Below are 144,179 nucleotides of genomic sequence, written 5' to 3'. Positions count from 1 at the left end.
GAATCGCTGGCATAGAAGGATAGTTACAAAGTAGATCAAAAACAAAGTTAGTGCAAAAACATCTCTCCTCTTCTACCAAAAGACATTTGACAGCTTATTTTGCTACAGTTACAGGAAGCAAATGAAAATATTCTGCACCTATATAATAAGGCCACAAACAGTTACGATTATTGAAGTTTAAATAACAAATATGTGTTGAGTTTGTAAGCGTAAAGATACACAGTTACCCAGATTTCTGCCCAGTGTCGTTCTTAGCTCATTACTATACCAACTCGTAAATGTAGGTACTGAAAATATGTTAAGTTGATGGTGCTACAAACCTTAAGGAAACAATTATTAAAATTGACAAAGACGTAAGTCATGCACTACACACAACTCAGAGCTTATGTCAGCTGGTTCGAAATACTAAAATAATAGCAGAGTACAACGCGATTGTACACTGTGTGTTTCAATATTTCCCCCTTTTTTTGGTTACCGCCGGATAACATGCAATACAGAAATTTTAAAGCTTAATAATAAATTCGTTTCTCACCATAGGGTAACTAATAAACTAATACAAATGTGAAGATAAGGAAGGTATTCTAATATTTTTTTTACAATTGTTTCTCATTATTATTAATTCCTATTCGTAAAGAGGAAATTCTTCTTGACGAAAAGAGTTTCTAGTAAATTGGTGAGTCAGCCAGCCAATATGTTCTCCTTGCCCGAGGTCAGAGCTCGTCCCTTCGCCGCAGGCTTTCGGCGAGAACAAAGCGGAGCCGGAGAAGGCATTCTTCACGCCACTCCCAACTTTTCCCCTCTCCACCACCACCAACCATCGAAACTCGCCCACCGCCTGGCATTCATTCCACTATTCTGCTGTCGTCAACTCATCATACAGCGGTAATATATTCCCGTCAGAAAACGAGCGTTAATGTGAAACGCCTTCTGTCCCTTCCCGGGCACACCTTCCACAAAAACACTGAAAGCTTCATCTAATTATTCAGACCGTATATAATTCGTGAACGAATATCGCAGTGCCTTCATTTTTCTTGCGATGCTTTTACAGCTTGCCGTCGTTGGCCTTTTAATTAGAACCACATGGTGAAGTCGCAGGCGTTTTTCCAGAAATATATATTTCAGGAGGCCTGTGGTTCCCGAGGTGCGGCAGAGGGTTTCTTCTTAGGGAGCGTCACTCTTCTCTTCACTTTCTTCATAAAGCGACTGTTTGTTCTACCTTCCCTTGCATACGACACTAAAATTAACCACTACTCATACTTAGATCTGCATCGAAGCTCTAACTTCATAAGTTGCTAACATTGATAAACACACACCGTAAGCTTCCGACCACCGTTATTGATATATGACATTACATAAAATTACTAGATGTAAAGATAAAGAACATTTAGATAATATATGATCACTGCTATCCATTAATCAGTAAACATAATTTGTGGCCGTAACCGAAACCGTGACCAAATACTCGGCTCTTCTTCTAGTTTCGGCTGGAAGCGCAACCAAAACCGAAAACTTTCGCTTAATTTGCATTATAACCCAAGCACTGATTTTTCCCAACTATTTCCGAGTAAGGTAAAATAAAAGTGTTCGATTTATAAGTAAATCACTTTATGTTTAGAATATAATGTAGATAAAGAAAGAGAGCCATTGAACCACAATTCACATTCAGTTTTAAATCACTTGTTGTCGATCACAGTCAACTAGTGTTCACAGAAGCTTTTTGTTACCAACAGGTTGATAGCTAAGTGCTTGTTCTGTAATATATTTTATCATATTTAGTAGTCTCCTATATCATTATTCGTTCTTTAAGTCAACATCAGCTGATTAATTAAATCACTGAGATCTTGCATTTGACACTTCTGTAGTATCAGACTCCAAATAACGATATGGTCAGTCTTCGAGACAAAGAAAAATAAATTAACACACGATACAAAATTATTAGCAAAAACCAGAAAAATAACAATTATTTATAGACAGAACTAACATCAGAAACGCTTTAAACGTTTATCTAATTTATCAGTTCTGATATCGTGTTTAGAAAGTCTTATATTGTAAGCTAAGGAAAGAGGTTTTTTCACATTGACGCCGAGCAAATTACTTCTACGATCTCCATACATCTGTCCAGCGGCACTGAACAGCTGGTCATTAGGAATGCTATTACATCGAGCAGAAAGGTATTTCAAGACCGTGTTTCTTAGAGTGGAATATGACTAGAGTTCCAGTGTGCTTATATGTCAGCGTTGTGTTGTAGCAGTAGTTCCGAAAGGTAGCACTGGATGGTCTGCTGGAACACCGAAGTTTGATGCTACAACACAGTTGTGCCTGTGCGTGACTGCATCTGATCAAAGACGTGCTAGTGTGAATCCCATGGACTTCCTTCTCCCGGCCGAATACTGATTGAAGATTGGCTCTGTTCTGCAGAAGCTGATGGCTCATAGCCTCTGTCCGCCAGTACAGTATCGTTGTGCCCCTCCACGAATCCAATTATTTTTGACAATGCAGTGTGCGTTTCGTCGGAAATGCGATAGTTAGAATTAAACCTTGGATCGAATAATGTCGCAGTATTCAGTGAATGATGTCCTTTAACATTAGAACATGTCTTTTTTTTGTGTTTGGTCGTAGCGGACGTCGCAGGACATCCGTAGAAGTTCGTTGTTGATCCCTTCACTCAGTTTTTTTTTAATTATTATTATTACAGTTCACAGTCAGCTCTCTGACCGAACACACTCAGCTCCCTTGCCCGCACTTGTTTAAACATTCATGCAGTGTATTTCTCATATTTCCCACTGTCTCATATTCATTTTCGCATCGAACTTGCAATTTGTGGTTCAACAAGGATAACAGAGGTATTATTGCATACAAAATAAGTACAATGTAGCTTCGTAGAAAAATTTCAGGACACCTATGAAATATTTTATAACATTTCACACAGAACGGGAAAGTGTGGTAATTTCACAGCGTTCAACACTCTACAGGTATTCTGAGCGTTATTGTTCGAAACATCTTTGCAACATGAAGTATATGCTGTTCACTGTCACATCGACATCTTGTATCAAATCATGTTTTGGCATACCACACGGAGTCTGGTGTCTGTTAGATTTCTGGAAGCTTGATTACTGTGTTGGAAGTGATCCATGATTTTCCTGCACTTTTTTATTATGGCTTAGGTTTCTTCATTTGAGAACAGGGAGTGTTTTATTACCAACTGCAGCGTATGTGGCACACAACGTATAGAGGCATATTGCCCACGCATTGTGTGAACCATATTTGGTGCACTGTCATGAAATATAAAAAAAATCTTGCCACTTACGCTCCATTCATTAATCATCCCTGTTTACTTTTGTTCGATATATTGACAAGTAGGATCTTTTTCTAATACAGATGCATCCAGTGTAACTTTCCAAAAGTTCACAAATTAGAAAGTCAATAACGTGTTGTTAGATCTCTGGCGCTTATGCAAGATATTATTCGGCGTGGTACTGGCTGATTGAGTTGTTAAATGCCCACATGAGGGCTTTCGTGCCAAATTCTGTTCTATCGGCGCGGTAGATCGTCAAAACCCTGAGTTGGTTAGAGGACTCTACTCATAATGCTACAAACGCTCTGAATTGGGGAGAAATCTGGCTTGCTGGCCTAGATAGGATTTGGCAAGCACGAAGACCAACAATAGAAACTCTCGCCGTGGCCAGGTGAGCATTACCTTGCTGAAACGCAAGCCCAAGAGTGCTTGCTATGAAGGGCAACAAAACGGGCTGTAGAATATCGTCGACGTACCGCTGTGCTGTAAGGTTAACGCGGATGACAACCAAAGGGGTCCTTCTATGAAATAAAATGGCACCCCAGACTATCACTGCTGGTTGTCGGGCAGAGTGGCAGGCGACAGTAGGCATGGAATCCCGCCGCTGTCTGGGGCGAAAGGAAAAGGAAGGATTACTGGGTTTAACGCTGTCTGGGTGAAAGGAAACGGAAGGACTACTGGGTTTAATGCTGTCTGGGGCGTCACCAGACGCATCTTTGCTGTTCATCAGGGCTCAGTTCGAAGCGGGATTCTCACTGAATACAATTATACTCTAATCAACGAGATTCCAGGCCGAAGACATGTCAGGAGAAGCCCCCGACCACGGTGGGATACTAACCTGATCGTCGCCCGCCATATGGCCTGACGACCGGAAGTGATGGTCTGATACACCGCTTCTTTTCGTAGCAGGACCCTTTCTGTTTCATCAGCGATACTCTTACAGCGTCGACGATACACCCCTTTTTGTTGTCCTTCATGGCAAGCTGTCCTGGGTTTACATTTCAGCAAGATGATGCCCGCTCGCACACGGCGAGAGCTTCTATTGCTCGTCTTCGTGGTTGCCAAACGCTACTTTGGCCAGCAAGGTCGCCGAATCTCTCCCCAGTTGCGAACATTTGGAGCGTTATTGTCAGGGCCCTCCAGCCATCTCGGGATCAGGGCAATCTAAACCGCCAGTCGGACAGAGTTTGGCACGATATCCGTGAGCAGGACATCTAACAACTCCATCAATCAATGCCAAGCCGAAAAATTGTTTGCGTAGGAGTCAGAAGTTGACGGACGCGTTGTTGACATGTTCCGGTTGTCCTGAATAAATCATCCAGTTTCTCTGAAACTATAATCATTTGTTTGCGTATACATGCACGTCACATCTAGCGATTTCCGCGTTTGTCATAGGGTGTATTAAAGTGCGTTACACCGGTAGTAAACCACAGTCGAACAGCGATGTCTCCCCTACTTTCCACCTCTTACTGTGTGTATACAATTTAAGTGTTTCTTCTAAGGCATAACTTCCTTCAGAGAATTATAATTATTCCATTTGTTTCATGCACAGAGTATAATACGGAGCATGAAAGATTTCTGAATACCATACAGATTAACTTCTATCGTTCCCAAAAGTAGCACTAAAAGAAGCGTTTGACAATGACATTATATCGAGATCACAATGAAACCATGATTATGTATGTTTGAGATAATGACTATTGATCTCGAAGGATACGATCTTGGTTTTCAGCTACTGAAGCTTACATCTTACCTACTGTATTGTTCGGAATATTGATTTCCACCGTACACAACTTTAAACTGTGTTTTGTGAGATTAATTTTGACATAATAACACATTCCTAATCTCATCCATCTAATGACTACTATACCTGTGAGACCGAAGGGTGTAATGATTGGATATAGGTAGAACGTTTCCGATACGCCACTGTCCACTGTGCGAGATCAGCTAATGAGCAAATGTGTTCTGAAACTATAGCTTGGTGTCCGAATGATTTATCCGTAAAGCGCAGTGCCAACGTTTAGAACGTCCCAGATATTTACTTGTACTACATAAAAAATGTGTTTTTGTCTGAATATGCCTGACAGATGATTCAAAAAGTAAGAAACCCTATTCAAATAACAAAATTTTATAACTTGTATCATAAATTCGAAGTTCCCGAGCAGGCGACATAAATTTTGAATTAGCAGCACTGTAAGCCCCCAGACACAGCGTCAATGTTCCTATATCTCGGCCGACGATGCTAACAACTCAATACCTGAAGCAGTTCCGCCACAATAATTTGAAGAATTGCATTATATGAAAATCACCGGTCATTACAGCTTTTCACGAAAGATGAAGACCTGATATACACGTACAACTACAAACTCTTATATCGTATGATAATGAGAGACGAACAATATAATTGGAATCGTCTCGTGATTGTAACAGAGTCCAACTTCTTTCGCGTCCAGCTACATGACGCTAGTCTTACGCTGTTGGAAATTTTAGAGAGGTTAGCTCACTATTTAGTTTATGTAATCAGTTTTCATGAATAATTGTGAGTCCCAAAGATATCGGTGTCGTTAACCAGTATTCGGTTCTTTGATTAACGAAACACTCAAGTCCTTTTTTTACCCTTGTTCCTGTTGGAACAGGAAATCATTAGCTGAGATTTAATACTCCTAATTTCCCTCAGTGATAGGGTCGGCATCTTTGTTCGTTATCAGGCGGACCAATTCTATCTTGTGAATGTTGTAAATTGATAGGTGGCGTCTGCTCGGTCTCCCACACCCTGTTCCCGACATGCATCTCAAGTGACCCCAATCCGTTCTCCTTTTATCGAGGGTCTTGCCCTCCGTGATTCCTCTGGGGAGATTGTGTGTACCTACGTCCCAGCTTGTGCAGCTTACCGACGGCCGACTTCTTAAAGACGTCAAGGGATCTATCAGCTTATGAGATTACGGTGCTGTGTATAAATGAAGGACGCAGAACCTTAGGCCCTTGTGCGGTTTACTCTTAGGTTTACTGTAGAGGCCAACAAACTAATGCGAAGATGGTTTTTGAGATAAACAAGGGACACGAAAACGCTTTTGGAGGACGTTTCGTGTATTAAAATGAGCTTAAATACACACTGGAAATAGTTCAGAATATACTGACACAATAATATTCACGTGCAGTTTTGCTTACACGGTGAAACTCTAGTATCAGTTGCTGACTTTACACGTACATGCACTACTGGACTTCTTATATATTTGCGATCCCACCCTGGGATGGTTATCAAATCTAGGAATACTAATTCATTATTTAAATCGATAACTGTGCCTATTTTTTGTGATCAACACGAAAATAACAAAAGTTTCAGCTACAGTTATCACTGGCCTAGCGGTTCTAGGCGCTTCAATCTGGCACTGCACGACCGCTGCGGCCGCAAGTTCGAATCCTGCCTCAGGCATGGATGTGTGTGATATCCTTAGGTTAGTTAGGTTTAAGTAGTTCTAAGTTTAAGGGACTGATGACCTCAGATGTTAAGTCCCATAGTGCTCAGAGACATTTGAACCATTTCTTCACGGATGTCGTCATTTTTAAAAAAGTTTTTATAAACCAGATGTTTATACTGTATTAAACTGCAACTGCGGGAGTAAGGCCCGGTGTATAAACAATAATAATCGTACATTTGTTACCAATGAAAGTGGTCCGGCATTTCCAGCGAAGAGCGACCGCTTTACATAATCTTTTGATTTATATCACATTTGACACGCTGCTTGTTCCACACAACATACGATTCTTGTGAATGCCAATCATTCTCTGCTTAAATGCAAGGAGCACGTCATCTCATGAAGAGAGTTTTAATAAATAACCCGATCTCGTTGTTTTGTCTATGACTTGTGGAGTATTGTCTTATTTGACATGTCAAGGTTTTGGGTAAATGTTGTTTAGTAGCCCGGAAAAGATAGAACAACGTATACATCGTACTTATATAGTTTCACAGCAACCAAATAAAATAATCGTATAATACTTATCCATATCTGTAATACTGTAGTACACTGTCACTGACAATCAAAGTCGTCCTCTTACTTTAGAAAAAGGGAAGAATGTGTTTATGGTTTCATTTGTTACCTGATAGAAATTATGCTGAGATCAGGTATATGATTTTGGTGTGTCATTTCAGTAACATTAAGTCTACATATTTTAAACCTGATTTTTTTAAAAATGGTGCAAATGGCTCTGAGTACTATGCGACTCAACGTCTGAGGTCATCAGTCGCCTAGAACTTAGAACTAATTAAACCTAACTAACCTAAGGACATCACACACATCCACGCCCGAGGCAGGATTCGAACCTGCGACCGTAGCGGTCACGCGGTTCCAGACTGAAGCGCCTTTAACCGCACGGCCACACCGGCCGGCCCTGATTTTTTAAAAATTTAATTAGAAGAAAGTGTTGAGTACGTTGCCTCCAGTCCGCGCCTGCGCTACAATTTTTACGAGTTCTTTTCTCGATGTACTTAGGTAACGTTACAAGTATTCTCATGTACGTGTAAAAATTACGTTTAGCTGTTAGACACACTAAATACTTCTCTTGCTGCTCCACGATAGTTATATATACTTGGAACGGCTCGTGTTTGAAGCACACGATGGAGGAAGAGGCAGAGTAACTGATGTAGACTCGAATGCGACGCTGTTCACGAGGACAATAATTAATGATACAACAGATGGTAGAGGAGATGCTACCTGCGCCGTATCACGTTACCTTCTCACGAAACACATCTCACACATTCTTCGAGCTAGGCTCGTGCTTGTCCGATGGCAGTTTAACTGGAAACTACATGTAAATAAGGAAATATCAGCCTCGTAGTAAATGTCTTTCACTTTTTCTCCCTTGTATCAATAAAGCGGCTTTTAAAACGGACTCATGTAAATCTGAATGCGAGAAGCATCGTTATTCTTACACGAAGCAGAGTAGGGTGCGGGCCGCTGTAGAATCCAAGGCATGTTAAGCAACCGTTATCAACCCGAACAAAGACAAATCTCGTTCCGAGATAACACTGGCGTCCACCAGGCGGTTACCTTCCGAAAAGGATACCGGACGGCGTAAAATCGTCCTCCCGACTAACATTCCTCTTGGCCCGAACCTTTCCACCCTGTTTTAAAAATCTCAAACAAGTATCATAAATAACGCAGTGACACGGTGCGGAGGAGACGGCGGTAACGGCGTGTGTGTCGGGGAACAACAGCTGCTTCAACTCGTAAATCTGCTACGGCTGTCGTTTGTGATCGGATACGGCAGTTGTCCTCTTGTAATGTGCGTAGGAGGTGTGCGCCTTCATATTTATATTACACATAACAACTGGATCTAGCAGAAAGATCACAAGGTATTCCTTGTATTTCACGGTGAGACAATTGTACAAATCTGTCGTGTTTACTCCGTTGCTAAGCATATTTCAAAGTAAAGTTAACAAGAATGTAAACTCGTAAAGATATCATTCTGTCAGCAATCTAGAGAATTTTCTTGCAGTGCGCAGAATATATCAGCCATTGCCGTATTGGACGTTAACCAACGTACTAGCGTCATAACACCTAAACTGCTCAGTCACTTTCGAAGCTGTTGCTCCGTTTACCACATTTAGTACGGAATCCGGGATATTTTATGCATCAACGCACATTGCGCCTGTCGCTTTCCAGCTACAACAGCTCGTTCGTTTTCGCGCAGATAAAAAAGAACATTAGCTTTAACTAAGGTGTATAAATGAAACAGCTAAGACACATAACGCAACATAATATTATCTTTATACCTTGTGCATTGAGGTTGCTGTTAGCACAAAACATCTTTATGTTAAGAAAACTGTCGTTTACGATCTTGTCATACAATTTTATATGCTTACAGGCTTCAAAATACTGCTTTCACTCTCAACTTCAACGGATGGAAAAAGAGAGAGTAGTGTTTAACGTTCCGTCGACGACGAGTTCATTAGAGGCGGAGAATAACCTCGGATACTTCATGGGTAGGTAAAGTATCACACGTGCTCTTTTCAAAGGGAACAAACCTGGCATTCTTCTTGAACTATTAAGGCACATATGTTTCATTTCATTTTACTGCCATAAATTCTGAAACTATTACCTGAAAACTGTAAAACAGACCCTAAGCTTTACAATCAATGTCAATTTGTAATGATTCTATTTCATACTTCGTACACGATATAAACTCCATTTAATGTAAATGTTATTAATTTCTAAACGAGACGGCGGAGTTTCGAGTCCTCCCTCGGGTATGGGTGTGTGTGTTCGTCCTTAGGATAATTTAGGCTAAGTAGTGTGTAAGTTTAAGTCCCAGAAGATTTCACACACATTTGAATTCTAAACGAGATCTAAAGCCAAATATTTTGAAGACTGTAAATAAACGACTTTCACGTTCTATTATTGATTCATTGGTTCTGAAATAAATGATTTCAGGACACATCGGAAGTGCTCGATATTTGTCAAGCCCATACATAACATAACTACGTCCATCGTACGTCCAAACATACCCTTCTAATCTACGCATTTCCCTGTGTTGACCATTATATACAAATAAGCGTAAGATTTTAATTTATATCACCTTTAAAAATTTCAGTCTTATTTATCAGATTACTATTGTTAAAGCTATAGGTATTCTTCTTGTCTGAATTGATACGTTGGTGCCGGTAATGTGTGGCGAATATTTCCAGCGTGTCTTTTGATCTCTCATACATATCAGCTCAGATATTTGGGCTAGAGCCTGTGACCAGTCGTGCATCACGCGTCGGGAAAGGTCAACCACGGAATACCTAATCTCAATGGCCAGACAGGGATTTGAACATGGCTTCTCCGCCTTGCGAGACAGACCTGTCGACCACTAAGTCCATGTTTTGCACTACACCAGAAGTCGCTCACAGTAAATTGTGCATACATGAGGAATTCTCGGGTCGGTCGATTAGTAATTCCTAGCAGATTGCTTGATTCCACTGTTAAAAAAATGGTTCAAATGGCTCTGAGCACTATGGGACTTAACATCTGTGGTCATCAGTCCCCTAGAACTTAGGACTACTTAAACCTAACTAACCTAAGGACATCACACCCATCCATGCCCGAGGCAGGATTCGAACCTGCGACCGTAGCAGTCGCGCGGTTCCGGACTGAGCGCCTAGAACCGCTAGACCACCACGGCCGGCCCACTGTTAAAACAACTGAAACTGTCATCAGGGAAGTATGTTTCAAAGGTAAGTGTTACGTGAAACACACATTTATCGAGCAATCTCAAGGTTGTTCATTACACATTTCAGTATGTGCCTGTTTCTCTACATAACTTCTTTTATTACAGTCAGAGCGAGAGAGGTGGCGCACTGGTTAAGGAATAAGTCGAATAACCGACAAGTTACACCGGTTTTTGGTTTCCAGTTGTTTCCCTAAACCACCAGGGGCCGATTTTCTGGGCAGTTCTTACAGTAAAGGCAATATATAGTGCTACAGAGCTAAGGTAATCCTCAACCTCAACGCAGACGGCCCGTTTAACTGTAACCTCCCTTCGTTCCTTAGTTCCTGGTTGAAATTACTTTCATTTGGTCGTTATAATAAAATCGTATTTCTAATCAACGTGAAACACCTTGTTGCTGAATCGTCGCGTTAGCTCTTTCCAACAACTCCACTGTTATTTTTAACGGCTGCTGTTATCTCTCTTAGTCAGAAAATGCTCATGCTTTGAACTTGGACGTCCTCACCTACCAATAACTGTTGCGGTTCAGTTATTGTTTTGCCTTATAGGCTTTGAAGCTTTTCCTCTGAACGCCTGTTGCTGTAACACTTGGCGCATTCCAAGATTTTCGATATTACGTGCCGGACCATTTCCATTCGGTTGATTTTTCTAAATACCTTTCACCAGCCGTATAAAGCTGTCAACTAATGGAAAATGAACATAAGAAAAACAACAACCTTTAACGGTGCAAGACTACAGGCAGCCAAACGGCCATGTCACCGTAATTCATTACCGTTATTTACTTTTCAGGTGGCCTATTATTAAAAAAAAAACACGTGTAGAAGTCCATACTGGTTTTTAATGATGGGCTACTGTGATTACTGGCAACGTTTTGCCACAAAAAGGCCACAAAAACGAGAGTGCTCCGGAAGTAGTCTGTGAAATTTGTTGAAACAATGACAATGTATAGAGCAGCATATGTATGTCCGAATCTTTTCTTATTTATACCATTACGTGGACGATCCTACCGGCCAGCCAGAAAGTGACATGCTGTCCTTTTGATGGCAATGCCCATGAGTTCCATGTTACAGTCAGACTTTTGGAATGGTGACAAGGCTCGCGGAAGAAGAACTGTGTTCATCGACGCATCTTTGACAACACAGGTATCATGGTTTACAGTATTTTGTTATGGACTCACAATTCAGCAGCAGAGTTAACGATGCAATGGAAATGACACAATTTCGTATCGTACTGAAAAGTGATCCAAACCTAGCCATTTCATGTGGAATGGTTTAGTAGATACTCGATGAATATACCCACAAGGAATCTTCCCATCTACATTGAAGTTTACGCTGGAGAAACTCTTGATGAAAAAAATATGAATGTGTAGGGGACTTTTACCTATTGTGAGCAATGCTCTAAATAGTGACCCGCCACGAAGTATCAGTCTGCACATTATCTTACTTCTTAGTAGCGAACGGTGAGTTTGAGTCTCGGTGTAGCTCTTTGTTTTAATTTGTCAAGACATTTCATTACAATACTCAACTGCTGCCTATTGCCTTCGTGAAACAATATGTGGCACTGGAGACGTATACTAAAGTAACCTATTCCATGTTCCAGCCTTACATTCCAATTTAGAGCTGTAAATTGACCGCCTCAGTCACATCAGGTAATCGTCTGCTAGGCCATGCCTGTTTTATCACGCAGCTATTTGGATACCTACTAGTGTGCTTTATTTTCAGCAACATAGTTAATGAATGCGCGCTAAGCTCAAAGGAAAGACTAAAAATTATTCATAAAATCCCACCTATCTAACAAACTGGCCTCTGTGTTGTTCTTATGGGACATTTACGTTTAAAATAAATGTTCCCTATTAGTAATATCATTACGTTCAACCAATTTTAAGTGTGGGTTAGCTGAACGTTTTCTCCTCCTCGTTTCTACGGGTGCTGTGTCCTGTTATATTGCTGTGACTTGGGCACTTTCTCACTACACATATATATGTCTCTGATCAGAGACGTAAATCTGTGTAGTGAAATGTGTGTCCAAGCCACAGAAATATAACAGGACGCAATATTTGCAAACGAGTGGGAGAAAACGTTCGGCTCATCGTTCCTAAGACACGTTTCGTACATAAAAACAAACTTGTCAGAGCTAATAAATAGAAAAATATTCCAATAGTGAGACCGCAAATTTTAAAAGAACATACAAATTAAAAATTGGATAATAAACAAAAGTTCACAGACGATTGTCTAAGATTCCTCATGCTTGCCGATGACGTCATGTACTAATTTACACCTGTGGCTGATTTAGGCTGGCGGCCTCCGGACACACACATGGAAAACAAAAGTAAAATTATAAAAAAGGCGATCAGGATGTCACAACTGTTGTGAAATATATTTGGGTGATGAAACAAAATAATGGTTTGTGCACTTGCAAACAGGCGGACACATATTTCACGCATTATTATTTTTCTGTACGCACGGGAACTGAGATCAAAACTTCAGTATGGTTCATTGATGTATGTAGCATGAAGATGGGACACAAAGCATGGAACCTCCTGAAACACAACGACCTAAATTGATCACAAGCTAAAAAACTAGCATAGGCGGCTATGAGAGCGCACCTTGTTGTGACGGAGAACCGTGGGCGGCTGGGCTGGGATGCGTGGTTTGACAGCTAAGGCAGGCTAGGAGACCATGCTGGGACTGAGCTCAGAAGAGCGGCAAGAGTATGGCGGTGTCATAATAGTCGGCTGCACCTTTGTGTCTCTATGGCTGACGCACACTCTGGCTGTGAGCAATTCAGCGTCCTCAAAACAGCGAGCAAATACAGTCATACTAGGCGCCTGATGGGGAAAAACCCATGCTCTCCAGCCGTTAGGAAGAGGTAACGGACATAGCTGAACTGAGTGAGCAGAATAACTGTGAAACAAGACTTAATTTTATAAAAACTGAACCAGAATAGTCACTGAGAAGCCAATAAAATAGTTATCAGTACGGAAGTAAGATGATGGCGTAGGTAAAATTGAGCCCTCGATACGAAAAGTGCATGTTAAAATATGTATCGTCAAACGTTTCGTGTCCACAATGAACTTTGAAAATTAATGTCTTGACGATGCCTAAGCGAAGTGTCTGTGGATAGGCCTCATTGAGCACTATCATAATGTCGGAGTCGACAAAAATTTGCACCTAAAGAGTAAATAAAACACACAAAGTAGCGACAGCATTACGAAATAAACATACAGGGCTATTACAAATGATTGAAGCGATTTCATAAATTCACTGTAGCTTCATTCATTGACATATGGTCACGACACACCACAGATACGTAGAAAAACTCAGAAAGTTTTGTTCGGCTGAAGCCGCAATTCAGGTTTCTGCCGCCAGAGCGCTCGAGAGCGCAGTGAGACAAAATGGCGACAGGAGCCGAGAAAGCGTATGTCGTGCTTCAAATGCACTCACATCAGTCAGTCATAACAGTGCAACGACACTTCAGGACGAAGTTCAACAAAGATCCACCAACTGCTAACTCCATTCGGCGATGGTATGCGCAGTTTAAAGCTTCTGGATGCCTCTGTAAGGGGAAATCAACGGGTCGGCCTGCAGTGAGCGAAGAAACGGTTGAACGCGTGCGGGCAAGTTTCACGCGTGGCTCATGCACAACTGGAGACCGGCAGCGCCGACTTCATCTTTCAACAGGATGGTGCTCCACCGCACTTCCATCATGATGTTCGGCATCTCTTAAACTGGAGATTGGAAAACCGATGGATCAGTCGTGGTGGAGATCATGATCAGCAATTCATGTCATGGCCTCCACGCTCTCCCGACTTAACCCCATGCGATTTCTTTCTGTGGGGTTATGTGAAAGATTCAGTGTTTAAACCTCCTCTACCAAGAAACGTGCCAGAACTGCGAGCTCGCATCAACGATACTTTCGAACTCATTGATGGGGACATGCTGCGCCGAGTGTGGGAGGAACTTGATTATCGGCTTGATGTCTGCCGGATCACTAAAGGGGCACATATCGAACATTTGTGAATGCCTAAAAAAACTTTCTGAGATTTTGTATGTGTGTGCAAAGCATTGTGAAAATATCTCAAATAATAAAGTTATTGTAGAGCTGTGAAATCGCTTCAATCATTTGTAATAACCCTGTACATACGGATGTATGAATGTACATAGTTTTATTTTTTTATATTTATTAGCAACAACACAGCGTAAATCAACGTCTACCGTAACATGAAGTCTGTTATTGAATAAATCATTTAATTTAGGATGATACCAAGAAAAACAACAGAAAGCTGATGAAATTTACGCACAATGTGATGTATGATACATTTGTACTGCATAAGATTAATGGTCTTTACATATGTTATGAAAGACGGTGTTGCATGAACTTGACTCCCAATAACCCGAGAGCTTAAATAACTGACAGCCACCTTCCAGGCGATCATTCGGCACTGATAGCCAAAAATGTGTATGAGTGACGAGAAGATCGTGTCTCGATAGTGACCGATATTTTCTGAGTGTTGAAACGTGTATATTAGCATATGGTGATAGCGAATACTTTGAAAATAGTTCGGTACGCGAACTTTGAATAATTTGCGTCAGGCGAACTAGTCTGAAATCTGAAACTTTACGGTGGTTATTTGTGAGTGAGCAGAATTTATAATTTTAACTAGTTCGCAGTCATGGAACTTTCATTTGGAATGTACGTCAAATTAACTTTGATTTATTTTCCGATGCGAAACTTAGGCTGAGATGCTGTTCTGATTTGGTTTAAGCTCTCGAACCGTCGTACTGTTATGCTTCGATAAAGAATTATTAAGCTATTACGATGATAGAGGACATACAATAAATTCAGTTTTAGTTAAATCAGTCAATACCTTGAGTTGAGAGCATTATTTGTTGCCGAAAATTCCTGACAGCATATTTTTGAACTTAGCGACTATATTTTCTGTGTAGGTGTGACAATTGCTTTTGGTCGGCCACTAGACATTAGCGTAGCCAAATTTTAAAAGACCAAATCTGTTTGTTGGCACTTAGACATTAATGTAGCCAAATATTTAACGACCAACTACGCATTCAGAGGGTGTATGAACAGTAACTTCCAACTAACTTTCCGTTTATAATGTGTGCTGGCGCAGGTGGGGACTCACGATCAAAATTCTGCAGGTCAATTTCTTGGCACAAACAATTTGTTTTCAAGCATCAAGTTGGTAGCGAGAGTAAGAATCCAATCCAAACAGTGTAGTCGTGAGGTCTCACCAATCGGTTGAGTGGCCATGGACCCTGGACGACTGGAAAACCGTGGCCTGGTGAGATGAGTCCGGATTTCTTTTGGTAAGAGCTGATGGTAGGGTTCGAGTGTGGGGCAGACGAAGCCATGGACCGAGGTTGTCAGCAAGGAACAGCAAGCTGGTGGTGGCTCCCTAATGGTGTGGGTTGAGTTGAAGACCATGTGCAGCTATTCGGAGACTTTATGTTTCCAAATATGTCACCAGACAGCTTTTATTTGCAATTTGTTTGAAGAGCAATGTGGACAGCTCAAGCGAATGGTTTGGCAACCCAGACCGCACGACATGAACCCTATCGAACATTTATGGGATTTAATCGAGAGGTCAGTTCGTGCACAAATATCTGCGCCTGCAACATTTTCGCAGTTACAGGGGCTATATAGGCAGCATGGCTCAAGATTTTTGCAGGAGACTTCCAACGACTTGTTAAGCCCATACAACACGAGGTGCTGGCTGCCCTACACCGGGAAAAAGGAGGGCCGACACGACATTAGGAAGCATTCCATGACTTTTGTCACGGCAGTGTAAAATCTTCTAATAACGAGTACTCGGCATTATAGCCTTAAAAGACAGCATCAGGTAAGAGATATTACACATTTAGCTCTAAACAGCGCCAAGTAGGTTACAGTACGCTTGTTCGCCCAGTGCTTGAATACTGCTCAGCAGTGTGGGATCCGTACCAGATAGGGTTGATAGAAGAGTTAGAGAAGATCCAACGGAGAGCAGCGCGCTTCGTTACAGGATCATTTAGTAATCGCGAAAGCGTTACGGAGATGATAGATAAACTGTAGTGGAAGACTCTGCAGGAGAGACGCTCAGTAGCTCGGTACAGGCTTTTGTTGAAGTTTCGAGAACATACCTTCACCGAGGAGTCAAGCAGTATATTGCTCCCTCCTACGTATATCTCGCGAAGAGACCACGAGGATAAAATCAGAGAGATTAGAACCCACACAGAGGCATACCGACAATCCTTCTTTCCACGAACAATACGAGACTGGAATAGAAGGGAGAACCGACAGAGGTACTCAAGGTACCCTCCGCCACACACCGTCAGATGGCTTGCGGAGTATCATGTAGATGTAGATGAATGGAACGTGCCGAAAACTTTATAAGCTTGTATCATATTTCATAACACCCTTTCGAATCTTATCTCTTGTGCAGGAGCATTTCACCACTAAGAGAGATCTTAATACCAACTGTCTCTGGCATTGAGTTTAAAAGAGCATGGAAAAGGTCAGAACGGAGAGTAATCTAAAAATCCCACTTTTCCAATATGTAAACACGGAAACAAGTTCTTATGACGTTTAATATCGCTTTTGTATCTAGCTTTTTCTTTACTTGGAACATTGGCTCTTAGGCTTCACTAACGGAAAAAAATTCTTTCTCCAAAGTAACAGCACACCATTTGCTATATTATTAAGACTCGTCCACTATCAGCGAGACGTACTATCAATGCAGCGAAATTAGTTCATGTTTGAGTGATTGTTTTCGTGAGCCCTCTGAGCATGTGAGTTACCAGTACTATTTTGTTGAAATGTTAAGAGGACGAGAGAACATTTTGGTCATATTCACCTGACCTTCAGTAAAATTCACGATATTCACGATGAATCTTTAATTACAGTCGAATGACTGAACCGTAGTAAAGCGCCGTTATAATCAAGAAACCAGAGAATGTCAGCCCTGTTTCATTCTGGCTCATTACCATCGCCTACACACGAAAAACTTGTCTTTGTACCTTGTTCGATATGCAGTGAACTCCAATTTTTGTCGCAGTATTTCTGAACTACTAATTACGGTACTGCCAATGAAGCATGAAACCACTAAATGGTACTTGCGGTCGTTCTAATATTATTTCAATAGCATTAGCGACGTAATGGGAAACTTTTTGTTTTGTGAATAGCATTCTGAGATGTTAATGGCAGTAAATTGCGTGTTAGTTGTTACAGTTTTATTTCTGGTGACGGTAATGTATTTTGAAATATGTACACTTTTTACTTTATTTCTGCTATCCGTTTAGGTGATTTACGTGATTTTCATTTCTCAAGCAGGGCGGAAAACATTTGCTCTGCTACAAATTTCTTATCTTCAGCTACGATTCATATACAGTTTTGTTTGCGTTTACATGCTGTAAGCGTAATATGAGGGCTGTTCGGAAACTAAGGTCTGATCGGTCGCGAAATGGAAACCACAGTGAAAATCCGATGAAACTTTCCATGGAAGTATTGGACAGTGTCTCTAGTATGTCCGTCGATCACGTCACATCACTCTTTTCAGTTCTGAACGCGCAGTGACAACCTAAAGATGCCTAGAAAATAGTGTCTCTCGCAGAGTATGAGCGCCTGGTGAGAGATTTCGACCGACATCATGCAGCCCACATAAAATAACTGTCATGCCTTACCGTATTCATGACAATTCTCGTCCGCACTCTCAGGGGCAATGAAGATGCTCCCACAGCGTTTTCGATGGGAAGTATCTGACCACACATAATAGAGCACATAATTGGCTCCCCCTGAGTTTCATTTCTGCGCACATGAACTGCTATCTATGACAATAACTTTTGGCACACACAGGGAGTTGTAGACCAGCGTTCAGAATTGGCGGAAATCACAGGCAGCTGCTTTTTTATAACGAAGGTATTGGAAAGTTGGTATAGCGCTACAATAAGTGTCTAGGTCGGAGCGGCGACTACGTAGCTGGAACGTGTACCTAAATGTTCCAAATAAAACATTTTTGATTTTCACAGTGGTTTCCATTTCGCGACCGATCGGACCTTACTTTCCGAACAGTCCTCGTACAAGAATGATATGCCTCTCTTCGAGTCGCTTAGATAAACACTTGCAAAAATTATTGTTGAGGGATACGAAAGACCTACTTCATCATTAAATCATTAAGTAGGGGGTATATTGCAACGACAACCAAGTCGCTTGAGATAACTTAACGTTCGAAATTATTCCGTTCAATACTGTTTCAAACGCTTACTGGGGAATGTCTAAAAGGACAGTTTGGAGGTAACTGAACTCCGAAGCTTTCTTTTGTGTGAAAAGCCTTTTACCAAATTACTAAACATATGGTGGGATTTAGGATTTGGTGCAAATTCCCTTTAGACAGCGATCAAAAAGTTAAATTCAGGATACTGCATAACACGGGTTTTGCTTTCTTCGTCATACTTTCTATTCTCAGTACGCTCACGATTTATTTTCTCTACACTGTCGTTGGTAACCTGCCAGAAGTGGCCAAACTAATTCACAGCTCTTATGAAAGCGCAACATTTATGGTCAAAAATATATTTTGCTTATTGGCCAGTCATTTAAAATTAAGTGTGCCATGGTTCGAACACGGATTTAAACTAATAAGAGAAATACACTTTGAATTCGATATTTGTTTCAAATCTACATAGGATGAGTCTGCAACACTCCGAAAAACTGGCAGTATTGTCAGGATTTTAGACTGAGTATTATCGCAGAGGACACCCTTTGCCTGTGGTGACTAATTTTAGAGTGATTAGTTCCGTTCGTTACCATCGTCGTCGTCATGTTCGGTCACATGTTAAACAGCTCCCGTAAAGAAACAGCTCTATCTTTTAGAAACTTTCCTGTATTGTATGGTAACAGGGTTGTTGCATTACTGTGCATTGTGAATGTTCGTTACCAATCTCGAAACTCATGATATTGCGTTAACCTATTCAAAGGTACGAGAAGGTAACAAAACAGAAAAAATTTAACTGTGTAAGCAACAGCGTGTTCAGTGACTGAATTATGGAATCACTCTACCTTTCTTCTTTTTTTTCTTTTACAAGTACGACACACATTTTTCACGAATCCGCACTGGTGCGCAATGCACAAGTATTCACAGTGCTGTATAGTCACAAAGGAAAGGAAAGGAAATTACTACAGTAAACGAAATATTCAGTAACGAGGCATCGGAGACCAAAAAAATTCTTGGGAAATAAGGTCTTCAATTCCGTATGTCTACCTATGATGTATGATGCAGAGTGCTTCTGAAACCACTATCATCCCTCCCCACCAACCCACCCTCAGTCACCTCCGGCTGTCCTTCTCCATTAGAAATGGCGAGTGGTAATGACAACGGTCTGTAAGCCTCTGTATGACCTATATCATTTCAGTTTTCTTGCGGTGGTTAATACTTGTAAACATCTTGAAAGAAGTAACCAGTGGCCTAACGTGGAATTCCAATAATAATGGTCCCTGTTATACGAAATGCCTATCTTGAAACGTCTGCCATTGGAGTTTAGTGGACATCTCCGTAAGGCTCTCGTATTTACGAAATAATGAACCCGAGACAAAACACCCAGCTTCCTTCGGTTCTTTATTTTCTTTATCAATTCTTTCAGCTAAGACTTCAAGACTGACGAACAATACTCAAGAATTAGTCGAAGGAGTGTTTCCCAAACTACACTCCTGGAAATTGAAATAAGAACACCGTGAATTCATTGTCCCAGGAAGGGTAAACTTTATTGACACATTCCTGGGGTCAGATACATCACATGATCACACTGACAGAGCCACAGGCACATAGGCACAGGCAACAGAGCATGCACAATGTCGGCACTAGTACAGTGTATATCCACCTTTCGCAGCAATGCAGGCTGCTATTCTCCCATGGAGACGATCGTAGAGATGCTGGATGTAGTCCTGTGGAACGGCTTGCCATGCCATTTCCACCTGGCGCCTCAGTTGGACCAGCGTTCGTGCTGGACGTGCAGACCGCGTGAGACGACGCTTCATCCAGTACCAAACATGCTCAATGGGGGACAGATCCGGAGATCTTGCTGGCCAGGGTAGTTGACTTACACCTTCTAGAGCACGTTGGGTGGCACGGGATACATGCGGACGTGCATTGTCCTGTTGGAACAGCAAGTTCCCTTGCCGGTCTAGGAATGGTAGAACGATGGGTTCGATGACGGTTTGGATGTACCGTGCACTATTCAGTGTCCCCTCGACGATCACCAGTGGTGTACGGCTAGTGTAGGAGATCGCTCCCCACACCATGATGCCGGGTGTTGGCTATGTGTGCCTCGGTCGTATGCAGTCCTGATTGTGGCGCTCACCTGCACGGCGCCAAACACGCATACGACCATCATTGGCATCAAGGCAGAAGCGACTCTCATCGCTGAAGACGACACGTCTCCATTCGTCCCTCCATTCACGCCTGTCGCGACACCACTGGAGGCGGGCTGCACGATGTTGGGGCGTGAGCGGAAGACGGCCTAACGGTGTGCGGGACCGTAGCCCAGCTTCATGGAGACGGTTGCGAATGGTCCTCGCCGATACCCCAGGAGCAACAGTGTCCCTAATTTGCTGGGAAGTGGCGGTGCGGTCTCCTACGGCACTGCGTAGGATCCTACGGTCTTGGCGTGCATCCGTGCGTCGCTGCGGTCCGGTCCCAGGTCGACGGGCACGTGCACCTTCCGCCGACCACTGGCGACAACATCGATGTACTGTGGAGACCTCACGCCCCACGTGTTGAGCAATTCGGCGGTACGTCCACCCGGCCTCCCGCATGCCCACTATACGCCCTCGCTCAAAGTCCGTCAACTGCACATACGGTTCACGTCCACGCTGTCGCGGCATGCTACCAGTGTTAAAGACTGCGATGGAGCTCCGTATGCCACGGCAAACTGGCTGACACTGACGGCGGCGGTGCACAAATGCTGCGCAGCTAGCGCCATTCGACGGCCAACACCGCGGTTCCTGGTGTGTCCGCTGTGCCGTGCGTGTGATCATTGCTTGTACAGCCCTCTCGCAGTGTCCGGAGCAAGTATGGTGGGTCTGATACACCGGTGTCAATGTGTTCTTTTTTCCATTTCCAGGAGTGTACTTATTTCGCGAGCAAGCTGCATTTCCATAAGATTCTTCCAAAGAATCTTAACAATGCAGCCGCTTTTCCTACAACCACTGTTACGTAGTCATTCCAATAAGGACGCTCGCTTCGACGGCTCACTGTTTCACGGTTGTTACTTTTCATGGTGATTTATTTCCAAACGTTTCATTGTACAGTAAGAATCTTTCCTCCTGTTTATGCACAACATGTTAAATTTTTATGTCGATGGTCAACTGTCTCATGCTGCACTAGATGTCTTGTTGCAATTCGCTTTAGTTCTTTTACATTGCGGTTTCTACTGACAATGATGAGCCAGAACATCGTGGTCACTGCCCACCGCGAGAATGAACGCCACCTGGTAGCGTTAGGGTCCCGTGACGTGATAAGGAAGGTATGTGGGCGGAGCAGGAACGAAGGGCAGTTAGTGTGGCTCCAGTAACGCATACATAAGAAAAGCAGCTTGGGTAAAGGGCAGATTGCTATGGTCCAAGGCATAGGAACGAGCATAGTGGAAAAGAAGAAGCCGGGTGGCCGGTTGGCACGTGCCAATATAGTGAGCATTTATGGGAGGTGGTTGAAGGACGGTAAAACCACAGGTTGGTGAGAAGGTGTTGGACGTCAGCACCTTGCTAGCTCATTAAAGCAGGATAGGCGGCTAACTGTGGCAGATATGGCGACACAGTACAGTGTTGGCGCAGGAACGGCTGTTTCAGAGCACATCGTTCAGCGAACGTGGCTGGGCATGGTGATCCGCAGCAGACAGCGACTACGTGTTCCGCAGCTAGCTGTTCAGCAGGTGGTCATTATGTTTTGACTCATGAGTGCACACAACAGCATATGTATTACAATGTGTGTACAGGAGTCTCAGCAAGCTTCCTTTACTTACCACTTCTTTGTTACATGTCGCGAATATAACGGCCGTACAAATAAATATGTCCTCCGTAAGGGACGGCATTTCATAAGGACTATGACATGATAAATACAAATAAAACAGTTTTTGCATCAGTCATTTGTTTATTTTTCCATTACGCATTTCGATCGTTGACACCACAGTCTTCAGGTGGAGAACTGTTTATTTACATAGGTGGTATTAGTGAAGAGTACTGTGAAAAGACGTCAGTACTGTTCCCCAACACCAGCTACGTAAATGAAAACTTCTCTACCTGAATATGATGGTGTCAACCATCGAAATACGTTCTGACAAAATAAACAAATGACACACGCAGAAACTGTTTCATTTGTAATAACGGCCACATTGCAGTCGCACTGGGTGCTCCGTGTTGACTTCGATGTTCTAGAAAGCCCTGAATCTAGGCATAAAACTGTGACAGTATCCTGTAGGCTCGTTAATTTTCCACAAGGTGCCAGTGAGGAACGTCATAGAATGCTTTCCTGAAACGGGCATCCACCTGGACGCCGTTATGTACAACCCACGTGCGTCTGTGAAAGACTCTGTAGACAGAACGCTCACCTTGTATAGGTCTGGATAGTGTTTCCAAATGAGCCGTTAGTGTTCCTAGCGAGTGTTATTGTTTCCATGGACGTCGAAGTACTAACGACAACTCCACCAACCACAACTTGGCAATTTCCCTGAAATCTTTTACTACTTCATCGCCCTTCAGTCACATTTTATGATTATATATCTTGAGTGTACAATTTCCTCCTGGTTGGATCATGTTCGCAGAAAGAAATGGGTTTTATAGCTTCACCCTGACGGAGATCACTTTGATACAAAACTTCCTTCACTAATGATTTCGCCATCATCAGGGGGTATTTTAGTGAAGAAGACGTAACATACGAAGGGATACACAATGACATTAGCTTTACTTTTTGTTGTTGCTACTTGTACGATGATGTGCTACAATACATTTTCTTCCACATTTGCCTTACATATCACCAAACTGTTACAATCTGTGTTTCCTCACACTTAATGCCATTTGCAAAATGAGAACCTATTGATGATAAATGTTTTATATTTCGAAAGTGCAAATACACAAGAGCGGAGGGATGTAAAACCGAATCTTATGATGAGTTAATAAAATGATTGGTCCCGGTTTATGTTGTAACTTAAAAATATTCCTCATTGTGCGTAAATTTAGACGTATGTGAGATCCTGCAATTCCCATATTGTTCTGTCTCCCACCTCCCCTTAAAAACTCACACTTAATGCCATTTGCAAAATGAGAACCTATTGATGATAAATGTTTTATATTTCGAAAGTGCAAATACACAAGAGCGGAGGGATGTAAAACCGAATCTTATGATGAGTTAATAAAATGATTCGTCCCGGTTTATGTTGTAACTTAAAAATGTTCCTCATTATGCGTAAATTTAGACGTATGTGAGATCCTGCAGTTCCCATATTGTTCTGTCTCCCACCTCCCCTTAAAAACTCACAATCAATCACTTCGTACGTAGTGGCTGGAACAATTCCACAAAATGGTATTAGATCGAAACCAAACCTGCCTTGTGAGAATTATCTGAATTCCGGTTTACGTCTTATGATGCCCCAACGACAGTAAACGAAGTAAATATGCTACTGGATTTCTGAGTGACATTCACGATCAGGATCGCCAAGAAAAGAGACCTCAGAAGTTTCGGTTCTGTTCACAGGACCCTTCATGTCAGAAATCGTGCAAAGTCTGCGCTTTTCACTGGTTACTATGTGTAAGGACTACTACAAGTATCCATTTCGCGTAAAACTTCATATGCCAGGAAATAAGAGTTGTTTATAGAAGGCGTCGCGTTAACTCGGTTTGGAACAGTGGCAAGAAGAGTGACGTTGCATCTCCCACCCACACCCCCTCCCGTTATTTTATCGGTTGTTTGACAGCAGTACCACCTACGACCTTACTTGAGAGTACAGAAGTCAGAGACCAGCAATAGTATCATTGAATAGCGTGAATCACAGCACACAAATGTTAGTATGTGAACAGACGCCCCAAAAAGTGAAAGAAATCACTCACAAAGGACGTAGCTTACATAACTTCTGTTCCACCACATTTCGAAAACTGTTCATTGGGCTTCGACACATATTAGGCTTTGTTAACACAGATGAAAGGAAATTTAGACAAAAGCAGTGGCATTAGTCTCTGATTTCCTTATTTAGAGGAGAGGAGCGTAGAATTGCTCAGCAAAGTCCAATGGTGGGAGCCACGAAAAATACACTGATGAGCCAAAACATTATGAGCACCTGCTTAATAGCGCGTCGGGCCACAATATAGTAGCGATTCCACACAGCATCGATTCGACAAGTCCTTGGTAGGTTTCCGGAGGTATGTGGAAGCAGATGTCTACGCTCAAGTCACGCAATTCCAGCAAATTACTGGCCGATGCATTGTGAACGAAGAGCTGGCGCCCGATAGCGTGCCAGATCTCTCCCATCGAGTTGAGACCAGGCAAATACGACGCGCCAAGACATCAACGTGAGTTCACTGTCAATAGATGCGCCAAGACATCAACGTGAGTTCACTGTCACGATCCTAAAACCATGTATTACGATTCTGGCCTTGTGACAAGAACTGTTATCTTACTATAAGTTGGCATTGCCATCGTGAAGACGTTGTGCATGAAGAGATGTAGGTGTTCCGTTACATTGTTCGCATAGGCCACAGCTGTCATGGCGCCTTCGATTACTACCAGAGGTCCCATGTATACCTAGAGAAATACTTATCACTGCTCACTGCTGCCCTCACCAGCCAGCATCCGTGGCGTGGTGCATATTCCGAGCAGCCAGGATCATGGCCTATCCGAACACCATCATCTAAGTGGTATAAGAATAATCATGAGTCATACGATCAGATGACACTTTTGGACTGATGAGCTGTCCAATCTCAATGATCCCATCATACTACAATCTTAATGTCATGGGCTCAACTTACGATCACATAGGACTCGTCTGCTGTCTGCTGCGGAGCCCCGTGTTCAACAATGTGTACTGAGCGGTGTGCTCTGAATTACTTGTGCCTCCACCAGCATTGTACTCTGTCCTCATATCTGCCACAAAGCTATACTGCCATACAGACGACCTCCACGTTATGCAATGAGGCGAACAGCCGACCACTTTCGCCCTTTCCATAAGTATATACTGTGCATCACTCAGATTCTGACTCCGAGGGCGGACGGTCTAAGACGCATCAAAATTTTTATTGTATTCACCCATATGCATTTTGACTAGTGGCCTTTACGATAAACAGTAGTGAAATGTACGTTTTTTTGGAAGCACAACGATGGTCTGTCATACCACTAACTTTGGGGGTTGAACAAGAAGGTGGGAAAATAACAACAGCAAACCATGTTTCTCAGCCACAGACCATACAGTGCCACTCGTAGAAATCCTGAACATCATTATCCTGAAGTGTGGCTACTATTTTATTAATTTCTGACAGTGCATCACCTTTCAGAATCTTTTGTTAATTTGTTTGTGAGACAGTTTTTCATAAAGCTGGACACAATGCTAACCTCGTTAGCTTCTCTTTCAGGTACTATGAAACATTACTGAATGTTCCGTGATTTACTATCTGCATAAAATGAACATGTACGTCTACACACCGTGGTCACTTTATAGTGTGTGGTGGAAGGCACTTCGTGTACCGATGTGTTTTCCCCCATTTCTTGGCCAGTTCGCGATTAACAGGCAGGAAAGTAAATTTTTGCGTCTGAATTCGAATGTCTCTCACTTTACCATCAAGGGAGAGGCTGCTCACTAAATTCCGAAATCCGATCATCTCCGAAGATGTAGTGCATATATTATTACCACCAACTTTCAAATCGCGCGCAATGATCACCATTCAAAGATAAGGGAAATTATAGCTCGTATTGAGGCGTTCAGACAGTCGTTTTTCCATCACGCGATCCACGAGTGGAACATAGGGGGGGGGGGGGGGGGGAGGAATATGACTTACGCGCGAATTGTGCCATCCGCCACACAGCGCTTGGTGGCTAGCGGTGTACGGAGTATATATGTAGATGTAGATGAATGTAGTTTTATAAGATACTTGTATTTCTCTTGGTTGCTAGATGTATTGTAGGAACGATAACGGTTAATTTCTCGGGATGCACAACGCCTTTCTGGTAGCCATTGTAGTTGTATGAGCATTACCGTGACGCTCACGAGCTTATTGAAGGAATCCTTGATAAATTGCGCTGCTCACATGTGAATATTCTCTTTCGCAGCTATTAATCTTATCTGAAAAGTGTCTCAGACCGACAAAACATAACCATGAATCCGTCAAAAGAGGGTTTGGAAATTTGTGATAAGGGCTTATGGGACCAAACTGCTCAGGTTATCGGTCCCTAAGCTTACACACTACTTAACCTAACTTACGCTAAGGACGACACTCACACACATGCCCCAGTGAGCGCTCGAACCTCTGCCGGGGGGCCGCGCCAAAAGAGGTCTCTCTAAACTACTTTCTTCGTGTGTGAAACATATTTCTTCAGGGATCTTCCCACGAATGCTACTCTTACTTTACTTAATACAATTCACTCAATGTGCTCTTTTCACCTTGAAACCTGAGTACCTTATAGTTGTGACGATTTCCTGTGTCTAAGCCCAATAATATAATCAACAATAACAGTCCTTTCTTCCTATTTATAAGTTGAATGTATTGATGCTCATAGTTACTGTCATTCATTGCGTGATGCATCGACCCTATACCAGTCTTCCTGTATTTCCTTAAAAAGTTGAAGGATCGGGGGCTGTCGTATAACATTTCCTTCTGGTGTAGTGTGTTCCATTTGCCAGGAAGTCCTCAATCCGATCATATAGTAGATTCGATAATCCGTATACTCGTATTCTTTATCACTAGGAGTCAACGTGGAACTGTACTGAAGCGTTACATCCCTTCGATGCAAGAGTTGAATTTCACAAGGTCTCTGCTTGCATTACCCGTGACGACTCTCTTCGGGAACATTTTTGGATTAAAAAATGGCCGTAATGAGCTACAATAAAACGTATTTCTCATTTCTTTCTTAGTTTCACCTCGGTAACATAGGCTCTACTTACTTACATCTTTCTGACGACCACCCTTGGAAACAAGATTGATTTACAGCATTGATCAAACGTATGGAAAACTTTGTTGCTTCTGTGATCTTCAATAAACAGTCTGGTAACGCGCAGGGTACCTCATGCTTGTGCTACTGCTCCAAGTTACAAATATTTCTATAGCTGATGTCATAGGAGAGCTGTTGTTGCAAACCTGAAGCCACACTTTTGAAGGATGTTACGACATAAAAAGAGTATGTTCAAGAGTATTGATTTAGCAATAAAGTATAGCTCCTAGCCAAGTTGTTTATTCCACATTTCTTGCAGTAACTGAATTATGTAAAACCAGTGTGACAGATAAATATTGTTGTGCAATCAAATATATCGTAAAGTAAGTTGTATCTTAGGTAACTGTAAAAAGTAATATTAATGAAACTTTCTTTACAAAATCACATTCGTACATCAGACAACAAACGTAAATATGAATTAAGTGCTTCCAAAACTCACTAAGTGTTTATCGTCACATGCTAGGCTATAGTTGTGACCGTGACTGACGCAAGGTTGGAAAGAATGGACGTGCTTGTAATTCATTAAATGTAAACAATGGCTATTATGTAACCCAAGAGGCCAACAGTGATCTTTTTTTCGCAGCTGGCTATCTTGTGGCGAATAGAGGAAACAGGCTATTAGTGGCAGAGAGATTCCAGCGAGTGGCCACCGGATTCCATTTCGGTGGCAGCAGGAATGCGGTCGGCTGGAGATTCTTGCGGGTCGGCGGCATCCCTGGCCTCAGCACCAAAGCGCCGCCCGCTCGAATTCTTATGACATTATGTGTAAGAATTCGATTATACAGCCAGAGCTACGCGTTAAGAAATCAGAGTCGTCCTATCATGTGAGTGCTGTTAATGAGCAACATTGCTGAAATGTCCAGAAAGCCACATACCAGCCGGACACGAAGAACTATCGCCAGTCTTCAGTTACTGTTCGTGATCATAATTTTGGATTGTTAATTAGAGTTGTAAATTATGTGGATGTTTTTGCTACGTTGTTGGTGTGCATACCTCGTTTGTTGAAATTATTACTCGTGGTTCCTAACATTTTTAAAGCTTTTTCATGCCTCAGCACACGTTTCATAAACGTGAAAAAATCTCTACTTGTACAAAGGATATAGAATCCTTAGTGACCGTCACACTAATTTTGTGAACCCAAACAACTTGAATCACTCTTTGAGGTTATGTACTTCATAGAAAGGAATCCTCGAGGACGCCTTACATCAGCTAGTCTTCACTCTCTGAATTTTGTTGCCGTTCCATGTATTATTCTGTAGCTATTCCGGATAATCTTACAAAAAGACTACAGTAATTGGCTGCAGTTTATGAGAATGTCGGTAGTTATTCGGTCAAAGGCGAGCTGGTAAGAGGGTGGAATCTGTTTCCAGCCATTCTCATCTTGTTTCATACTTTCTAGATTTAACTCTAGGAAAAAGGCCAAAATTAAAACTGTATGTTCCGTTCTTTAGCTGTAGGTTATTCACTAAAGATCGCACTCAGCGTCAGTAATGATCATTTCGAAGTTCGTTTGATAGGAGCTCTTCACTCTTATCAGTTTTCCAATTTCTCCTCGTAACTACCGTACGGAAAAATTAATAATTTCATCCAAATGGAGCAGTGTTGATGTCCCCTATGCTATTTTCCTGCTTTATTTTGTGTTTGTTTGTAGAAGTCCCTAATGTCTCTTGAAACTATTTTCCACATCTTTCTCTTTCAAAGTGCTCTTCGAGGAAATACCTCATTTGTTATATTTTCAGTACATTCTATCTTCATCATTCGTGTCTAGCACCATATTTCAAACGAGTTTAATTTCGTCTTCCTAAAAAGGCGTATTTTACGTCATATAGTCGAAACACTTGTATGTGATTATTATTAATGGTTTTTCCTAGGTATATCACAAAGGGGCGTTAAAACATTTTTTTAAAATGTTTTTCTTACTTGAGAAGTTCTGTTTGTTATCATTACTTCATTTCTTCCTCGTGAATGATTTTATTATTACCTCCTAGGTTAGAGATTGAATTGTGTGAAAGATGCTGCTGCCACTGTGACTTACAAGTGAGATAAGTTGGGCGCATGTCAATCTAGATAGGGAGCAATATAGGGCGGCCAAAGTAAAACTTATCCTGTAAATATTCGTAAATCTTGTACAAAGAAAGATACGCTAGTAAACGAAAAGGAAAACAGCTCAGCCACGAGTAGCAGCTCTGTCCGAGGACAGAATTACGTGTGTTCTGCTTCACCTCTTCCGGACAGTGCGGATTATTTGAATACACTGGCTCTTCAACTTGTGTCACAGCTAATAATCACACAGGTGTTTTGTGGCTGTCCTCTTCTCACCGAATACCTCATGAAGCTGTGATACGTTTACGTGTTTGTTATATACTGATGTCCATCTTCTTGAAACCATTCATAATCATTCATCTTCTGTTAGATGATCCAAAAATGGGTAAGACAGATTGCTGGCATAATGTCAGACTTAACAGGTGAATGAAGGAATATTTTTATGGTCTCACAACCTGACATTATGCATCAAATACAATCCGAAAATGATGAATTTTCTGTTTAACATACGTTTGAAGATTTTCTGTTATATAATAGAGTGTGTATTTAATTACCAGAACTCTACTCACCTGAAGAAATGAGCAACTCAGGACACAAATATCCGGACGTGCTTCGTTCCAAAAGCATTGCCAAATGAACATGCGCATGTTGGTGTGGAAGCCTTAACTCACGCAACACATAATATTTGTGAGGATAAATATGCATGTGCGTTTTGGTAATGATCTAACTCGTCATCTCAAAGTCCTACTAGCACAGCTAACCGGCGGGCCATTATCTTGGATTTTCCTGGAAGCTATCTTCCAAATCAGTACGATATCTTGCTTTCCTGCACGTTTCGACGAGTTTCCAAGTTATTTTATTCCTGTATATGCAGCGGTATATCGAAATGCAAAACAACTTGGTGACTAGACACTAGGCTTGTTTTGGCATCCTTAATTAAAGTAAACAGTTCCGTAACGGAAGCTATATCCATCGTACGAGAAATGACTGCGTTATTAACGTGACCCTTTTCAAATATTATTGCTTATGTCAGTGTTTGTGCCACAAATGCTTGGCCACGTTGTTGCAGTCAACGAAATGCCATATAACATCGAACTGTTCGCTCGAAATGAAAAAGGAAGCAGGCATTTCGCAGACTCTTATTTAGCACATAGAGCTGCTCCAAACAGATTGTTTGGTTTTAATGTTGCGTTTTATCCTCATACTGCTAAATTGCTTGGCAATCAACTGAGAGATGCATTCGAGATAGCGCTTGCAATAAGGCGGTCGTGACTACTGAGCCATTATACGTTTATTTTCACAATTATCGCTGTTATAGCTATCTGTGATTATTTGATGCCAGCTCCAACGACTAGTGCAAAAGAGATGAAACAATAATTTACAGTAGTTATGGACCCAACTCTGTTCGTCTCTGAACACATCTCGGCAGTAAAAGCTTGTGACGATTGTACGATACGAAGCTGATGTTAAGAACTCGTTTCGTCCTCTTTTGTGCGAGCTGCCTGTACCATTCGTCGACCGTGCTTGCCGCAGTTAAGCTGTTCTTGCTGACATGTAGTCTCATGATGCGTTCTCCGAAGAGGCAATAAAAACGCAGACACACGCTTTCTTCAACCGAACATTTCGGGAACCTCGAAGTTCCTTCTAGTGAAAAATACGCCGAAGGTATGTGCTTGGATATGCAGACAGCATCATTTGAAATATATAAAAAGAGAAAGATGTGTACATGACTTCTTTGGTGCTCAGTGTGTCTATTCATTCAAAATTTTTCTCACTCATTACCATCGGGGTTTTGACTTTTTTTAATTTTATGCTTTAACAATCAACGTGGAAAGTCTAATGCGAGACATGGTTAATCATTAACTGCTGATCACGTAAAACACAGTGAGCAATACTGGTTAATTCGCCCTGTCATAATACCATCAACATATCTTTTACGAACATATAAGGGGCAGTGTAATGAAAACGAGACAGATGGAAAAAGGTAAGTAAACTCTTTATTATTTCAAAAGCAATCGCCATACTTGTTAATACATTTATCACACTGTGAAAGAAGATGGTCAGTGCCTTCCTATAAAATTTTTTGCTGTGGAACAAGGAAGCGTGATTGTACCCAGGCATGCACATCTTCGTCCGAAGCAAATCAGCGGACGCGATATACGGAAATCGCAGCGGGGGTGGGATCGAGACTAAGTGGAGGATGTGTAAGGATGGAAAGTGATAAACCCTTCGGCACCTCTCATTTCATTTATTTATCCTTAATAATGCGACTGAAGGGGAGTTGAGTTAGTTTCATGAGATTGCAGTGATTATATGAGATTATTCCATTTCCTCTTTTTAACATTCTGCAGTATAACGTGGTCCTTGATATATCAATTTGCTTTATGCGCGAGCTTTGGAAGTGAGGAGTGCTATGAATATGAGACTGGTGACTTGTAGTAAGGCTCAAGAAAATGGCCTCCAGGGAGCTGAGGGCATACAGGCTTTCGCAGAAGTATAGGGTACGAGAGCGGCAACCCAAAGCCGCCTTTCCTTCAGGAGAAAATCGCTTCGCGAGTCCTATGCTGGCACAGCAGCTCTTGCGCAGTTAGTAGGCACGAAGATCATATTAAGAGAAATATTTCAGCAAGTGAACAGCTTTCCAAAAAAGAAGGTGACAAAACAGACCTTACCCAAAAAAATGTTCAGAGGTTTCAGCTGAGTCAGTGACTAGCCTCGTGGTCAGTTTTTTAACATTCATCAGGACCTGTGATACGAGGCTAGATGTTCTCCACTAGTTTGCCTTCGAAGGGAGTGTGTTAAAATGTGTAGGGAAATTAGAAATTTCACCAGTAATGAATATACGACGTCATGCTGAAAGTAATGCTTTCAAATATTTTATGTGAAAAGTCTTAAAGCTTTTGAAATTAAACAAACGTTATTAACATTTTTCGTGATTACTCTTCATGTATACGTGTTTGCTTCCCTCTGCCGCAAGAGAGCTCTGAACTGTATCGTGTAACACGGCGGTGTGTAACCTGACAATGCCAGTACGGGAAAAATAACCTGCTTTAGTCGAGAGTTCTTCCGAACGTGAGCACCCTCTCCTGCAACATGACACTGACAGGACGCAAATAATCACTGCCACAATCCGACGCATTCGATGCACTGTCACCGATCATCCTCCATACAATCTCGATTTGGCCCCATCCAATTATACACTCTTCTCAATAAGTAAAGGATTCCTTCGAGAACTTCACTTTGTCAGTGGCGAAGTGGTATAAGAAGATGTGAGGTTGTGACGCCGTCAAAACTGTCAGACATTCTGCAGTGACGGCGTCTACAAACTGGTCTTTCGTTGGGAGAAATGTGTTCGTCACCAGGTTGACCATGTTGGGAAATAAATATGTACACCCGTAGAATAAAAATACAGATTTTTAATAACGTATGTTTTATTTGAAAAGATTTAAGAATTTTTTCATCAAAGAATTGGAGGTATTAGTTTTCGGCATGCCCTCTTTTATCTAAACGGAAAAGGACATAACGCTGAAGGAGGTCATCGCAGTTTGTATGAAAACATATGGCCCTACCGCAGTGAGTAAAGAAAGGGTGAGGTAATTGTGAGCATAAGTTAAATGTTGGCCGTGGACAAAGGAGTCACTCGTCTGATGCATAGGCTGAAAATATTTGTTCAGCGTATGACTGCGAAAGAGGGAGAAAATCAGCTGCAGCTTTGCAGTAAGCAGCCTTCCTCTGTAATATCTGTAGAAGGTTTGAAGAAATTTTCCTGCTCGAAATCTAAAGTGTTGGGAACATGACGGTTATTTTCTACTCAATAGAAACACAGTGGAAAACCTTCAACATAAAACTGAGGGAATTGAAATACTATTTTATGTTAAGAGAATTTCGTAGTACACGATACAAGCGAAAGATGTAATGTAATTTCCATCTCGTCAAGTTAGATTACCGTACACTGCAAGAACTCGATTTACTGCTAAATATTGCTCTTGTAGATAGCTGCTGTACACTGACAGTTTGTGTACAGTTTGTTACTGGTCTGTGGAAAAAAATTACCATTGCTGTTTGAAACATCTTTTTCAGCATCACATTTTCGACAGATTGTTCGATATCGTCCATTGTTTTCCTCATTTCACCATTCGAACGCCCAGCTAAATACGAGTAGTTACGCACAGTTTTCATGACGTTACAAATTTATGACATATTATGGAAAACAACTACAATATTGATTCCATTGAGAAATTCTTCCCTTCCATTAATAAAACTTGTCATTATTTAGTAAACTTAAATACGCCACTGTTTTCATGTTAGTTCTTCAACAATTCACTGTTTTTATTGTATTGCGGTGTTAGATGGGCACACCAGCAATTTAAGGTTAGATATTGTTAAATACATACACGAACATTATGAGCGTAGCTCACGATTTGAAGATTATTGAGAAGATTATAGTTTTCTATGGGTAAAAATAATAACATTCAGCATCTTTCAGTTATGAATTTATGGTTAAAGCAAGTGTCGTCTTGCAATTGGCGTCCCTTGACCACGGTCTCGAATCACGGCCCTTTTGTGATGTAGTTAGCTCATTATTTTGAGAACTAAGCTAGTGTTTTCCTTTTTTTCGATGTCGAGTATGTTGCTCTGAGAACATTTCGACTCGGGTTTGGCACTACGCGTTGTACCTCAGCAATTTTTAGTATGTTGTAGTCATATTATTTCAGTGGATGTGTTGTTTGTATCATTTATTTATTTATTTATTTATTTATTTCTCGCTGCGTCCTGTCAGTGACTTCCGCATCACTTCTTGTCTAACGTTACGTCGTTGCGAACAGCGTTGTGAAAGCTTTTGTGGAAGAAATTTGTGTTTGGGGATGTGTACTGTATTTTAGAGTAGGTTTTGTTTCATGTGCTTATGTACAAACGTGTGCATTATTTAAAAGAAGATGAGAGTAGAGTTGTGGCGCGTGATGTTTTGAAATCGGAAACTTGTGGAAGTAGCAGTCGATTTGGATGCTTACGGGAAGCGAAGCTCGTGTGTGTAATGTGATGTCTTCCGAAATGGGAGACGAGTCAGCCATGATGCATAGGAAGATAGAACGGTGAAAGAAGTTCATTTCAATCAGTCTGCATACAGGATGCAAATGTCAAATGCAGACTACTCCGTTGGTGAGGGTTCAGTTCACTCAGAAAATAAAAGTGAAAACGATTCTGAAGCGGCAGGTGACGTAGGTTCTGTAAATACGGAAAGACGTACAATCAGGGAAACTAACAATCCGATATCACGGACAAGGGGTAAGACAGCAGATGAGTAGTGTGCGGGTAGCCCAGGGTACGTTACTGGATGTGCGCAATTAGAATTGATCGTTCAATCCATGTAAGAAACAGAGAAGAGACGACAGGAAAGTGAAGAGAAGAGACAACAGGAGAAGGAAAAACGAAGGAAGAATTGGGAAGAAGAGAGACAGCAGAAAGAAGACCAAAAACAGGAGATCCTCATTAACTAAACTAGGAAAATTCAGAAGCGACAAGACAAGAGGGAAAGAGACAGAACGAAGTCATGAAATAAATTAAGGAAATTGAAATGTGGGCTGATGAGTTTGTCGAAAACGTAAATCAGGTCCAAATTGCGCGAGATCAGGCAGCACTGGCAGAGTCGAAGTAAGCGCAGCCAAGAAGGCTATTTATGCTATCAAAAAACGGACGGAGAGTAACTGAAAAGATACAGGAAGAAATGTTAGAAATCAAGACGACGCAGCAGGATGAGCTGGCGGATAAGATGAGACAAATGTGCGAACGTGTCGCTCGTCTAGATATTCATCCGGAACGTAGCCGACAGTTCGTTAGTCACCAGGAACGTCAAAGACAAAATTTTGCAACCCAACCTGGAGCCACATCCCCGGCACAGGTCGATATCGGCAGAAACGCTCGCTTAACAGGGTACGACGCTCGGCGGACCGCGAGCAGTCAGTGGCGCGTAGTGCACGCAGTACCGAGCCGGACCACAACTGCGCACGACTCAGACGTACGGAAACATTACTAAATGACTCTGATGACACGTGACGGATGCACAACAGCATTCAGGGATCTGTCGGCGCACGCATGACTCAAGTTAGAGAAAGTACAGGACCGCAAAATTATGAATATTTCGACTTATAACATTTTCTCTCAATTCAAAAATTTCAAGTTTGCAAAGAGAACCACAATTCATCACATCCCAAGTCAGTATGATAGAGTACTACTGAGTCAACGCCGCTAGTATACTAATTGGAATTTGTCGGTGGAAACCTGGAAGGTTCAATAGCGGAGCATATGCGTAGCGTTGCATCAAACTCCCACAATTACGGCGAGTTCAGGGAGGCTTTCCTAAATACCTCTTGGTCACAGGACACACAAGGAAGGATTATGTTAGGGAAGTATTACGAAGCAGCGGGGTGCCGTAACTTGACGAATTTTTTCGAGACACTTGTCAACAAGTACCGTTACCAGGACCACCGAGTAGTAATAAGGAGATGATGGGATACTGCTACATAAAAATATCATTGAAGTACCAGGAACAGCTCACTGGCAAATGTAATGACACCATAGAGTCATTCAAAAGCGCTCTACGAAAGTCAGACATTGTCAAGGAAGCACAAAACGCCAGGGACCAAATGAGACATAATGAACGTGATTCGCAAGGCGCATTTGGTGGAAATAATAACGGGCGAAACACAAATAGAAACCGAGCGACAAGCGACCTTTATAAAGGCCACGAATTTAATAATGAGCCTCAGTGAAATGACAGGAACAGTCGGGGGAAGTATGGCGGTAGCTTTCACGAAAACAGAAATAGCAACAGGAGGGAAATGCAACATTCTAACCTCTTCATGCAGCCGGGCTGGAACTCTGGGCAAACAAGGAATGATGGAGGGATTGGTAGGCAAAGACCTCAACGTGATCACCAAATTGACGCAGTGGAAGTCAGAGCACATGATCCTAAAACAGAAACCGCTGCAGAAGTCGGAGTAGGAATTGACAGTCGGCCGCTGCGGCGTTAGCCAAAATCAAAGGCTCACATAATATCGGTACAGGTAACATTAACTTGAATAGGGCTTGCACAGTTATATCATTAAGGCAGTATTAAGATTCATTTCTTTCCGATTCATGTAAGTCCTCATTTATCGTATTGTTCTTTATTTGTTTACACTTGCACTTTTTGGATCTTTTATTATTATAATTAGAGGACAATATCTTCTCCTGTGACACCTGAGATATGAGTTTCGCGTTTTTAGTTTTCTGTACAGCATTTGCACTTCGATAATTTCCACAATTTTGAATCATTTTTGTATCCTCTCATGTTTCACAGACAGAGATTCATTTCGTGGATAGGAATGTGCCGATTTCCCTGCGGAAACCTCTTGTGTTTATGATAAAACTGGTCGGTTTAATACTTGAACATTGCTGTATTAGCTGATTGTCAAGCCATAGCAAAGGTATGTGTTGCAACAGCGTGAAAATTGCTCTTTTGGTTCAGAAATAATTGCAAAAGTCTTGGAAACACAGTTCTTCTCGGAAGTCATCTTGGAATGTAGTAATGGTTTGGTTTCTTCCGTTGATATTGTGTGTGCATTGCCAGCGGTGCGTTATCACGGTCTGTTCCACCATTCGGAGCGAGGAGGCGATAGTGGTGCCACAGAAGTTCATTTGGTATCAGATAGTGGATCCTGGCGTGGTTTTCGTCATGCCACCGATAGTGACGGGGATATCTTGCGAGATGGACATGGGCTGTTCACGCCAGAGGTGTACCGACGTTTAAGTAATTTTTTTTTTCTCGCTGTGGTTCGATTACGGTTATCGCCAATGGAGCGATGGGTTCTCGCTGGTGGTTTTCGAGTATGGTTACATTTATGGATAATCGCCTATAGTGAAATATTTTTTGCTGGTGGTACTTTTTTGCCTGTGGCTATAGCTTGTGTGCTAGCGGCAGTAGCGCGATGATGTTTCCATTGTGGTATTTCGATTGTGGATCGCCAACGACAGAGGTGTGTCACCGGCTAAGTTCTGTATTACGTGACGTGGGCTCATGCAGTGCGAGTCAGGATAACACGCCTTTAAATGAATAACTTAATCGAGCAGGTAGGTTAGAAAATTTAAAAAGGGAAATGGATAGGTTAAAGTTAGATATAGTAGGAATTAGTGAAGTTCGCTGGCAGGAGGATCAAGACTTTTGGTCAGGCGAACACAGGGTTATAAATACAAAATCAAATAGGGGTAATGCAGGAGTCGGTTTAATAATGAATAAAAAAACAGGAGTGCGGGTAAGCTACTACAAACAGCATAGTGGACGCATTATTGTGGCCAAGATAAACACAAATCCTAAGCCTACTACAGTAGTGCAAATTTATATGCCAACTAGCTCTTCAGATGAAGAAGAAATTGAAGAAATGTACGATGAAATAAAAGAAATTATTCAGGTAGTGAAGAGAGACGAAAATTTAATAGTCATGGGTGACTGGAAATCGGTAGTAGGAAAAGGGACAGAAGGAATCGTAATATGGATTGGGGCTAAGAAATGAAAGAGGAAGCCGCCTGGTAGAATTTTGCACAGAACATAACTTAATCATAGCTAACACTTGGTTCAAGAATCATAAAAGAAGGTTGTACACATGGAAGAAGCCTGGAGATACTGACAGATTTCAGATAGATTATATAATGGTGAGACAGACATTTGGGAACCAGGTTTTAAATTGTAAGACATTTCCAGGGACAGATGTGGACACTGACCACAATCTATTGGTTATGAACTGTAGATTAAAACTGAAGAAACTGCAAAAAAGTGGGAATTTCAGGAGATGGGACCTGGATAAACTGAAACAACCAGAGGTTGTACAGAGTTTCAGGGAGAGCATAAGGGAACAATTGACAGGAATGGGGGAATGAAATACAGTAGAAGAAGAATGGGTAGCTCTGAGGGATGAAGTAGTGAAGGCAGCAGAGGATCAAGTAGGTAAAAAGACGAGGGCTAGTAGAAATCCTTGGATAACAGAATAAATATTGAATTTAATTGATGAAAGGAGAAAATATAAAAATGCAGTAAATGAAGCAGGCAAAAAGGAATACAAACGTCTCAAAAATGAGATCGACAGGAAGTGCAAAGTGGCTAAGCAGGGATGGCTAGAGGACAAATGTAAGGATGTAGAAGCTTATCTCACTAGGGGTAAGGTACATATTGCCTACCGGAAAATTAAAGAGACTTTTGGAGAAAAGAGAACCACTTGTATGAATACCAACAGCTCAGATGGAAACCCAGTTCTAAGCAAAGAAGGGAAAGCAGAAAGGTGGAAGGAGTATATAGAGGGTGTATACAAGGGCGATGTACTTGAGGACAATATTATGGAAATGGAAGAGGATGTAGATGAAGATGAAATGGGAGATACGATACTGCGTGAAGAGTTTAACAGAGCACTGAAAGACCTGAGTCGAAACAAGTTCCATTAGAACTACTGACGGCCTTGGGAGAGCCAGTCGTGACAAAGCTCTACCATCTGGTGAGCAAGAAGTATGAGACAGGCGAAATACCCTCAGACTTCAAGAAGAATATAATAATTCCAATCCCAAAGAAAGCAGGTGCTGACAGATGTGAAAATTACCGAACAATCAGTTTAATAAGTCACAGCTGCAAAATACTAACGCGAATTCTTTGCAGACGAATGAAGAAACTGCCGGAAGCCGACCTCGGGGAAGATCAGTTTGGATTCTATAGAAATATTGGAGCAAGTGTGGCAATACTGACCCTACGACTTATCTTAGAAACTAGGTTAAGGAAAGGCAAACCTACGTTTCTAGCATTCGTAGACTTAGAGAAAGCTTTTGACAATGTTGACTGGAATACTCTCTTTCAAATTCTTAAGGTGGCAGGGGTAAAATACTGGGAGCAAAAGGCTATTTACAATTTGTACAGAAGCCAGATGGTAGTTATAAGAGTCGAGGGACATGAAAGGTAAGCAGTGGTTGGGAAGGGAGTGAGACGGGGTTGTAGCCTCTGCCCGATGTTATTCAATCTGTATATTGAGCAATCAGTGAAGGAAACAAAAGAAAAATTCGGAGTAGGTATTAAAATCCATGGAGAAGAAGTAAAAACTTCGAGGTTCGCCGATGACGTTGTAATTCTGTGTTGGCAATGATGTCCTCCATAGCAGCGCTGCACCGAGCGGCAAAAGAAAAAGTTTGAAAGATGCCGGAAGCAGACCAACAAGGCGATTCCCGACGTGTCACACACAGTGGTCAACCTCACTGAACGACAATTGTCCGAAGAGGAAATGTCTGTTCTTGAGAAAGGAGGGAATTTCGCTATCGTCCCGAGAACTATACCTATGGAGGACATCATTGCCAACACCGAAGAAGCCATTCGGACCCTTCCTTGTGAAAGGGCAGAGGAAATACGCACGGAAACAGCCAGAATACTGCGCCGAGCAAAACCACCAGCTTGCAACCTGAAGAAAGAAGAGGTACAAGCCATTAAGGATCTCAACGCCGACAAGAGTATATTGGTACTGCCTGCCGATAAGGGGAATGCGACCGTCGTAATGAAGACCGAAGATTATGAGCAAAAGATCCGAGACCTATTAGATCCGACGACGTACCGAAAACTAAGCGGAGATCCAACGCAGCGTATCACTCGGAATACGAATCGATTAATCAAGGCGTCTTCTCTGCCGGCGGACATACAGAGAAACCTGCGCAACACGGAAGCCCTACCACCTCGGCTGTATGGATTACCCAAGATCCATAAGAACAACGTTCCACTGAGACCGATCGTTAGCGCTCCTGGCTCACCAACGTATAAACTGGCAAAACACTTGGCCTCTTTGCTCCAGCCACACGTGGGGAAGACCGACACATACATTAAGGACTCAGGACATTTCATTGAGAAGCTGAAGAAACTGAAACTTGCACCAAACGACATCCTGGTCAGCTTTGATGTTGTTTCGTTATTTACGAAAGTGCCACTCAGTGACGCTCTGGAGCACATCGGTTCCATGTTCCCACAAGACATCAAAAAGCTCTTCCATGCGTGTCTCACCACGAGCTATTTCACGTGGAATGGCGATTTCTACGAACAGCTGGAAGGCGTCGCCATGGGTAGTCCTCTCAGTCCAGTGGTGGCCAACTTCTTCATGGAACAATTCGAAGCACAGGCACTGGACTCGGCGACTTGCAAACCTAAGGTGTGGTACAGGTACGTCGATGATACTTTCGTGGTGTGGAGCCATGGTGAAGAACAGCTCGGTGACTTCCTAAGACACTTGAACAGCCTCCATGCCAACATATCATTTACCATGGAAGTAGAAAAGGACAAGAAACTGCCATTTCTAGATGTGCTGGTCACAAGGGAAGGCGAAAACCTGGGACACAGCGTGTATCGAAAACCGAAACACACGGACCGATACCTGCACAAACTGTCAAACAACCACCCGAGCCAGAAAAGAGGCATGATTAGTACGATCGTAACGAGAGCAGGACGAATATGTGAGCCGCAACACCTCAAACGAGAAATGCAACACCTGGAAACTGTTCTGAGGAGCAATGGGTACTCCAGAAATTACATTAGAAGTGTAACAGAGCCCAACACTCAGCGAAGTAAGGAACCAGAAAAAGAAATTTCGGGTACGGCCTTTCTGCCATACATTCCCAGAGTGACGGACAGAATCGGCCGTACATAGCGCAAACATGGCGTAAAGACGATTTTCAAACCGGCAAGGAAGATCAAAGAGTGTCTTAGATCGGCGAAGGAGAAAAGAGACCCACTTGCAATGTCGGGAATATACCGTATACCATGCACATGCGGAAAAGTTTATGTCGGAAAGACTGGACGATCAATTAACACCAGGATCAAAGAGCACAAGCGACATTGCAGGTTGGGGCAGGTGGAGAAATCGGCCGTGGCAGAGCACGCACTGAATGGGACCGACCACGTAATAAAATTCGCCGACACGGAAGTTCTAGCTGTAGAGAAGCACTATCACACGCGCTTGTTCAGAGAAGCTGTAGAAATACAAAAACACGCGAACAGTTTCAACAAGAAAGAGGAAAGCCTTAAGGTAAACGGATCCTGGCTTCCCGTACTGCAGCGAACGACCGTCGCAGGTAGCAAGAAGAGAACCGCACCGGAAATGACCGCGGAGAAGCCCTCGGACGTTGGCGCGCCAGGTACATATAGGCTGCGGCCGCGAGCTCGCCTCCAGTTCACCACCGGCAATGGAGGGTGAAGCTCTGACAATGCCAGCCACTCATGCTGGCGAAACGTCAGAAAAATCATTAGATGAACGTCGGCCGAAGAACCCGAGACAGAAGCCAATAGGCAGTTTGTCAACAAGTGGCCACGAAAGCCTTAACAATTTTGAAATATATCGCTACTATACATCTCAACAAAAGTGTTGCATCACTTCTATATTTCGTCAGGTGTGTTGCTGTTGTGAGCCCTGCACTCGAATGGATTGCAGCGTGTCAGTTTGAAGTAAAGTACCAGTAGGAACGCATTGGAGACATCTGTGGAACAGTAGAGTGAACAATCAACATGCCACGAAGGATAATTGCTACCAGCGATCAGGTCCGCATCACCTAGCTACACGCAGAATACTTGTCAACCAGGGAAGTTGCTCGACGTATGCGCTCGACGTGTGTGATACGATGCGGACATGGGATCGGTTCCAGCTTACAGCTAGTGTCAAGAAATTACACTGCACAGGGCGGTCACGTCCGACAGGTGCACATGATGATCGACGTCTACGACTTCTGAGTCAAAGTAACCGGGGATTTGCTGCTCCAGTACAGAATTCAGCGTTCGAAGATGCTGCAGGACATTGCGAATTGCATCAAACTGTTAGAAGACTATTGCTTGATGCCACGCTCCATTCCCGACGACCATGGTGAGCTGAACGCCGTACAACATAACATATGGTCAAGAAATTATGCAGAACGGTCGCCCCAGGATGGCGTGAAGTGCTGTTTACGGACAAAACACGCTTCATTTTGTATCCTGATAATCGCAGACAAGTTGACTGGAGACAACCCGGCAATACCGAACGTCTCAAACACTTTGTTCCAGATGGCCAACGAGATGGTGATAGAGTGATGTTCTGGAGTGGCATTGCATGGGGCCACCATGCACCTTTCCTGCTTGTTCAGGGCAATGTCGCTGCTGCATGGATCAGCGACGAGATTCTCCTACACAAAGTGGGATTGTATCACCAACATTTCGGTGGCAGTTTCATCTTGATGGATGATAATTCGCATGCTCATATTGTTCTCGTGAAAACGTTCCTTCAGCATATTAGGATCACAAGAATGGAATTGCTTGCCTGTTCCCAGATATGAAACCAATTGAAAATTTATGGGTTCGATTGAAACGAGCTGATTTTGGACGTCGACAAAGACCACCTCTTCTGCGCGACGTACAGAGGATCCCCGCTGAAGAGAGGGACAATTTCGATCAGAGCTGGCTTGATGATCTCATCGATGGTATGCTAGGACAGATTCAAGCCTGCATCCGCCCAAGGGGACGTTCCACCACGTACTGAGGTTGATCAATAGTGATGTGGAAACCAGCCTCCATCCCCCAAAGGAAAGCAGACCATTTTGTCATCACATAAATGTTTATTTGTTTGATCTGGTGATCTGAGTAAATTACAAATGAATGTATGCGCATGTTTCAGAGTCGAATTTTGTTTTCTGTGCGATGAATTTCGAAATGCAAGGGTGACGCGAACTTTCATTGATGTACGTACTACTTACAAAAGTCACTTCATATCATATTCCCCTGCGATTGATAAAAAAGGGAAGAGACAAGAAAGTAAAATAAGCATCTACCCTTAATGGTATTTCAACTCTAATAAGAAATGAGGGTCGATTGGGTTTTGGTGTGGCGTCAACGACGAGATTATTAGAAACTGAGATCACGTTAATTTTCGTCAATACAAGGTAAGGATATCATTCGTAAGCAATTCGGACGAACAATTAAACACATATTCGCAACGAATATGGCAAACCTCATGAGACAGATCAACGCTGACATGAGTGTGGGTACTTCAGGATGAAGCTCCTGTTGCCTACACTAACAAAACAAGCGATGTTATGAACGAAGGTTTTAATCATTTTCGAATTCCAATTCTAGAAAACCGAAATAAGTCTCGATACAACTGGAATTTACAAATAATGTGAAAATCACAACCATGCAGCTGTAAATAGTTAGACAGTTAAATGAGTTGCTAAGAATCACTATAGATTTATTGTCAAAATATTTATAATTAAATAATTAACTTGTATGTTATAGACCACTGACGACGCCGATGAATAGGTGAAACATTTTTGTTCCACACAAATGAAACATTCAGTTGCAAGACGAATTTTTGTCTTACCTATACGGTAAAGGTTTATGCAATTTATAAAACTGATTTTACTTATAGATTGATCATATAGTGACATTGAGCGACACACCCGTGCAACGAAGATATTCCAGATTTTAAGTAGTCTATCTGGTATCGGATCTGGGTCATTCACAGCGAAAACTCTCTTATTAGAAAGTGTTGTGTTAGATCAAAATTCGTATAAGTTCCATTAGAAGCTGCATCTTAATCACTAATAAAGCTGTGTAAGAAGTTGCATCTCACTTGAGACTTTGTTATCATTCATTTGTGTGAGCGTTGAGTAACAGTTGCTTTAAAGGGCGATAAGACTTCCTAATTGACAACTTCGTTTAATCAACCAGTAAAATGTTTTATAATCAAACATTAATTAGAATAATTATCACGATAATCATTTTAAAGGAGTGTAGTCTCTTGCCTTCATCAGATCTCTTATACTTAAAAACAGAATAGCTTAAAACGTATCTCATGCGCCAACAGTGTGAATTTAGAAGTCCCAGTTTCTTTAAATTCATAAAAATTGTTAAATCTTCTGACGGATTTCGTGTTGTGCCTCGATAGCTCAGTCGGTAGAGCCAGACACTACGATTTCGAGTTTCAGCCCGGCAAACTGTTACAATTTACTAGAAAGTTTCAAATTAGCGCAAACTCAGGTACAGACTGAAAATTCATTCTGAGTGTTTATTTCGACACTAATTCGTTTGTCGGTAGTCGTAGTTCTTGTCTTTCTACCATACTACGAAAGTAATCCGTAATTGCCTAGCAGCTGACATGTAGCCGCCCCATAAAAACTTTTCTGCTTTATGGTAGTGATGAGCTTTTAATATCACTGTCTTCGCTCTGTTGTGAAATCAAAAACATTTTTATGATTAAAAGACGAACATTAGACATCATATACAGTCGTATAAAGCCACGTTGATTTTCTTTACTAGATTTCATGTACTGCACACTTAGTAACTTCGGGAAATGGCGTATTGTGGCCAGAGTTCAGTGACAAATCGGCTTAGTTGGACTTAAATAGCTTTCAGTGTGATATGAGCTATAGCGCATAATCGTTGCCAATACCTGAGCTTGTGTCAGTTAAATGAAGTGCTCCTTATTCTGCTATTGGACTGCAGATAAGAGAAACGACTACACTTAGATCACCATTAAAGCGAGTAAGTACTATTAAGTGCGTTCTGTAGCTTCTTATGGCGCTCCTCTTCCAAAAACAACTGTTAAACAAATTTTAGGCACAAATCACAACCAGCAGTTTAATATAAAATGTCCTTATACCTTCTCGTTGGCCGCTGAAAGTTACTATACTGTAAAAACAAAGAAATCGTCCCCTCACCTTACACCCGACTACAATGGTTCCACACGAATGAGGTTTTATTCCATTATTAGATGGATTCTAAAATGTAAATTATAACTAGAGAGTCGGCAGCCGTCGTGTATTGTTACGATAGTAGTAGTGTCAGTGACACCTAGATAGTGTGAAATAGTATTTCACGATGCTTGCTTATCGAAACTAGTCAACAGATTTTAATGGTAATGCAAAAAAGGCCTATGTCATATCGCACATATGTTCAATGTGCCGGTCGTTGTGGCCGAGCGGTTCTAGGCGCTTCAGTCCAGAACGTGCTGCTGCTGCTACGGTCGCAGGTTCGAATCCTGCCTCGGGCATGGATGTGTGTTATGTCCTTAGGTTGGTTAGGTTTAAGTAGTTCTAAGTGTAGAGGACTGATGACCTCAGATGTTAAATCCCATAGTGCTTAGAGCCATTTGAACCATTTTATGTTCAATGTCAGACAGGTCTGATGAAAATGGTGGCCAAAACATCTGACGAACATCTTGGATATTGCACTGGATAACTTAGGAAGAGCGTTCACAACCATTTGGTTATAGATGGAGACTACCTCCCTACCATTGAAGTACTCGTAACTGCAGTGGAATGATCTGGACACATTGTGCAATCTCCAGTGTTCCACAGGTAACACTGAACGAGTACTGTCATTGCAGTCTACGCAGCACCACACCATGGTGTCCTAGTCAACTTCACTTTCGGGGTCATCGAACACTGGTAGCAGGGCTGAAAATCATATCACAAACCACAATTTCACACCACTGAGTCCATCTGTCTATTATATCATTGCATCATCGTGCTCAATCTACGATGTGATGAGTTGTTACGGGCAGTCAGGAAGCGGTACTCTTGTTCACAGCTTGTATTCCAGAAAGCTGTCGCAACTGACATTGGACAAAAAGGTGGACCTAATTTGCGCTGTGGTAGCAGTGCGATAAGGAGTGGAAGTTCACAGCACACGACGGTAAAGGCGTGAATCTGTACGTTGATCACGTCAGGAGCCAGGATGATGATTGGATCCTGACGGTAATTCAAGCGCAAAGTGCCAGGTAAATCCTAGGAAACACCAGCTAGCCCACGAATGAAATAGAATGTGCCTGAAATTTTAACAATTACACAGGTTATGCACATGGATCTTGTTCTTTCTTGCCCACGTCGTTCAATAACTGAGTTCGGTAGTCGAAATACAGGCTATTGTTGCTGTAAGTCAGAAACATTTCCTGTGGTCTCAGAGGTCTCATTATTAGTTCTTGGTTCGAGCTCTTTCCACAATATTACTGCACTTCATCAGTGCTCACTAAGAACATGTCTGGACGTCACTTCTTACGGAATACTCAATTTTAATTTTCTTTATTTTCCTGTCTCATCTTCAGATGAGTCCTTATTGTTCTAATTTGTTTCATTTCTCATCTAAACACACGGCACTGTATAGGACATTTACTCAGTTGGTCAAAGTTGTGCTGAGGGATCACTCACTATAATTATGATAGAGGCAGTCAAACTTACTTCCGGATAGAATGTAGCAAGCAACGATATTCAGAGTATGTTTTATTGTGCTTCTTCTCGCAAACGTTTCCAGTCTCTTAACCATATTATTTCCTCGGTAGTTGTCTTTCACAGATAAGCGTTAGTAAAAATCAATGCACAAACCTCTAAACATACTACTCAAAATCATTGGCTTCAGATAGGCTGTATATTTTCCATTAAAAGAAACAACATCAATATTATATCTCAAGTAACTACTGGATTTGAGAAGTAGGTTGATAAATGAGCAATTCACGGCTCCAGGACAGGTAATCTCTTTGCTTGTGATCACATGGACAAGTGGAAGAAGTGCTGAATTCGCACTAGTTGTGATTTTAGCTTTCCTGGCTTGGTGAACAAGACGGGGGGGGGGGGGGGGAATAGACAAATATTGCTGTGACAAAAAAGGAAACCTCCTGCTGCCATCCCCCTTTCTTTCTCCCTCCATCTACACATTTAGCTGTCTATCTGTCTTTCTATCTGCCTATTTCTCTATCTATCTAAGAACACAATTTACCCTATGGTTTTTAGATTACTGCAACATTTTAGATGACTAGAACTTTCAATTTCTCAATTGTATCTCACATTCCAAGATTTGCAAAGAAGTTACTGATGAGGTTGCGAACTAACGAAATTCCAAATTCAGATCATTCTCAAAATTAACCATGTAACAGCTTCTATTGTTCACATTCGATTTCCTAAACTGAAAGTCAACATGTTAAAAATATTTTATAGACTGTTCGCGATCGATACTTGCGAATATTACAAGCCCCAAAGTAACCAATTCGCCTGAGCCGAAATTTTTCAAAGTCGCAGCAGCTGAAAATAGTTCAGTGTGTTCACTGTAACATACACGAAAATCACAAGTACGCCACCAGCTACTTAGTAATGTTACGATTATTTCGCGCGGCGACGTACTGCCGGACATACATGCCGTCTCTTCCAGATTTCAGCCCCGACTGCCAAACGTATGCTAAGTAAGCTACGCGCAAAAATGGTTACCGTTATTAAATGCCTCGCATTGATGTTAGTCAAACAAATACACTACGGCTTCAGAAACTATAAATTCAAATTTGCATACAAAATTAAAATTCCTTTAGCACCAATCTAAACTTAAAGCCCCCAGGGGCTCAGCATTCATTTGCTGAGTACGGGCTTCTCGACCCCGGGGTCCTGAGCTGGGGACTGGTCAGCGCCGCCAGTCTCCTGTCACCGTAACCCCCGGACATGCTTCAGCGACCACCGTATGGCGCGGCGGTGGAATGTTGTGTGCTGCGGGGAATGGTATTCTTGGCTTGACCGCCTGGATTACGAGGAAGGTAAACCTCTATAAAAACCCCTCAATCTTACGGTGTGCTGCGCGCCTATAAGATGCATGGCTGTTGAGGTGGAACAGTCGCAAGCGGGCAACCTCTGGGGCACCTGCCGCACCCCAGTTGTATAAGGCTTACCTAGACACGCGGGGCTCTGTCTAGGTGGACTTCTAGTTCCCTAGCTGCTCGTGGGACCGAGATGGATCCTTCAAAATCCTCTTTTCTTCCTCCCAGCGGAAAGGGTGCGCCGCTGGAAGATTCTAACATCCAGTCTCTTAAGAGGGCTCGTGCAGTCAGTCCCCCTGACTCCGGCACTTCTTTGATACGTCGAGTCTTAAGTAACAGAATGCATTCTGGTCACCCGAATGTGTTTCTCATTGTGAAACGGAAGGAGGGTAGTTTCAAGAAGGTTTCGCCCTTCTATATACAAAAGGGTTTGGAGGGAATCTGTGGCTCCTTAAAATCGGTGAAGCGCTTACGTAATGGGACCTTGCTAGTGGAAACTTCCACTTCCCAGCAAGCAACTAACCTTCAGTCTGCTAAATTCCTTGGAGAGTATGCCATAGACACTGAACTGCACAGCACCTTGAACTACAGCAAAGGTGTTGTGACGTGCCGGGATATAGTTCCCAAGGAAGAACTGCAACGTGAATGGGCTCCGGAAGGTATCGTTGATGATCAACATATCATGAGGTGGGTTGATGGCAATCTTGTCAAATCCGATTCCTTTATTCTAACCTTCAGTAGCACGAAACTTCCTGAACATGTTAAAGCTGGCTTCCTTCGCCATAGTGTGAGGCCTAATTTCCCGACCCCAATGCACTGTTTCAAATGCCAGCGTTTTGGGCATACCACCTTAGGATACAAAGGCGAAGCGACTTGTGGCAACTGTGGTAAAGCTGCTCATGAAGGAGTTGGTTGCTCCTCTCTAGCCAAATGTATCAATTGCTCTGGGAACCACCCTGTTTGGAGAAGGGACTGCCGAATATTTTTAGAGGAACGCAAAGTCCAGGAAATAAAAACAACCAAGCGTATCCCCTATGGTGAGGCCAAAAAGATCTATAACTCGATGCAACCTCCCACATTTGCTACATGTTTTGCATCCCTGGTTCAGAAGCCTACTCCAAAAGTCGATGCCTCAACGCAGACAGAAGTGGTGAGTGTTGGCACTAATACACGCAGCTGTCAGTGCACTTGCAACGCAGCCAGTGTTTCAGAGCCAGTAGCCCCTATTCGAACGGCAGACAAAGGTAGAGTGGCGAACTTGGGCCAGCCCCTGGCGCCTCCATCAGCTGAGGATGTTCCAAAGCCCAGTACAGCCATTACCACTCCCACATCAGCTCCCCCAAAGCCCACCAAACCGCAGAAAGCTCCCGCACAGCAGCAACAGCGGGTCAAATCCCGTGGTAAACCGTCTGACCATGCAGATGTTGTTTTCCGTGAGGCTTCATCTGACTCTTCCCCAGAGTTGATGGAATCCGATGTATGTGTGGGGAAATCATCTCGCCCCATGCCTGCCCCTCCACCTGCTACAGTCTCCCCGCCCCGTCGGAGAGACAGGATGGCTCCCATACTTCAGTGGAACTTGCAAGGGTTCAGGACGCATGTGGAGGATCTTCGTCTACTATCGCAGGGTAGACCACTGTGTCTCTGTCTCCAGGAGACTTATTTCCATCCATCATACTTCCCTGAGATACGAGGCTATACACTCCACAAAAAGGACGACCTGCGTGGAGAGAGAGCTAGAGGAGGCGTAGGTATTTTCGTCAGGACAGACTACCCCTCCTCGCCTCTCTCACTTACGACGACTTTACAGGGCGTCGCTGTGTCTGTGCACGTGCGTCATCCATTAACTGTATGCTCGCTTTACTTGCCCCCACATGATGCACTTGATGAAGTGGCCCTCACCGACCTTCTTACACAGCTCCCCCAGCTATTCATTATATGTGGTGATTTTAATGCCCACAATGTGCTTTGGGGCTCTGCAATTACCTGCCCCAGGGGTAGAGCAATTGAGAGGCTTCTCCTGTCATCCTGTGCCTACTTGCTCAATGGAGGACAGAATACTCATTTCTGCACAGCGACTGCGTCGTTCTCTGCCATTGATCTCTCACTTTGCTCTCCAGCTCTTGCCCCCAGTGCTCACTGGGAAGTGGTCGCTGACTTGCACGGCAGTGATCATTTCCCAATCTGCATTCACCTGCCAGATGGCCTGGGCCCCGAAAGGAGACCACCACGATGGGTGCTCAGTGGAGCTGACTGGACACTTTATAGCCAGTTGGCCCAATTCGAACACTGTGCGAATGTTGAGGTGTGGGTGGATCGTATTACCAAAACGGTCCACCACGCCGCTGCAGCATCCATTCCACAGTCCACAGGCCACCGGAAGAGACCATCTGTGCCTTGGTGGAGTGCCGAATGCCGCTCTGCAATCAGGACAAGGCGTGCAGCTCTGCGTCGGTTCAAGTGTTGGCCGACTGCTGAGAATCTTGCAGCCTTTCGGGTTGCGAGGGCAAGATGTCGCCGCATTATTCGTGAGAGCAAGAAGAGGTCATGGCAACAGTTCCTGAACACCATTAATCGTTCCACCAACAGTTCCATTGTGTGGGAGACCATCAGGAGAATTTCTGGCAGAGGAGGGAGGTGCCCCATAGCTGCTGTAATGAGTAACGGTACTCTCCACACGGATCCGCGAGACATTGCCCAGACTATGGCAGCGTATTTTGCCACAGTTACTGCAATAACCAGTCAGGATCCAGGTTTCCAGCGCCATAGAGCCGTTGCTGAGAGATGTAGTCTGGACTTCCAGTCCACTTCTCATGAAATTTACAACTGCCCATTTTCTATGTGGGAGCTGGATTCTGCATTGTCTGGAGCTCGTGACACATCCCCTGGTCACGACAGGATCCATTTCAGTATGCTATGGCACCTCACAATGCGCAACAGAGAAATCCTCCTCGCACTTTTTAATGCCATTTGGGCGTCGGGTCGCTTTCCTGACGCGTGGCGTGAGGCAGTTTTAATCCCTTTTTTAAAACCTGGGAAAGACCGCACGAGCCCAAGTAGCTACCGTAGTGTTGCCCTCATTAGTTGCATAGGGAAGACCTTGGAACGGATGGTCAACCGCTGCCTTGTCTGGATGTTAGAATCCCGGCAACTCCTTAGTCGCTTTCAGTGTGGGTTCAGGAGGTTTCGTTCCACCTTCGATAACCTTGCCCTCCTGGAGGCGGCAATACAACAAGCTTTCCCACGCCGTCATCACCTTCTAGGTGTATTTTTCGACATCGAGAAGGCCTACGATACCACTTGGAGGCGTCTCATCCTGGAGCAGCTTCACGAATGGGGTTTTCATGGTTGTCTTCCTCTTTTTATTCAGTCTTTCCTCTCGCCACGATATTTTAGATACCGAATTGGTGATGTCTTGTCTGATCGCTTTGCGCAGGAGAACGGTGTCCCTCAGGGTAGCGTTATAAGTGTGACTCTCTTTCCCATCGCTATTAATAGCATTACTTCCATAGTGAAAAGTCCTGTCCAGTGTTCTTTGTTTGTGGATGATTTCCCTTTGTTTTGCTCTTCTTCAACCCTTGCAACGACAACTCGTCAGTTGCAACTTACGATTAGGCGTTTGGATGACTGGGCGCAGAAGAGTGGTTTTAAGTTTTCCACCGAGAAGCCTGTATGTGTTCTTTTTAACCGTTCTCGTTCGATTTTAACCTTTCCTGAGTTGAGGATGAGGGACACTATTCTTACTTTTAAAGACACGGTGAGATTTCTGGGGCTCATTTTTGACTCGAAGCTCACGTGGTTACCTCATCTTAAAGACCTGAAACGGCGGTCACTTAAGGCTTTAAGTATTTTAAAATGTCTTAGCCACAGTACATGGGGAGCTGACAGGACTTGCCTGCTCCAGTTTTACAGGGCGTTTGTGCGATCTCGGCTCGATAATGGGTGCATGGTGAATGGGTCTGGGAGGCCTTCTTACTTAAAGATGTTGGACGTTGTGCACCATGAAGGGCTTCGGTTCGCCACTGGGGCATTCCAAACTAGCCCCATACCAAGCCTCTGTGCAGAGGCTGGTGAACCGCCACTTCATATGCGGCGACGGCTCCTTACAGTGCGCCAGGCGTATAAAACTTTGTCCACACCATACACCCCTGCATACCATACCGTTGCTCAGCCTCCTCTGGCACGATTGTTTCATAACCGGCAACGTGCGACGCAGCCCTATGGGATTCGCGCACAGGATTGCCTCGGTGCGATGTCTATGGCTGGTCTTCGTGTTTTACGTCGCGGTCGGAGCAGATCTCCACCTTGGCTCCTCCGGAGACCCAAACTTATTTTAGATTTGACTAATTTTAAGAAAGATGGCACACCAGATTTTACATTCCAATCTCTGTTTTTTAACATTTTAGATGTGCATCACGGTTTCACTGTCGTTTACACTGATGGCTCCAAACAGGAGACTTTCCTTGGCTGTTCTGTGGTGTTCCCTGATCATATTACCCGGATTCGCCTCCCTGCTGAATATACCGTTTTCGCAGCGGAGCTCCACGCGATCCTGAAGGCACTGGAGCAGATGCATCGTGTTCGGGGCGATTGATTTCTTCTCTGCTCCGATTCTCTTAGTCCCTTACAATCACTGCAGAACCTATACCCGACTGAGGAGATGGTCCAGCTGACACATGATCAACTGTACTTGCTCCAACGGCCTGCAGAGAGCAGGATGTGGTCCAGTGTCCTATCCCCTTGCAGTCAGTCATCGCTGCACTCCACAGGAAGTGCATGGAGTTGTGGGAGGAAGAATGGCTGGCGGTGACGGCCAATAAACTGCGGTCGGTATAGTCAACCACTCGGCCGTGGCGTTCCTCCAGCCGGTTGCTCAGGCGGGAAGAGGTGGCCCTCACACGTCTTCGGATCGGGCACTGTCCTCTCACACATAGCTATTTATTACGGCAGCAGGATCCTCCGTTTTGTGATGCTTGTGGTGTGCACATCTCTGTCCGGCACATTTTAACAGACTGCATTTTATACCGTGATGCAAGGGCAGAAGCACAAGTTGACGGGGATCTGCCTTGCGTTTTAGCTAACGATGAGACGTGTGTGTCTAGGGTTTTTAAGTTTTGTGATGGACACTGGCCTAAACTTTTAGGCTGGAGGTTTTAGTGTATTGCAGAGTGGCCTTTTTTCCTTGCGGTCGGCCAGCCACTTCCATCTGCTACATTGTTTTAGCTCCCTCTACCATTTTCTTCCTGTGTTGTCCATGTTTTACTGCTGACGTCCTGCTGCATCCCACGCTTCGGTGTGGGCGAGCACATATTTTTCAATGATTGTTCCCCGTGTTTTATGTTCCGTTTTATGTAAACGTTCTGAGTTTTTTTCTTGACACCCGTCTCACTATGTTACTGAACGGGCGCTGAAGACCTTGCTGTCGTGCGCCCAAAAAGCCCCTCTACTACCACTACTACTACTCTAAAGTTAAAGTTCGGTAAATGACGGAGCCTCCGTCTAGCTGACCTGTGGTCTACATTTCTCATACACTGAGGAGACACAAGTCATGGGATAACTCCTAGTGGACCGATACGGTCGCAGGTTCGAATCCTGCCTCGGGCATGGATGTATGTGATGTCCTCAGGTTAGACAGGTTTAAGTAGTTCTAAGGTCTAGGGGACTGATGACCTCAGATGTTAAATCCCATAGTGCTCAGAGCCATTTGAAGCATTTTTGATAACTCCTAACTTCGTGTCAGACCTCCTTTTCCCGCGTTTAGTCCAGCATCTCGAAGTGGCATTGACCTAATAAGGCGTTGGAAGTCCCTTGCAGAAATATTAAGCCACGCTGCCTCTACAGCCGTTCATAACTAAACAAGTGGACGGTGGTGGATTTCGCGCACGTACTGACCTCTCGATTATCTCCCATAAATGATCCATAGGAAACATGCCGGACGATCTGGGTGGCAAACCATTCACTCTACTTATCAAGAAAGTTCTTCAAACCAATCGCAAATAATTCTGGCTCATTGAAAAGGCCATTGTCATGTATAAAAATGCCACCGTTGTTTGGAAATATGAAGTCCCAAGAAGCCGAACATAACCATTTACAGTCAGTGATGGGTTCAGCTGGACCAGAGGAACCTGTGTATTCCATGTAAACGCGCCCCACACCATTATGGGACCATCACAAGCTTGCGAAGTACATTGTTGACACCTTGGATCCATGACTTCGTGGGATCTGTGTGACACTCGAATCCTACCATCAGCTCTTACCAAACGAAATCGGGATTCATCTCAACAGGCCATGATTTTCCAGTCGTCTGGTGTCCAACCGACATGTGTACGAGTCCAGGTGAGCCGCTGTAGGCGCTGTGGGGCTGTTAGCAGAGGCACTCGCATCGGTGATCTGCTGCCGTAGCCTATTAGCACGAAATTTCGCCGCACTCTCCAACGGATACGTTCGTCGTGTGACCCACATCCACACAGCGTAGCTTATCTGTTAGTACTGACAACTCTACTTAGAAGCCACTGCTGTCAGTCGTTAAGTGAAGGCCGTCGGTCATTACGTTGTCCGTGGTGAGAGGTTATACCTGAAATTTGGTATTTTCGGCACACTTTTGCCCCTGTGGATCACGGAATACTGAATTCACTGACGATTTTCGAACTGGAATTTCCCAAACGTCTAGCTCCAACCGCCGTTCTGCGTTCAAAGTCTGTTAATTCTCATCGTGCGGCCATATTCACGTCGGGAACTATTTCACATGAATCACGTGAGTGCAAATGACAGCTCCGCCAATACACTGCTCTCTTATACCTTGTGTACGCGATGCTACCGCCTTCTTTGTGTGTGTCTATCGCCATCACATAACTTTTGTTACCTCATTACATTCACATCTGAGCCAATAGTAGCATCTCAAAGGATACCGCCCCCTATTGTAGACACCACAAAGCTCGTGCGTTCCAGCTGGGTCCCCACGCCCTCATGGCTATTAAAGTATGCGCCGGTTGGCTGCTAACATCAAACGAGAATGTTTGCGCACGGCTGCGCCTGTTTTCAAACTTTCTCATAACCATTTCCGAGATACAACGTCACAAAATGTAGGAGAGGTAGTCTGTAAAGTTCCTGATCATCATCACTGTGTTTTATACTATGCCTTCTCTCTCAGTATCATACAACAGAAACATAATACCATACGTACATACACCCATTACAGTCACCTGCATGCAACTACTAAGCTTAAGACATAATTCTCATGCACTGCAAAGAAAGATACCATTTTATGTGGAGGAACAAAATTATCCCAGGTTTAGTGGCTGAAAAACGCTGACGGACCTCCCAGCCAACAGTACCACACGACTCTTTACTTCCGTCCTAAATCCCCCCCCCCCACCTTTTCCTCCCCCCCCCCCCACTCCCTGTCTCCGCTCTGTCTCAACATGCACACTACAAATCTTCTCTGAAAGACATTTGGAATGCAAAGTGGCAGAAAACGCAAAATTTTGCACTGTAACCTGCTAGTGTCACCAAATGCACTGAGGGAAAGAAACGCAAAATCAAAAAATAATTAATGTAGAGTAATGAATTTTCGGGAATGCAATTCTGCAGATAAAATATTTAAGTGATTAACATTGCAAGATCACAGGTTAACGGAAGCGCGAGATAAGCAATTGCACATGTGAAATGCTGGTACATTAATAACCGGTGTAACCGCCAGAAAGATGAACGATAGCGTGAAAACGCCATGCATTGTGTTGTACAGGTACCGGATGTCAATTTGAGGGATGGAGATTCATACCTGTTGCAGTTGGTTGGTCAATACAGGGACGGTTAATGCTGTTTGTGGATGACGCTGGAGTTTCGCCCGATAACGTTCCATGTGTCCTGGACTGGAGACAGATCTGAAGATGCACCAGCCCAAGGCAACACGTCAACGTTTTGTAGAGAATGTTGGGTTACAACAGCGGTATGTGGGCGGGCGTTATGCAGCTGGAGAATACCCTCTGGAATGCACTTCATAAATCGCAGCACAACTGGTCGAATCACCAGACTGACGTACAAATTTCGAGTCGGAGTGCGTGGGATACCCACGAGAGTGTTGCTGCTGTCATCGAAATCACATCCCAGACCATAACTCCATGTATAGGTCCAGTGTATCTAGCATGCCGGCAGATACTTGGCAGGCCCTCAGATGGCCTTCTAGCCAACACACGGCCATCACTGGCTACAAGGCAGAACCACCTTCCTTACTGTCCTCCGATGAGCTCTCGCTTGACGCCACTGAAGTAGCAAATGGCGGTGGTTTGGGGTCAGTGGATGCATACTACAGGACGTCTCACTCGGAGTTGTCCTTGAAGTAACTGATTTGTAACAGTTCGTTGTGTCACTGTGGTGCCAACTGCTGCTCATATTGCTGCTACAGAAGCGATACGATGCCCCAGAGCCATACACCAAACAGGATGGTCTTCCCTCTCGATAGTGCCACGTGGCAGTCCGGTGCCCGATCATCTTGCGACCTTACATTCCCGTGACCACAGCTGCCAACAGTCACGTACAGTGGCTAAATTCCAGCCTTCTTTCTGCAGTAGCGCAGAAGGAACATCCAGCCTCTCGTAGCCCTATTACGTGGTCTCAATCAAACTCAGGTGTTGATAATACCGTCTTCATCGCCCTAAGGCGTTCTTGACTGACATCAACTCATCGCCTCTAATCGCAAATGTTACTAACGCCCACGACCGTTACAGCGTGTATTTAGAGCAAACTTGATTTCTCATCCCCATAGGGTCGTTCTTATCGCCAGCCATATGCGACTGGCATGATATCTGAATATACATCGTCTTTCAGGTGTAGAACTTTCGTTTATGTCGCACAACACCTTCTCGGTGTTGCGATTTTTTTCCGTCAACATATTTATTTATAGTGCGATTGACATTGAGAGACGTTGTCTTTTCTTTAAATGTGTTAAAAATTTTTTCATTGAAGAGCCACGATCTCACAGTCAGCACTCCTGCCGTTGGTCCTTTTCCTATGACATGTTATTCTAGATGTCAAGTGTCGTCCACCTATTGAAACTGTATTTTTTACAAGTACGTACACATTGTCCATGTGCTTATTTGTAGTAGTTTCGTTTTACAGTTATTAATTACGTAACGTAACGTAATAAGTAATTTTCAGGTGCATGGTTTCGAGCGCCTAAAATACTTTACGCCACCGAAAAGAGGAATGAGTCTGATTTTGACCGGAAACACTAGATGGCTGTGGAAAGACTCGGGAGCCGCCCAGAAACATGGAAATTCTATTTGTCGGCGGAAGTGGACAGAGCGGACTCGCAGCAGCTGCGCTCCGAGTTATCCAATTCCGGCGGGCACTCATTGCGCCGCGTCCTGCTCATTTGATTAGTTCACCCAGATGCGATCTCGATTAGCTCTGCTCGTCTCTCGCGAGAACCTACAAAGAAATCTAAATGCCACATCCTAACTCTGTTGCTGACCGACTTTTTTAAAACTGTTTCTCAACATTAGAAGAATTTGGTAGAATACCGAATGCGGGTATTTCTTCATAGAGACTCAGTCTTGTCAAATAATATACCGAATAACAGGATGAAACGCGACCCTCGTCAGAAGTGTAAATGAAATAAATCACTGTTTCTACAATTGGAAAGACATGTTCCAAGTAACATTTCTGTTCTTCAAGATAACTATTCTTTAAATTTGATCAATCTCTTTCCACGACAACAGCAATGACGAAACTCGTGAGGAAGTACTTCAATGTTAAAAAAAAAAAAAAAAAAAAAAAAAACTTATTTAGCTCGAAGATCCCCATTGGCACCTATTCTGTTGTCTGTTGAAAGAGGAATTATCAAAAAAGTCGTTTAGCTGACATGTTAATGTTACATTTACCAATAATCAGGGAACCTGAATAACACTGTGTATAGTTTCTAGATCCAGCCCAGATATGTAGCAGTGTTTAGTAAATTAAATGACGTTGGAATCATATCTTAATCTTTTAAATCACATTTTCGGACTTACAACACTATTTTATTCGGTAACGTAACATTAACGAGCTGTAATTGTAAGGACGTGTGGATGGTTTATGAGGAAAAATCTATCTTACGACATTTTTATTTATCGTGCCGTTGGCTGTTTCGACCCGCATTGGTTCATTTTCAGATAGTTAGACGTTAAAATACATTTGATATATAAGTTTACACCTCTTCCAAAAATGAAATTCTTGAAATCTCTTACACGTTTGTAAGTATTTGAGAGTACTGAAACAGCCATGGGGAAGAAGTAGAGACAGAATGTCAAATAATATACCTAACAACAGGATAAAGCGCGACCTTCGTCAGAACTGTAAATGAAATAAATAACTGTTTCTACAATCTGGGTGGACTAAGAGGAAAAAGCCGTAGGTAGAAAACTCATCTTGTTCTGCTGCTGGATATTGTTTGGTGTGGTGTGCATATAGTGAGTGAGCGGTGCTCTAGATTGCATAAGGTAGTGAACTTTTCCAAACTTAACCTTAACCTAAATAATGATATATTAAAAAAAAATTTGCGGCGGGAGACAACAATTTGTAAGTTTTGCTTTATTTAATTTTGATAAAGTTTTATTTATTTACTTCTTTTCCACAGTATAAGCTCATTCTTAGAGCAACATCAAGAACTTTTGGACTAGAACCGTTTTAGCCTGTGCTACAAACTGTACCTTCATGTTAGACGCTACTACATATACGTCTTCATCTACATGGACACTCTGCAAATCACATTTAAGTGCCTGGCAGAGGGTTCATCGAACCACCTTCACAATTCTCTATTATTCCAATCTCGTATAGCGTGCGGAAAGAACGAACATCTACATTTATCCGTACAAGTTCTTATTTCCACTTTGTGGTTGCACTCTAGTAGCTTGCATTATCGAATGGTACAGCGGGAAAAAGCCAAGTATCTTAGTCTGGAAAGTAGGAACGATGTTCAGTGTTTAACATCCCCCCGATGGTAAGGTCATTACAGCCGAATTATCTGATTTGTGGCGCTGTTGGTTACAATATGAGAGTGGTCCGCAGAATTATCAGAGTGGAATAGCAAGAAACGTGTTACCTCAGTGAAACTTTTTTCATTTTTCAATGTAGTCTCCTTGCACACTTCATCCATTGACGTTTCACCGTTTTGATCCCACCTCGAAAATTACATTCCCTCAGGCCTGAAAATAGTCACCAACTTCGGCTGTCAGATCTTCGTTTTAAGAGTATCTTCGCCCAGTAAGAAAAAATTATAGCTTGTCGAAGAGACGGAAGTCTGACAGAGCCAAATGAGTTGAATAAGGCTGGTGCGGCTACAATCCGAATCTTATTTCAGATATTTTTACTATGCAAACGTACTTGTGTGTGGACGCGCATTGTCTTATTCGAAGATGACTATCTTCCTTGAAAAATCTGTCCTTATTTCGCGCATCTTTTCCTGTAGTTGCCCGATGATGTTGGCGTAGTATTAACCCCTAATTGTTTGCCCAGTGGGAAGATAATACACACATCAAAAAGAGTTTCGCATCACCTCGGTTCAGAGAGTTCCAGAACCTGTTCAGAAAATTTGAATAGAACTCAACATTAACACCATTCCCGCCCTTTTTATTGCTCATGAAAATCACACATTGCAATGGTTCAAATGGCTCTGAGCACTATCGGACTTAACATCTGTGCTCATCAGTCGCCTAGAACTTAGAACTACTTAAAACTAACTAACCTAAGGACATCACACACATCCATGCTCGAGGCAGGATTTGAACCTGCGACCGTAGCGGTCACGCGGTTCCAGACTGAAGCGCCTATAACCGACCGGCCACACCGGCCGGCATACATTGCATGATGTACCATAAAACAGCGACACATTCAGAGGTGATGGTCCCGATTGGTTCAAAAATGTTCAAATGTGTGAAATCTTTTGGGACTTAACTGCTAAGGTCATCAGACCCTAAGCTTATACACTACTTAACCTAAATTATCTAAGGACAAATACACACACCCATGCCCGAGGGAGGACTCGAACCTCCCGACTGGTGTACACATCGGTGCCCCTAATACCCAGTACCACGTGCTCTTGCATTGCTGCATATCTGTATTCGTCGTGACATAGTATCCACTAGTTCATCAAGGCACTGTTTTTCCAGATTGTTCTACTCACCAACCGGCGATTGGGCATAGATCCCTCAGAGTGGTTGGTTGGTAACGTCTTCCATAATGTCCGCCGCTCGTGGTCTCGCGGTAGCGTTCTCGCTTCCCGAGCACGGGGTCCCGGGTTCGATTCCCGGCGGGGTCAGGGATTTTCACCTGCCTCGAGATGACTGGGTGTTTGTGTTGTCCTCATCATTTCATCATCATCCAGGAAAGTGGCGAAATTGGACTGAGCAAAGATTGGGTAATTGTACGGGCGCTGATAACCACGCAGTTGAGCGCCCCACAAACCAAACATCATCATCAAACATCTTCCATAAACAGCCCTTTTCAATCCACACCAGGCATGTTCGGTAGGGTTCATGTCTGGAGAACATGCTGGCCACTCTAGTCGAGCGATTTCGTTATCCTGAAGGAAGTCATTCACAAGATGTGCACGATGAGGCGCGTTACGGTGCCTTCCATGATCACCAGCGGCGTACGTCGGCCCCACATAATGCCATCCCAAAACATCAGGGATACTCCACCTTGCTGCACTCGCTGGACAGTGTGTCTGAGGCGTTCAGCCTCACCGGGTTGCCTCCAAACACGTCTCCGACGATCGTCTGGTTCAAGGCATATGCGACGCTCATCGGTGAAGAGAACGTGATGCCAATCCTGAGCGGTCCATTCGGCAGGTTGTTGGGCCCATCTGTACCGCGCTGCATGGTGTTGTGGTTACAAAGATGTACCTCGCCATGGACGTTGGGAGTGAAGTTGCGCGCCATGCAGCTTGAGGACGCGATAGAATCGCGGTATTGACCGTCTAGGGATGGTTGAACTACAGACAACATGAGCCGTGTACCTCCTTCCTGGTGGAATGACTGGAACTGATCGGCTGTCGCCCCCCCCCCCCCCCCCACCGTCTGATAGGCGCTGCTTATGCATGGTTGTCTAAATCCTTTGTTGGGGTTAGTGATATCTCTGAAGAGTCAAAGGGACTGTGTCTGTGATACAGTATCCACAGTTAACGTCTGTCTTCAGGAGTTCTGGGAACCGGGGTGATGCAAAACTTTTCTTGATATGTGTGTATCAGCAGAATCCCTCTCACATTTCAGAAAACTGACGCCATGACTATTCCATAGGAGCGTATTGCCTTTGTTTCTTTGATGGCCGCGCATCAACACGTTTCCACTGCTTTGATTTTTTTTTTGTCTCTGCGGCATAGTAGAGGGCCCAAATTTCATCTGTGCTCAAAATCCGACGCAAAATAAAATGGTTCAAATGGCTCTGAGCACTATGGGACTCAACTGCTGTGGTCATAAGTCCCCTAGAACTTAGAACTACTTAAGCCTAACTAACCTAGGGACATCACACACATCCATGCCCGAGGCAGGATTCGAACCTGCGACCGTAGCGGACGTGCGGTTCCAGAATGTAGCGCCTTTAACCGCTCGGCCACTCCGGCCGGCCGACGCAAAATAATCTCATTCATTGCTCTGAAATGAAATGTAATATTCTTCAGACATTTCCATTCACACGCGTTTCTTGTGTTACGTTAAGAGCCGCGGCACCAGCCTAGCAGATAATTTTCTTGTATCCAGGGCCACGTTTCACAAGTGCTGTTGGCTCTGAGCACTATGGGACTTAAAATCTGAGGTCATCAGTCCCATAGAACTTAGAACTACTTAAACTAACTAACCTAAGGACATCACACACATCTATGCCCGAGGCAGGATTCGAACCTGTGACCGTAGCGGTCGCGCGGTTCCAGACTGAAGCGCCTAGAACCGCTCGGCCACCAACGGCTGGCACACGTGGTATTCCCCGTTCTGATGACTTCACATGGTAACAGTTGAACATGAAAGTACAGGTGTCCCCACTGTTTTCTAAATTTCAGCATGCAGTTCCTTAGGTTTCATTTCTTCTTTTACGATGTACTGAATTACTGCTCAAATTGCGATTTTTTCATTTTCACAAATCACTTCACCGAGCCAAAAACAGAGACGTCCACACCACAGCTCTATACCCAGAGCACTGACACGTTCGTGTTTACTCCTAAAGCATGACTTAACCTCGCTGCGCAATTCGCTCCGAGAAGCAGAAGAGGGAACATCGGCGCGCTGCGGAATGAATACTTCCTACCGGGCTTGCTGTCACGGAGTATGTACAGTGGTAGCTCGTTCTGGTATTTTCCTTACTTCGTAGCCTCTGCCGAATAATTAAGAATTTTGCTACACTGCGACCACCATCATAGACGGTGGCGAATGGAGTCTCCCTTCCCCCCCCCCCGCCCCCCCCCCCCTGCGCTACGCAAACGTCACACCCGCACATTGTCGCAATGGATAGTGAAGCACTTCGTGCACCCACTGCTGAAGTGAATAGCGACGCAGTCATCGCTTCCCACAAGGCAGGCACACACCAACATATTCCACCTGTCAATGCACCTAAAACAAGAGACCTGCAGAACGAACGAGTTGGTGTCGAAGTCTCCTGAGATGCTACCAACACCCGCCAACAAGTAAGCTGCACTGCTGCTTTATACGTAACTATTGACAAAGGCCTTTCGTATCATTCGTTGAAAGTGGAGACAGAAACATAGGCAGACATCACTGTTTGGGAAACCTATTAGGCGGGACTACTAGTCGTTATTCAAACACATAATCAATGTTACGGTGACAGGAAAAATACCGTGTGAAAATTGAGACTGTGTAAGGATTCAGTCCCAATACCTTAGTTCAAGACTCTATAGGACAAAGCAAATTTGGAGACCAATAATTCGAAGTTCTTCTCTATTTAACAAGGCTTCGTGAATAATCTTGAAACCTTCCGTACGTGGAACGAATTACTAATGGACATAATATGTTGCTGTGATGTTCTTGCCATCGGGAGATTTAATAAAACTATATTTGTGAACGGGCAAAAGGTAACGAAGTTCTCTGTAGTTTCTGTTATTACTATTAAATCACAGTGGCTCCCACAAGTGGTTTATGTTCATGGAGTTCGTTGTCCAGTGGATATGTATGTACTTTCCGTCTTAGCGTGCTATAATTGTTTGCGATATGGACATGGCAGCACACAGTGCAGAAGTAGCACAAGATATGCATAAGTAATGGAACAACCAGCGTACGGCCCCACTTTCCATTGTTACCAAATGTATCCAAGATGGCGGCGATGACGTCATCCAAGATGGCGGATATGACGCCAGCTGGTGACGCAATTATCGTTATCCAAGATGGCTTCATTTGGCGGGAAAGTGAAACACCCCTCACTCAGAAAAATGGTAGGAAGTTCAAATTCCAACAGGATAATGCATCATACTGCAGTTATCTCTACTACCTAAGACAAATCGCGGGAAGATAGGTCACTTAGGCTACCCCCACCAACCTAAGTCACCCGACCGCCACCTCTTCCCAGGAACTGGCGCCCCGATTGAATTTTGGTGGTAATGAAAGGTCAATTCACGTATCTCTACTAAGCTAAGAAAATGGCATGAAGGAAAGGACACTTGGACTACCTCCACTAACCTAAGTCACCCGAATGCCACCTCATCCTAGGAACTGGTGCGGAGTTTGAATTTTGGCAGTAAAGGAAGGTCACTTTGGGTTTCTCTACCAACCTAAGAAAATTGCTGGAAACGAAGCTCACCTCCGCTAACCTAAGACCCCCTAACGCCACCTTCTCCTAGGGATTGGTGGGAAAATGACTCAGCCTGCGCTGGCTGCTGCAGAGAGGAAGGAGTGTACTTTATTTATTTTGGAACAATTTATTTAGAGATGGAGTATATTTATCACACTGACACAAAACACTCGCCCTGATATGCTTGGTGTCATAATACACAGTCTGCAGACGTGCAAACTCCTCCTAAATAATTCCGCACAGTGATTTGCAGACACTAAATCATAAACTGTCCAAGTAATATATATCACAGCCTACAGAACAGCTCACAAAAAAATGCAACAGACACTTGCAAGCAACCTCCACCTCCCCCTGTACACTGCTCTTCACAGGAAGTTAACCGCAGCCCCCAAAAGGTAATGCAGCCGTCAACTATCAGACCACACAATGATGGCCGTTAAGGTCCCACACGGATGAGGCGGTAGCGCCTCTTCCATACTTGGCACCTGAGAAATTCCTCCTGAAATACATGATTACCTAGGCGCCGTTAATGACGCCACCAGATGCGCGCACAGTCAAAGCCGCGAGCCGCTGCCCGATGCCGGTGAAAATTGTCTCTATTTTCGAGTATGCAATCACTGTTATACTGACATCACAGAACTCCAAAGGCGCCCTCACGCAGAACCCACATGCGAGACAACCTCGGATCAGCACGTATCTTTACCATTGATGACAGAGTACCTACAAACCTTCACAAACCCATCTAACAGCATTCTCAAACTTATACTCATGTCACGTGACTATGTAAAAAATAAGACCCGAGTCGACCTCACGGAAGTTGTATAGTGTCACAGAAATTGTTAACGCTCGCTTTCTCAGATTGCATCGACGAAAATTCTTGATCTGACAGAACCTATTTACGAAAATAAAGCAGAATAAAGTAGAATGCAGTCTTCCTGGCGGACCTGACATGTTACCCACTACATCACGTGTTATCCATCCTGCTTTCAACACGCACAAACATTCCCTCCACTATGTAGTGGCTCCTATATCCCAGCACAAAGGATGTGAATGAATCGAACATTATGATTGGCTCTTTTTGAATTTACCTGCCGAATTACGGATGCCGCTGGTATCAAAGCACCATCCACCTCTTCTTTCTTTCTGCAGATGGGACTTTCAGCAGCAAAATTATTTTGCACAGATCGCTAAATTGCACTCGCAGTCGAATCCGCAAAGTCGTCTACAGATCATTAAATATATACGAGACCCACAAGGATATTGGAAGCCAGGAACATATTTACCAGTGTAACTACAATAAAATATTATATCGATTGCCACAACACTCTGACTCCGATCAATGTACATGTAATTTCCACTCTTGATGTTTGTGCTTCTGGAACGAATCTCAGTATCTGTAGTGCACACAGTTTTCCACACAAAAAATCTCCCTCGTACTCTCATGGTTACTGATGTGCTGAAGCAATATGTCCCTCATGATAGGACACACTGTCATCCTCTCTAGTCATGCCACAACATAAAGCATAGTAACTTTAATATGCAATATATACACATTTTACACAACGTAAGCCACAGTAACTTTAAAATGCAATATATACACATTTTACACAAACTGTGCAGTTATCTTTTATATCTGTACAGCACCCAAAAAAATTATGGTATGCCTAAACTCACACCGGCTATATGTCACGATGCTCATAAGTCCTAGGGAAACACCATTGGCCTTTTCTTTCTTTCTACAGATGTGACATTCAGTGGCAATTAACTGTTTTTCACTGATCACCATATTGCACCAACAACTAAACGTCGCAAAGTGCCGTACATATCGTCAAATATCGAAAGACTGTTTCTCAATTACACTGCTCTCTCACTGAGGACAGGAACTTGAATATTAGAGTGTGAAACCGATATCCAACCCAGAAATATATCACCACATACTATGTCGATGTAGTAAACATACAGTTTATATCCTCCATCTTACAAAATCGTCTTTTTTACATCAGAGCACCCTCAGCGGACTGAAGTCGTACTTATTCCTATCACCTTTATGGTATTGGTCCAGAAAAATCCACCTCATTCAGAGGCAATGTCGTACTTCAACTTGTAAAGTGGGATAGCTTTTAACATGGATACTTGTGTACAGCTGTAGAACCAAGACCACTTGTGACGGTAACATTCAGTAGTTGTTGCGATCAGTTTTTTTTTTAACATCTGACCCATTATGTCTCTCTTTCTATGACACAGTGATAGCACTCACAAGAAGAACCAAAGAGACATGCCCACCTATCGTTGATTTTCGGTCAGTATTATTTAGCATTTTGTGCAATCATTTATTGGTCAAGTATTATTACATTTAATAGTAGTGGGATGTGTGTGATATGTTCGCATTTGAGCATCAGGCTTATAATGTATGTGTTTGTGTTCCAATATGTGTAAAGGAGATAACTACGTCCAGTCGTAAGGAAGGTACAGATAATTCCATTTCCAGAGACACAGCCTTCAGCAGGGTGTGGCTCAAAATGGCTCTGAGCACTATGGGACTCAACTGCTGTGGTCATCAGTCCCCTAGAACTTAGAACTACTTAAACCTACCTAACCTAAGGACATCACACACACACCCATGCCCGAGGCAGGATTCGAACCTGCGACCGTAGCAGCAATGCGGCTCCGGACTGGAGCGCCTAGAACCGCACGGCCATCACCGCCGGCCCAGCAGGGTGTATTTCCGATACTTCGCTCATTGTCGAATGCAGTTCAATTGAGACCACAATCATAACATTTAATTGTAAGTAATATGATAAAACATATATGTGACCAGTTTTCTAGAATGATTCCGTGTATGCACGGCCTGTGGTGAGAATGATTCACGTTTCCCGTTAACGGCAGGGGCCATCCAAATGCAGAGATCTGTTGGAGTGTAGGAACGTATGTGAGTTAACTTTGTCATCATCTAGACGACTGAATAGCGAACTAATTCTCAGTATGAGTTGAGTGGCTTTTGTGATCAAGTGGAAATACGAGAAGATTGTGTATGGAAGTGGGTTTGCAGTCGACCGGTATTCCATACCATGTAAATTGTTCGTCTGACTGCTTCTGCACATTTCGTGCCTTTATTTAGTTGAGAAAAGATAGATTGTGGCGCGTGCATCTAGCATGTGGAAGACATGTTTACCTGTTCTCTAGACATGGGAAAGACCTTAGTTCACTTGTAAATTATAGGGATGATTTGGAATCTGTTATATCACCGACATCGGTATTCGAGAGTGGAAATATCATTTTCCCCTATCTGTTTCTAGTTACACAGTTGTTTACAGCACGCAGCACCTCACAAAGGATTAGGGTTTGTAGAGAAATAATTTTCAGCCTATATGTTGGGAATTATATTGCACTAGCTATCGGTATGATGCTGCCCAGTGCTTGATATCGAGAAGTACCGCGAAAATGGTCTAATATTATGGTGAACCATGTGAAAATAGGCATTTTCTTGTATTCCCCAAGTCTGGAGATGTCCGTAGAAAAGCAAGGAAGCAGGTTTGGAGCAGAAACAGTAACTCGTTTGTGCCAGGGGGAAACGATCCCGAATTTATAGAACAGTTCTGAGAGCGACTTCGGTCCGCTGAGTGTGCTCTGATGTAAAAGAGACGATTTTGTATGATGGAGAATATGAACTGTATGTTTACTACATCGACACAGTGTGTGGTGATATATTTCTGGGTTGGATATCGGTTTCACACTCTAATATTCAAGTTCCTGTCCTCAGTGGGAGAGCAGTGTAATTGAGCAACAGTCTTTCCGTATTTGACGATATGTATGGCACTTTGTGAGGTTTAGTTGTTGGTGCAATATGGTGATCAGTGTAAAACAGTTAATTGCCACTGAATGTCACATCTGTAGAAAGAAAGAAAAGGCCAATGGTGCTTCCCTAGGACTTATGAGCATCGTGACATATTGCCGGTGTGAGTGTAGGCATACCATAATTTTTTTGGGTGCTGTACAGATATAAAAGATAACTCCACTGATTGTGTAAAATGTGTGTATAATGTATTGTAAGGTTACTGTGGCTTATGTTGTATAAAATGTGTATATACTGCATTGTAAAGTTACTATGCTTTATTTTGTGGCAAGACTAGAGAGGATGACTGTGTGTCCTACTGTGAGGGACATATAGATTCAGAACATCGATAACCATGAAGGTATGAGAGACCTTTTTTATGTGGAAAAATATGTGCGCTATGGATACTGGCTTTCGTTCCAGAAGCACAACCATCAAGAGCAGAAATTGCGTGTACATCGATCGGTGTCAGACTATTGCTGCAATCGTAATAATATTTAATTGTAGTTAGACTGGTAAATATGTTCTTGGCTTCCAATATTTTTGTGAGTCTCATATGTATTTGATGATCTGTAGACGACTTTGCAGGTTTAACTGTGAGGGAAATTTAGTAATCTCTGCAAAATAATTTTACTGCTGAAAGTCCCGTCTGCAGAAAGAAAGTAAAGGTGGATGGTGCCTCGATGCTGGCGGCATCAGTAATTCGGAAGGTAAATTCGAATTATTTATTTAATCGTGTTTCTAGGGCCCTCCATTGCGCAGGCCGTTTGCCAGGTGCCGGTATTTCAATTTGACGCCACTGTAGCGACCTGCAGTCGATGAGGGTGACAGGATGATGATGAGGACAGCACAACACCCAGTCCCTGGGTAGAGAAAATTGCCCGACAAAGCCGGGAGTGAAACCCGGGCCCAGAGAATTGACAATCCGTCATCCTGACCATTCAGCTACCGGGAGTAGACAGGTAAATTCAATAAGAGCCAATCATAATTCTCTATTCATCGATTCATTCACATCCTTTGTGCTGGGATATAGGAGCCTCTGCATAGTGGAGGGAACGTTTGTGTGTGTTGAAAGCAGGAAGGGTAACACGTGAAGGAGTGGGTACCCCATCATGTCCGCCAGGAAGACTGCATTCTATGTTGTTCTGCGTTATTTTCATAAACAGGTTCTGTTAGGGCAAGAGTTTTCGTGCATGCAAGCTGAGACATGAGGAAAGCGAGCATTATCTATTTTCGGGACACTGTGCAATTTCCGCAAGGTCGACTTGTTTCTTATTTTTTACATAGTCACGTGACATGAGTATAAGATTGAGAACGTTGTTACATGCGTTTGTGAAGGTTTGTAGCTACTCTGTCATCAATGGTAAAGACATGTGCTGCCCGGAGATGTCTCGCATATGGAGCTGCATGAGCGCACCTTGGAGTACTGCGATATTAGTATAGCAGTGACTGTATACTCGAAAATAGAGGCAACATTCACCTGCGTCCGACGGCGGTTCGTGGTTATGACTGCGCACTCGTCTGGCCACGTCATCAAAAGCGCCTAAGTAATCATGTATCTCAAGAGGAATTTCTCAGGTGTCAAGTATGAAAGGAACGCAACTGCCTCATGCGTGAGGGTCCATAACAGGCGTCTGTGTGTGGTTTTCCTACCCCCATGAACCATGGACCTTGCCGTTGGTGGGGAGGCGTGCGTGCCTCAGCGATACAGATGGCCGTACCGTAGGTGCAACCACAACGGAGCGGTATCTGTTGAGTGGCCAGACAAACGTGTGGTTCCTGAAGAGGGGCAGCAGCCTTTTCAGTAGTTGCAGGGGCAACAGTCTGGATGATTGACTGATCTGGCCTTGCAACACTAACCAAAACGGCCTTGCTGTGCTCGTACTGCGAACTACAGCCGTAATTTTTCCCGGGGGCATGCAGCTTTACTGTATGGTTAAATGATGATGGCGTCCTCTTGGGTAAAATATTCCTGAGGGAATATAGTCCCCCATTCGGATCTCTGGGCGGGGACTACTCAAGTGGACATCGTTATCAGGAAAAGAAAACTGGCGTTCTACGGATCAGATCCCTTAATCGGGAAGGTAGGTTAGGAAATTTTAAAAAGGAAATGGATAGGTTGAAGTTAGATATAGTGGGAATTAGTGAAGTTCCGTGGCAGGAGGAACAAGAATTTTGGTCAGGTGAATACTGGGTTATAAATACAAAATCAAATAGGGGTAATGCAGGAGTAGGTTTAATAATGAATAAAAAAATAGGAGTGCGGGTAAGCTACTACCAACAGCATAGTGAACGCATTATTGTGGCCAAGATAGACACGAAGCCCATGCCTACTACAGTAGTACAAGTTTATATGCCAACTAGCTCTGCAGATGATGAAGAAATTGATGAAATGTATGATGAGATAAAAGAAATTATTCAGGTAGTGAAGGGTGACGAAAATTTAATAGTCATGGGTGACTGAAATTCGAGAGTAGGAAAAGGAAGAGAAGGAAACATAGTGGGTGAATTTGGATTGGGGGAGAGAAATGAAAGAGGACGCCGTCTGGTAGAATTTTGCACAGAGCATAACTTAATCATAGCTAACACTTGGTTCAAGAATTATAAAAGAAGGTTGTATACATGGAAGAATCCTCGAGATACTAGAAGGTATCAGATAGATTATATAATGGTAAGACAGAGATTTAGGAACCAGGTTTTAAATTGTAAGACATTTCCAGGGGCAGATGTGGACTCTGACCACAATCTATTGGTTATGAACTGTAGATTAAAACTGAAGAAACTGCAAAAAGGTGGGAATTTCAGGAGATGGGACCTGGATAAACTGAAACAACCAGAGGTTGTACACAGTTTCAGGGAGAGCATAAGGGAACAATTCACAGGAATGGGGGAAAGAAATACAGTAGGAGAAGAATGAGTAGCTCTGAGGGATGAAGTAGTGAAGGCAGCAGAGGGTCAAGTAGGTAAAAAGACGAGGGCTAGTAGAAATCCTTGGGTAACAGAATAAATATTGAATTTAATTGATGAAAGGAGAATGTATAAAAACGCAGTAAATGAAGCAGGCAAAAAGGAATACAAACGTCTCAAAAATGAGATTGACAGGAAGTGCTAAATGGCTAAGCAGGGATGGCTAGAGGACAAATGTAAGGATGTAGAGACTTATCTCACTAGGGGTAAGATACATACTGCCTACAGGAAAATTAAAGAGACCTTTGGAGATAAGAGAACCGCTTGTATGAATATCAAGAGCTCAGATGGAAACCCAGTTCTAAGCAAAGAAGGGAAAGCAGAAAGGTGGAAGGAGTATATAGAGGGTCTATACAGGGGCGATGTACATGAGGACAGTATTATGGAAATGGAAGAGGCTGTAGATGAAGATGAAATGGGAGATACGATACTGCGTGAAGAGTTTGACAGAGCACTGAAAGACCTGAGTCAAAACAAGGCCCCGGGAGTATACAACATTCCATTAGAGCTACTGACAGGCTTGGGAGAGCCAGTCCTGACATAACTCTACCATCTGGTGAGCAAGATGTATGAGACAGGCGAAATACCCTCAGACTTCAAGAAGAATATAATAATGCCAATCCCAAAGAAAGCAGGTGTTGACAGATGTGAAAATTACCGAACTATCAGTTTAATAAGTCACAGTTGCAAAATACTAACGCGAATTCTTTACAGACGAATGGCAAAACTGGTAGAAGCCGACCTCGGCGAAGATCAGTTTGGATTCCGCAGAAATGTTGGAACACGTGAGGCAATACTGACCCAACGACTTATCTTAGAAAATAGATTAAGGAAAGGCAAACCTTCATTTCTAGCATTTGTAGACTTCGAGAAAGCTCTTGACAACGTTGACTGGAATACTCTCTTTCAAATTCTAAAGGTGGCAGGGGTGAAATACAGGGAGCGAAAGGCTATTTATAATTTGTACAGAAACCAGATGGCTGTTATAAGGGTCGAGGGATATGAAAGGGAAGCAGTGGTTGGGAAGGGAGTGAGACCGGGTTGTAACCTGTCCCCGATGTTATTCAATCTGTATACTGAGCAAGCAGTAAAGGAAAAAAAGAAAAATTCGGAGTAGGCATTAAAGACCATGGAGAAGAAACGTTGAGATTCGCAGATTAATTCTGTCAGGGACAGCAAAGGACGTGGAAGAGCAGTTGAACGGAATGGAGAGTGTCTTGAAAGGAGGATATAAGATGAACATCAACAAAAGCAAAACGAGGATAATGGAATGTACACTCCTGGAAATTGAAATAAGAACACCGTGAATTCATTGTCCCAGGAAGGGGAAACTTTATTGACACATTCCTGGGGTCAGATACATCACATGATCACACTGACAGAACCACAGGCACATAGACACAGGCAACAGAGCATGCACAATGTCGGCACTAGTACAGTGTATATCCACCTTTCGCAGCAATGCAGGCTGCTATTCTCCCATGGAGACGATCGTAGAGATGCTGGATGTAGTCCTGTGGAACGGCTTGCCGTGCCATTTCCACCTGGCGCCTCAGTTGGACCAGCGTTCGTGCTGGACGTGCAGACCGCGTGAGACGACGCTTCATCCAGTCCCAAACATGCTCAATGGGGGACAGATCCGGAGATCTTGCTGGCCAGGGTAGTTGACTTACACCTTCTAGAGCACGTTGGGTGGCACGGGATACATGCGGACGTGCATTGTCCTGTTGGAACAGCAAGTTCCCTTGCCGGTCTAGGAATGGTAGAACGATGGGTTCGATGACGGTTTGGATGTACCGTGCACTATTCAGTGTCCCCTCGACGATCACCAGTGGTGTACGGCCAGTGTAGGAGATCGCTCCCCACACCATGATGCCGGGTGTTGGCCCTGTGTGCCTCGGTCATATGCAGTCCTGATTGTGGCGCTCACCTGCACGGCGCCAAACACGCATACGACCATCATTGGCACCAAGGCAGAAGCGACTCTCATCGCTGAAGACGACACGTCTCCATTCGTCCCTCCATTCACGCCTGTCGCGACACCACTGGAGGCGGGCTGCACGATGTTGGGGCGTGAGCGGAAGACGGCCTAACGGTGTGCGGGACCGTAGCCCAGCTTCATGGAGACGGTTGCGAATGGTCCTCGCCGATACCCCAGGAGCAACAGTGTCCCTAATTTGCTGGGAAGTGGCGGTGCGGTCCCCTACGGCACTGCGTAGGATCCTACGGTCTTGGCGTGCATCCGTGCGTCGCTGCGGTCCGGTCCCAGGTCGACGGGCACATGCACCTTCCGCCGACCACTGGCGACAACATCGATGTACTGTGGAGACCTCACGCCCCACGTGTTGAGCAATTCGGCGGTACGTCCACCCGGCCTCCCGCATGCCCACTATACGCCCTCGCTCAAAGTCCGTCAACTGCACATACGGTTCACGTCCACGCTGTCGCGGCATGCTACCAGTGTTAAAGACTGCGATGGAGCTCCGTATGCCACGGCAAACTGGCTGACACTGACGGCGGCGGTGCACAAATGCTGCGCAGCTAGCGCCATTCGACGGCCAACACCGCGGTTCCTGGTGTGTCCGCTGTGCCGTGCGTGTGGTCATTGCTTGTACAGCCCTCTCGCAGTGTCCGGAGCAAGTATGGTGGGTCTGACACACCGGTGTCAATGTGTTCTTTTTTCCATTTCCAGGAGTGTAGTTGAATTAAGTCGGGTGGTCCTGAGGGAATTAGATTAGGAAATGATACACTTAAAGTAGTAAAGGAGTTTTGCTATTTGGGGAACAAAATAACTGATGATGGTCGAAGTAGAGAGAATATAAATTGTAGACTGGCAATGGCAAGGGAATCGTTTCTGAAGAAGAGAAATTTGTTTACATCGAGTATAGATTTAAGTGTCAGGTAGTCGTTTCTGAAATTATTTGTATAGAGTGTAGCCATGTATGGAAGTGAAATATTGACGATAAATAGTTTGGCCAAGAAGAGAATAGAAGCTTTCGAAATGTGGTGCTACAGAAGAATGCTGAAGATTAGATGGGTAGATCACATAACTGATGAGGAGGTATTGAACAGAATTGGGGAGAAGAGACGTTTATAGCCCAACTTGACAAGAAGAAGGGACCGGTTGATAGGACATGTTCTGAGGCATCAAGGGATCACAAATTTAGCACTGGAGGGCAGCCTGGAGGGTAAAAATCGTAGAGGGAGACCAAGAGATGAATACATTAAGCAGATTCAGAAGAATGTAGGTTGCAGTAAGTACTGGGAGATGAAGAACCTTGCACAGGATAGAGTAGCATGAAGAGCTGCATCAAACCAGTCTCGGGACTGAAGACAACAACGACAACAGCAACAACGTGTGTGGTTTGACAGTTGACAGCTGTGTCACTTCGCGGGGGTTGCCGTTAACCTTCTGTGCGGTCTAGTGGACAGGACGTGGTGGAGGGTAGTTCCGCTCATTGATTGCGTGTCCGTGGCATTATGCTGCCGCTCCTCCAGATTCCAGAGCGGCTCAATGCAACTATCAGCACCGCCATCTACAATTCGCAGCAACCAATCCATATCATGAAGACAATGCTGCAGACGTCCGAAACGGTAGCTCCAGTGGATTTAATGCCGATTGCACCATCCTCTCCTCTAATACAGAGTGCCCAGCTATCTCACCAGCAACGAGTGAATTCTGTAGAACATGGAGGACCCTACCAATGTGTGGTCCTGTGGGACCAATTGTTGCTTCCTCTTGTTCCAGTGAGTAACCACCTCTACCCACCACAATTTCACAGACTCAACCAACAGAGTGAGATAGGAAAATTATGGCAGTGGTGAATGATATATCGTACTATCAAGCTAATAATGATCCTAGCCCAGTACTACAAACAGATACCATCCCGACGTCAGTCTCAAATATGTTGACCCCACTCCTTACACCCAAAAACGGCCTGTAAAACCATCCAATGGAACTCAACATCGCTCCAAGAAAACAAAGACAACGTTCGACATTATCTGCTCAGGACTCAAGTAGACAATTGTGCCATCACTGAAACACGGTTAAAACCAAACAAATCGTACGCACTCTCCCTACTCTCTCGTTAGAGAAGACAGACGTTGGTGTATCATTGCTGGTAAAACCAGATATCCACTTTCCTGTTGTCAATACTGGCATGACCCATTGCAAGTGGTGGGTATCCGTTTGCATGAAGGACCTCCATCTGTATACGATCTCAGCTAGGGTTGCCAAACGTACGGTTTTAGCCGTAACAGTACGTAATTTTCCCGTTTTGTTCCGGGTACAGTACAAACCTTCAGCCATATGTCAAATGTTCCGATTCTGAGCGTGAGGCGTAATGACTTACATTTTTAATCTGCCAGTACCAAATTTTACGATGCAGATTACGTTTTTGAGGCTAGGGCGCGGATGTAATGGCAGCTGAGACAGAGTGAGAAGGATCTGACGTCAGAAGCAGAACTGCGTTGTGTGCACACTATTAACAAAGAGATCAAAAAGGCCTGCCTAGTTCTAGCTCTGCCCAAGACGGTCGACCTCGGCTTGCTCATGTTTTGTGTCGGTCCCTACCAACCTCAGCGATTCAACACAAAATCTCGCGTTCTAACCATTGCGAAGTGACTGTTGTGGGCCGCGCGGAGTGTCCGCGTGGTTAGAGGCGCCATGTCACAAACTGCGCGGCCCCTCCCTCCGGAGGTTCGGGTCCTCCCTCGGGCATGGGTGTGTGTGTTGTCCTTAGCGTAAGCTAGTTTAAGCAGTGTGTAAAATTAGGGACCGATGACCTCAGCAGTTTGGTCTCTTAGTTATTCACACACATTTGAACACTTTTGATTGTTGTGGTGTGTTCTTTTTATTGCCAAAATGTAGTTTGTGTTACTGGATCTTTTCAATTTAGAACTGTCTATGATACGGAATTAGGAGCAAAAAGGCACGATCGTTCGACATGAAACTGTCAATTCTGATTGGAGCCTTGCTTGGGCATAAATTGAAACCGGTATTTAAGTACGAGTGTGGTACTAGCACTGCGTGACGAAAGTGCGGCTTGTTCTCCTAACACCGTATCCCGTCAGAATTTTTCTTCTTTTTGTGAACAAGCTGTACTTCCACTCCAAGCAACAAGACGCATTGTTTCGTTCATTTATGGCGCAGGTTCAACACTTCGTGTATTTCACGTTTCAGAACTTACGTCTTTGTGGAAGTAGTGTGTTCAAAATGCATGGATGGGACTGTGACAAATCCCACAAAAAGAAAATTAGATATTCAAACTAGTACAGACCGGAGCGGAAGTCTAAGTGTATTGATCAGTTCGAGAAAAAGAATTTCCAGAATTACGGCCAGTTCCAGGAAATGTATACAATGCAAGGTGTGTCTTACGTGTTGGAGAAGCTGGAGAGGGATTTTCGATTTCACACGGCGGCGTAATCGATGTTAGGCATCATTCTAACAGTGTCAACCATAAACGCAGACGTTTAACATCGGTACAAACCACACTCATGAAAAGTCTCTACAAGCTGGACTCTGTTGAAGCAGACAAGGTATGTAAAAGGATCGTGGCATTTTCAAAATTTCTAATTTTCAAGGTAATAATAGACCTGTTTAGGCAATTATAAAAATACGCTATTATTAGTGCTTCTTTCTTCGTTTCCAGGTAACAACGTCCGAGCTTACATTCGCGTTTCACACAGGTAAACATCATCTTAGTTACGTCAGCACTGACTCCAATGCTAAAATATCTTCTCAGTTATTCTCCGATTCGACAACTGCAAATAAAATCAATTGTGGTAAAGCAAAATGTGAGGCATTAATTACTGGTGTTTTGGGACCAAATAGGGTCAATAATTTAACTCCCAAGTTGAAGGACAGTAAATTTTTGGTGTAGGGTTTGATACTTCCAGCAAAGGTAGTCAATAGTGTTATACCATATGTGTAAGGTACTTTGATGTGCAAGCAGGCGCGTCCCACAGAATTTTAGATTTCCGTGAGGACTCTGGTGAATCTGCATCTGCAATTTCTGAGCAGATCTTGAAAATGATTCCAAAACACGTGTTGAATTTGACCCATGTTTCAAGTTTTACTGCAGACAATACAAATGCAAATTATAGAAAGAAAAACTCTATGTTCAACTAAAAACGGAAAATCGTGGTATAGTGAAATCAAACTGCTGTGCACAAATAGTCCTCAACTGCTGTAAATCTGGTATGAACGCTATTTCAATATACAATGAAATGTTAGGAATTAAGACTTTCAACTGTTTATCAAATTCACATAAAACGGTATCTCAATTGAAAAATTACTTTCAATTTTTTGGTGCAGAATACAATGCTTTGTTGAGACGTGTACCTACATTGTGGTTAAACCTAAGGCCTGCCAGTGGAAGAGTGTTGAAAAATCTTCCTGTAATTATATCGTATTTTTCTAGTGTAGATGATAGCCCCAGCTTCATTAAAAACAACCTGATAGATGTGTCTGGTTCTGGAAAACAACTTATTTTAGTATAATTATATCTACAGTTTTCCTTCCACATATAGGACATTGTTTCGAAGGATGCATTCAACTTCGAAAAAAATGAATTGACAAATTGTGAAGTATACTGTGTAATGGAGAATATAAAAATGGATTTAGAACATAGGATAAATGATCTGTTTTTTGGTTATAAGGTGCAACAGTTGCTGGATAAACTGGAACACCTGATCCAGATGAAAAACAAACACTAGAAGAACGCAAACCCATATATGAAGTTTGTCTGAAATATTTAAATGAATAGTTTGATTCTGATGATAGTAACGTTCTGTCCTTGATGGATTGCATATATCTTGAAAAAGAAAAACTGAGAATCAAAATATTTTGAAATTAACTGAATCACATTGTATTGTTGATTTCCTTAGTATACGTAATAGGTATTGACAGGTCGCTATAATTTCTGATTGTTTTGGGGGGAAGGGATGAGCATTCGAAAGGAAAGTTAGCTACCAAAGTTCGACCAAGTGAAGCCCTGGTGACGGTGGACTTGAGCACTGCATCACCTGCACATTCTATCGAAACAACTTGGGAAGTAATACCGCATATTTTGGTTCAGATCACTTGCGAATTCAAATTATAACTAGAGCACAACTTAGGGAGACTGTCAGACACACAATCAACCGGAAATGGAACACAAAAAAGCCACATGGGACCTATACAAAACGTTACTGGAAGACAAAGTGGAATGCTTCATCGAAACTGGGAATCCCGAAGGCTGCTACGAGGTCTTGGTAGCGCCTATCAATGAAGTGGCGGAAGTCTCAATACCCCAAAAAAGATATAAGCGGGCTACTCATCGGCCATCACCCTGCTAATGGGATTCACAATATGACGCAGTTCTCAAGGAACGAAGGCAGGCATTAAGGAAACACAAAAATGTCTCTAACGATACAAACTATTTTCAGCTTAAGAAAGCACAAGCTACAGACAAGAAAATGTTCCAGATCAAAAAAGAAAATCGTTGAAAAATTTCTGCACTGCAGCCTGCAGAGAAACTCTATTAACCAGGATCTGCAATGTGATACGGAACATTAAAGCCGGTCTGATAATGGATATGCGCCCACCTTCATCATCCGATGAACTTTTAGATTCGTTCTTGTGTATGGTAGCTCCATCCGACGTAAAGGAAAGGAAAACGAGGCGGAATATGAGGAGGAAAATACTGTCATCACACAACTCTTCTCGCTGGAAAAATCCCGGGTTGCGCTCTCCCAAACGAAGAGCACTGCACATGGCCCTGATGATACCGTCTACCCAATGCTACGACACATTACAAACAAAGGGAAACTGCTGCTGCTCCACATTTACGATAATGTATAGACACAAAAGATCATATACACTCGTTAGAAACATGTCGTATCGTCCTCATTCACAAATCGGGAAAAATATGTGATAAATCAGAGTCATATCGGCCTGTCGCCTTATTACCGTATTTGGTGAAGGTAATGGAAATGATTATTAAGTGGCGCTTAGAACGGTGGTGTGAAAACAAGGAACTATGACCGGAAAAACAGTTTGGATTCGAAAAGGAAAAGGGACCACTAAAATCTTTTTTCGATTAGTTACTGACATAGAGCTGAATCTCTCTAGGAACAATTGTACGATACTTATGCTCATAGATTTGACTAAAGTATACGGCAACGTCGTCGTGCGAATCTTAAAGGAAAAATTGTAGAAACTCCAGATTTCAAACCCATTGTCTGAGCAATAGGAAGGCAATCATATGGCAACACGGAACTACACTGAGACCCAGAGAAACTAGCAGAGAACCCCCGCAGGGATCTGTCTTGGCTCCCTTATTACTCAATCTCTATCCTGAAAAACTTCAGGACCTCTTTGATAGGGACATTCTAATATTACAACATGCAGACCACGTACGCATGTATTCCGAGGCGAGTGTTCTTCAGTCTTGTTATCAGAAAATGCAGGCCGCGCTCATGTGTCTACTTGAGTTAGCAAGTTCTCTCTTACGTTTTTTACTCGTTATGTTATTCCACTTCCCAAAATAATGCAACTGAGACAACATGCCTTCCCAGTTGCGAAAACAACTCAATATCTTGGTATACGAGGGCTGGAACTTTAATAGTGGCAACTATTTATTTCCATCTCGTACAAAGTAGATACGTGTTCAAAGTTTTACTGACGTTCAGAGTAGTCACCAGCATTGTGTATAACCCGTAGCCAGCGATGTGAAAGTCGTAGGATACTCATAGCAATGCCAGTTGTGTTGACAATTTGAGCGGAACGTCTATTGCCCGACGAATTTGTAGCAGTTCTGATGCTAATGTCGCGAAGTGTTTCCTTCAGTTTAGAAATCCAGTTGAACTCACGAGGGCTTAAGGCAGGGGAGTCCAGTAAGTGGTATAGCACTTAGCAGCCTCCTCAGTCAAACAAATCAGTAACAGCTTGCACTGTACGTGCTTGAGCATTGTCGTGCAAAATGATGGTCAGGTCCAGAAAGAAGTGTCATTACTTCTCTCACTAAGCTGGTCATAGGCTGTGTTCCAAAAATGAACAGCATATAGTAAGAAGTGATGACACTTTCTGCAGGAACTGACCATCATTTTGCAGGACGTACAGTGCAAGCTGTTACTGATGTCTCCAGAATGAGATTTTCACTCTGCAGTGGAGTGTGCGCTGATACGAAACTTCCTGGCAGATTAAAACTGCGTGCCCGACCGAGACTCGAACACGGTACCTTTGCCTTTCGCGGGCATGTGCTCTATCACCTTTTTTATTTTTTTTATTTATTTTTTTATTTTTTATTGCGTTTCGCAGGCAACTGCTCTAACAACTTCTTTTATTTTTTTTTATTTTTTATTTTTTTTACGGCAAGGCCGTTGCCTAACCTACAGAACATATGCTTGAAAAATGGAAGAAACGAAATTTTCCCGCAGGAGATGTGGAATATTAAACCTCCAAATAATTTCCTCAAAGAATACAATGCATTTCTCGATTTTTTTGTTTGTTTTACTTTTGTGTTTTTTTATTATTTTTTTTATATTTTTAAAAATATTTGTAGTGGACCGGTGGGGGCTCGGGGGGCAAAGTGGACAGGAGGCGAAACCCGAGGCCTGGCCACAGTGTCCACCTCACCACCACCGAGCCTGCGGTGCTTAGGGAAATGGGAGACACAGGAATCAACAGTAGTGGAAGGCGTTGTTATTTATTTATTTGCATGTGTTTTTGTAATATTCAGTAATATCATGAAATTATGTGAACACATCGGCGAAAGGGAAAAGAAATATAAATTCTGGTTAAAGAAAAAGAAAGGAAAAAGGAAAAGCAAAAACAAATAAAATCCGCGCAATCTGCGACGCGCTCTCCCATCCGTGGAGGTCAGAAGTAGAATAGATCGTAGGTGGTTGAAACTCAGACACCGCCGGGGGAGGTGGGGTAGGTGCCCTCTGAGCCAGGCACCCCCCAACTCAGTGAAGGTCTAACAAAGACCGCTCGAAGATAGTTAGCAAATAATGTTCGGTAACGTGGCGTGTTTTCCAGAGCTGCATGGGCTGTTCCTAAATAGGTCCAGAAGTCGAGGCGGGATTTAGGTCCCTCATGAAAGAGATAAGCGACCGCCCACCCTTTGACCCACGTAATAGTGCGACATTTGGCGGCGGGAAAATGTCTGTCCTCCGGGTATAGAAACATTCGAGGTTCGATTGTGTCTGGTGGCACCCGGAGATAGCAGGCAATGATTTGCTGCACGAAGCGCCATACCATCTTGCGATGAGGCGCATGTCAGACGGTGTTCATCAGTGTCCAGTTTCTGGCAACGGAGGCAAAGAGGAGATTCTGACAAGCCGATGTTGTGCAGGCGCTGCTTCGTGGAAAATTTTCTGTTGACTATGTCATACCACAGTGCCCGGACGTTCGTAGGGAGGAAGGGCTGGTGGATGGTAGTCCACACTATGGGCCACTGGATGGAGGGATGTTTGGTCTTCATCACATTCCGGGGAACACTTCGCAGCAACAGGCTGTAAAAATCCCTAGTCCTGGGTGGGCGTGTATTTGGGAGACTGGTATGCAAGTAACTGTAGTCGACGAAAAAGGCCGAAATATGGGACAAATGAGGCACGATATGGCCGACAGACACTGGTGGTGAGTTGGAAGCAGGTAGGAGGGCCTCAAGCAAGCTGCGTGTTAGAGATGTTCCCTGGCCCATCCACTGTTTTCTCATGGTATTCATATACAAGGCTGCAGCTCGCATACGGACATTGACGAGCCCGACGCCACCATACCGTGAGGGCAGGGTAAGTGTCTCATAACGGACTTTAAACATTGAACCAGCCATGAGATAATAGTCAAAAGCCGCATGAAGGTTGCGCCCAACTGCAGTTGGCAGAGGGAGAACTTTTTTTTTTAATTCTTTATTATCAAAAACCATTATAATTATACAAATTAACCCACTTCCTTAATTCATTAGTGGGTCTCAACAGTTATACATTTATATTAAATTTTGCAGCTAGTTTAGTTTTAGTAAGTGAGCTACAGTCATTAGTAAACAATGGGCATCTAAAATCTACATGTCCTGTTTATACCTAATTCCTATAACTAATTTAATTTGTATATGTATTCTGCAGCGTCACATGTGTGCCAGTGAAGATATAAACCTACTTTCATATGCCTTGCTCTTCGAGCTAATCCCGAAGAGCATGCCCCCGGCACTGGGCAGGCCTCGATGTTAAATTCGCTGCAGTCCCTATCTTAATTTCCTATAACTAAGTCCTACAAACTAACTTATCCTACGTCATATCTGGTGTGTGTCACAATCGGTGGTTCTTCCCTACCCCCCCTAGTCCTGCACGTGGCGGATTCCAACTTAGATGTAGTCGGCCAGTCAACGCACAGGCGGCATGGGAATAGGGCTCTTGGACACAATTGGTGGTTATTGTCATTATTATTTAGTGTATCTCTCCTAAATAGTCAATTAGAACTTTTCGAGATACCTCGTTTGCCAAGGTGTTTAAGGTCTGAAAAGTTTCCTCTCGTCTGAGTAGTTGGTATGTGTCACGGTTGGGTAGTCAGTCTCGTAGTGTGTTGGCGATATCATTGAAGAGGGGACATTCGTAAACTACGTGCTCGGGTGTACCCTCCGCATCACCACAGTCGCACGCTGGTGTTGCCCTCTTCCCAAATCGACATAAATAAGTCGGGTAGGATCCATGGCCAGTGAGAAAGTGGATCAGACCTCGTGTAGGCTCAAAGTACTTCAGTCCAAGTCGTTCCCTCACATTAGGTAGAAACTGGAAGGTTCTTCGTCCAGCCTCTTCTACCTCCCAAGTCTCCTGCCAGAGCTCCTCCCCTCTTTTCCTTATCTCTCTTTTATCCCCCACTCTAATACCCATAATATCGGCAATCTTCTCATAATTTCGCTTCTTGGCCCAATACCAAGCCGCCTGTTCTCTTATCTTTATGTCCAGAGGGCAGAGCCCCATTATGACTAATAGGGCCCTCCCTGGAGATGTTGTATAGGCACCCACGGCTCTTAATATCATGCTTCTCTGGACCCTTCTCACTGCCATAGCGGGCACAACCCTCGTGAGCCTGTGCGCCCGGACTCCCGAGCCATAGCCCACAACTGAGGTTAGGTTACTATTATGATAGAGTCTAATTAGGTGTGGAGGAAGATGGAATCTTTTATGGCCTATTGAAATGAGGTTATTTAATATCTGAAGGGCTTCCTGGGTGACAGTATCAATGTGTTTTTCGAAGCTCCACCTCTCATCAATGATAACTCGCAGGTAGCGTGTCTCACGTCGTCGGAGAACTGGTGAACCATCTATTCTGACAGTCGGGTTTCTAATAGGATGTCCTTTTAGTAATAGGTAGGTGGATTTACTGGGTGATATCGTCATTTTAGTCGTGTGGCACCACTGTTGGAGTTTGTCTAATGCTGTCTCTATTTTCGGTTCAATGTCTTCGCGGCTACGGCCACCAACCAACAGGAGGAGGTCATCCGCGTAGGCTATCACCTCTAGCACCTCATCACTTTGTTGTAATCTATCTAATAAAGGCTCCATATGGATGTCCCAGAAGAGGGGTCCTAAGACGGAACCTTGGGGACATCCTTTGGTAATTATCTTTCCAGCTCTTTCGCTAGATGATGATAACCAGACCTCCCGATCCTTGCAATAGCTCCTCAGGCAACCATATAGCGGCCCTGGACACTCTTTCTCCCGCAAGCAGGAGAGGAGCGAAGGCCACCACAGGTTGTCGAAGGCGCCACTGATGTCAACCATGATGCCAACCACGTATTTGTGCGGGGTCGAGCCACAGACCTCGGCCGCCAGGGCGATTGCATCAGATGCCGACCGTCCCGGCCTGAACCCGAACTGCCTGTCGCTCACCCCGCACAACACTCGGTGTGCTGTCAATCTGTCAGCCAACAATTTCTCCAGTATTTTGCCAAATACGTCCAGCAAGCAAATCGGCCTGTAAGATTTCACTTGCGCGATGTGAACCAATTTTGATGCCACATAAAGATTAAGAATATCAACCCGTTGAAGTGTGTCCTGACGCCGCAAGAGGTTCTGGCGGACGTCGTTGCGGATGACGTGTAACAGGCGACGGAAATTCGTTGCCGCTGTGCGTGCTACTGTGGGTGTAAAGGTAATGCCCAGGTACCGGAAAGTCCGCACAAGCGGCAGGGGTGCCACTTCACCCTCCTGGAGGCCTCACCCAATGTGCATTGCAGAAGATTTGGCGACATTCATGGCACTGCCAGCGGCAGCCCCATAACGAGTTATCAATTCGGGGACTTCTCGAATCTCAGAGCCGGAGCGAATGAGGAGGAGGAGGTCATTAGCATATGCCCGACATCGAAAAGTGTGTTGGCGTAGGGTGAGGCCCAAGAGCTTGGTCGTCAAGCCCCCAATAAGGGGCTCAAGGGCAATGGCATACAGGAGGGTAGAGAGGGGGCACCCCTGCCGTATCGAACGCCAGATAGGTACCGGCCCTGCTAAACGTCCATTGACTTGGACACGAGAAACGGCACCGTCGTAAAGACGCCGGATGACGTCGAGAAACGGAGGGGGGATGCCCATTGGGGCTGCCACCGAAAACAGGAAACGATGACGCACCTTATCGAAGGCGCTGTCGAAGTCCATAGCGACGACCGCTGCACGGAGTCTGCAGGCCGCCGCCATCGCAATTAAGTCACGGCATTCCCCTGTGGCAGTCTGTATGTTCACCTATCCTCCAGGCGTCGTGTGCTCTGGCGAGAGGATATGAGGGAGTATTGTTCGGAGCCGCATTGCCAGTAAGCGCGCGAAAATCTTGTAATCGGCATTGAGTACGGTGAGCGGTCTGTAACTCGTGACCATCGAACCACGGGCTGGTTTGTGGACTGTTATGATGATGCCCTCAGCAAAGGCGGGTGGGATTGCTTGGTCAGATATCATTAGTTCTTGATACATAGTCGTCCACCGTGGTGCCATGAGGTCCCGAAAGGAACGGTAAAACTCAATTGGTAAGCCGTCAATGCCGGGCGATCTGTTGACAGCACCCTTGACGATTGCGTTGATGACTTCGTCTAGCGTGACCGCCACTGTCAAAGCATCCGCCTCCGTGTGGGGGAGGGTGCGCGTGACGTAATGCAAAATGGAGTCGTCCGCTGCAGTTTCAGCGTCTTCTTCACTATAAGTACGACGGTAGTGCTCGACGAATGCGTGGACGATGTCATTCTGAGTGGTCACCTGCGTGCCATGAGGCGTGGTCAGAGTGCTGATGATCTGTCGACGACGCCATCGTTTGTCGGACACTATATGATGCATAGATGGAATTTCTAAATCCGCGTGATCGTGGCGTCGCGTCCGTATCACGACCCCTTGCAGTTTCCGGCGTGCCACTGCAATGATCTTCGCCTTAGTTCTTTGCCGTTCCAACTGGTTGTCCGTGGTTGGCGGTTGAGTGTCCAGATCTCGGAGAATCGCATAATAGAAGTCAACAGTGGTGCGATGCCAGTCGGCCATGTCCTTCCCGTATCTCATCAGTGTCCTCCGGATCGCCGGCTTGGCGCAAACCAACCACCATGTCAATGTCGAGTGGTAGCGGGGAAGGCGTCGTTCGCAGGCTGTCCACGTTTCAGTGACTTGTTGGCGACACGCCAGGTCATGCAAGTGTGAAGTATTGAGTTTCCATGGCGCACGGCTGCGGGATACTGATTGCGGCGGAAGGAGGACCGTACAGATGTAAGCGCAATGGTCGGAAAAGGCCAGCGGTCAGCGTTCGGCGCCCCGTATCGCAGATCTAAGGGTGTGTGAGACATATATCCTGTCTAGTCGGCTTGCGGAATGACTGGTAAGAAAGGTATGGCCAGAACGGTCGCCGTGTTGAGCTTCCCAGGTATCGTGAAGCAGGAGGTCTCGCACCACTATACGTAGTTCCTGGCATGTAGTATAGTGGGGAATCTGATCTTTAGGATGCAGAACGCAGTTAAAATCACCTCCTAGTAGGCAATGGTCATAACGCCATAAAAACAGGGGAGCGATTTCCTCGGAATGAAACTGGGCTCTGTCATGCCTTCGGTCGGTGTCTGAGGGAGCGTAGACATTAATGATACGTGTCCGCATGGCAGTGAGTGCCATGCCCCGAGCTGATGGAAGGAAGGCAACATCGGTCACAGAAATCCCGTGGCGGACGTAGATGGCCACTCCGCGGCCCATAGGATCACTCGCGGAGGCATAGGCGGTATAGCCATTGATATCCGGGAGACTAGCTAAGTGAACTTCCTGCAGAAGGGCGAAATCAATATCCGAAGCCCAGAACATCTCCTGCATAAGGCGGATTTTCACCCTGCAACGGATGTTGTTGGTGTTGATGGTTGCTATCCGGTAGCCTGGTGCCGGATTCGTGGAGGCTGGTGCACTCCGCTGTCCGCGCGATGGTGTGGGCGTCGCAGCGGAACGTTATCCCGCTGGCCCGCAGGGGAGTCTGGGGAGAGTATGATTAGTGGTGCGGCCGTGACGGCGCAGGGTCCCGTAACGGGTCCTGCTCCTCGACCTCCTCGTGCCACTGGTGTATCTTCCATTTTGTCTGCAGAAGATGTTGTAAAGGTGCGTGGTGTAGTGTCGCCTGTGATAAGTTCATGATTTAGTTCAGCGTCAGCACGGGGCGCAGGCACACCGATAGATGTCTCCGCGCTCATAATGTCTTCGTCAGCAGTAGCGGGTTCTGAGGCCTCGTGCTGGTCGACGGTTGCGTCCTCCTCGACTTGTAACGTCTCCTCTTGGCCGGAAACGGTGCGACGTCTTCGCTTGCGACGTTTCGGAGAACGTTGATTCCTTGTGCGACCCTCCGTGTCCGAAGACGGAAGGGAGTCGCGTCGTTCTGGCAGAAAGGCCACTGTAGGAACGATGAGAGAGTCGATCTCCATCGTGTTTCCGGGGTCAGGTTCAGCGTCCGCTTGTGTCGGCATCGTCGCAGCGGCGTCGATGGCCGGCCGAGGCGGCGGGCCGTCCGTGGCGCTCTCCGTCGGTGTCTTGTCGGGCTCGTTGTTTGCGTCGTTTGTGGTGACCGGACGACGTTGCAAAGTTCTAGGAGAAGCTAGAGCAGCGGCGTAGGTCACCGGTAGCACTGTAGGTTGCGACGTGGGTGGTTCTTCGGCAGCTGGAAGTTGCGTAATACGCCGTTGTAGGCATTCGGATCTAATGTGGCCTTCTTTGCCGTACCCGGAACAGGTCCGAGGCTGTCCGTCGTTTATAACTATTGCACGGCATCCGCCGATCTGTAAGTAGGACGGGACGTGGCTTCGGAGATCAATGGTGACCTGTCGGACCCCGTTTAGGACAGGATACGTCCGAAACTGTGTCCACTTCTCCGCAGTGTGGCCGTGGACTGTGCCGTATGGGCGTAGTGCCGTGACGACTTCCTCAGCAGGAAGTTCGAATGGCAATTCGAAAATGCGTATCGTTCGCACACCTAAGCCTGCGTGGTCGACGGTTACCTCCCCCACATTGCCATCAGCATGACAGAAGCGGAGCCCCTGTTTGGTCTCACGTAGTATGCGTTCGCACGCCGCGTCGTTAATGATTTTCACATAGACCGTGCTGCTCACGATTGACAAATGTATGCCGATAATATCGGTCGCCGGGATCTTCACTTCCTCTCGCAGAAAACGCTCCACCTCGAGTGCTTTGGGTCGGGCATAATCGTTGCAGAAAGTAAATCGGAGTGTTGATTTACGGTAACGGTTCGCCATGGATCGTACAAGGTAAGCCGGCACTTAAGCAACGGCCGTCAGAATGTAAACAAAGTGAGCTCGTGCTCCGCACGAAGTCAACACGTACGCGTCCGGTCTGTTGCCCTGCCGAAGGCAGAGCCCCATCTGAGCTACCGTAGCACGACTCACGCACGGTACTCACAGCTTTACTTCTTTTTGTTACTGATGTGTTTGACTGATGGGGCTGCTAAGTGCTATACCACCTACTGCACTCCCCTTGTAACACCACAGCTCTTATGCTGTATGAATTTATTTTGCTTTTGCTTTATTTAATGTTACATTGTTGATCTTCTGTAAGTGTGATTGAATCGATAACATAAAATTGTGTACTCTTTTCTTTGTCAAACCTTTGATGTCGTGATTTGATTCTATGCAAAGTAGTGTATCTGTAATTTAAAGTTCTTTGTCCCATTTGGAGGGAAAAGAACTTATTGTATGTAATTGTAATTTTGTGTGAATAATTTTTTGTAGAAGTGTCAATATGTGAAAATGTTCTGTTTTATTTAATGTATTTGTTTGCTGTTATGTAAACTGCTGATCCTCACTTAGGGCTCTTAGTTAATTTGTATGTAAATGGTGTAGTGGTTCCCCTCAGGAACGGAACTGTGTAGCGTGCGCAAATTGTGGTTGGCATAGGTGGAAAAGGTGGAACTGATAGTCAGTCGGAGATGAGCAGTCAGTCGGAGACGAGCCACCAGTCGGAAAGGAGCTACGAGTCTGTGCACTGTCATTATAAAGGTGCATATTGTGCTGATTCAGAGAGAGAGGCTTTTCTGCTACTTTCCAAGGCCTCGGATGTATGGATAAATAGCTGGAACTATTCTGGGATTTGTATGAATCGTCGCCACGAAGAAATGACAGAGTCCAGCAATTCTGTCTGCGAATCCACCTACCAACATGCAGTTGCCACCACGTTGCGCAATCACTGTAACGTAATATTATATTGATGTACAGTGAAGGATCAGCCTAATGGATGTGTTAGTGTGCTGAAATATAAGGTAATTCATATCGGAATTTATGTACCTACCTTAATTTTACTCCTCATCATAACACCTCTCAGGGTCCTCTCCGTTTGAAGGAAAGTGATTACCGAGTGTCCTTACTGAAAGTACATTGAAGTCTAGAGCTCTGTTAAATAATGCCCCTTGAACTTATTAAAGAGAAAGTTATAGTTAGTGATGCTTGCTGAAATAATTTTCCTAGTAAAACTGCTTATTAAAGTGTTATTGCCAACTTCAAATTAAAATTTCTCAAGACAGTGGCTTATAGAGTTTTGCTTAGTAAATAATCACACTACTGCCTGTTGTTAATATCAGAAAGTGGGTCAGTATCTTACATTAATGTTAATTTTATGTTTTACGGTAGTAACAGTAGAAAACTGCATAGTAGGAAATTATATGTTCATGATCACTAAGTGTTTATCTCTCTTGTGTGCATATTAAGAGTATAAAGACCACTCAGTTTGTGTAAACCCTGAAAGTGATAGTGTTTTTCGGTATCTGTTATAATTTTGAAAATAGTTCCTACTGCTCTAACTGTTAGCTTCAATCTTAAAACATATGTGCGTCAGAGTTCATTGCACTCGCGTGTTACTAAGTCTAGGTTGTGTCTGTTGTGTTGTCCATTATAGTTACTTATACCTACTTCCATAAACGAGAATGTTAATCTTTCTCTTGCCTAATTAGGCTGGCGACCGTCTCCCTTATTCTAGGAATAGTATAGATAGGCAAAATTTTGTTTGTCACTATTCCAATATTAACGTAATTCTGACTTTCATTTCCGATAAGCCACCTCCGTTAGGAACAACACGGTCAAACTAACAAAATTCCTCTCAGAGGGTAACACTGCTCTGTTGCTTTGTGCCATAGTTGCTTTTACAAAATTGTTTTATGTCACAATCTGCTTCTAGCATTGAGGTTATGGTACAGTAGCAAGCAGTCAGGGAGTGTTATACGTGGCTTTTCCGTGACAGGACTATTTGTTCTGTTGGGGCATACTACGTAATAAACCAAATTTGGTAATTGATTACGTAAGCTACGTAAACGCAGTAGTAGTGTTATACCCTGACTTAAGCCTTCGTGAGTTCAACTATGTGTGTGTGTGTGTGTGTGTGTGTGTGTGTGTGTGTGTCTGTGTGTGTGTGTGTGTGTGTGTGTGTATCCGTATCCGTCCACGCCACATTCCACAGTGAATTTAAATTTTCGGATGCATGTTACTCAATTTCTTATGTTACTTCTCAGTTTCCACTGTAAAGAATAATTGAATCGTCAACGTAACTTTCATGGTACACTAAGTTAGGAATAAAGTCCTGATTTGCCTTTAGAAAAGTCTTTTCCACTTGGTTAATAAAAATGTCTGCTATGGTTCCTGCTGAGCTGGTCACACGAAAATTATGGAATAGAGCGAACAGTGTATATATATATATATATATATATATATATATATATATATATATATATATATACCGCTGGATATATTTCGTAAACCACATCAAATACTGACAAACCGATTCCACAGACCGAACGTAAGGAGAGGGGCTAGTGCAATTGTTTAATACCAACCATACAAAAATGCACGGAAGTATGTTTAACACAAACCTATGGTTTTTTAAATGGAACCACGTTAGTTTTGTTAGCACATCTGAACATATAAACAAATACGTAATCAGTGCCGTTAGTTGCATTGTAAAACGTTAATTACATCCGGAGATATTGTAACCTAAAGATGAAGCTTGAAACCTGCGACGTTCAGTTGCGTGTTGTAACAAACACGGGCCACGGTCGGCGAGCAGCATCTGCAGGGACATGTTTACGATGACGACCGTGTTTACGAGTGTGGCTGTAGTGCACTGTTGTGGTTTGGTCTAGCTGCCGCAGTGTCCGCATGAAGCGCTTGCTGCTATTGCTATTCTGCATTCGTTTCCGCACGCAGACCAACTGTAGTACACCGTGTTACCATACGTCTGTGATAGTGTAGTGTTGTAGGAACTGTGACCATGGTGTATTCGAACTCTGAAAAGGCGGAGATGATACTCATCTATGGCGAGTGTCGAAGAAATGCAGCTGAAGCCTGCAGGGTGTATGCAGAACGGTACCCGGACAGAGAGCATCCAACGTGCCGCACATTGCAAAACATCTACCGCCAACTGTATGCAAGAGGTATGGTCGTAGCACGCAAACTGGTCCGTAACAGGCTCGTCACAGGAGAAGCGGGTGCAGTTGGTGTGTTAGCTGCTGTTGCCATGAAGCCACACATGAGTACGCGGGACATTGCGAGAGCCGGTGGACTGAGTCAAAGTAGTGTCATGCGCATACTGCATCGTCACCACTTTCACCCGTTTCATGTGTCGCTACATCAGCAATTACATGGTGATGACTTTAATCATCGAGTGCAATTCTGTCAATAGGCATTAACAGAGAATGCGTTGCAGTTCTACCTGTTTGCCGATGAAGCGGGTTTCACAAACCACGGGGCAGTGAATCTACGGAACATGCATTACTGGTCCGTGGACAATCCTCGCTGGCTCAGACAGGTGGAGCAACAGCGACCGTGGACTGTAAATGTATGGTGCGGAATCATTGGCGACCACCTCATTGGTCCTCACTTCATTGCAGGGGCCCAAACAGCTGCAACATACATCGCGTTTCTACAGAATGATCTGCCAACGTTGCTCGAAAATGTCCCACTGGAAACGCGTCGACGTATGTGGTATCAGCATGATGGTGCACCTGCACATTCCGCAATTAACACTAGGCTGACCCTTGACAGGATGTTCGACGGGCGTTTCATAGGACGTGGAGGACGCATAAATTGGCCAGCGCGTTCTCCTTATCTAACACCTCTGGACTTCTTTCTGTGGGGTACGTCAAAGGAGAATGTGTCCCGCGATGTGCTTACAACCCCAGAGGATATGAAACAACGTATTGTGGCAGCCTGCGGCGACATTACACCAGATGTACTGCGGCGTGTACGACATTCATCATTACGCCAGAGATTGCAATTGTGTGCAGCAAATGATGGCCACCACATTGAACATCTATTGGCCTGACATGTCGGGACACACTCTATTCCACTCCGTAATTGAAAACGGAAACCACGTGTGTACTTGTACCTCACCCCTCATGGTAATGTACATGTGCGTCCGTGAAAAAGACCAATAGAAAGGTGTTAGCATGTGGACGTAATGTGCGGTTCCAGTCTTCTGTACCTAAGGTCCATCACCGTTCCCTTTGGATCCCCACGTAATTCAGTGCACTCCGATACTCACGATCGAACAGCGGAGGAGTGGTACTCAAGCGTCAACTTAAGGTTACAATATCTCCGGATGTAATTAACATTTTACAATGCAACTAATGGCACTGATTACGTATTTGTTTATATGTTCAGATGTGCTAACAAAACTAACGGGGTTCCATTTAAAAAAAACATAGGTTTGTGTAAAAAGACATATTTCCGTGCATTTTTTATGGTTTGTATTAACCAATTACACTAGCCCCTCTCCTCACGTTCGGTCTGTGGAATCGATTCGTCAGTATTTGATGTGGTTTACGAAATACATCCAGCGGTAACGTTAGGTGACTCATCATATATATATATATATATATATATATATATATATGTGTGTGTGTGTGTGTGTGTGTGTGTGTGTGTGTGTGTGTGTGTGTGTATATGTGTGTGTGTGTGTGTGTGTGTGTGTGTGTGTGTGTATAGGGTGAGTCACCTAACATTACCACTGGAAATACCTCCTAAACCACAACAAACACTGAATAACCAATTCCACAGACTGAAAGTGACGAGAGGGGCTGGTGGAATTGGCTAATACGAATCATTGAGAAATGCACGAAAGTATGATTTTCAACACATGCTTATGTTTTTTAAATGGAAACCTGTTATTTTTAGTACAACTGAAAGTAGAAACAAACGCTTAATCAATACCGTTTGTTGCACTGTAAAATATTAAGTACATCCGGAGTTATTTGTAACGCGAAGTTGACGCTTAAAACCTCATATGTTCAGTCGCATGTTGTAACTAACAAATTCTGCATGGGTATGTTTACGCAGACTACGGAAATGTTCAACTGTGTGTGAATTCCTAAGGCACCAAACTCCTGAGGTCATCGGTCCCTACACTTACACACTACTGAAACTAACTTAAAATAACTTATGCTAAGAACAACACACATACCCATGCCCGAGGGAGAACTCGAACCTCGTGCGGGGCCGCGCAATCCGTGACATGACGCCTCAAACCACGCGGCCACTTGGCGCGGCGAAGACTGCGATATTCATGAGTTTGGCTGTCTCAGTGTCTGCACGTAGCGCTTGCTGAATTAGTCCTTGTACTCAGAGTAACGGTAGTGTACTGTGTTACCGGACGCCTGTGATAGTGTACTGTACACAAGTAAGAACAGAAGTACGAACAGTAGGAACGTAAGAAGGTCGCAGGTACAACACTTTGTACAGTGTTGTAAGAAATCTGAAAGTGGTTTATTATAACTCTGAAAAGGCAGAGATGATACCTGTCTATGGCGAGTGTAGACAAACTGCAGCTGCAGCCTGCAAGTTGTATGCAGAAAACATCCACAAACAATTGTTTGCAAGAGATATGGTCGTAACACGTAAATGGGTCCGTAAAAAATGCATCATAGGAGAAGCATGTACAGTTGGTGTGTTAGTTGCTGATGCCGTGATCCGACACATGAGTTCACGTGACATTTGGAAATTTGTGGAAATTTGTGGTAAGGGCTTATGGGACAAAACTGCTGTGGTCATCAGTCCCTAGGCTTGCACACTACTTAACCTAACTTAAACTACCTGATTCGAAACTCCGACGGGGGGAGTCGCGCGGACCGTGACAAGACGACCCAGACCACGCGGCTACCCAGCGCGGCTCACGTAACATTGCTGGAGGCAGTGCAGTGAGTCGAAGTAGTGTAATGTGCATACTTCCTCGTCACAAATTTCATCCGTATCATGTGTCGCTGCATCAGCAATTACATGGAGATGACTTTAATAATCGACTGAATTTCTGTCAATGGACATTAACACAGAATTCTTTACGGCTCTATCTGTTTACGGATGAAACAGGGCTCATAAACCACGGTGCAGTGAATTCACTAAACATGCATTACTGGTCTGTGGACAATCCTCGCTGCCTTCGAAAGGTAGATCGACAGCGACCGTGGAATGTAAATGTCTGGTGTGGAGTAACTAGCGACCATCTCATTGGTCCTCACTTCATTGACGGCACCCAAATATCTGCAAAATACATCGAGTTTCTACCAAATGATCTGAGAACCTTGCTAGAAAATGTCCCGCTGGAAACGCGTGGAAGTATGTGGTATCAACGCGATGCTGCTCCAGCACATTCTGCAATGAACACAAGGCTGATCCTTGACAGAACGTTTGACCGGCGTTTCATAGGACGCGGCGGACGCATAAATTGGCCAGCACGTTCTCCTGATATTACACTTTTAGACTTCTTTCTGTGGGGTACGTTAAAGGAGAAGGTGTGCCGTGATGTGCCTACAACCCCAAAGGATATGAAACGTCATATTGAGGCAACCTGTGGCAAAATTACACCAGATGTACTGCTTGTGTGAGACATTTATTACGTAGTACATTGCAAATGTGTGCAGCAAATGATGGCCACCACATTGAACATTTATTGGCCTCAAATGTCAAGACACACTCTTTTACACTCTGTAATTGAAAACAAAAAACAAATTTGTGAGTATAACTACAGTCTCACGTTAATGTACATTTTCTTCTAATAAATCAGTGCTGTACGGTATTCTTCAGAGAAAAAGACTAATAAAAATGTTAGCATTTGGACGTAACGTGCTTTAGCATGTGGACGTAACGTGCTGTTCAATGTATCTTCTGTACCTACGTTACATCATTGTTACTTTTGTGTCCTTAACTAATTCGATTCTCTCCGATACACACGACTGAACTGATGAGGAGTTACTCAAGCGTCAGCTTTACGTTACAAATTACTCTAGATGTAATTAACGTCTTACAATGTAAGAAACGGCACTGATAAAGTATTTTTTTCTATTTTCAGTCATGCTAAAAATAATAAGAGGTCTCCATTTAAAAAAAAAAAAAACATAAGTATGAGTTGCATGTCATACTTCCGTGAATTTCTCAATGGTTTTTATTAACCAGCTACACCAGCAACTCTCCTCACTTTCGGAATGCGAAACTAGTGATAAAGTGTTTGTTGTGTGTTGTGGTTTAGGAGGTGTTCCCATTGTTCCATTGGTAATGTTAGGTGACTAAACCTGTATATATATATATATATATATATATATATATATATATATATATATATATATATATATGCTCAATGATGTTCATGCCTGGAGAGTATGGTGGCCAGCGGAAGTGTTTAAACTCAGATGAGTGTTCCTGGAGCCACTCTGTAGCAGTTCTGGATGCGTGGGGCGTCGCATTGTCCTTCAGGAATAGCCAAGTTTGTCGGAGTGCACAATGTACATGAATGGATGCATATGATCAGACAGGGTACTTAAGTACGTATCAATCGTATTTAGAGGTATCAGAGGCCTGTATCAATCGAACTGCACATGCCCCACACCATTAGAGAGTCTCCACTGGCTTAAACAGTCCCCTGCTGACATGCAGTGTCCATGGATTCATGAGGTTGTCTCCATACCCGCACACGTCCACCCCTCGATACAATCTGAAGCGATACTCGTTCGACCAGGCAACATGTTCCCAGTCATCAACAGTCCAATGTCGGGGATGACGGGCCCAGGCGAGGCGTAAAGCTTTGTGTCGTGCATTCATCAAGAGTACACAAGAGGGCCTTCGGCTCCGAAAGCCCACATCGATAGTGTTTCGTTGAGTGGTTCGCACGATGCCAGTTGTTGATGACCCAGCATTGAAATCTGCAGCAATTTGCGGAAGGGTTGCACTTCTGTCACTCTGAACGATTCTCTTCAGTCGTCATTGGACTACTTCTTGCAGGATCACTTTCCGGCCGCAGCCATGTCGGAGATCTGATGTTTTACCGGATTCGTGATATTCACATGCGTGGCATCAAGCTGTAACACCAGTTTCCAACTCACTTAAATCCTGATAACCTACCATTGCAGCAGAAGTAGTCGATACAACAATACGCTAGACACTTATCGTCGTATTAAGTAGTTGCCGACCAGAGCGCCGTACTCTGCCTGTTTCCACATCTCTGTATTTGAATACGCATGCCTACTCGTATACCAGTTTCCTTGGCGCTTCAGTGTAGATATGGTCTTCATGCGTTAGTGACTTGCAGTCCATATTTCTGTTTAACGCGTAACAGTTAGAACTTCCATTGTAAATAATGTACACATTCGTTGAAACTAAATATTTAACTAAAAGAAATGAAAATTTTTTGGCCTGGTATTTACAGGATGTCCCAGAAGGAATGGTCAGTATTCACGGATATGACAGAAACGATCATTGGAAGCAAGAATCTTCGGGTGGTCATATACTCCATTCCAAATTGTTTCCTAGATAGAACACATTTATTGGAAATTGCTATTTATTTAGTGTATTATCAAATAAACTGTCAGGTTTACTAATTTACAAATGCACAATAATTGAAAACATTACAACATGTGTTTTACAAAGTATCGATTGATAAATACGTCTTTTAACACATTCACCTCTAAGCATTATGGTACAGGTCGCAATACAGCGGTTATACAAAGTCCGATAAATATTCGAACAACCCACCGTAAGCTTCAATTGTGCACTCTTAGGAAATGGTGTTAGTGGTATGACAGGGAAATAACGAGATAGAAATAACAATCGTATCCCAAGGAGACTAATAAGGACTTGCAGTGTCAGGTTATACCTGAAGCAACTGGGCGAGTTACATTCAAGGTCACCCTGGGGAAGTCCCGTCCTACCCTCGTACCTGGGAGAGATGTAATATTTACATCTATACTCTACGAACCACTGTGAATTCCATGGCAGAGGGTTCGTCCCACTATAACTATTATTAGCAACTTTCCCGTTCCATTCACGAATGGAGCGCGGGAAAAGTGATTGTTTGACTATCTCTGTGCATTCTGTAATTAATTTAATCTTATCCTCACGATCTCTGTGGTAAGCGATGTGTAGAGGGGTGCCGTGTATTCCTAGAGTTGTCATTTGAATCTGGTTCTGGAAAATTTATTAGTACACTTTCCTATGATAGTTTCCACATTTCTACAGACGTTCTTTGAGGCATCTCAGTGACACTTTCCAACGAGTCAAACAAAACTGTGACCCTTCGTGGTGCCCTTCTCTGTATATGCTCAATATCCCCTGCTAGTCCTATTTGTTTGAGTCCCACACATTTCAGCAGTATTCTAGGGTAGTTTACATGAGTGGCTTCTAAGCGATCTCCTTTGCAGACTGATTGAATTTCCCTAGTATTCTGCCAATAAACCGAAGTCTGCTACCAGCTTTACCCACGAATGGGCCACTATGATCGTTCAACTTCATGTCCCTACTAAGTGTTATGTTTGTCTTTCATCTATTATGCAGTAACCTCCGTTTCTTTAGAAGTTTTTTTTTTTTTTTTTTACAGTGAATGTGAACTATGGAGGATCTCTCTCATTATGAACTGTCCTACTGGGTACATATGTAACTGGCGCTAGATCAACCACTCTCTTAAACTTGAGGCATACTTACTCAACGTACTCCTGTCCCGAGCTTGAAGTTTCAAGTTCCTCGCTATTTTTCCTCTGTCTAGTTTGCTGACCACATAAATCTGTCTTCTTGTTTTAATTGTTCTTTGTGTTCTCGTATTCATTGTTGCTATAACTTCATTATGGTAACTTATACCGGTTTCGATGTGGACTTTTTCAAAGTGGTCAGGTTTTTTTGTTGCCATTAAGAGCTACTATAGTTTCATCACGACCTACCCCATATTTGTAGTTTTCAGAGAAGGCGTTTAATAACGTTCAAATGGTTCAAATGGCTCTGAGCACTATGGGACTTAACATCTGTGGTCATCAGTCCCCTAGAACTTAGAACTGCTTAAACCTAACTAACCTAAGGACATCACACACATCCATGCCCGAGGCAGGATTCGAACCTGAGACCGTAGCGGTCGCGCGGTTCCAGACTGTAGCGTCTAGAACCACTCGGCCACCCGGGCCGGCTAATAACGTTACACAGGATGTCTTGTCACGCTCACCACTAACAAAACTATAATTATTTAGCTGATTGTGGGATGATTCAAGTCTCCCGCAATGATTACAGTATCATTAGCGAACTTATGTGCAAGCGAAATGAGCTTTCTGTAAAGTTTTCGGTTACATCAGGAGGAGAATCTGGTGGTCAATTTCAGGACCCTAATAAGTTTTTGTCCACCCTTGCCCAAACAGTCTCACGTGCAGCCTCAGTTTGTATCTCGGTGGATTTGAGTTTCTTGGCCGGCTGGAGTGGCCGAGTGGTTCTAGGAGCTAAAGTCTGGAACCGCGCGACCGCTACGGTCGCAGGTTCTAATCCTGCTTCGGGCATTGATGTGTTTTATGCCGTTAGGTTTATGTAGCTCTAAGTTCTAGGGGACTGATGACCTCAGAAGTTAAGTCCCATAGTGCTCGGAGCCATGTGAATCTTTTTTTTTTCTTTTTAGTTTCTTGTCTACTGTTATAAATATACCATGTCCATTTCCCGCGTCCCTATCCTTTTGGTATATGCTAAAATTTTCCTCAGAAGTCTCACTACTGTCAACTTCAGGTTTTAATCAGCTTTCTGTGCCTAATATTATGTGAGGTTCAGTGATTTTCAGGAACGCTTTGAACTCTGGCTCTTTGTTGCAATTGCTTTGACAGTTAACTACTAGGATTTTGATGCTGTTATCAGCGGGAGGCATTTCTTCGGATATAACCCTAATATTTTCGGGCTTCCCACAGCTGGACACGATGGAGAGACGCCTAATCTATAAAACCGTTGTGTGCACCCTACTCACAGTCAGCTACTCCTGTGGTTGCCTCTCATATGTACTGCAAACCTGACATATTTAGGGGGACCTACGACTCTCAGCCCTATGGTACAAATCTAGGAAGTCACTTCCTAGCTTGTCCCAGAACCCTCGGGGTCTCTGGTTCAAGCTTTCCACTCGACTAAGGACCAAGGAGCCACGATCGTGTCTGCGGAAAATGCGGCGGACTGTGAGCTTCGTTGAAACTCGGTGAGCAAGGTTGGAATTTCAGCTCTCTGTGATAGTCCCTGGAATGATCAAAGTACGACCACGGAGCCTAGATGAGAGACATTGTTCCAGTATGGGTCACAGTCTGTAGTTGGCTGCATCCTGTTCCCTCAGATACTGCCGGTATAGGCTCTTCACCATACTGAATTAGATCTCGAAGCTTACATACAGAGTTTACAAGATGTTCCTTCCCATCTCCTGCTGCCATTTCCCTAAGGGGTACTATTATTCGCCGTATGATTGAACTGCTGGCGACTAATAGATCACAACCCTTTTGTGTTTGCCTCCTTTTTACATGAGACGAAGCATGTTTCCCCAAAACAGGTGTAGTAAGACCCACTGGCTCAGTTTCAGTTTCAGTGACAGACAGCACCTCGAACTTGCTTGTTACAGGGATCGGTATCACACCCTACGTTTACCTTGGTCACGGTCTACCCCAAAGGTGCCTAGCCTAGACCTAACGCTGACACGCCACTCACAGTCATGTGTACGTGTAATGATGGGGCATGTGTTTCCTGCAGGAGAGAGTGTCCGAGTGTCCATAGGAGAGGGTAGTACTCGAGTTATCTTCGCTACCTCTGGTACACAACTCTCGATAGTAACCCCCCCCCCCACTTACCCATTCGCAGCAACTTCCGATCGCTTCACAGTAGTAAGGGTGATTTCCCAATACTTACGAATGACAACCAACTCATCCCCTGCCTGAGAACAGTAATCACAGTGGGCCTAAATTATGCCTAGTTCAATATTTTACAGAACACTAAATACACTCCTGGAAATTGGAATAAGAACACCGTGAATTCATTGTCCCAGGAAGGGGAAACTTTATTGACACATTCCTGGGGTCAGATACATCACATGATCACACTGACAGAACCACAGGCACATAGACACAGGCAACAGAGCATGCACAATGTCGGCACTAGTACAGTGTATATCCACCTTTCGCAGCAATGCAGGCTGCTATTCTCCCATGGAGACGATCGTAGAGATGCTGGATGTAGTCCTGTGGAACGGCTTGCCATGCCATTTCCACCTGGCGCCTCAGTTGGACCAGCGTTCGTGCTGGACGTGCAGACCGCGTGAGACGACGCTTCATCCAGTCCCAAACATGCTCAATGGGGGACAGATCCGGAGATCTTGCTGGCCAGGGTAGTTGACTTACACCTTCTAGAGCACGTTGGGTAGCACGGGATACACGCGGACGTGCATTGTCCTGTTGGAACAGCAAGTTCCCTTGCCGGTCTAGGAATGGTAGAACGATGGGTTCGATGACGGTTTGGATGTACCGTGCACTATTCAGTGTCCCCTCGACGATCACCAGTGGTGTACGGCCAGTGTAGGAGATCGCTCCCCACACCATGATGCCGGGTGTTGGCCCTGTGTGCCTCGGTCGTATGCAGTCCTGATTGTGGCGCTCACCTGCACGGCGCCAAACACGCATACGACCATCATTGGCACCAAGGCAGAAGCGACTCTCATCGCTGAAGACGACACGTCTCCATTCGTCCCTCCGTTCACGTCTGTCGCGACACCACTGGAGGCGGGCTGCACGATGTTGGGGCGTGAGCGGAAGACGGCCTAACGGTGTGCGGGACCGTAGCCCAGCTTCATGGAGACGGTTGCGAATGGTCCTCGCCGATACCCCAGGAGCAACAGTGTCCCTAATTTGCTGGGAAGTGGCGGTGCGGTCCCCTACGGCACTGCGTAGGATCCTACGGTCTTGGCGTGCATCCGTGCGTCGCTGCGGTCCGGTCCCAGAACGACGGGCACGTGCACCTTCTGCCGACCACTGGCGACAACATCGATGTACTGTGGAGACCTCACGCCCCACGTGTTGAGCAATTCGGCGGTACGTCCACCCGGCTTCCCGCATGCCCACTATACGCCCTAGCTCAAAGTCCGTCAACTGCACATACGGTTCACGTCCACGCTGTCGCGGCATGCTACCAGTGTTAAAGACTGCGATGGAGCTCCGTATGCCACGGCAAACTGGTTGACACTGACGGCGGCGGTGCACAAATGCTGCGCAGCTAGCGCCATTCGACGGCCAACACCGCGGTTCCTGGTGTGTCCGCTGTGCCGTGCGTGTGATCTTTGCTTGTACAGCCCTCTCGCAGTGTCCGGAGCAAGTATGGTGGGTCTGACACACCGGTGTCAATGTGTTCTTTTTTCCATTTCCAGGAGTGTAATTTATGTAGGGTGCAGTTGTTACAGAATAGTAAACAAATAACTTTATAGTAAGCTTGCTGATACCCTTTTACTTTATAGGCTCGATATGTTACAAATATTATCGTCGGTCATTTGAAATTTAAGTAATTTATAACCAGAAGCAATGTATCTCTACCGACAACAGAAAACTTCGTAGAAGTTTTACCTCTTATCGGAAGCGTTTTCCAGGTAGTGCTTACTAAAAAAGTTCGACGGTAGCGTTATTGTACGACAAAATGTATACAATATATATTCCTATTAAAAGACAGAACTAATGTGACACGATATGTTATTTACTCCCAGTAACTGTAAATCACAAACACCGATTAATTACGACATAGTTTACATAAAACACTCGTAAACTGTGAAAATCTTCACAAGCGTCTGAAACTTTACAGAATGTACCAGTTTCACGCAAATAAATAACAAAATTTTGGAACTGTCAGTTGTGAAAGATGACACTGTGTCCAAGATTTCTGAAAAGCACAATTAGCTTTACAGATTATTATATAAGACTACACAATATAACAGATTCCTGAAAACAATAGATCTCGACACCTGCATGAGTTCTGGTGAAATCAGCACGATAAACACGTTTAAATTTTACGTCAAGATTTTGTACCTGACTTTTCGAAGTGATTTTATGTCACTCATCTGATTTTACTCTAAGACAAAGGAAATGTCAGGGCTGGGCTTATATACTTAATTATAAGTAAATAATCGCGCAAATTGCACTGATTATGCCACTTAGTTGATTTTGCGTCCCCTTTACATTATGTGCCAAAGAAAAACGCTGAAGCTTCAGTATGCTTCACAAAAACGATATAAAATTTCAGAGCACAGCACACGTACATCCGCATATGATGTGGCGTATTCAGGGTCATGACATGAACCGATACTGATCTCGTGGTCGCTGGGCACTTGTTTGGGTTTTATTGAAGTTCAGTGCAAAATGTGCTATCCCTCCCATGCATACTAGGCAATTTTATGAAATAAAATTAATGGGAATTTGAAGATCATCCTCATTTTTTCTTAACCAATAGGGAGAGATGGTCTTTATAGCCTGGTCCCTTCAGTCCCACAAACCAACCATCTTAACCAATAAGATTTAAGCTTTTCCTCCCCTCCTCTTACTTTATAGCCAGAGCAGTTGTGTGGGCCGCTTCATTCGAAGTCTGTGCACCATAATGAGAAGATATGATTTGTTATAAATCAATTATTATTTAAAGTATATTTTTCTCTGCATGGTGTTGAAAATGTGTCGAATATTTTGAGAGTTGGTAATACCCACCAAAACAAGGAAAAAAACAGTCCATTGTACATGGGGACTTAAATGGGTACCTTAAGAGCTATAAACACTTACTCATCTTAGATACTGTGAAACAATTTGTTTCTACTGCAAACTCTTTGCTTTCCATATTTTGTAAGGAGATGGTATGGACCAAAATAACGAAACAGCTCCAGTAAACATAGGCTCTAAATGCATACCTGAAGAGCTATGAGCACTTTTTCATCTTCTCTACTGTGAGACACTTGTCTTCTATTGAACAAGTGCTCATGGCTCTTAAGGCATTAATTTTAGAGACAGTGTCTCCTAGACACTTGTTCTTGGTTTGGTGAGTACTAAAACCTCTCAAAATGTTCGATACTTTCTTTAAATACACTGTATGGTTTAGTTTTACTCTGTAGTGAGACGCTCAGGAAATAATAACAATAATGAAGAAAAGTAGCTTATATTTTGTTATGAATAACTTTTTTGCAGTTCAGCAATTGTTATTTATTAACATTTTTCATTTAAGTTTTTATTTACAATGCTATTTATATTTTTTTCTGATGACTTAAATACTACATTCCTACTTTTTTATCAGTTCCTATACACACTCGTCACTCTATGAAACAATATTTACACTTTGACCATTTCTTTCTGATCATTTCCATACACAAAATACACAGTATATGGAAATGGGGACAAAGAATAGCAGGTGAAGAAAATACACACACACACACACACACACACACACACACACATACATATATATATATATATATATATATATATATATATATATATATATATATACTCCTGGAAATGGAAAAAATAACACATTGACACCGGTGTGTCAGACCCACCATACTTGCTCCGGACACTGCGAGAGGGCTGTACAAGCAATGATCACACGCACGGCACAGCGGACACACCAGGAACCGCGGTGTTGGCCGTCGAATGGCGCTAGCTGCGCAGCATTTGTGCACCGCCGCCGTCAGTGTCAGCCAGTTTGCCGTGGCATACGGAGCTCCATCGCAGTCTTTAACACTGGTAGCATGCCGCGACAGCGTGGACGTGAACCGTATGTGCAGTTGACGGACTTTGAGCGAGGGCGTATAGTGGGCATGCGGGAGGCCGGGTGGACGTACCGCCGAATTGCTCAACACGTGGGGCGTGAGGTCTCCACAGTACATCGATGTTGTCGCCAGTGGTCGGCGGAAGGTGCACGTGCCCGTCGTTCTGGGACCGGACCGCAGCGACGCACGGATGCACGCCAAGACCGTAGGATCCTACGCAGTGCCGTAGGGGGGAAATTAGGGACACTGTTGCTCCTGGAGTATCGGCGAGGACCATTCGCAACCGTCTTCATGAAGCTGGGCTACGGTCCCGCACACCGTTAGGCCGTCTTCCGCTCACGCCCCAACATCGTGCAGTCCGCCTCCAGTGGTGTCGCGACAGGCGTGAATGGAGGGACGAATGGAGACGTGTCGTCTTCAGCGATGAGAGGCGCTTCTGCCTTGGTGCCAATGATGGTCGTATGCGTGTTTGGCGCCGTGCAGGTGAGCGCCACAATCAGGACTGCATACGACCGAGGCACACAGGGCCAACACCCGGCATCATGGTGTGGGGAGCGATCTCCTACACTGGCCGTACACCACTGGTGATCGTCGAGGGGACACTGAATAGTGCACGGTACATCCAAACCGTCATCGAACCCATCGTTCTACCATTCCTAGACCAGCAAGGGAACTTGCTGTTCCAACAGGACAATGCACGTCCGCATGTATCCCGTGCCACCCAACGTGCTCTAGAAGGTGTAAGTCAACTACCCTGGCCAGCAAGATCTCCGGATCTGTCCCCCATTGAGCATGTTTGGGACTAGATGAAGCGTCGTCTCACGCGGTCTGCACGTCCAGCACGAACGCTGGTCCAACTGAGGCGCCAGGTGGAAATGGCATGGCAAGCCGTTCCACAGGACTACATCCAGCATCTCTACGATCGTCTCCATGGGAGAATAGCAGCCTGCATTGCTGCGAAAGGTGGATATACACTGTACTAGTGCCGACATTGTGCATGCTCTGTTGCCTGTGTCTATGTCCCTGCGGTTCTGTCAGTGTGATCATGTGATGTATCTGACCCCAGGAATGTGTCAATAAAGTTTCCCCTTCCTGGGACAATGAATTCACGGTGTTCTTATTTCAATTTCCAGGAGTGTATATGCACGCACATAGTGTGCTGTCAGACACACATGCTCATACACACACCTCTGATAAACGCTTCTTCCAGTTATTCTGCATACATTTCCACATATTCACCGTTTGCAAATAAATAACCATCCACATACTCAGTCACTCTCAAGCGAATATGCGAATATTGTAAGTAAGGGGTGGATTGGGGGGGGGGGCGGGAGAGGACGTGGGGAGGCTGTCCCTATCCTGTCCCCATGGGTGATGAACTGTTTGTCATTGTAATGAGACAGCCTCTCAATAGAGAAACTAGTTGATGCCCTATATATGGAGCAGTGCCATCGCCCTCGAGCAGGCACTTTCTGTAATGTAGCAGTCTTCCTACTGAGAGTCTTTCAGGCCACGTGATGCACAACTTCAGCCCGCGTTTTGGTGGCATCTGCTTCTATACTGACTATTGATCAGCTATCGAGATAAACACATCCAGGTGGTAGCGGCGTCACCTTATGAGGAATGACTGCTAGTCAGACACACAAATGGAGCATGTAGTATATTTCAGCGAGCTCTTTGTGTGCAGAATGGGGAAGGCATGAGATCTATCTGAGTTTGACCGAGGGCAGAATTTGATGACCTGTGTGCTTGACATGAGCATTTAGGAACTTGCACAATTTGTCAAATGTTCGAGAAGTACTGTGGTGAGTGTCTTCAATACGTGGCGAAACCAAGGTGAAACTACGTCCAGATGTCGTGGCGTTGGGAGCCCAGCCCTCATTAGAGATGTCGGACGTCGTAAACTGGAGAGACTTGTGAAGCAGGACAGATGGTGAACTGTGGCAGAACTAACATCAAACTCGGCAGATTGCAAGTGTGTCTGAATACATAGTGCACTGAACACTCCTTACAGTGAACTTACACAGCCGATGACCTATACATGTGCCAATGTTAAAAAGTGGTTCAAATGGCTCTAAGCACTATGGGATTTAACATCTGAGGTCATCAGTCTCCTAGACTTAGAACTGCTTAAGCCTAACTAACCTAAAGACATCACACACATCCATGCCCGAGGCAGGATTCGAACCTGCGACCATAGCAGCAGCGTGGTTCTGGACTGAAGATCCTAGAACAGCTCTGCCGCAGCGGCCGGCTGCCAATGTTAACACCACTACATTGGCAACTACGACTGAAATGAGCACATGACCGTTGGCAATGGATGTTCGCGCAATGGTAGAGCATGCATGATCTGATGAATCCCAATACCATCTTCATCAGGCCATGGCGAGGAACAGCTCCTTTATACCTGTGCAGTGAGACGGAGACAAGCTGGCGGTGGCTCCATTATGCTCTGGGAAACATTCACATGGGCATCCATGGATGAAGTGGAGGTCCTGCTAGGTACCATGATGCCCAACGAGTATCATTCACTCGTTGCAGACTACATACACCCCGTCATGTTCCGTGGTGGCAGTGGTACTTTTCAGCAAGATAATGAATCATATCAATAGGCCAGGAGTGTGACGAAGTGGTTTGAGGAACACAGTGGTGAATTCCAATCAATGTGATGGCCACCCAACTCATCAAATCTGGACCCAGTCAAACACATCTGTGAATTATATGACTTTTGTGCAGATGTGTTCTAATTCTAGCATGCTATGACGTGTCACTGCTGTTATCCATGGCAAAGGTGGACACAGCGGCTATTGCATAGGTTTTCAGAATGTTCTGGCTGATCAGTGTGTATGGTATGCATACATTTTTGTTATGAGTCCTAGAGGCTCCACAGTCTGAACCACAGAATTTGTCTTTCAAATGCCTGATAACCTTATTTTATGCTGTTATTCCGTAAGGATTATCAGCTGCATATCCAGACATGTTGAATGTTTTGGAATTGTATCTAATTACTTCATATAAATAGCAGTCATTCACCTAGTATATGACGCTGTCTATGTCCATATACAAAAGTTTGAGATCAGCGAAGTTTGGCTTCGCCAACTCTTAGTGGAGACACTAGATGTAGAGTTTGGATAGGTTTAAAATCCACATACTGACGAGGACAGGCTTCGTGAACCACACAGACGCCTTAATCTCCACAGGGACCTGTTCTTTATTGAGGAAAACGGCCCACTTAAAATTTGACCTGGCGATGTAATCTCTTGCACTAACACAACCCTCCCAACGGTAAACTAAATGAATTTCACAGTACTGTCTAACATTTCCCTTGGTGATGCGGAAAACTGAATTTTTCATTAACTTATAAGAATATTTTTCAAGGCCATCCATAGCGAGGGCATTCTGTTCAGTGTTTACATCAATGCACTCCTTCAACCAGCGATACTTCCTGAACGAGGTGCTGCAGTTGAGTCTACTCAGTTTCATTCCCAAACTGAGACTTTACTGTAGGTTTCTGTAGTGCAGAATACATCGCATTTTATTAACCAGCGTTGTTGTCAGTTTGGAGATGCAGTCATTGTGGTGCTCCGGACACAGTGGCAAATCACTGTGTCATGAAAAGGGGTAAGATACGCCAGTTCTGCCTCCAAGCCGTATACGTCAGCAGCAGAATCAGCAACCATATCATGCATCATTTCTTTCAATGTTGTGATTTCCTCTCTGGACATACATAAGAACCCTTCAAACGGGAGAGGTTGTGGCATCTTTATTTCCAACTAAAGGACATACCTCAATTTTTAAGATGGCCTGTTCTCCTCCTCACTCATTTGCAGCTTATTCACATTGGCATTCATGTGCAGACGCTGACAAAGTTCCCCACCGCTATACACTCTTGCATATTCCACTAAATCCGAGATGCCGAGCTCCTGCGAAATTTTCATCACATGCCTGTACTCCACATCCTATCATCCCGACACAATGTCTCAGCAAGACTGAGGAGATACTTACATGAAACGTAGCGAATATAGGATGTGGAGCATTATTTTTGTCATGTTGCATGGAAAATGAAATGTATTTTTCAGTGTTGTCAGGTATTACTCTGACATTCTCATTTCTCAAGTCCAAATCACTCAAGTGCTCAAAGAGTAAGTGAGAATTATACCTGTTCAAATTATGGAGGAAGATGGATGTACGTCATGGCAGTTGGTACTTCAAATTGCATGCACTGTGAGCTGCACCACAAAACTTCACCATTTGATGACACTGGTCTCTACATGGAGCTTCCACTTCTCTGTCTAATGGCAGCCCACAGGTATAACAGTGAACTACCTGTTCATACAAGGCATCATTTGCTGGTGAGTTGGTCATGGGAGTGTTAATATGATAAATTCAATAAACTTCCCACGCAATTTTTTCGAGCTCAGAGAGGAATCTGCCCACAGGATTATCCCTGCTATGTGATTCATATTTGTTTATGTTGGAGTGGTATTAGCACACAACTTGATACGCTGCCACATCCAGTCCATGTTATTCTGTGGGGGCTGTATGAGAGACGTTGGGGTCACCTTCAAAATGCGCCTCAGAACTTCAGAAGCTAGGAGGCACTTCAGTGTACACGATGAAGGGTCATCGTGCTTAGTGATGGGAATCCTTAAAGTTTAAGAACTTATCCTTGGCAAGTTTACTACACATACTAGTTACTGACTCAAGTAGTCAATGATGTAACCTTATAGATACTCAGTTTTGGTACAAGAGCAAAAATAGCTTATCCTGTTTAAATCGGCAGTGGAGCTGAACTTAAGTGGGACATGACTTTGATGCACACACAGTTTGCTGGTGCTCGGCCCCAGACAACAGCGACAAATCTACACGTATGGTTCTTCGAATGGCTACTTTGTAAAAGCAGAGGGGTATAACTATTTTATGCTTTACTTCCTTTTGCGCAGTGTGTTCTTCATCATCTCCTTCTGGCACAGTTTTGCCTGCAACCACGCAGTAAACGTGAATTGCATAACCTGTGTTCCATCTCAGAAATTGTGGTATGTCCTGGAGTTATATGTAGAATGAGATGCTGCTGAAGATATAATGTTTGCAGACATTAACTGTTTTGTATGCATATGTACTTACTGCATGTTAAGCGTAATTTCTATAACAATCCAGAAGTGACCATGCAAATCAAAATGTATCACCATTAGGAATATTGTGGACAGTAATACATGCTTGTTTAGCGGCAATATCATTTGGAAAAGGAGTGAAACTGGACCTCCTATTAATAGGATCAAAAACATGTGAGTATACGTTGAGATAGAATAGATGGCTGAGCACCTCACAACACACTCATTCCTGCATCTCGGGAAAATGGCTTGGTACAGCACTGTTAGTAAAATTTCCGAACTTGTCTGCGATTGACTCGCCGCACAATACTACACCATTTCTCTCCCAATTGCAGACAATGCTGTTTTCTTCAACAGCACCACTATCTTATTTCGCATGATGTGTGAGTTCACAGCACAGAACTGTGGGATATACGTCATCTGCATACGCTGCTATCGAGCATGAAATGCAAAACGTAAACGTTTTGTGGAACATCACTCACCATCATTAAGCCATTTCAAACTCTCTGAAGCGATCAACAGTAGCTGACGCTTTTCACAAGCGCGACGGAGCTCGCTACCACCATCGCAGCTGCTGCCTGTTACCAACATGTGTGTCCTGGGATGCAGCATTCAGAGGCAAATGGTGTGCCCAGTAATCTGTCACAAAACTGTTAGTAATAGAACTGTTTTTGACGGTGTGTCAGAAAGTAAAATATATTGTAGTTGTGCTAGCATTACACTCAGTTTTCAGCATTCAAACGAAACACGACATAAAAATTTCGGCTATGAGCAGTTTCGACCATAAGACATTGCTAGACCGTGGGTAAACAAATAGCGTAATATACTGAACATATATGTCAAGATGTCCTCCAGGAAATGCTGCAACCTACAGTGTTGCCAGGTTATAGAGATAACCGGACGTAAGGATATTATTAGTGGGGCCGTTATTGTTTGTCCCATGTTGCGATCGGTGCGTACTTAAGACTCTGCGGCGGCCTATGGCTGGCCAGGTTCTGTAGGAAAGAGTGTACATTAAATAAGTATATATCGGAAACTATTCGGAGTAGGCCATATGTCCATATGACTTTTTGCTTCAAGTGAGCGTTCCAGTCAAATCCCTGAATACTGACCGTTCCTCCTAGGATACCCGATTTTAAAGTGTAACTGACGCAATGCATTTTCGACAATGACATAGAACAGACTGACATACGAACTGTATTGTTTCTAATGTAACGGCACTGAAGACTTGTGATCTTGCACTTGTATCAGCCAGTGTTCGTAATTTACCAAGTTACACTATATTTTTCACAGTACCCCATATACGGAAGTCCAAAGCTGTTAAATATGGCGATCAATCTGGATACTCTGCAGTATTTCCTCTTCGTCCTAACCATACAGAAGGGAATGAACCATTGAGAAATAGTCTCAAATCAAGTTCAGTTACCTTTAAGGGTCACTTCATCCGTCCGAGCAATCACATATTAAGAAACACTAATCGACTTGATAAAAGTTGATGAACCATTCAACGATATTCAGATCGCCTATCTGCATAACCGTCGTTCAAAGCGTGGAGAAGTGTCATAACGTAAGCTGTGCACCTCTGAGTCTGAAAAATACTGTGAACACTTGTTTTGCTGGTCGCAGGCTACCAGGAGTATTGCCTTACAGACTTTTTCAGGCACTGAGTGTACGCCTGACTGTTTGCATCAACACTTTCGTTGTCTATTGAACGTCTCTTTCTTCTGCTATGTTCTTTCTCTACATAATGAGCCATTCCATCGACTTCAAACTTTTATAGGATTCTTGTAAATGTTAGCCGTTAAGGTGGTGGAATTTTAAAATCAACTCTTTAACGTCGTCGAAGCTCATTCACATTCTCTTTCTTCCAGTAACACTCAGGCGTTCAATTTCGTTCTTCAAACCATAACACCATGTTTATTCCGAAGCCTCCAACAGACGGAAGCGTTGTCGAGCTTTCTGCTGTTTTCTGAATTGTCATTCTCAAAAAATTTATTTCTAATGTTGGTTAATTGACGAAAGACTCAGTTTCAAAGAGTGTATGAATCACTTTTAGTCAGTTTGCATTTTATGACCTCTACATTTACGAAGGATACATGTATCCCACTCAAAAACTAGGAAATTGATCATACTTCTCTGACTTTTGTTATTAAATGCAGACTGACAAAGCGTGTAATTAATATATTGTTCAAAATGGTCAATACGAATGAACCACATATTTCATTTTTACTATACTGAACTCACAAGTAGAAGTGTTTATTTCTTTATAGGTTTTAAGATATGAATTTAAGCTTTCTCCTTTTCCCCATTGTAGCATTTGAAGGTAGCCGTCTAGGGCGAAAACGATTATGAATGTGTCACACAATGTCACTGTGTCCGAAATAAAAGGACGTTAATAAAACGTCAATCACTAATCTCCTTCGACAAAATCTTGTTTCTTTTCCGAAAAACATTACTGCCCTTCACAGTTAATAACGAAAGAGGAGACAGGAGGCTAGGGCTAGTTGTAATGCAATGGATGACGTTATGAAAGAAGTATAACAAGATGCTACATAAGGGATGGCTAAAAAATCGCCCGTGTCCTTTTTTAAAGGACACATTCTGAAATTCATTCAAAGCAATTTAAGGAAACAAAGGAAAAACTATGTCACAATAACTAGAACAGCTTGGCAGGGATTTAAACCCCGCTTCTTCCAAATGCGTGTCCAGAACCTTAACAGATGTGTTATGGTGCTGAATAAAAATTATCTTTGACAGTAGTCATATTATTAGTGAAACATAATTTAATTAACCAAGAAAAGTATCGTTTGACGCATTTTGAACGACATTACTACTATAGAAATATGCTCAACTCTAGCAGCAAAAGGATTAGAATATCGACAGCATCTTGTATGTCGCCTATATGGAGTATTCTGTCAGCACCGCAGACTGCTAGCTAGTATCGTTGCCTTTAAATTACAGCAATATAAAAGCGAATATTCAAATGGAAGCTGCTCAGGGTTGTGAATCTCATAAATACGTTTTACACAGGTTCCGCAACAGTAAAGGCTTAGATATGAAGCCAGTTTCTCTTGTGACAGAATTTCAGTGGATACAAAGAGATTATTTCTACAAAATTAAATATTTAAATGCTTCAATAAACGAGTATTTTAGTGCGCTGTCAAAATAGATCACTCTCATACGTTTGTGTGGTTAGTAATATTTACTTCCTAATTTTAATTAGTGATGAAATATTTCGTGAGTCCGCCCATACGATCTTCACCGCAGACATTTAACATAATCTGTACTTCAGATGTGCTCGTGCATTAATTTTGCAATGTAAAGTACGTTTAACATTTTTTCATTTTTTTTACTGGTTTGCTTATCAAGGATTTCATGAAACAACTTAGCCTTCTTTATTTTCTCCTTTCTTTCTTTCTCGCAGTTTTTCATTCTTTCCCTGTGTTTTTCTTTTTTTTCTTCTGTTCTATTAGCCTGTCTTTTGTTTGTTTTCTCGTGGAAGCCGTTGGAACTTTTTACTTTTGCTATGAACTTTTGTGTTTCTCTTATTTCTTCCTCCATTATTTTTATTTTCCTCAGGTTTCCATTAACTTCTTTGATCCACGTCAGTGAGGTTTTTGGGTTTCCATCAAAAAAGTTAACACTTTTTTTTTCGTTTATCCTTCTTGATCTAGCCTGATACATGTCCATGGATGCAGCTCTTCTCTTCCTCATTGTGTCTGACATTCGTTTAACTTTTTCATAAACTCTTACTACTTCTTCATATCCTTTTCCAGCTGTCATATGTTGGTCCCAAGATTTCCCTGACTGTTTTCCTTTCCTCCTTTTCTCTTTCACTTAATTTTCGGGCTGTATTTTACATAAGTGATTATAAAGGACAAAGATATCCGTGTCTAATGACACTGTTGTATCGCCGGAGTTTTGCACTTGTGGAAATAGATTTCTTGCTATTCAGGTTTTTTGTTAGTTGAAGAGCTACTTCCATTTTCCTTGCTCTTGGTAATTAGTTTCATGTCCAAGGCATTTGGTTGTATTATTTCGCCTAGATATATAAATTCTGCAAACTTTTTTATTTTCATATAATGAGGTTCCAGGTATTTCGGTGTCTCCATTTCATCTGTCATATACTGTGTCTTTGTTTTTCTAAAGATGTACATAGGCCTGCTTTTGAAGCTGTCTCTTGTAGCACATTTATCTGTTCTGCTGCGTCTTGTATAGGTTCAGCTAAGATAGAAAGTTCGTCTGCAAAAACCAAACAGTCAGTAGTCAGATTGTCCCCTTTTCTTCCAATTGCGATTTCTTAAATTCCTTGTTTTCCTCGATTTCCTTATTACCGTTTGAAGTACACAACTGAACAGTACTGGGGAAACTCTCCATCGCCTTGTCTCAAACCAGCTTCGATCTCTAAAGCCATGGAGGTTTCACCTAATAATTTATTTTAATTTTGTATTTTTTTTTAGTATTTCTTGTAAACTGGGCAGTGTTGTACCTAGAGGACAGTGTATCTAGGAACATATGATATTAGTAGTCGGTACTTCAGTCTAGTGACTGATTTCAGAAACATATTAAGGAAAGCTCACTAGAGACGGCCATAAGCTGTTTCCGCTATTTGCGAGTTTTCGATGTTGCAAGACGTGAGGTGGTGTTTTGTGCAACATTTGTAAATATTTTGAGTTCCATACATTTAAATACGGCTATTTGCGAAATATTGTCAATTCTTCTGTTACCCGTGACAAGTAAAGCTCTATTTATTGATGAAACTAGTTACATCAAGTGTTGACAGTAAAACCCTACATCGTATGTCATGTACCCTCTCGTGCCTTGAAACAGAAGAAGTTGTTTTACCATGCAACACCTGACACTTGCAATTGTATATTTAATGTCTTATGAATTTTACCATTCCTGATAATGGAATTCGGTTTAAGTTTCCAGTAGCATGTATTTAAAATTTATTTAGCTTGTATATGGTTTTTGACCATAACATAGCTTAATTTGAGTGACTTGATGAATATTGGTGTATAGGACGGTAATAATATAACAGATAGAAAACTAAATACAACAACGACAAGATTTTCTCGATCTTAAGTTTCTGTGAAATATTTGTTCCTGAGCTGTACTAGATTGTATCTTGGAACACATTTTATACTTGTAAAAAACTTAATGTTCCGGAATAAATTTCATAGTTTTAGAAATACATTGCGAAACATAAAAAGTGAAACCCATTACTTGAAAACTGTATAAGATAATATGTTAAACCTGTGTTACAGAGATCACTAGAGGCAAAGGTTTGAAATGTGTCCCAAGGCACAATACTCCCCACTACTTGAAAACGTGTGTCATTTTTCACAGTGACATGTACCTTTTCTAACGATTGCCGGTGGGACAGTGCTTCGTCCTGCCGTTTACACTTTACTTGTGCAACCACCAGTGACTGACTGTACTCAAAGTGTAGCTATATTGCTTTGAAACTGGTGTGCTAAACAAACACATTTACTGGTTGTAGGGTGAAGTATCTTCCCTTACAGAAGTAACAGAAGCAGTACACATTTTGAAATACAGTCTGTCAGAGCGTTATATTTAGTAGCTTTTATGACAAACGACTTGGTATTTTGTTAAAGTATTCATAAAGAATTTTCGTGTTAACAAGAGACTGTTAAGCACAATGCTTATCGACTAATTACAATTTACGCAATCATAGCTCCTGGAAAGCACTGCGATTACTGCCTACGGCGGTGCTTTGCTATACTGAAGGCAAAACACGCGCTTCTTGCTCGAACAGGTTGGGCAAGATACTATACCATCTGTGCGCAACACGTATTACGGCCGTATTGCGTGATACGCCGTGGAGGGGCCCGGAATAAAACAGGAAGATCATTCAACAGTGTTAACTACTATCCCATGTGGAACCTATCGCGTTCCCCATCGCCTGTCTTTAATTTAATTTTTGACCGTGGAGCTCGGCAGAATTACCTAATAAGCAATCCGCCACCTACCACATGTTCCCGGCAGCGGGAGAATTGAGTGCTTATAAAGAGGATAGCGTGAGCTATTACTTGTGCCGGCAGGCAGGCGTCACGCAGGTGTCTTTTGGGGGCGTTGTGGGCGGGGCGCGGCGTGGGCGGTGGCGGGGGCGGGACGGGGGCGCGTCTACCGAGGCGGCGGCTAGATGAAAGAGCGCCGGGCCCGTGTCATTTGCCGACGTCTGCCCGCAGTCATGCAAGCCTGCAGCGTCGCTCCAAGGACTGTGATTTTTCTTTCTTTGACGTGAATAATGTCAGCTATAAGATCAGCAGAACGCCATTAGCATTTCACAGGTCTATAAAACACCAACGAGAGATCGTTTCGGGAAGGATGTAGGTCAGAATGACTATAGATATAAGTGGCATGCAGCGACGGTTTTACAGATTTCTAAAATCGTTTAGCTCATTTATCCACTGGTCGCTTGTATTTGACAGTCCGAAGACTTTTGATTTAGATCTTCACCTGAATCTATGCTGTTCAAGTCTCTTTATCTCTGTATAATTTTACATCCACCTGCAGCTATTTGAGATATTCAAGGTGTCGCCTGCGTATCCAGTTCTTATGTCTTACATACCCTCCATTAAGAAATTAACTGTTCCTAAGTGCCTTTTGATATATCGTAGCTACTTATCCTTTGTGACATCAAGTTACGTCATAAACTTTGTTTGTACCTTAGTTTGATTCATTACCTTATCATTAGTCATCTGATCTACTCATATAATCGTCAGCATTCTTCTGTAGCGGCACACTACTCTAGCTATTATTCTCTGCTTGTCTGAACCGTTTATCATCCACTGCACAAGACTACACTTCAGACAAATACCTCAAGAAAAAACTTCCTAACACTTAAACTTGCCTGCGACGTTAAAAGCATGTCGCTGGTGGCCGAGCGGTTCTAGGTGCTTCAGTCCGGAACCGCGCGACCGCTACGGTCGCAGGTTCGCATCCTGCCTCGGGCATGGCTGTGTGTGATGTCCTTAGGTTAGTTAGGTTTAAGTAGTTCTACGTTTAGGGGACTGATGACCTCAGATGTTAAGCCCCATAGTGCTGAGAGCCATTTGAACCATTTGACGTTAAAAGATATTTCTTTTGCATGAACGTCTCTCGTTCAGAAGATATTTTCTTGCTCTGCCCATCTGCATTTCGTATACTCTCTTTTTCGGTCATCGTCATTTATTTTGCTGGCCAAATACCAGATCCCACCGACTTGTTTTAGTACCCCATTTCGTAAGCAAATACCATGAATATCGATGACTTAAACTGGTGACAGTCCTACGTTCTTGTTTTACTTTTCTTGATGTTCATCTTATAATCTCATTTCAAGACATCATCACTTACATTCAACTGATTTTTCTAGTCCTTCGATATCTGCAATAGAATTACAGTGTCGTGTGCCAATTTAAAAGTATTAATTTCTTTTTACTAAACTTTAATTCCTTTTTTTAAAATTTGTCCTTAGTTACCTTTAATGATTACTCTAAATACAATACGTAAGAGCGCTGGGCGTAGGCTACAGCACTGTCGCACTCCTTTCCCAATCAGAACAATTATAAAACACTATCAATATTTACTTGATGGTTGAGCATGAAAATACAGCGCCCTGCAAGCGAAGATCTGTGAAAAATATGGATAACTACTCGCGGGTTGTAACTCAAACGATTCTTTAAGTTTTTATGTGTAAGAGGAAATGAACTACACGTTACTGGTGGCTGTTTACAGCGTCATACATGTTCTCAACCTTCTGTGACAGTGTACACTTACTTCAACATCAACCAAATCGCCATTGCGACAGCAACAGGTGTCGGAAAACTGGAACTAGATAACACGTGTGTCAACGGAATTATGAGACAATAGGTTAAAAATCTCAAACGACTTATAGCTGAAACAACGTATCAGGCAATCCTCTCTAACAGAACCCTGTCTAATTAAACATCCTCCAGTGAACTTAATTCATACACCAGTTGAAATCAAGAGAGAGGAGCTTGGCGGATGCTTCTGCAACAGAATGAGACGTTCTTTATTATTGCTCACCTTGAGGAAAGCTCGTGGTGAGGGGAACTTGCTGTCTTGAGTTCAACACTCGGTAACCATTCTATGATAGTCACTGACGTTAATGTGATACCTACTTTCCTTGGGCCAAAACAGATAAAGAGCAGCATGTTGCTCTGTATGTTGACCACAATAGGTACTCGAATAGTAGTTTCATGAGGAGAAATACACAAAATTAATTTAAAGTCCTTTTCAAAGTGAATTCTACATCGTATGTGTTAAGAAAACTCTCCAGAAGAATCAACAGGAAAATATTCTGAGCAACGCCGAGTAATCACCAGATACAAGGCGGAGTGGAGTGAAGCATTACGACATCCTGGGTACTGAGGGAGACAGAACATCAAATAAATTCAATATTATCTCTTTATTCCGCTGTAATACTGTAACTTTTTGATGCTGGCAATTGTTTTCCCCAATTTAAATGTCAGTTCTGACACAAATAGCTGAGACGACCACCATTCTAGCCATGGCTGTCAGCCTAATTACGAAGGCACTAAGAAAAATCCTTTTATCTACATTCCATGGCGTGAGAACAAATGAGATTCATTTCGGACACTTCTGTACATACTATGCTGGTCCGTGCAGTCAACGTTAGACTGAAATATGGTCATCCAGCGGCAACAGCTGGTTCCAAACATTTATGGCATAACAACATTTTCGCCAGGCGGCTGTCTGAGGTATCAATAATCAACTTATTCCACTACCTATTTCCGCCTGCAGGCATTTTAAGTGATTATGAAGAACGTTATTACATATAATAGTGGGAGAAATGGGACAATCGATCTGACAAATATCTCATATCGTGAGTTATCATAGCTATATGGAGGAAAAACAGAGAGCTGAAACTGCCTTCAAATACATCGCCTGAATTATCTAGCTCATAGCACTCTGGGTATTGGCATCACGGTGGTAAGAAAAACAACTCGTGCAATGACACAAAGTGATCAACAGGTGCAAAGATGTAGCGAAAGAGTCCATCAACAAGGTAGATGGTGGCGACAATGAGGCCATCTAGAAAATGAAGTTCTGAACACTAGTACTAACGAAATTTGCAATATTCCTTGTGCACTTTGTAAAATCTATGCTGTAATAATGGATTATGTACGTCTAACTACGAATATGGATGGCTGCAGTTCCTAACAAAGCCTTTTACCAGAGTCAACATTAATCATATCAGGCAACTTGTTTATTTTGTTGAATGGCATTCGCCATCTGCGGTGTTAAAATTGAGTTTACGCTTTTATAGGCAGACGCGATGACAACAGAGCATCCGAAAAGTGCCTTACAGACTCTCCATCTAATCGGAAGTAACAGTTCTTTAGGAAACGCAGTTGAGTATGTTATGTGGAGCATTCCTGAAATTTCACTTACAACTACAAATTTACTTCAAAGTAAGAGTGATGTATCCGTAATCACGTTAATTAACGTATATTCGTTGACAGTGATAAGCTGTCAAAGGAAAGAAATCGATTAACACAGAAAACAATTTGTTTCTCAACGTACATTTCCTAACAATATATATTAATTTCGTTGCTATTAATACGCATTCCTTAACTGACTTTGGTGGGTTGAAAGCTATAAACGTAGTTTCAGTTACTCTGGAGCTTAATGCAAGATGTACCGCATAGGAAAATGGAGAGACTGTCACCTCTAGCTGTTAAGAACACTGTCCAATACTTACAGAATGTCACGAATACTGTCGATGCTCAGCTATTGACTACAGATTCGAATCTCGCCGTATTCGAATATTTTAGTTTTTGATCATTTTACTCAACCTGAAGATATCATAACGGCATTACGCACACTGTGTTGTTACTTTGTTCTTTTAAATGCTTCCCGGTTTAGACCGTACCTGTAAATAAACTCACTACGGTGAACCATTATGTAGAGTGACTTCGTATTTGTTATTCAAAACAAATAAAGAAGTGTTTGCCCATTATTTTTGAATGCGCTCTATTGAAATCGGTGAAGGTGAAGACGACGTAATTGGTTGTTCTAAACAATATTTATGTGGCTGCCGAAAACGGTATGCTTTGGCGTCGCCTGCGAAATCCCGTGTATAGCGCCCACATACCCCCATGAAGTAAGCGCTGCCATCATTAAAGAGCTTCACTTCCGTTCAAGATATGGCGTCTGTATGGAACCAGGTGGAAACAGGACCACTACAATGGACATTTATTTCGAGCACGCCCCTACTTTAGTTGCATCGTTGTGTGAAAGAGAAATAAAACCAAATGACTCTTAAACATTTATAAGTAGAATTTGTGAAAAGGAATTCCCGATTTGTCCTGGATTCATCAGCACTAATGTCAGAAAGCATGTGCCTTTTCCGCTATTTCCTTAGTTTTAATTTTAGCGAAATCCAACCTACGTTATCTATGCTCTTAAAAAGGGCATCACTGATTCCATGGTTTCCTGTTAGTGACAGCCAAAGCTTCGCCGTGGGACATTGCTTTTATATTTCTGCTGAGGAACTCTGTTTGAGAAAATCTTATTTAATTTGACATTCCACTTAGTGGGAAACAATATTTCAGTCATGTTTCTAGGGGGAACAAAATCAGTGATGCATCTACAGTGTTTTGTGTTTCTTCTGGTAGGTCATTTGCGATGGAGCGTTATTCTTTGACATGACCGAACATTGAAAAAAAGTTCGGTATTTAGCTATTAATTGAGACAGAATGGCCGGACTGTGTTTCGAACGAGGCTAATTCTGAATAAGAATCTAGTGTATTTCCACAGCAACGCTGCCCCAATTACCGAAGCTTCATACAGCAAATGGATGTATCACTCAACGTAATACTAGACCAGTCCTTAATCGACCACAATCAGTTTAATCATTAATCATAACTAATCTCTATTCCTGTGGTTTAGTTCAACCCAGTACTAATATCGAATCACTTAGACAGGTTGGATGTGACTGTTAGAACAGGCGCTCTGTTTTCTTTATTGGTTTTTAGTCACTGTTGTCCTCAATATTATTTATGAAACAGCGGCCGACATTCAATAAATGGGAAACAAATTCCGGTACCTTTAACATCTTCGCTTAACCTATACCTAGCTCTCCAGCTCGTTCGTCTTATTTCTGTGGAACAAACCATATATGACCCAGAAATGAAATTCCATTCAAGACGTCGTTACCGTGTTTTCTGTGGGCGTAGGCGTAGCCCTGCTGTCTTCCTCCTGTCCAGCAATCATCTTCTATCAATAGCAGCTTGTGAACACTCTCCTGTCCTTCCTAATCCCCTCAATTTCTGTTCCTATGTCCTCTCATTTCTTCTGCTAACGTAATCGTATGTTAACCCGTTTTTCCTCTGAAAAGTCACATTTTTCTCCAGTTTTAATTCTTTCTGTACAGTTATCATCCACTTCTGTTGGTTTACACTTTTTTTACGTTTACTAAACTGAAACAGTAAACAGATGGTAGTAGAGGGTCCAGCAGAGAACGAGACACCATCGCAATGACCTTTGGTGTCATATTACAGCTGATGCAATTGTGCATGTCATATTCTATGTCACTGGAGACATGTGACAGTGGCATCCAGTGGTGTGGAGAGACAAGAAGGGAAGGGGAAGGCACATTCCGCCAGTCATGTAACGTAGACGTCATGGAACTACCTGCCAGTCGTTGGGGGCCCCAGGACGTTGAAGTCTCGGCGAATGGCATGCAAGCTCAACCCACCACTATCTCACCAATTTAAATTTTTACAACTCAATTGCGTGAACGTCTTGATCTGCACTCTGGACTCCACGATGGTGAGAGGAAGAAAGGTCACCACTGGTTTCGAATAATATGAACTCTATTCTAGCACTGCCCTCTGTACTGAGAAAATTGTAGTGTAGGTACTTCTAATAACAAACTAATTTGTTTTATTATTACTTCAATTACATGGTGCTGTAGCGAGAAACTTGCAGTACAAAATAAAGACATTATAGAATAGTCTGCAGAAATGTAAACTGTGGGGCACCAAATCTAGTGAGTGGGACTGTGCGCAAAAGTATCCGAACGATCTGATGGCACAGCAACGCGACATGCGACCTATATCGCATAGCTGCGGTGTATGCAGAAGCATAAAACCGTGTTACGTCAGTATCACACTGACCTCATGTTACATCAACGCCATCATGCACTGCTGAGGCCCAAAAGCAGTTTAGTGCTCAAAAAGTATCACTATTATTTATCAAAAAGGCGCTGTTGCCCTCCATTCGAGCCCCCTGCTGTGAGGCAAGTCGCCCTGAGTTATCTATAAAAGAAAAACGATATTATTGGATTATTAGGTTTGCTTCCACACTGTATGTGTATTCACACATCTCAGGTAAAGTGTCTGTAGAATGCTGGCTGTATTATTACACCCAAAGACACACACTCACACACACACATATACACACACATGCACACACACACACACACACACACACACACACACACACACACACACACACACGCACGCACACACACACAAACAAACAAAAGACACATCATTAAGGAATTATCCAAATGTGACTGAAATCAGTAGATGTAATATACGTGTACAAACAAACAAATGACTAAAATTTCAGAAAAATATTCGGGAGGTAAAACAGTTCTCCATTCGGATCTCCACGTGGGGACTACTCAGGAGGATTCCGTTATAAAGATAAAGAAAACTAGCCTTTTACGGATCGGAGTGCGGAATGCCAGATCCTTTAAGCAGGCAAATAGGTTACAAAATTTAGAACGGGAGATGGATAAGTTAAAGTTAGATATAGTGGGAGTTAGTGAAGTTCGATGGCAGGAGGAACAGGATTTCTGGTCAGGTGAATATAGCGCAAAAAATACAAAATGAAATCAGGGTAATGCAAGAGTAGGTTTAATAATGAGTAATAAAATAGGAACGCAGATAAACTACTACAAATAGCGTGGTGAATACATTATTGTAGAATAGACGTACCCGAAGTCCATGCCCAGAGCAGTGGTAAAACTCTGTATGCCAACTAGCTCCGCAGATTATGAAGATATTGAAGAAATGTACGATGAAATAAAAGAAATTATTCATATAGTTAAGGGAGATGAAAATTTCATAGTAATGGGGGACTGGAATTCAATAATAGGAAAAGGAAGAGAAGGAAAAATAGTAGCTGGATGTGGACTGGGGGAAAAGAATGAAAGAGGCAGCCGCCTAGTAGAATTTTGCACAAAGCATAATTCAATCATAGCTAACACTTGGTATAAGAATCATGAAAGAAGTTTGTATACGTGGAAGAGACGTGGAGACACCAGGAGGTTTATGACTGATTATGTGATGGTAAGACAGAGGTTTCGGAACAAGATTTGGAATTGTAAGACATTTCCAGCTGCAGATTTGGACTCTGAGCACAATTTGTCGCTCATTCACTGTAGATTTAAACTGAAGAGACAGGACCTGGATAAATCGAAGGAGAGTTCTAGAGAGTTTTAGAGAGAGCATTAGGGAACGGCTGACAAGGACAGGTGGAAGGAATACGGTAGAAGAAGAATGAGTAGCTTTGAGAGATCGACTAGTGAAGACAGCAGAGGATCAGGTAGGTAAAAAGACGAGGGCTAGTAGAAATCCTTGGGTAACACAAGAGATACTGGATTTAATTGATGAAAGGAAAAAATATAAAAATGCAGAAGGAGAAAGAGAATGCAAACGTCTAAAAGAGGAGATTGAAAAGAAGTGCAAAATGGCTGAGCAGGAATGGCTAGAGGACAAAATGTAACGATTTAGAAGCAGCTATATGTCACCTACAGGAAAATTAAAGACACGTTCTGAGAAAAGAGAACTGTCTCTATGAATATCAAGATCTCAGATGAGAAAATAGTCCTAATCAAAGAATGGAAAGCAGAAGGGTGGGAGGAGTATATAGAGGGTCTATACAATGGAGATCTGCTTGAGAGCAATGTTATTGAAATGGGAAAGGACTTAGATGAAGATGAGCTGGGCGATGTGATATTGTGTGAAGATTTTGGCAGAGCACTGAAAGACCGAAGTCGAACAAAGGACCCGGACTAGACAACATTCCGTTAGAACGGCTGATAGCTGGGAGAGCCAGCCACAACAAAACTCTTCCATCTGGTGGGCAAGATGTATGAGACAGCCGCAATACTCGTGGACTTCAAGAAGGATATCATAATTCCAATTACAAAGAAACCAGGTGCTGACAGTGTGAAAATTACTGACCCATCAGTTTAATAAGTCACAGTTGCAAGACAGTAACATGAATTGTTTACAGAAGAGTGAAAAATCTGGTAGAAGCTGACCCTGGGGAAGATTACATTGGATTCCAGAGAAATGTAGGAACATGTGGGGCAATATTGAACCTACGACTTTTCCTAGAAGATAGGTTACAGAAAGGAAAACTGACGCATATAGCATCTGTAGATATAGAGAAAGCTTTTGACAGTGTTGACTGGAATACACTCTTTCAAATTCTAAAGGCGGCAGGGGTAAGATACGGGCAGCGCAAGGCTAGATACAATTTCTACAGAAACCAGATGGCAGTTGTAAGAGTCGAGAGGCAGGAAGGGAAGCAGAGGTTGAGAGGAGAGTGAGACAGTGTTCTAGCCTATCCCTGATGTTATACAATCTGCATATTAAACAAGCCGTAACGGAATCAAGAGAAACATTAGGAGTCGGAATTAAAGACCAAGGAGAAGAAATAAATACTTTGAGGTTTGCGATGACAATAATTCTGTCAGAGACAGCAGAGCACTTCGAATAGCAGTTGAACAGAATGGACATTGACTTGAAAGGAGAATATAAGATGAACATTAACAAAAACAAAACGAGGATAATGGAATGTAGTCAGATTAAATCAGGTGTTTCTGAGGGAATTAGCAGGCCGCTGTGGGTGAGCTGTTCTAGGCGCTTCAGTCCGAAACCGTCCTGCTGCTACGGTCGCAGGATCGAATCCTGCCTCGTTCATGGATGTGTGTGATGTCCTTAGGTTATTTAGGTTTAAGTAATTCTAAGTCTAGGGGACTGACGACCTCAGATGTTAAGTTCCATAGTGCTTAGAGTCATTTGAATCTGAGGGAATTAGATTAGGAAATGAAACAATTAAAGTAGTAGATGAGTTTTGCTATTTGAGCAGCACTATAACTGATGATGGTCGAAACAGAGAGAATATAAAATACAGACTGTGAATGGCAAAAAAAGCGTTTCTGAAGAAGAGAAATTTGTTATCATTAAGCATAAATTTAAGTGTCAGAAACTCTTTTGTGAAAGTATTTATACTGAGTGTAGCCAGCCATGTATGGAAGTGAAACATGGGCAATAAACAGTTCCGACAAGAAGAGAATAGAAGCTTTCGAAATGTGATTCTGAGGACTAAATGGGTAGATCGCGTAACTATTGACGAGATACTGAAAAGAATTGGCGGAAAATAAATTTGTGGCACCACCTGATTAGAAGAAGGTATCGATTGGTAGGACACATTTTGAGATATCAAGGGATCAACAATTTAGTACTGGGGGGAAGTGTGGGAGATAAAAATCGTAGAAGGAGACCAGGAGATGAATACAGCAAGCAGATTAAGAAAGATATAGGTTGCAGGACCAAGGAGAGTTGCACCAGACTAGTCTTTGAATGTAAGACCACAACAACAACAGGGTGATTGATTCAAGAAGAAGAACTTCACAGACTGAGCTAGTTAATAACACGTTGGTCCACCTCTGGTCCTTATACAAGTACTTTTCAGGCTTATAACTGACTGATAGACTTGGTTGTTGGGTGTTCTCCTGAAGGATATCGCCAAATTCTTTCCAATTGGCGCCTTAGATCGTCAAAATCCCTTTGGTAGGTGGATGCTGCTCATAACACTGCTAACGTTTCAATTGTGGAGAGACCTGGCGACTGTGCTAGCTACGGTCGAGTTTGGCAAGCAAGAAGACAAACAATAGAGACTCTCGCAGTTTGTGGACTGGCATTATTTCCCTAAAATGTAAGCCCAGGCAGCTTGCCAGGAAGGCAACAAAAGGGGGCATAGAATATCGTTGACGTCCTGCTGTGCTGTAAGGGTGTCATGGATGACAACCAAAGGCACCCTGCTATGAATTAATGGCACCCCACACCTTCTCTCCCAGTTGGCAGACCCTTTAGCAGGCGACAGGCAGATCGGTATTTCACTGCAGTCCACAGGAGATTGAGGGGTGGGGGGTTGGGGGGGAAGCGGAGGGGGGAGGTGATCTCCAGGCCACGTCTTTGCCTGATCAGGGCTCAGTTCGAGGCAGTACATTACACGGAAGCCAATATTACTCCACTGTATGAAACTGCAGGCCAAATGTGCCGGACATGACTGCAGACATGCATGAAGTTGTACAGAGATAAATGGTAGTCGGTGCAAAGGTCACCATTACCTCAGCCCCCTTTCTGTGAGCAGTCTGTTTGGTTCTCGTGGTTACTGAAGCACATCAGATCGATGGTAATGATGAGTCTGGGACTCTGAATACCTCTCTCACTATTGTTCGTTCCTCGTGTTTTGTCGTCTCTCTAGATTGACAGCTTCCTTCTTGACACTGAGTTCGGCCATGGTTCACCAATTCCTGCCAAAGTCGTAAAATAATGACATCGTTTCTGTTCAGATGCCGAGAGATTCGCCAATTACTCCAACTGGCTTCTTTGAGCCCAGCTAAACGTCTTCTGTCAAATGCTGACATCTGCTTGCGACGCATAGTTATTGTCCAACTGAGCACAAGGAATTAGATTCACAAAGACTTCATGCCCGGTATCGACATGTCCCCATTTTTCTATCCTTGCCAGATGCATAGTGACCAAATTGCAGCCTCACACATTCATCCATCGGCTGACAAAATTTACAACTTTACGTTTTCTGGCGATATCTGTATGAATATCAATCTGTTTATTTTGCGAACACAGCGATAAAAGGTGTAAAAGCGTAACGAATGGCGTATGACATATGTAAATAAACATACACAGATACAAATGTGTGCGCGCCTGACATTAAGACAGCAGATTGATTTTGGGTCCTCCAAGATAATGCAGTATGTGGCAGTAAGTATCAGTCCATTTCTAATAATGCATGGCAGGAAATACATCTCTGCTAAGAAAATGCTAAGATATGCACGCTAGCACATGACAGTCTGGAAGTCTACTCTTCATGTAAGTAACAATACACCCTTGAATCAAATAATACATGCCCACTGGAGGTTATCTGCAACGGAAAATTCGAACAACAATAACTTATCTCATATCGGTTTCACAAGTAACATATTTATATGTATTTAGCGTGTGATATTTCTTTCAATCCTACAGAGTTCCGGTGTCAAATAGAGTGGACAAACCCATGATAGGTTGAAAAGTGTTGTTCTCAGAGCAACGTTTGTGTCTGTACATAGCACCCGAAATATATGTAAGAGCATCTCAATTTGCATACAAAAATGGCAGCAAAGTATACTTTACAAACGAGCAGTATATTGTATGGTACTAAAATATAAACATACCCACCTACTGTTGGAAGAGCAGTTGAACGGAATGGACAGTGTCTTGAAAGGAGGATATAAGATGAACATCAACAAAAGCAAAACGAGGATAATGGAATGTAGTCGAATTAAGTCGGGTGTTGCTGAGGGAATTAGATTAGGAAATAAAACAATTAAAGTAGTAAAGGAGTTTTGCTATTTGGGGAGCAAAATAACTGATGATGGTCGAAGTAGAGAGGATATAAAATGTAGACTGGCAATGGCAAGGAAAGCGTTTCTGCAGAAGAGAAATTTGTTAACATCGAGTATAGATTTAAGTGTCAGGAAGTCGTTTCTGAAAGTATTTGTAGGGAGTGTAGCCACGTATGGAAGTGAAACATGGACGATAAATAGTTTGGACAAGAAGAGAATAGAAGCTTTCGAAATGTAGTGCTACAGAAGAATGCTGAAGGTTGGATGGGTAGATCACATAACTAATGAGGAGGTATTGAATAGAATTGGGGAGAAGAGGAGTTTGTGGCACAACTTGACAAGAAGAAGGGCCCGGTTGGTAGGACATGTTCTGAGGCATCAAGGGATGACAAATTTAGCATTGGAGGGGAGCGTGGAGGGTAAAAATCGTAGAGGGAGACCAAGAGATGAATACACTAAGCAGATTCTGAAGATTGTAGGTTGCAGTAAGTACTGGGAGATGAAGAAGCTTGCACAGGATAGAGTAGCATGGAGAGCTGCATCAAACCAGTCTCAGGACTGAAGACCACAACAACAGCAACAACAACACCTATTGTGAGCTCTGAACCATTTTTAATGCAAGGCAACCATCATACGGGTATTGAGAAAAAAGATATGTCCAATAATAATTTGATTTCTTCTTGCTGCGAAGCGTAGGAGAGTAATTGATTTTGGTCTTACCAGTCGAGGCAATGGCTGTTAGATGTGTCTATGGTTAGCTGCTATTAAAAATTAGCATCAGAGAGTACCCTGGCCAGTCTAGATCTATGACAGTCGGTGGGGAATGTGAGAGCTTCTCGAAACAGAGAATGAACAAAATGTGTAACTTTTCTTTCTTTAAAAAAGAAAAGTCAGCACCGCAACAACACTTGGATGATTGACTTTGCATTATCACCCTTACGAACTTCATACAGACTGCCAGACAATAAACATAGTTGTTAGCTCCCTGGAATCGCATTATGGAGCCATCCATATTTAGGTTTTCCATGATTTCCCTAAATCACTCCAGGCAAGTGCCATGTTGGTTCCTTTCAAAAGGGCAGAATCTATTTCTTTCCCATCCTTGACACATTCGGAGCTTGTGCTCCGCCTCCTAATGACTACTATGCAGACAGGACGTTAAACCTGTTGTGACTTGACAAGACAGCCAAGCCACTAGGAGAGGAAGCCGAAAGGCACGCGTTTAAGCTCACGCCGGCGGGCGTGAGGTCTGGAGCATTTAAGGAAGTTAGACTTTAGCAAAAACGGTCGTAGCTGTTGGAATACTTAACTTTAATCCATAATTGGTAAACATCAGTCTGACGGTACAGGTATCACAAGATAAATAGCAAATGATAATGGCGCCTTGCTAGGTCGTAGCAAATGACGTAGCTGAAGGCTATGCTAACTATCGTCTCGGCAAATGAGAGCGTAATTTGTCAGTGAACCATCGCTAGAAAAGTCGGCTGTACAACTGGGGCGAGTGCTAGGACGTCTCTTAGACCTGCCGTGTGGCGGCGCTCGGTCTGCAATCACTGATAGTGGCGACACGCGGGTCCGACGTACACTAGCGGACCGCGGCCGATTTAAAGGCTACCACCTAGCTTCCGCCCGCCGTGGGGAGGACCCCATGTTGACGTATGCGACGAGGTGGGGAGCCTAACAACAGGCGAGGCTGTGCCACCCGCACCCTGCCATTCGGTCCGAGGGGAGCTAGGAAACGCCTGAAAACCTAGTCCAGGGTGCACGCCAACATGCGGTGTATGCGCCCGTAAAAAGACAGGAGGGGCCGAAGGGTCGACCTCCATCGAGCTGGGGCACCCGACGGGCGAAGACGACATATGGTCCAGAGCGGGTAAGAGTTCCATGGCGGAGGACAACTGGTCACGGGAAGCGATCGGCGGCGCGTGACCCAGGGAGGCGACCGGCGGTTGCAGCGACGCGTCCACTGCGGGCGTCGCTGGCGGGAGAACAGGCGGCGGCGGCGGCGGCGGCGGCAACGCGTCGCCATGGGGCAAAATGGAAGGCAGCGTCGGTAACACCTGGGGCTGAGGCGAGCCAGTAGATGGGTCCCCAGGGCGCTGACCGGACGGCACCGTCGCTGAAAGCAGACGGGGAGCGGCAGATCCCGTGCGACGACAGAGGCGCAGCTGATTGAGATGCCGACGCACCTCACCAGAGGCCCCCAAAACCAAATACATCGCGCGGCCGAGGCAGCGAAGAATGCACCCTCCCGAGAATGCGACTCTTTCAACTTCAACATCTGTGACTTGAAAGTCCTGACCAATCGTTCAGCGGCACCGTTTGACTGTGGCGATAACGGCGCGGACGTCAGATGTTGAATACCATTGGCCTTGCAGAATGACTGAAATTCTGCGGACATGAATTGTGGGCCATTGTCGGAAACAATAGTCTGTGGAAGACCTTCAATGAAAAAGATAGCGGATAACGCTTGGATGGTGGCAGATGACGTCGTAGAAGACATCCGGACAACAAAAGGATAATTACTATATGAATCGATCACAACCAACCATCGAGCATTCCAGAATGGACCAGCAAAATCGATTTGCAAACGTTGCCACGGGGAAGTGGCTTTGGGCCTTGCAAAGAACTTCCGCGGTGGTGCTGATTGTTGTTCGGCACACACCATGCAAGAAGAATGGTTCAAATGGCTCTGAGCACTATGGGACTCAACATCTTAGGTCATAAGTCCCCTAGAGCTTAGAACTACTTAAACCTAACTAACCTAATGACATCACACACACCCATGCCCGAGGCAGGATTCGAACCTGCGACCGCAGCAGTCCCGCGGTTCCGGACTGCAGCGCCAGAACCGCACGGCCACCGCAGCCGGCATGCAAGAAGAGCACATATGCGTAATCGCGGCATTGATTCCGAACCAAGTACAGTGCTGACGAGCAAGTTGTTTCGTTCCCAGTATACCCCAATGTCCTTGGTGGAGAAGCCGTAAGACAGAGGACTGTAACGAACGTGGGACCACGACCCTGGACTGATCATTATCAGAACGCAACAGCAAAACACCACGTCGTACAAAAAGTCTGTCCTTGTGAGCAAAAAATCGGCGAACCAACGGATCCCCGATCCGTGACTTTGACAAGGGCCATTGCGTAGCAACAAAACGCAAAACGGTAGCAAGGACAGGGTCGGCAGCTGTGGCTGTAGCTACACGACGAAAATCAATCGGAAACGATCGGCACGTCATCGGTTTCCGAATAAATGAACATGCAAGCAAGTTCGGAGGAATCGAATGCTCTATCCTCAGCAACAAGCAAACGGGACAACGCATCAGCGTTTCCGTGCTTAGCAGCGGACCAATACAAGATATCGTAGCGGTACTGCGAGAGGAAAATAGACCAGCGAATGAATTTCTGCGCTGTACGTGGAGGTACAGGCTTGGTCGGATGAAAAAGCGATGTCAAAGGTTTGTGGTCTGTGATGATTGTAAAGTGACGACCATACAAGAAATCATGAAACTTTGTAACACCAAAGACGAGAGCCAATGCTTCTTTCGCGATCTGTGAATTATTTCTTTGCGCAGACGAGAGCAATTTGGACGCAAAGGCAATAGGGCGATCGTGCGATCCATCTTTGTGCGCAAGCACAGCACCGATCCCGAAATCCGATGCATGCACCATCAACAAAAGGGGTTTCTGGGGATCGAATGGCGTAAGGCAAGTACTGGAAAGCAATGCCGATTTCAACTGGCGAAAGGCGCGTTCGCATTCCGTCGTCCAGACGAACGGAACACCCCTACGGCGTAAGCGATGAAGCGGAGCTGAAATGGAAGAGGCGTGGCGCACATATCGATGATAGTAATTTATTTTTCCCAGAACACTCTGTAGCTGCTTCAAATTCTGCGGCGAAGGCAAGTCTTGTATGGCACGGAGGTGCTCTGGACTGGGATGTATGCCTTGGGCATTGAGTACATGTCCCAGATATGGCAAATCACGAGCAAAAAACACACATTTGTCCTTCCGCAAGCGAAGAACATTTTGTCGCAAGACCTGAAATAATGTTCTGAGATTGGCTAAATGTTCTTCTTCCGTCTTCCCGGAGATCACAATATCGTCCAGATAGTTTGCTGCAGTAGGGACCGACGCACAAACAGTTTGTAGATATTGCTGAAACAATGCAGGGGCGGATGCACACCCGAATGGCAGTCGATTGAATCGGTACAAACCAAGATGCGTGTTAACCACCAAAACGCGCTGGGATGCTTCGTCCACCGGTATTTGCAAGTACGCATCCGCTAGGTCCAACTTTGAAAAATATTTACCCGGGCACAGTTTGTCAAAAAGATCTTCCGGGCGGGGTAAAGGAAAAGTTGCAGTCACTAGTTGTGGATTCACTGTTGCCTTGAAGTCCACACAAAGTCTCAATTTTCCGGAAGGTTTGTGCAAAATTACTAAGGGTGATGCCCAGAGGGAAGCCTGCACACGTTCAATTACACCTTGTGATTCCAAATCGTGTAACGTTTTTGCGACCTCATCACGCAATGCGTGGGGAACATTGCGCGCTCTGAAAAATTTGGGTTGCGCGTTGACTTTCAGTTCCAAATGTGCTTCATAGTTCTTAGCGCAACCGAGGCACGGTGCAAAAATGTCGGCAAATTCTTCACAGAGACGAGAAACACTGGCTGAAGGCACAGTCTGGTTCACTGATAGGACCTGATTTACTATAGACAAGTTAAACAACTGAAATAAATCGAAACCAAACAAGTTCACTGCAGAAGAAGAACGAAGGACGTAAAATGACACAAGTTTTGTTCGTCCCTTGTATGTTGCAAAAAGGCTGCACTGTCCTAACACAGGGATCGCTTGTCCGGAATAACTAGTTAGCTTAACATTTGCAGCACGCAACGGAGGTGTGCCCAGCTGTTTGTACGTGTCGTGATTGAGTAGTGAAACTGCAGCTCCGGTATCGAGCTGGAATGGTATCACTTTGACGTTAATGTCCAAGTCAACAAAAAGTTTATTGTCCTGCTGACGACAAGAGCGACTGTCTCGTGCAACGTGAACTGACACTGGTACAGAATCACTTGCGACGTGACGGGATTTCCGGCGATGTCGACGCACACTATTTGTGGGACGAACACAGTCACTGATAGAGAGAGTAGCACTGGGCGGAGTGGCATGAACTACATGAATTTCCATTGGCGAAGTGTCGCAAGCCTGAGTATCCTTGGTTCGATTCCGATTCTGGCGCGAAGCAAAGGGCCTGGAATAGTTTTGAGCTTCCGATTGGAGCTTTTTCTGGCAAACACTTTGAACATGTCCTTTTTTATTACAGAAAAAGCAAATAGCCTGGCGTGACGGGCAATTCTCACGCGAATGTCTAGTAGCAAATCGCGAGCATGATTTCACTGCATTTGCTTGTGGCGCGGCCTACGTGGCTGAGAGCCAGGTGGCTTCGGCGCGGCCGGGCGCGAGGACTGTTTAGTGGTCCGTGCAGCTCGCCTGGCGGGCCGGTTAACGTGACACACAGGTGGCGAAGTTTCAAATGATTCCTGAGCAAAGTCAAGTGTGTCCTGCCTATCCAATATGTCCATCACTTGTTGAAGGGAGGGCTTGACTAGTTTCAAAATCTGTTCCCGTATACGAACATCAGAAACGTTCTGTGCAATTGCATCACGCACCATAGTATCTGAATAAGGGAGTCCACATTGACACTCAAAAGCACAATCCCTAGTAAGGCCTTGCAAGGTTGCAACCCACTCCCTATTAGTCTGACCTGCCGTACGTTTTGTACGAAAGAAGGTATACCGTTTGGCAACTACATTAACTGAGTCTTTGAAATATGCATCTAATGCAGACAAAATTTCGTCGTAGGACAGAGTTGCTACGTCGCGTTGGGGAAACTATTTGACTATCACACGGTATGTGGACACTCCGACAGAACATAATAAGAATGGCTGCCGCTCGTTACCTTGAATTCTGTAGGCTGCGAGATGGAATCCAAATTGGCGTGACCACTCCGACCAGCTTTCCAGTGCCACATCAAAAGGACGAAAAGGTGGTGCAACTGCGTGTTGTGGCTGCGGTAGCGGAGGAGCGGCGGCTGCCGCATCGTTTTGAATTGCACGTTGACCCTGGACGAGCTGTCCAAGGGCATCCAATAAGGCCTGCGTCTGCTGATTCTGCAAGCGATAAAATTCGGACAGTACATCTGGAGATTGTGGCGAAGACATGACACAAGTAAAGGAGGGCAATATTAAGACGAACGCAAAATCCTCGTCGTCAAACTGTTGTGACTTGACAAGACAGCCAAGACACTAGGAGAGGAAGCCAAAAGGCACGCGTTTAAGCTCACGCCGGCTGGCGTGAGATCTGGAGCATTTAAGGAAGTTAGACTTTAGCAAAAAAGGTCGTAGCTGTTGGAATACTTAACTTTAATCCATAATTGGTGAACATCGGTATGACGGTACAGGTATCACAAGATAAATAGCAAATGATAATGGCGCCTTGCTAGGTCGTAGCAAATGACGTAACTGAAGGCTATGCTAACTATCGTCTCGGCAAATGAGAGCGTAATTTGTCAGTGAACCATCGCTAGAAAAGTCGGCTGTACAGCTGGGGCGAGTGCTAGGACGTGTCTCTAGACCTGCAGTGTGGCGGTGCTCCGTCTGCAATCACTGATAGTGGCGACACGCGGGTCCGACGTACACTAGCGGACCGCGGCCGATTTAAAGGCTACCACCTAGCAAGTGTGGTGTCTGGCGGTGACACCACAAAACCCACTCTTCCTTCCTTACTTCCTTATTCATACGATGTACTCACCTCTGTCTATGAGTCGCATCACAAGTCAGGCCCTCAACCGTGGCCGTGGCATGTGCCAGTGACATCCGATTCTTGCAGACTACTATTGTGAGCAACTCTCTCTTCAGGGAGCTTTAGTGCTGTACGTCAATGTGAAGAGAGAAATCATTGTATGTAAAACCACATAATTTACTTTGACATAATCTGCACAGATACACCCAAAACACTTGAAATAGTTGTTTTAAACCATGCACTGTGAGTGGCAGAGGCAATATCGATGTAATTCGTTAACAAACTGGATCTGTACTTACATATGTGTCAGCTTCCGTCATGTAGCACATACACACACACACACACACACACACACACACACACACAAACACACACACATACACACAGGCATGCATACACATGCCCCACCCCTCCCCAAAATATATAGCTAATTTTTATCTGTAGTGCAACAGAAAAACAATGCTTTCTTTCCTTTTACAGATATAGGAGTAAGCCAGCTGCACAGGAATCCGTAAGTAACAAAGTTCATTTTCAGTGACCGAGCGAGGTGGCGCAGTGGTTAGCACACTGGACTCGCACTCGGGAGGACGACGGTTCAATCCCGTCTCCAACCATCCTGATTTAGGTTTTCCGTGATTTCCCTAAATCGTTTCAGGCAAATGCCGGGATGGTTCCTTTGAAAGGGCACGGCCGATTTCCTTACCAATCCTTCCCTAACCCGAGCTTGCGCTCCGTCTCTAATGACCTCGTTGTCGACGGGACGTTAAACACTAACCACCACCACCATCATTTTTCAGTATAAAGGCTTTCCCTTTGCTTAATTTATAGAATGCTAACACTATTACAGCAACTGGAAAACTACAATCACGCAATTATATAGCAATAATCAACCTATATGTGAGTTTTAGCCGTCTGCATTCCGAAAAGTGTCGATGCATACATCACATAACAATACTACACACATAGAACAACAACAGATGTAGAGATTCAGCGTGATTTATACGTATGTGCTCCCTGCAGAAACCTGGAAGTAGAAGGGGAGGTGGATGTGCCTATTAAATACATCTCCATATCCCAAGTTAGCCTAGTCCAATATCCTTATAATGGAGGTCTAGTAACGGTAAATGTTAATACATGAAGGGTATCAGCGGAAATATTCCAGGTTCCCTGTTTGAAGCTCAGAGGTTGTCTTATGATGTTTCCTCGTAAAGATTTTACCACCAGTCAGCATTCTGTGATGTGTTGTGTGTAGCACAGTCAATAGGTCATCAGTTCCTTCAATGTTACTTCCCTAGTTATTATAATTATGAGTCCTGCTGTGCCTCTATCTCTATTCACAAGGAGGAAATAGTGACCAATAGACCTACCAAAAAAAAAAAAAAATAAAGAAAGAAAGAAAAGATTCCCACACTCATACCTTTTCTTGAGACTTGCAAGTTATGTTGTTGTGTCTGACAACAAACAGTTGTTATACAATATCTGTAGTGAGAACAGTGTTGTGTGTACATAGTTGTAAGTGCTTTATATCATACAGAGAAAGCATCATCTGCTAAGGTTTTTCTTGCAAAATAACCTTCTGCTTCGATCAGTAGGTAGTTCTCATACCGAGGATACTTCTGATGATACATAGGTCATGTAGTTAGCATACTGCTAAAGAAATGGAAACCGATATCAGACATTTTTTCTTCAGTTACACAGCTGCCCTATGTCAAGGAGAAGCCGGTAAATGACCACGACTTGTGAGATATACCATCGAGGCTAGCATCTTCCTCCGTGGCAGTAGCTGTTTGTGTGTGTGTGTGTGTGTGTGTGTGTGTGTGTGTGTGTGTGTGTGTTTAGTAGCACCATTGTAAAACAAGTACTGTAGCTAGGACACGATAAGTGAGAATACATGATCTACTAGCTTAAACATGCTGTTTAATATTAGTGTTGTTGTTTTTTTAATTTCAGAGGATCCTTCCGACCAAACCTCTTTGCGCATTTGATTAATTCAGTTGTGATCGTTTTTACATATTGTAGAATTGTTTTACATTTTCCATCACGATGGTAACTTAATGAGTGCCGTTGTGAAGTTCTCTAAATGCAGACTTGTGTTCTTAATGCAGTTCTGACCTACATGAATAAAATTATTTTTGTTTTCCCATCTAAACGCTCTCTTACTTAGTCGCCTGGCATGTCTACTACCAGCTTAAAAGTGACAACAAAAAGCCTTGTAGTAACTACAATGTGAGCAGAACTCCAAATTTCAAGTTGTGTAGCTGCTACCACTGGGTTAGCATTAGTGTAGCATCAATGTCTAGATGCCTGTAAGAAAACAGTTCCTCTCCTGTCAGACAACACAAGCTGTAGCCAGTGAACTTCCCAAGTTAAGAGATTTATTTCTACAGCAATATGCAGAATACAGCAACTCTTCTTCTTCTAATTTCGCACTGATTAAAACGTGGGGTGCATTCAACAGATGGCATAGCCAACTATAGGATAACTAAAACCTTGTCACATAAACTACATAGGATTAAAACTATCCTGAGGTAGTCTCAGTCGGCACTGAGTTGCCAGATGAGTTGGATAAAGGTTTTTATTTTATTTTACATGCTATGTGCTCAGAGGAGGGAATGCTGGTTTCGGACAAGAAAGAGTTCAACAGCTGTATTAGTTGTGATCATGCAGCTGAGACCTGTGACGATAGCTCCCTGCATGATGCTTGGAAATTGTCAATATTGGATGAATCTAAGAATGAGAATACGTTTCATCTAATAATGAACATGCAGCAGATTGAGCTGAAGTTACACTTCGCAACTGATGCTAATAGATACTTGCTCTGGATCTATGGACCTTTCATGAAAAGTCCAGTCAGCCTTCCAAAGCACAAGAGGTGCAGCCTCTTCCCTGACAGTGTGGTCATCTTGTTCAGAATGTGTATAATTGAGGAGACGCTGGTGACAAGCAGGGAGGATTTTAATGAGTATACTACATGTGAGCATGCAGCTGAGGATTGCATCTATAACTACCTACATGAGAATTGGAAAGGAAGATAATGGGGGAGCCTAAGAAGAATACTTTTCAGCAAAAAATGGTGATGCATTGTGAAAGGTTGAAGATGCATTTTGTAACCCAAGCAGATGGCTGCTTGTGCTGTAACTGTCTATGTTTTTTGAAATGCCCCATCAATATCTCTCTTTCAGTGAGCCAATCGAAACACAGCATCCTCACCCCCCCCCCCCCCCAACCTGAAAACAGACAGGGAGGCGATAGGAATGCAGGAGTACTACATCCAGTCATGTGATCATGACAGCATGTATGATATAAGGTGAGTGTGGCAGCCTGCCAGTCTCAGTCATAGCAATGAAGCGTCAGCAGCAGCCGAGATCATCCACTGCCCCTAGCAGAACAATAGGAAGAAGCGGCAGTGTCAATATTATTTCCTGCATGTGATATAGGATTGGTTTCTTTTTTCCCCGTTCTCTGTTGAGTAGAGTTGCTAGGGCAAAATTTCAGTGCTTCCCGAAAGGAATCTAACTTTTATTTCCTGCATGTAGTAGAATCTCCCTTTCTCTGTTGAGTAGATTTGCTGGGGGAAATATCCAGTGGTTCTCAATAGTAATACACCTCTCATTTCCAGCGTGTTGTACAATCTCCCATTCTTTGTTCACCAGCGGCAGCCACCAGTTTCTTAGGACATTCAGCAGCACCAGCACCAGTGGCAGCCACCAGCTTATCGGAACCTGCTGCGACCAGAGTGTCCAGCTCACCAGCAGTGGCAGTCATCAGCTTGTGGGCGCCTGCAGCACTGTGGGCTCCTGTAGTGCACCTGGCCAGCATGTTGGAGAAGGACAAAGAGTTGCTGCTATCCATCCCACTCATCGATTTGTGTCACTAAGCCGCTCCTTGAATCTCTAGAGAAGTGTGCTGGTGGTCCTACTCCACACAGTGCATGTTAGTACTGGTCTCCAACATACGCACTATCCCAGAACATTCCAGTGTTACTGCCAGGATAGGTTGTAGATATCCCAGATGAGAAACTGACAATTTCACCCTGTGCTCTAATGGCATTCAGTTCAAATTACAATGTAACAGCCAGCACCTCAAAGCCCTTAAATATTGGTAAAGCAGCATCCATGGATAGTGAACAGCATGCTGTGCTAGAGACTGAAAATTCACTGAGAGGTGTTAAAGCGAAGTTTACAGAGTCAGAATGGGACGATCTGTATAATACAGAAACCTAATTCGATCAACAGATGACCACCCAGTGTGATCCATCCCGTTCTTCCCCAGAAAATTCCTGTGGCAGCCTGACGCTATCCATACCATCACTGCACAATGGCGCTGCACTCATGCTGATATAGGGTGGTCGGTCTATTTATTTACAGCACTCTACCATTACAAACTTGGATTGTGTTATCCATTGTATTGTAAAGACTGAACAAATGGTTACCTTATGCTCAAAGTACGTATAAAGACATTGTGAACTATCTCCATATATATAGTGTGCATGCAGGCATTTTAGAACAATGTATCAACATGATTCCAAAAGAAGAAGCTACAATAATACCCATCAATTTCAGGGAAAAAATTCTGGATTCTGTGCATACAAGAAACCTTTATTTGCTAAATCATGTACAGTTGTGAAGAAAGAACCAGCGGATTTTGGTGACGTGGCACAACCTATGAACGATTATTGAAGTGTGGATAAAATATACTATCATAAACCTTCTGCTTTTGTTACTTCATAAACTTCACATTATAATGTAGCCATTGTAGCTCAGTTGGTAATGTGCTGATTGCGCTATAGTGACTACATATGCCGGCCGAAGTCGCCGTGCGGTTCTAGGTGCTGCAGTCTGGAACCGCGAGACCGCTACGGTCGCAGGTTCGAATCCTGCCTCGGGTATGGATGTGTGTGGTGTCCTTAGGTTAGTTAGGTTACGAGGGATGATGGCACGTGGAGTGACTCCACAAGTGTGTGAGGTCATCCATACAGGATCGAACTAGGAGCAACGATTGCTAAAACTGCTCTCTAATAGAGAGGAGAAGTTAGAAATGAGACCATACATTTGTTAGTGTGGCACGATACTGCTTTGTGTATGCAGATCGGCCAATGCTAGTGAGTTGTAAAAACCCAAACAGGTGAGTATATAGCGTCCCTTTCTGTCCTCAGTCACATGAGGCGCAGGTTCTGACACGATATGTGATCTTCTTCGTGTACTCACGACAACGTGGTCTGCCGCAGGGAATCCCTCCAAACGGCTGCCGTGTCCGGAGAGCTAGCAGGCTGTCGCGTGTGGATCGCGTGTCAGTGTCAACGGCCAGCCTCACTTCCGTTTGTGGCCCGGCGAGGATCCCGCCTAATCCCTCAGGTATACGGCCCAGTGACTGTCAGCTTGCAGGAGCGGACGCTCGCCTTCTTGCAGGTAGCCGAAGACCTCTTGTTTTTGCGCTGGCTGGCCTCTGCATTGCCATGATACCCGTCATCTGCACAGTTCTGACAAAAACCTTATGCCTAACTTTTTCCCGTGACTTTATATGTTATAATAAATTTACATAATGACACATTGATGGTCTGTCACTTCAGACACTCTTATTTTACTTTTATAGTTATTAATCTATGGCTATCATTATAACAAAATAGAGACCGGTCTCACTACTGTACATGGTGTGTGATGCTACACTGGATGAACAGCTAAATGTGCAGGCCCGCACTAATATTACTATTAATTATATAGATCGACAGTAGACATGCTCAAGAATTAACTACCATTTGCCAACGATCTACATTCTATGTCTTTTAATTAAATTAGGTTGTCATGCAGGTCTAAGTTTTACTGTGCTATAAAGAACATGCAACTATGCTACTTTCGCTCGCCCGTCGTCCCTCCATCTCGGGTCTGTGGTTTGGTGACCTGAAAAATGGCATCTCAACAGGCGCGCGCCAAACACTTGTGGTGGAAAACCGCCACACTATTAAGGATCTAGTTATTGTAAAATCCTAAAGTTTAATTTGTCCTAGTATATGGTACTTTCTCTATTTTTTTTACCTTATACAACACTCTTACATAATTCCTGTTATGCTGAGATGTCTCGCTGCTCGCCGCTATTGACGACATTGATGTGCGCGCCGTACGACATGGCCTCCGAGTTCTCACTACGCCTCACTGAAACTCCAGAGACTGGGTTAGCCATGGCTATACAAGACAATAAATTTATAGTTGCAACTTCTTTTTCTATGTTATGCAGTATTCGCGATCAAAGCACACCTTTCCAGAGGCAATGTAATATGACCAAGCCAGGACTGGTTCCTGTTGAGGATTCCGTCGCCCACCACACATCAGCTACACAGTATGTCACGAATTTCCAAGTATAATTCCTTGGTTATTCATCTGTGACAGTCACAAGCAGCACGCTAAGTCCCCAACCAGCACATTGGCATGGTAGGCTTTATGCCCGCATTTCTACCGTCTAGGCCCTAGGGCACCATTGGAGTCAAACGCTCGCAGGTTCACCCCGACTTGCAAGACAACGATGCTGGCACATCACTGTAAAAACTATACTGCACATGTACATCCTCGAAATCACGCAATATACCACAATCTTGCAGTGCACTGACGCGTGCCTGCAAGCATTGGTATGAACGTCTCACGAACTGGTTGTGGCCGCTGTGGAGCGTATCACGACTTCTCAGAACGCTTCTAAGAGCACGTTCTTGTATGCGCCCGTTTGTGCGACATCTCCTCACTCATCTTTATCCCTTAACATGGACCCCAGATAGGAAAGGACAAAAACATTGCTCATGGAAAGGTAGTGCCTCTTATCGCAACGACAGAGGAGATCCCGAACATAGACAAAAAAGTTAACAGCAGTAAATTCTTATGCGAGAAAACGCAGCGTGTTAATACTTTAACAATCTTAATCTATTAATGCAACGATTATTGTTCCCCGAAGAAAGGTTCATATCTTTGCCTATTCTACTATGTACACCACTTACACTACTACTATAGCAAGGTTCATGTATTTGCCCATTCTACTATGTACACCACTTACACTACTATTATTCCATGAACTTCTTTGTGTGAGAGATGTGGTGGAGTCCTATGGACTAGCGCCAATCCCTTGTTAGACTCCCCCTCCTCTGACGTGCATTAGGATTTGCAGGTCTAATTTCAGTCTCCTGGTTCTCCTGTTGTCCTTGATTTCGCTCCCTCCAATTACGGTCGCTTTGCCGTTCGTTATTCCTCCTGTCCCCGCTTCCTTGTCTAGCATGACCCTGTTCCCTGACGTTCTGGTTTCCGCGTCTCTGGTTTCCAAAACCTTGGTTAGCGTAATCTTGATTTCCGTAACCCTGGTTTCCTAAATGACCAGTGCGATTCTGCCATCTGTTGCCGTCCTCCCTTGCTGGTCGTTGGTATTTGTTACTGTGCCCCTTCTTCCTGTCCTTTGCGTCTTGTTTGTCAAAGACAACTTCGCGTTCACGCAATAGACTCTTGAATGCTTCTATGCCAGATCCACACTTCCCGACAAGTGTCTGTTGGTACCTAACTGGCAATTTGGAAAAACAAAATTTGATGATTTCTCCCTTGCTATATGGACTATCTAAAAATTGATTCTTCTTGAGTAAATCATCAAAAAATTTGGTTGCTCTCCTTTGCCCGGACACTTCCAGTTCAGGACAAAATATTATTTCCTCTTTAATCCTGTCTTGCGTTTCCTTTGACCAGTAGGTCCGCAGGAATGCACCAACAAATTCTTGATAAGTCCGACACGTCGCTGCCACACTTCGCATCTTTTCCGCGGCTTGGCCTTCGATGTGTCCACACATGAATTCTAATTTTGCCTGGGTTGGCCATGATGCCAGTAATGAATTTGTAAACTGCATCACCCAGCTCTTCGGATGCATCGACCCTCCATTTTCTTTGAACTTCTGAAATTTTAGTATCGACAGGAAGTGACTGTGATCAAAATCCTATCTGATCCTCGCACTGGTGTTGCCACTCGTTTCCGATAATTGCACGTCTGCTGAGTGTCCTGTTCTATCTTGCTGATAACTGTGATGTGCTACCTCTGTATCACAGTAGAAGAGGCACTCAGAATTCACTCTCGTAAGTGGGCAACAATTATTGGGGCTATTACTCGCTGTTTCTGCGTGTGCATTGTTAGTTCCGCACTCGGTCATTGGGCTAGGGCACGGCGGGCTTTTCCTCGGAGACACAATTCTGTGTACTCCATCATTGGTATCCGAACGCGCAGTGCTCGTGTGCCCGTTTTGCTCTAGTTTTGCTATCCGACTCTCTACTTCTTCCATTCGTTTCGTGTTGTTCGCAACCGCGATATTACCCTGAGTTTTAAGAACGCTAGGGATTTTGAGTGGGCTTGTGTCGCACGTCGCAAGCGACCTGCGAGTTGAGAAGTTACTTTTGCGATTTTCATTGCCCCTGTTGCTGCCGTTTTGGCTAGGCCTGCTACTTTTTGTGCTACCAGTGACATTTGTTTTGCTTCTCCACATTCTTTCTTTATTGTTAGCAATTCCCCACTATTTTCCCTATATGCGAAATTATTGCCTGAGTGTCCTTCTTACGCTGTTCGTCAGCTTCTTCCTTCTCCTTCTTACGTTGTTTCTCATCTTCTTCCTTCTCCTTCTTACGTTGTTCGTCCGCTTCTTCTTTCATTGATCGTAGGCAGCTTAGTATTGGGTTAATGTCATCTTTCTGATCCTCGTCACACATGGGCGATGTAACTCTGGACACCTGGGCGCTAGAGCTCTGACGTGACCGAGCTGGCCTCTGTCTGCTCTCGATCGTTTGACTATAAACTTCTGCTACTGTCTCGACCTGTGTGCCTGTCTCTGTTTCATCCTCTACCTCACTGTCATAATCACGGCCGCGACGTTGCTCTAAGATCGCGTCCAAATCACCTTCCTCATCAATGAACCTGCCGCCCTGTCCTTCTAAAAATGTGCCCATCTCATCTCCGAACCTATACCCGTCAGTAACGTGCCCCTTACCCATTATGATATCCACTTTTGCTTTAGCTTCGCTCACTAATAGTCGTGCCTTACTTCTCGTGATCATTCATGAGAAACAAAATTTATCTAAAATACACAATAAAAATAATCTACTCCCTGTATTTTTACACATAGACATAAAATTTCAACAACGCTGTTCCAACGTTGTAATTATACGCACGATTTGTTGCGGTACAGAAACCGCACACAAACCCGACAAAGCGTGATGTGATACGGACACACCATCAAAGGAACACAAAAACAATGAACAAAAGAATACATACACTGAAAACAAAAACTGTAATCTTGCGCCGCTACTTAAAACTAAACACAGAACTACCAGAAAAATCTTGGATATTAATCAATAAAAAATTAAGCAAAAAAAAAAATTCTGAACGTCCCTAATACTACTAATAATAATTGCTTATCAGCGATTCACAGGAAAGATCCGAGGCTAAGGGTCGCCATTTTATGCGAGGTGCCGGGGCAAGCAGTGTATTTAACACTAAATTCTTTTAGAATCTCCATATGTAAATGATGCTCTAAGCCCCCCCTATTCTAACTCCGACTTTTGCTGTTGCACATGGATTAAAAAATACACGCGAACTGACTGTAATCAACCCTGCAAGTGGAGTAGAAAAGAGTTTGGCACCTGCAATAATTTAATTTGATAAATAAGTTAAATAAAGGAAGGTTTCATTAACGTAGTCAGAAATGATGGGTTGCTGTACCGATTAACAGAATGAAAGTTCTGTCCAAAATAACAATATGATTTATTAAGACTAAACACAAAATAATAAACAAAAACACATGAAACATTTACAATACATCAAATTGGCTCAAATTGGATACTCAAACAAACGCTATGAAGGTGAAGTTGTCCCTAAACTAGATTGTGAAATTTAAGACGAAGTGGTATGTGGAGCCAATTCCTTGCCACTCAAATCTTAAGAGAGACACACAGCTAACCCAACATTAATTGCTGCTACTCAAGACAGAACAAAGTTAGAAAAAGACGAACAGGCGTGCTCTGCTGAGCTCTGATTATCACCTAGGAAAATCCCTATCTGCCGGTGCTGCGGACATACATTACCAAACTGTCTTCTTAACTGCCAGAACACGATCTGGCGTACTGGAGGCGATGGCTGGTTGCTTCGACGTCCTCGACCGAAAGCCGAGAGCCGACTACCTAGAGCACCCGTACAGGCCGAACACACAACATTCCCGCCCCCACGACAGTGGCCGTGGTTAAACGTTCCAATCAGCAACTCGAAAACCGGCGGAAAATTCCACTCTATTGCCGGAGCACTACCATTCCACCAATGGAGATTCTTGGCGCCAATTTCTGCGCTGATTTTGCTACGTTACGGAGCTATGCCCTGAGCAAGCCAATCACAGTTACTATTTTGCAGAAAGCGCGGGAATTTTCCCGCCACAACTGCCTGGGTACACAAGTCATATCCACGCCTCGCTGGTAGCCCGCCAGAAAGTGTTTCCGCTAAGTTTCTGCGAAGTAACGGAACCTCTAGCCCAGCCGCTACTTCAGACACCTCCGGGCGTGTCTTTTGACAATGTCGGCGTCTGCAAAGCATTCACTCGACTTCCTCACACCCGTCGGCTTAACGCTTTCCAGATCAGCAGAGCCCGCCTGTCACCGGACCACCCGAGTGACGAGAGACGCTGCGTGGGAAGTCCGCATGGGAAGGAATAGCGACTTTTCACTGCATGCAATTAGAGAGGAAAATCGTAAGATAGAAATATGAGAGGGGGCTCATGCCACCTCTCATAGCCCCTACGCCATTTTAGATTGTAATTGGTGGGCCGGCCGCGGTGGTCTAGCGGTTCTGGCGCTGCAGTCCGGAACCGCGGGACTGCTACGGTCGCAGGTTCGAATCCTGCCTCGGGCATGGGTGTGTGTGAAGTCCTTAGGTTAGTTAGGTTTAAGTAGTTCTAAGTTCTAGGGGACTTATGACCTAAGATGTTGAGTCCCATAGTGCTCAGAGCCATTTGTAATTGGTGAGCGGTTGGCTCACTTAGGAGCAAGGTAGTGAGTCAATCGCCCAAGAACAATCTAGCAAACTGGCTGCACATGCCGCACTCTATAAAGAAAATCACTGCAACTGAAAAATGCAGCTCATAGAGGGAGGATTATTTATGATGTAGCCAACTTCACAGACATTCACTCAC

Source organism: Schistocerca cancellata, chromosome 4, assembly GCF_023864275.1.
Source record: "Schistocerca cancellata isolate TAMUIC-IGC-003103 chromosome 4, iqSchCanc2.1, whole genome shotgun sequence".
In the NCBI taxonomy this organism is placed as follows: Eukaryota; Metazoa; Arthropoda; class Insecta; order Orthoptera; family Acrididae; genus Schistocerca; species Schistocerca cancellata.
This window is presented reverse-complemented; position numbering follows the sequence as displayed.